The sequence below is a fragment of the Porites lutea genome, chromosome 14 (genome assembly GCF_958299795.1).
Source record: "Porites lutea chromosome 14, jaPorLute2.1, whole genome shotgun sequence".
Classification (NCBI taxonomy): domain Eukaryota; kingdom Metazoa; phylum Cnidaria; class Anthozoa; order Scleractinia; family Poritidae; genus Porites; species Porites lutea.
The window spans coordinates 1,657,659-1,801,837 of NC_133214.1; the positions used below are offsets into that span (position 1 = coordinate 1,657,659).

Here is a 144,179-nt window from a genome sequence, read left to right on the forward strand (position 1 = left end):
CTTTTCTAACTTAAACCGAAGTAGCATTTAACGCATATAATTTGGACCAATTTAAATCTATTTAATGTAGGTTCTAGTATTCTTCACAGGGGTGCCAAGACAATAACAAGTCGAAAAAGTACTATATGGTCCTATGTCGTCTAATCAAAAGTTCCACAACACATAAAATGTTTTTGAGCGCCCCAACAGAGGCTTCAAAAAGCATTCAAGAATAAATACCATAATCAGGCATATCGAAATGCTGCGGCAAAAAGTGGTCGTTTTTATTAAAGAGCAGTGTTGAAGTTTGTTATAGCAATATTTGAAGATAGAAGAAATAAGTAACCTGAAATATTTCACAAAACATCCATCTGGATTAGCTGATAGATGAAGCGGACAAGGGAGTATACATCAACAGTAACGTCCGTTAAACGCATCTGTCTCTACTTCTGAAAGAAATAGAGGAAGGATAAATTACGGTTTAGTTACAATTATCGTGTTAAGTTTCTGGGGAGTGGGACTACGTTTCATTTTTGATGCATTGAAACGTGTGTAGATACCATGTGCAAAAGTTAGAAACAAAGAGTGACTTAAGAGAATACGGCATCAAAGCTTCTGATACATAACGAAATGATATACGTAATAGCCACCATCAATGTCCGTTATAGAGTTCGTAGTCGTGTTATATATGTTTCTGAAATTTTGGGTCAGCAACGTTTTTAACCCACGCAATTACCTTCCAATTAATTGAAAACCCTTAAAAGGAATAAATCGAATAGCTACGATTTTAGGCCGAACAATCTGGATAGTTGGCATGGATATAAACAAGCCGAACTCGAATGCAAATTGAAAAAAAATTGTACAGGGACAAAAACCTAAACACACTTTGTAATCTTTGCTGAAACCGTGGGACCTCGAACTGATGGAAAAAAACGTCTCTTATGTACGTGAAATGTTTCAAAGTCACAATGCGGGGAGTCAACCGAAGGAGAAGCTTGTAGTCCCTCCTACAGAAACTATGACGTTGATCTTCAGTAAAAATCGAGACTGAATTATTTCGCAATACTGTTCTCCCTAGCAACTACCTTTTTGTGACTGAGACCTGAAACAGTTAATACGTATAAAACAAAATTTTCAGTGAATCTGAATGCAGTACTGGTAGAAAAATTGTGAAAAGATAGCAAAAATAGTTTTTGCAACAACGTGTGCCTGGAACAAATTTTCTACAGTCAACCGTCAATATATAGTGTATACGTGTTGCATATTGGTGAATATAACTGAAAATGACGTGATTCTTTATTTTTGAAAAAACAAAGAGCTCTGATATCCGGAAAACTAAATACATGTTCTTTTTCAGTCTTAGGCGAGTGCCGACGTCCACATGAATTTGCTGGATATTTTTGAAACTGCTTATAGTGCCTTTACACGAATCAACCTGGCTCACGTCCACACGAAACTGACTAGTGAATCTTCTCACCGTAACCAAACCGTTTTGAAACCGCGCCTCCAGAGTGGTTTTAAAGAAGGCCCCGTTCACACTAATCCGGGTAAAAAAAAAAATATGCGGTTTCAAAAGATTCGGAATCGTGTTAGTCTTTTTAGTGTCGTCACGCAACGCACCTACCACTGTTCCTCCCCATTGTGGAGAGGAGGTTGCGTGACGACATTAAAAACGGATGTGTAGCAGACTAGAATCGTTTGTAAGGCCCGGTGCCTTAAAAAAGTATCAGCTTCATTGATAATTACCGTGTAATGAATAATTTACTACATCCATACTGTGAAACAAAGGGACTGACAAAATGGGTGCTTTCCATTTACCAAGAAATTCCGGAAATTTAGCCTGTGTACAGACGCTCCCCTCCCCTCTGAGGAGTGCGTCTGTACACAGGCTACGGAAATTCCGATTAGGATGTTAATGGCACATACTTTTATTGAACATTACACTGGAAAATTCCCGGGAATAACCAAGAACCCATACACCGGAGCGAGCAACTTCCATGCGCCCGTGTGACGGGCGTTTTTACGGACCAGTTTATTTTTAGAATAGTTTTGGCGCGAATTTTAAATATCTTTTAAATTCCACAAACCAGTCAGCAAAACCAGCAGACCTAAAATTGATATTTTTTGCCTTTTAATGACGTTTAGTTTTCCTTTTTGATATCTTGTACTTCGAATGCGCTCATAGACATGGTGGAGATTCTATTTTCACGTGAAAAAGTGCCCTGAAATGTGTCTAAAAATAAACTGGTCCGTGAAAAAAGCCGTGTCAAAGGCCTAGTATGGGAGTTGCTCGCTACGGGTTTTGGGCCCCTGGAATAATTGGAAATATGAAAAGGTAGTCCTGTTTTCCCGTTAGAAACTTTCCCATGGAAATGCATTTTCCATTTACGAGTTTTCGCAAGGACTCACCAGTCCCGGGCTATTCACGGCGATATCTGTGTCAACATCCTGAATTCTATGGACGAGGCTCTCTCCTCCGTCCCCTCTTTGCTCTTCCCTTCCCATCATCCCCCGCACGCTTTCTTTTCCCCTCTTCTCAGCCCTCCCTACGATACAAAAGAAGCCTCTGCGGAGGGGAGAGGTGACGAGAGCGTAAACGAATGGAACTTGTGTCAAATGGAACACGTTCTCACTCGATGGACATTTCCATAAGAGTTTCTTTAAGTTTTTTGGTAAATGGAAAGCGCCCAATGTCACGAGCAGAAATAAACCGGTTCGATCTGGTCCCCAGGGCTTTTCCCATTTTTTTAGGGAATAGTCCTGGGGACGAGGTTGAATTGGAGGTTGAAGCAGCTTATAACCAATTTTCGTCAAATAAGCAGTGAAATAAAAGATATACATTATTTCTTAAACGATATGAAACTAAGCGGTCCGTCTGATGAACTATACACACAGAAAAGATCTTTCTCTAGAAGGGGCCGCCCATTCAACTTTTGAGGAATGAGGCGGGGATAGCCGGCGAATGCAGAAGTATTTCCGCTCGTCGCTTCTCTGATCTCCACCTGAAAAGATATCGGGTGGAGATCTAGAGAAGTGATGACCGGAAATACATCTGCATTCGCAGGCTAGCGTGGGGAGGGCCATTTCAGAAAAAAAGTGTCGGAACAAAAACATTCGTGCATCTATTTAGTGAAAAGAAAGAGAACGAAGCATAGTAGGCTTGGGAAAAAAAATTATTGCCCAACTATAAAATCACCCAAGCCACTCGCCCCCTTAAAAAGTTAAAAAAAATGGTCGGCCCCTATAGTATCAACATGAACATTCTCTCTCTCTTTAATAACTTATCGGGGTACAATCGGGGTACTACGAAGTGAGAAGAAAATGTCACGATAACACCCCGCTAAGGACATGCTGCTTTACATGAAACATAAAAAAATAGGTCCGCCCTGCATACATGAATCTAGAGCGAATTTATATCAATGAAAAATTTAATGTGGTCATAATAGAAAGAGTTAGTTTGGTCGGTGCTCTGCTGCTCTTGTTGGAATGCCTTTTTTCTCTGTTTTCAAAGCGTCTTACAAAGAGAGTTTGATTGGGCCTATCTGTTTCCTGTGAATAGCCTTTCCTTCGACGGTGTCTTTTCTCTGAGTAGCCGGAGCTTTGTCTTTGACATTGATGATGTTATTCTTTACCATTCTTTACCACTAACTGGCAAGATGAGAAATGTGTATTCTGATATAATCCAGCTGGCTTGAAATGTCTTCGTAGATCCGAGAATTGACATGTTTTAACCCTTTTCCCTTTAAACACAATTATATCTTTTTTGAAAGAAACATTAAAAAACATTAAAATTTTGTTAACAGAGATTTGCTCAGTAAATTAAACATTACTAGCGCGATGATTATTTGCTTGTTCAATGAACTGCGATATTTGTTCTCTTCCGGTATCATGAGAAAGTCGTTTGTATCAGGAGCCTAAACAGGCTCCTGTTTGTATACCTTGTTCAACAGACTGGCTTTATAGCTAAAAGAGCTCAAGTCTGAGTGCTTAGTGCTCTGAGTGCCCTATCAAGTGACTGTTTGCAGTAAGAATTCAGATATGTTTTGCATCTGTATAGTGTAGAATAACAACAACAAGAAGAATCAGAGAAAAAAAATGAAATAAGATAGCCATTGACTCCAACCTCTTCCCCACCCATTTTTTAAGGGAAAAGCCCTGGGGACGAGGTTGCATTGACTCAAAAAGGATTCCGCAAATATAATCATCTTACAACTCACAGAAATTGTGAAGGTTGCATGCTATAGTCTCCCTTCATCCTGATCTTCCATCTTCTAATTTAAATTGGTTCCGATTATTTCTTTCTTTGATCGAATATCCTATAGCCTGCGTGGCAGGCGTTTGCTAAAACTCCCTTTCCCTTCCCTATCAAACGCCTGCCACGCAGGCTAAATATCCTAAGACTGCTCAAGATTAGCCGAAAGTCTCTATGTCCCCATATAGTTACACATTCCAAACATGCCTAAATGGTTACACATTCCAAACATATTTGTGCTAACAATTTGGTCCCCCTTCATGTAAGTAGTAAAATAATGTATAGCTTATAGGATTGATATGGCTGTTACGTCATAAGTTGAGATTATATGAAGTACTTAACCAATTTTGTGCACTCTCAAATAGTGTCTCGGTGCTTCACACTAGACACAAAAATCTCATAAGCTACTTGAAATAACTCATGAAAACTAAAACTTGTATAGGTGTTTGCAAAATAACGATTCCGTTAATCACTAATCTTCTTGTTAAAGTTACTTCTCAACTGTACTTCTACGATTAGATTTCTCCAAGTGCCGGATTAGCTTACGCAGAAGTGTTAATTTCTTCTGTTCTGTGGTTGTTTTTCCTTGCCCTGAATATTTCTTTCACGTTTCTTTTTCGTTGTTCATGGTCTTAATGATCGTCAGCTTCAACAACTTCATCGGAGCGGTATTCTCGTTGACTATCGCTTTCCACCATTCTGTAAGCCTTGTTAAAGCTGCCCTCGATGAGACTTTGCACCAAACATTGAATTTCTTCTTCATTTGGGCATTCCAGCTCGTTCAGAATCCCCCTGATATCTTCCGCCATCAAAGAGACAGAACCACAATAATCCTTAAAAGAAGATAGCAGGAACAGAGCAATCTCGAGAGGAAAAAGATAGGATTTAATATCACTACTACAGCTGTCTGCAATGTATTTCGCAAGTGTCCCAGTGCGGACAGCCTCACATTTAGACTCAGAGCGAGCCATGGCGACTACCCTAGCAACTTCAGAAACAAAAACGGTAGCAGACTGTGCATCTGAGATTGAAGAGGACATCGTACCTGCAGAAGTGGCTGCTCGAAGAAACTTCGCACAGAATCCCACTTTCGTCACAGTGGATGTGTCAATGTCTTCACAGGCTATATACTTGTAAAGGAATTCAAAGCTACTCTCAACCATTTCCTTAAGAAGAAACACGTTATCATTCAGGGGTATAAGAAACTCTGCCAGAGTAGATATGAAGTTTTCCAAGGAATTAAATTGTTGTTGAAGCTCCAAGCAACATTTGCGATCCTCCTCAATTAACGCCTGCACTTCACTGAGCCCTAAACTACGCAGGATTTCCTCAAATTCGGTTTTGCCTATCATTGCAATTATACTGGCTACAGCAAATAATTGGCCCATGATAGGTATACAATATACTGAGACTGAGGCTAACCCAGTGAGCGTGGCTACTAATCTGTATTGTCTGGAATGGACTTCTGACTCAACGTCTTTCAAATGCACTACAAGTGACTTTAACTTTTGTATAGTGGCCTCTCTTATCACGATCCATCGGAGAACAGCGTTCTGCAGATCCTCGCATAGTCTTCGTAAGTGTGCAAACTTCTCTCTAAGCTCAGTAACCGAGTCTTGCTTTTTAGGTGGATCACTGATGTTGTTGATTTGCAAGCATACTGGACCAGTGGCTAAGAAAAAGAAACATTTAAATAGTTAAAATAAATTCTGCAATTTAATTTCTTAACTGTTAACAAATAGTAGCGTGATAATAAATGCGGTCATTGAGATGGACTAAGCTCAAGGCTAAGTTTGGAATGTACCACTTACGATAAAAAATCACCATCATGTAAAAACTTTATTTAATTTCAAATTTGCGGATTAGCAAAATTGTTAATATATTCGATTTTAGCTTCTATGTCACTTTTCTTTCAAGAAATATGGCTTTGGAATCAATATTGGAAGCGAAAATTATGTGAAAGGAGATTTCGGTATGTTGGCTTGTAGAACTGAATTTTACCCCAACTATCGATTTTTCGCAGCGATCGCAGCAATATCGTTGGACCTTTTAAGAGATCGTAGTGGACATAAGAAAAAATAGGCTTAAGAAGTAAGCGTCCCGATTACTGCACACACACGTGCGCGCGCTCTCGTAACCCCCTTACACCAACCTGCATGTTGATTGGTGCGAGGCCGTGAACACGCACTGTACTCCTCGATTTGTCCACATTCTCTCAGAATGTTTTCCGCTTCAATGAATACTCTTGCCATTTCTTCTGGCTCATCTGCGCGGTGGTGTTTCCAAAGTTTCTTCAGGATTTTCAATGCTTCCGGCGACTCTCCGTGAATAAACAGCGCTTGCCGCACCTTTTCCAGATTTTCTAAGTAAGTATTCAACTGCTCCGGCTTCGAAGGATCGACAAACTGAAAGTATCTGAGAGCAATTAAATTCAGGGAATCTTGCGCTGATGGAATGCCTCCATACATCGTAGGCTGAGGCGGAATAAATCCTGTCATTTTCACACTCTGGCCCACTGCTTGGGATGCCTGTGGTATTATAGGCATCCGTTGAACAAAATGTCCCGTGCTGTCCCCGTAAACATTTGTCAGATGAACTGCTGAATAAAAAAGATTAATAAAATGTGGTTGTGGAAATCACATTTTCGATAGAGCGCCAAAAATCTGTTTAATTCGAATGACACTTGTACAAAAGGTAGCCAGAAATTCTCCCAGAAAAGTGAGATCCCCTCAGTGTGATTTTACATCAAGCATAGGCATTAATTATTTAAGCACACGAGGAGGGAATAGCTATCAGGAAGTTTTGAAATTCTTTCGTTTTGGAACATTATCTGCTTTCTATAATGCGCTCGCATTGATGAGGTTTGACTAATACTGTGCGTATTGTTTCTGAGCACTTTAGCTTCATTATTTGTACACCATAAGCAGAACGAAGACTTCGCTCCGAGCCGTGCGGACTTTTTTTGGTGCCGGCCACAAATGACTCACCCAGGCTTCTTCATTATATCTGAGAATATCTGAATTGCGCGCTTATCTGAGAATACATGAGTTAATATTGCCTTCACAAAAAAGCCAGGACAGCAAAAATAACCTCTTTTTAACTTACCGCCAGCGGAATGAAATCCAGCATCTATTAAACGATACATCTCGCCTAGATGATCTTTGATATCTTGCGTTTCCTCTCGAAATATGGACTCTAAGCGCCGGACACCCCCATTAATAGTTTGCGTTGTTTCCGCAAATTCCTCCTGTAACGCCTGTAAGTTGCTGATTCCTGTTTCCAAATGATCGAATCCCTCGTGTGTTGTGGTTTTCAATGCCTCCATGGATTTCTTGAGATCCATATCATTCATATACCATCTCTCCAGTTCTTTTGCATTCCTATCATCGTCTGGCGTGAGGGGATCCCTCAGGAAGTTATCGACAGAAGTCTGCCATGCCGTTTTCGCCGAGTGACCAATCTGTCCAGCAATTCTCACAAGAGCATCGCCAATTTCTTGCCAAAGGATTAGAAACTTGCCATCTGGGATCTCCATACACTGGTTAACGTGACCGAAAATGGAGTTTCTGTAGTACTTTATTCTTGCCAAATCTGCGGTTAAACTGACGTCTGAGCTTGCTGGTAACACATCCCAACCCGTGGGTGGAGGACTGAGGTTGCATATTGTTCTCAGCAGGCGAAAGAGAAGAGTAACGTCAAAGTCTACTGACTTACCGTACCCCCCTGGGTATGGGTAGAGACAGTCCCACTGCGGCTTAGTTAATTTCGCTGCTTTGAGCTGTTTCTGTGTCACAGGATTGTTAAGAACTGCAGGGAAATTACTTGGAGGATGAATGAGGTCAAAAATCTGTCTTAACAGGGTAGTGCCTCCACTTATTAAAAGTCTTGCAAGGCGCTGAAAATTTGCCTTACCATCGGTTGAACGCAGTACATCGTCTGGGTCAAGAGCAGTTGCCATTCCAGAAAATGTCAGAACAGTGAGGCCTGCAAGAGTAGAAGTAAAGGCCGTAACAGTGAAGAGTGACAGTGAAGAGCGTTGCGCGGGAGCGTTGCGTGACATCCAAAAAACGGTTGCAAGGGTGACTAACAGCCTATATGCCGACGAAAAGAGAAATAATTGATAGAAAAAGAAAACATGCGCGCAGTGCACGACGGAAAGAGAGAAAAGGCGGGAGACCTCTCTTTCTCTGTAACTCTTCCCATCGTCCCCCGCGCTTTCATTTTCCCTCTCCCCAGCTTCACAAAGAGGGCCTCTGTAGAGGAGAGAAGTAAACTTTAAAGCTTTCAACGCGTATCTTGAAGCAAATGTCTGTTAATAAAATCACTCCGACATAGACTGACTGTCATGCAAAGGGTGGCTCAGTATTTATAAGTCACGGTTATAAAGCGGATACCTAGGTAAAAACATGACAATGAGCATGGTAGATGGTACACTAGCCTGTGTCATGCCAGGCATTCATATTGTGGGAACGGCACAAAGATATTAAGTACGAGGAAAAGAGATAATGCCGGTAGGGAGGGGGAGAGCGTTCCCTCCTCTCTCCCTGTCCCCTCCCTCATCCTCCTTATTCCCCCCCGACTTCAACAGACTTCCCTGTAGTACACTAAGTATGAATTTCTAGCGACCTTGCCGAATAAAGAATGGCAGAAGCAACAACTTGCTCGCTACCATGGTGCCTTTTCACTGGGTTTGTTAGTGTTTTTGGCACAGATAATTAGCAATTCAAAGAAAGTGTAAACAAGCACATGCATCACGCAGTATAAAATGTTTACCTGGCAAAAGATAGGCTACATCACATCTTAGCTGCTCTGTCGGCACTTAATTAATTTCGTTTAGTCTCCGGTAAATACATAAAACTTAACACAATTGAGGTATGATCAACTATTACAGCGAAACAGACATCATCAGTTCTATCTCTTTCGCTTTTGCTTCACGCAAGGCGGAAGTGAGTTTGCAAAGTTTAACGGGAAGCTATCCTAAGGGCAAGAAGAGAGGGGTGGGTGGAGACAACTACACTGAAATTCAGCTTTTTTAGTCTATAAATATGATAAATCAACATGGTACTGTGCTGTACTTTAAGGATCTTTAAAGTTCCGAAAGAAATTAACTAGCCTCGCTACTTTCCGTAAAAGCGACCTTTCAGAAGTCTTTTACGACCTATCGCTGCTTTTAAGCTCTAAAATGTATACTTTACATTCTAACAAACATTTTCTGTAGCTCTATCCATTTCTGGTTAAAAAGGGGAATTACATTCTTGATGTACTTTTTGATTTCGCGTCCTTCTGGGGGTTGGGGAGTCGTGGTAACGCGCGTGGCCCTGGGGAGACAAAAATTCTGTCGACTCATCCGCCATCTTGAATTGAAAGAAAAAATTGTTTGAACGATCACGTTAAATTCGCGAGTTACTAGCGTTAATTTATAATGCCTGGACCAGAGGAACCGATCACCAAAGTGGTCGTCCATCCGATTGTGTTGTTAAGTGTTGTAGATCACTTTTACAGAATGGGAAAAGTTGGAAACCAGAAAAGAGTTGTTGGAGTATTATTAGGTTCACGGCGAAAAGGTGTTCTTGATGTCGCAAATAGCTTTGCTGGTGAGAATCAAAGCTTGGCATAAGTTTTAGAATACGTAACCAGGGTTAACACTTATCGTTGGGCCGAGATATATCTTTATTTTGCTCTTCTAAACGTGTCAGAACATGATTGTCACTGAAAATAGTTTGATCTGTAGAGACTGATTTAAGAGGCACGTGTACGCTTTCATCTAAGCAAAAATCATCCCGGCTCTGTCGGTGATTGAACGTTTGGTAATTGATTTTCTTAAAAGTAATTGTTAGTGAGCGGGAATCTTCCTTTTTTTTTTACTTACTTTTCTTTTCTTTCTTATTCATGGCAGTTCCATTTGATGAAGATGAGAAAGATCCAAGTGTTTGGTTCCTAGACCATGATTATTTAGAGAATATGTATGGAATGTTTAAGAAAGTTAATGGTATGTGTCGTACAGGTTGTCTATCTACAAAGTTTGTATGGTCAAATCTTCTTAATATGCAGGGATCAAAATTGCATCTGATACGGTCGCCAATGCTACTAACATTTTCTCCTTGGCGACTAAAAATTCTGGTTTGGTCACCAAAGTGGCGACCAGATTTCTCTATGATTAAGATTTAAATTAAAAGAGTAAAGTTAAAACAAACAATTCATGTGCCAAATCACATAAACATAGCCAGATATAGGTAACCTCCAAATTTATACCAACTTATGTCCACGATATTTTCAAACAATCAAATCTGATGGATCACGCCAAACTATGAGCTGTGTCGTTTACATTTTATAAACTGGCGACTAAAAATTTGCATCTGGCGACTATATTTCTCCAGTTGGTCGCCAAAAGACGACCTGAGGATTTTTTTAATTTCAAGCTCTGATACGGACACCAAAGGGTCAGACCAAACTGTCTGCATTATGAGGGTGTCTGCATTACAGTAAAGGTTGGAACCCTCAGGAGGCACACAACTGTTGCAAGATTAGCTCAGTCGCTAGGGCGCTTGACTGCAAAGTGGGATGTCATGGGTTCAATCCCCGGGGCCACTGTGTTTGCCCTCAGGGTGCAAAGAAAATCATTTTTACAGCTTGCCATTCGGGCAAGCTGAAGCTAGCATTTACTAGCCCAGACGTCATTTCAACTAGCCCCAAAAGCTTTTCGTCGAGCAGAATTGATTTCACACCTCTTCTGTTATTCGAATTCCTCAAAGAACATCACTTGCCCGTCGGGCAAGTTAAAAACAGATTTCACTAGCCCGATAGCAAAATCCACTAGCCCCGGGCTATCGGACACTACTTTCTTTGCACGCTGACCCTGCAAATGGCTAGACCTTTGATAGCTTTTGTGGCAATGTAAAATGCCTGTCCCGTCTTAGGAGACGTAAAAATAGCATCCTCTGTTAGTATTTATGTGTAAAATACACTGACACTCAAGAAAGGGCATTTTCTATACTAGACCTAGTGAGGAACCCATATTTAGAGTTGTCCAATTGGATGCTTCATTCTTTTGAACATTGTTAAATGTTGAAAAAAATGCCCAGATTTTTTTTGTAATCTTTGTTATATTTTTTTTAGCTCGAGAAAGAATTGTTGGATGGTATCACACTGGTCCCAAACTACACCAAAATGATGTTAAAGTCAATGAGCTTATCCGAAGATACTGTTCAAACTCTGTAAGTTTGTAAAATTTTAATTTTTTGGACTGTCGAGTCCAAAAAAGTCGATTGTGACATATATCTTAATGAGACATTTTTTTTTCTAGGTGCTTGTTATTATTGATGCAAAGCCTAAGGATCTTGGTTTACCCACAGACGCTTATGTTGCTGTGGAAGAAGTACATGATGTAAGACACTAAATCTCGATGTGTAACATAGTGAAAAAGTTTTGTGAAGAAAAAAAATATGCAAGTATTTTTAGTCAAAATGGAAGAATGAGGCAAAACTAGGAATATCAACTTAAGAAGTACTGCTTCATTTTACTTCCCTGGAAATCTGAGGATCAAGCCCAAAACTTAGTTGTGACAACTTTATTCTTCAGGCTGCCATTAAATTTGCTGAGCTGTTAGGCCGTGAAAATACACCTTACTGGCCCTGGGCAATGGGACAACACTTTTGTTACACCTCAATACAGTAGTCCTAAAGGACATATTCTAAACACTTTCACTGGAGAAGAAGTTTTGACCTTCCAGGTGCTGGTCAGATAGTCTCACCACTGAACTATATCAGACTTGAAGGTGATGTTACACAAGACTATTGGGAATGACGATTTTTAGTGCAACACAGTAGCAATATTGTTTTGACATTGTTTTGAATAGTTACAACATTGTTCCAACATTGCAACGATGTGGTTCTCTAAAAATCATCCTTGCGAATAGTCCCGTGCATTATTACCTTACGGGATGGTCATATACAGGGCTGACACTAAGAGCCAGGGGCCGGAGATTTTCCTTAGCTACTATGAGCAAGAGCCTCGGCTACTCTTATAGGAAACAAAAAGAAAATAGAGTCAAAGGTACTTCCTTGCCTGTAGAATTCTCCTCCTACTAATCACATATACCTGGCAACTTGAAATTTTAGTGACAGCCCTGCATATTCCTCTTTTCTAGCCAAAGAGAATAGGCTCGACTATGTTTTTAATGTACACTATTGTGTTGAAGTTTTTGTGCATTTCCTTTTTTAGGACGGAACCCCTACAACAAAGACATTTGAACATATTGCAAGTGAGATTGGCGCTGAGGAGGCTGAGGAAGTTGGTGTTGAACATTTGCTTAGGTAGTTATCTGAGCCTCTATGAACACTGATGAGAGTAAATAATAATAATAGTAATCAACAACCATTGATTATAGACCTCTTTCAGATCTCCTATTATGTGCTTGATATTTAGCCATTCTGACCTCATTTGAAGTAAGTAAGAATTCTTTTGTACTTCGCACATGCTAACAAGGGCATATAAAATTACCATACATATAAAAGAATATATTAATAGGCCACCATTATGAAAGAGGTCTATTATTTACCCTCAGCATCATTTTTTTAAAATTTCTTTTTGCTTATTCAATTAATGTCTATCTCAAGGCAGAGTGCCTAAGATTTCCTTGTTGTTATAAACTAGCTGGCAATTTGAGTAAACTCTAGGGGAACTCTGCTAAAAAAATAATATTTCCTTGCCTTGAGTATGCAGTCTCTTTTCTCTGCCAGTACCCATAATTAAAAAGTAAGTGGGTTATTGTCTTAAATGCCTTTTATAAAGGTTACGTGGTTACATTTTATTTTCATTGATCTTAGGGATATCAAGAACCTTACTGCTGGAACACTTTCCCAGCGCATCACGAATCAACTCCTGTCACTCAAAGGCCTCAATTCACGTCTTCAAGACATCAGAGATTACCTGGATAAAGTTGCCACTGGCAAGCTACCTGTTAATCACACCATCATATATCAGCTACAAGATGTGTTTAATCTGTTACCTAACTTAAATCTGGAGGAGTTTGTGAAGTCCTTATCTGTGAAAACAAATGATCAGATGTTAGTAGTGTATGTGGCATCGTTAGTACGCGCTGTAATTGCGCTCCACAACTTGATTAACAATAAAGTGGCCAACAGGGATGCGGAGAGAGATGAGGCTGGAAAGAAAGAGGAGAAGAGTAAAGAAAAGGACAAAGAGAAAGACAAGGATACGAAAGATAAGAATGCTGAAGACAAAGAGAAATCAGAAAAGACAAAGACTGAGGACACTAAGAAATCTTGAGTGTAGAATTGATAGAACTATATGCCCTTCTTGCTTGTCATTTGTTATTTTGTAAAATAAAATGTTGCATCCTTTGAAAAACACTGCAGAATTGTTTTTTTTGTCAAAACTGTGTTGTTTATTCATAATATTTTGACGTGTCTTGTTCCTTTACCATGGTTTTGCAACACCTATTACTGACTGGTGGTATTAACCTGTAAAAAAGTCTACTAAATGAGCAGAACGGTTTTGTCAGGTTTGAGCGTGATGCTCATTAAACATTAATATTGCCTTTGTATTTTTTAATGAACTTTCTTGTCTGAATATTCCATTCTAGATAACTTTTTGTCGCAAAAACAATGCATGGCCGGGTAGCAGCATTAACATAAGGCCCAATTTTAAATGAAACTCAGATCTTTACAACATGTCCCAGAGTTTACTGCTAAAAACCAAATCCTTGGAGAAGGCCTGTCATATATGGGTGATATAGGTATACATGCTATTTGGTCAAGTCACCCGAAGTCATGTCGCCTGAAATTCATAGTCATGTCACCCAAAATTTTATCGAATGTATAAACGTGAAGAAAAGTAATATCTTGAGTATGTTGACTCAACTGTGTCCGGTAACCTATGCAAATTTGAAGTCAAACGAAAGCAAAATGAACAGTTTTGTATTTCACTCTGACTAGCATTTTTCACTGGATTTGCTTAAACAAATTTTGAATATATGTTTCAGTTTAGTTTTTTTTATGACCTTTGTTAACATTATGAAATTTCGGGTCACACGACTCAGGATATCGAGCAACATCACTTCCAGGCGACATGACTTTCAGGCGACTTGACTGTAAACTGTATGTGCTGCTGTGAAGGGTAGGGTATTCAAGCAGTTTAGGCTGGAATAGGGGATAGAAATCAAATAATATTTAGTCTAGAATAGTGTAGCATTTATGGGAAATTCCTTATTGATCAGTAGAAAAATGAAGAATTGGAGTTTCTGGTTCATAGTATACTGTTAGTCTAAGCCTGAATTTGTATAGGTAATAGCACGATTTGTAGTGATATTTGGCATAAATACCATGAGTGATATTTCAAAATTGTTATTCGTAATTTCACGAACCGTTAGGTGAGTGAAATTTGAGACAATTTTGAAATATACTACTACCCGCAAAAGTTTTGTAATTTTCACATGAAGGTATTTCAAATTAAGCTGAAATGCCACTACTCTAAGCCAATCAAGTTGCAGAAATTTCTCATTTAGTAGTACATCCGTAACTCCTAAGACAGACGACATAAAAATTCCAACTGAAAATAGTCTGGTAAATGAATTAGAGAGATTTCAGGGTCAAAGTGGTAGATCCCCACCCTAAAATTCCTAAAGGACACCCCCTGTCAGAACCATATATTATACCTGTTACAAATTTTAATGCAGGATGATGACAAGGATTATATAACTATGGAAGTATGGGTCTCAAGTTTTAAAAACACGGTGTCTGGAGCGATCTTGTCTATGATTGGCTGCGTTAATTACAGAACGACTAAAAATGTGTCCACGTCTCCAGAGGTCTCGTCATCACATTTATTTCACATTGTTTAGAAAGTGTGACGTGACAATACGCAAGAAGTTCTGCGCACGCTCAAAAGCGAGTCGCGAAGCGAAAGTAATATTCGAATATTTATTATAACGTCTTGTAACTTATTTGTGTCAACTAAATTCACTGAATTTTTAAGGGTTTAGAATTCGCCACCTATTCTTTCCTGAAAACATGAATATTCAGACACACTGAGAATATCAGGTTGCTATATAAGTGCAATCCTGCACGCGTTGACATAGTTCTTTCATCGCAGTCGAAGGAAAAAGTTAGGTACTACAGCTTACGACAATGGAAAAAGGTTTGTTACCATAACAGTTTCAGATAAAATTAAGTTTATGGGGTAGAATAATACACGATTTGTTCGTCCATTGAAGGGATATGTAAAATATATCGCCATGCTCTATTTGTGGTTCGTATTTTTAGCACCTGTGCTCGCATCGAGCATTTGTCGCATGTTTATAAAACCTCGCCAATTTCCTTTGCTGATGTGAAGAATCATTTCTCATTTATGTCATACAAAATTGTAACAATATTCTTGGGGTATTTCGGGTGCATAAATCTCATAAACGCGAAAGGAATCACAAATCGTATAAAGCCAAACTCCGAGAAACTTCGATTCGTTCATTGCAGTTTCATTTTCAAACGGAAATTAATTATCTTAAATGGAAAGTATTGCATGTACGGCCAATGACTTGGCCGATATTGGCTGCAATGAACACTAACAGAAGTGGTCTCGCGAACTCGAAAACTGATTTTCGCGATCCTTTCGCTTTCTAAATGTATGAACTAATTGAGCGATCAGATTAAATGTGTACAAAAGTAGGTCAATGTAATAGGGGTTGAAATAGACACTTCCGTGTTTGGACTATCCTCGGAAGCGCCTTTGAAGCGCCCTTAGCAAGAAGCATACGCTATTTCTGTAAAGGCTGTTTGGAAAACTAAGATCCCGTAAACTAAAGGAACAAAACGACTCAGAAGGAAAATTTCCACACAGCTTCTTACATTAAGTGCACGCAGTAATCTCATGATCGGACTGTTTCACATAAGTATAGTTAAGAAAAATATAAATCGAATAGACTCGAAACATGAATGCATATTAAATTAGTGTATGTTAGTACTAACAACCAGAAAAATAAGCCGTTAGATCCTGAAAACTAACCAAGCAACGTTTGATTGTCATTTCTGTATGCGAAGGAACGATTAGCCTGCGAAGCGCAGACGCATTTCCGGTCGTCGCTTTTCTCCCTCCGAAAAATAGCTATTTTTCGGACAAAGTACAAGGGTAGACTACGAGTAGTTCCCCATTCTTCCTCAGGGATAGTAGGGCGAGCGAAACGAGAGCGCGCGTGAAAAACACCCCACGCGAGAAAAGGCGACACGCGGCGGCGAGAGAGAAAAATTTTAAGCGATTTTCTTTTTGGCCGTGAATGTGACGGTTTCCTGCAATGTCTTGTCACGCTGGGCCCAGCTCGTTAGCGCTTTTAGCAGGACGGATAGTGATATCCAAATCTCGAAGAATGGATTGCAGCTTAAACTAAAACTACATCAACTATGGAGAATTGCGATGTGACGCAGTCATGACTGCTCAAGAATTTTAACTGCCACTTTTTTTTCTGGAGATAATGTGAGTCTTTGGACTGTAGCACGTAGTTCCTTCCTTGGTGATAACTTTTGAATTTAATAGCTTAACAGCCTTGCGACTGTTCTGTTATTCTCACTTTGTGATCAGGCAAGACCATGGTTTCGGTTTTCCACGCGAACCTCATCAGTTGCCGGGTTGGCTTTCTTCTTAGTTGCTTCTATAAGAGCAACTCTAGTTATTTGTTCTGTGCTGTTATTTGTTCTGCTCTAGTTATTTGTTCCGTAAATTGTGATTATGTCGAGTGTTGATAGCGGCTGGCACGTTTTTGACAGATGTTGACAGATTTCCATGGAAGAGCCAATCAGAGTTTTGCGTTGTGAAAGCAACGCATTAGTTCAAAAGCTTGGGCTTTGTCTGTAGTCCCTCATTTTTCTCTCTCCCCGCCGCGTGTCGCCTTTTCTCGCGTGGGGTGATTTTCACGCTCGCTCTCGTTTCGCTCGCCCTACTATTCCTGAGGAAAAATGGGCGACTACTCGTAGTCGCCTTTTCTCGCGTGGGGTGATTTTCACGCTCGTTCTCGTTTCGCTCGCCCTACTATTCCTGAGGAAAAATGGGCGACTACTCGTAGTCTAGTACAAGGGTAAATAAATTCACAAAGAGAGAAAAAGTTTATTTCAAGCAGATATGGAATTTAATGTGATTTTTCTGTTGTGAAAGCAATTTGGGTTTTAATAAATCTGTTGCGTTGGTATGTTAGCTTCCAGTTTGCCACAAGGGTAACCACAAAAACTAACAATCAAGGTTAAGGCAAACTGAACCTGGTTTCCCTGAGTAGTCCCGTGAGAGTTTTACGACTGCCAATATACCACAGGAACCGTAGTTGCCTACTAGCCTACTCCAGGTTTGCAGATATAAAGTGAGGGCAGCGTGAAGAGAAGTGAGCAGGACAGAAAAAAGGGAGGGGGATAGGGAGAGAGGAAGCGTTCTCCCCCTCCTGCTCTACCGTGTTTTATCCCTTCTCTTCGATCACCATTTCGCACCACTCTCCGCTATCTGCACGCCTGGAAAGGCTTAGAGCTGACCAGAGGCAAGTGCCATTTTTTGTTGTTCACAACATTCGAAACGCAAAATAAAACTGTCCAAAGAGGTTACTTTGGATTGTGGCTTCCTTTTTTCTATGTAAATGTTTGTGGCAAGGAATTTGACCCAAGAAATGTTGATCTTTGTTCTTTTACAGAGGTGGAAAGCAAGGACGATAGCGGTGACGTGCTCGAAAACCACGATTCATTCATCGTCAACCAAATCACTGCGCAATTTGAACAGTTGCGCAAACTTCGAGAGGAATTACACGACGCTTTTCTCAGCTGGATACCAATTAGAACGCGCACTAAAAAACAATTAGAAGAACTAGCCACAAAGCTACATGAACATCACAGAAACGTGAATATCTCAACCATAACAGGAGCATCCATGGGTACCATAGGAGGGATCCTGTCAGTTGCGGGCCTCATTGCTGCACCCTTTACATTTGGGGCAGGAATCGTAGTGTCCCTTGTTGGGGCAGGAATAGGTGGCGCGGGAGGACTGGTCATGTCTGGTTCTAAAGTCGTTGAGATAATCTTAGAAAAGTTAGGACTCAAAGAAGTGCAAGCGGCAATTGAGGACGATCGTGAAGCTTGCAGTGAGCTCCAAAAACAGTTAGATTCCTTAGAGAACTTCATCTCTAGCTTAGCAGAGTTCCTTAAACCGCTGCATGATGACGCGGTTTTGCTCAGAGAATTAGAAGGAAGTGGATTTGAATTTCTTAGTCAGCGGATATCCTATGAAGAGATCGGCGCGTCCACCGAAGAGAGAGTAGAATTCGGTGCCAGGTTCTTCAGAGCAGCCACTTCCGCAGCCACAATATCTGCATCAGCGGCCGCTACTGCAGGCGCTGTAGCCAGAAGTGCGGCTATTGCGGGGACGCGCGCGGCACACGTTGCTGGTTCTGTAATCAGCGCCGCTCTGTTGCCGCTGGATATCACGTTACTCGTCAAATCATCTTTGGAGCTGCACCGTGGATCCACATCTGCTGCTGTACAAGATATCCGGCGGATTCTTGACGAACTTGAATGCCCAGATAAAGGGGAGATCCAAGGTTTGGTGGAGAGCTTCATTGATGAGAAATTTACCGAGGCGTATAATAAGATGGACGATGATAAGGAACAGGAGCAGAATCGAGACAGTGATGATAGTAACGAGCAGGATAAACAAAATGATGACGTAGATAAACGACAAGGAACAGAAAAAGAAATATTTCTTCCAAATGATAGTTAACACAAAAACAAAAAGGTTTTGAAAATGATAGAGACATTGCTGCAGACGACGCTGTTACAAGAAATAATGAATGCATGTCAAATTTTCCCCTTCTAGGATGTAACGTTTTGACTCATGCAAAGGAAAAAGTCATACATGTTGTAGTAAATGTAGTAACTGTATCGTGTTAATGCAAACAGTCAAACAATATTAAAATGTGTATGTGGTTAGGTTTTGTGAACCTACGATCCCATGAGTCCATAAACACTTATACAAATATCCAGAGAGGGCGGAATAGCTTCCGCCTACACTCTCTTTCCTTGTTATCCCAGAGCGGATTAGGGAGACTACTCTTTAACCCTTTAAACCCTAACATTAAAATTCAAATTCTCATTTGTTATCCCTATACGTTTTCAATAGAAGTAGTGGGGAGAATTTGTTGAAGTATGCGTTGGATTCATCTTGTGTGATCATGTCCTTAATTCTCATGACCACTCTGTTTTGTAAAGTAGTAAAATTACAAGGAGAAATTTGACGCTGATCACACTTAGGGCTTGACGAGCTTCTATTCTGGTTATGTCTTCCCCCAAAACTGGAGGACCGTTGCGTGACGACAAAGAAAACTGATGAATACTGAGACTGGGTCACGAAACCGCGGAAAGAACGGATTATTTTGTCTTAAACATGTTCAGGGTTCGAAGGACTCAGCGGCACATCCGTACCCAAACTTCCCTCACGTTCCCCCCCCCCCCCCCCTCCCCAGGATAAAAACATGCGTTTTTTTTAACAGTCCCCTGGTGCTAGTTTCGCTTCACCGGGAATCTTGGATTTCCGCTTAATTGTTACTTCTTATGTTAGCAGGTGTGTTAGCTGGTCCCCATTAAATCAATAACAAAAGCGGTGGCTGCAGTTTACAGTTTCTGAAGGTGAGTTGGTGAAATCTTGCCTTCTGACTCCGGTAAGGGCGCTGATTTCAAACTATTCAGGGCAGGATATCTTGTTACTTCATCAGCAAAAAAGGTTTTTAAACTCAACTAATGGGGAGGCCCTTCCTTTATTCAGTTATTGGCCAAAATCGAAGCTCTGCACTTTATTTTGGGCATGAAACAACCGCACCACCTTGAAACTACCTCAAGTAGGTCTGGATCCGTTACTGTTTATATACAAAGCTTTACATCTGAGCCGTAGATAAAGTATCTGTGCGGTAAAAGGGGGTGCATACACCCCTCCCCCCTTCCCGTGCAATCCCCTTGCTAGACCCATCTCTGATTTTTCTGTCCCAAAAGCAGTTTGCCCCGCATTTTGCTGGATGCACAGATTGATTTAATAAGGAAGGAGGCCAGGCGGACATCTATAATATTGGTCTAACAGAACTTTAATCATATCAAAAACTAAACTTATATACAAGGATGAATACTTGCAGGAAAGCTAAACATGATGTATCAGTCACTTTTAGAAAAAGCCACAACTGCAAAATAGAATTGTAAGGTGACGGTTACTGTAAATCAGTGAAACCATGATTATCACATTATACTAATAACATTTCTAAAGGAAAATGTCTTCATATGTAGCTGTATGTTTAGTTATCTAAGTTGAATATATATAAATGTCCATCAATTTGTTTGCAGTCTTCATTATGGGTCATTAATACACATTGTTCTTTTTTTTTTTAATCAGACCCGGCCCTATTGCCATGTAAAGCTATAGTAGTGACCAAACAAATTTTCTCTTCTCACAAAAACCCACACTATTATTACGAAAAAAACAATATATAAACAGAAACCTAAGTGCTTCGAGATTGCTTAGAAGTTACCTGATTGACGAACTCAAAAAACTTAACTTCTTTTTAAAAAACCGAAAATATAATGTCAAAGAGTTATTGCTGTTCAGAAAAATATATTTACACATGCTTAGATAAATACTTTATAGTTTATTTTCCTTGCTTTTGAGATATTTTTTCCTTGCTGGGTTATTTTGTTAGCTCTAAGGTCTAAGCTTTGTTTCTTTTGCAGTTAGTATGTGTGAGTGCGGTGCCGGCAGTGAAGCGTTTTATACATCCATCAGTTATCTTATTGAGCTTTAAGTTTAGAAAAAGCAATATTGATTCAGCTTTAAGTTGTTTAGCTTGTAGTTAGTGTGGTGTTAATCAGTTATCTGATTAAAAGCGAGGTTTAATCTTTTTAGTTCGCAAAAACCCTGATTGTATGGGTTGCCAGGTAACAACTTCGCAATCTCAATACATCCTAGCGACTGAAGGTTGTTGAAGTCTAAATCAAAATCCAAAATTCCTTCAAAAGAGAAACATTTACATTGCATACAAGGATTAGAATTCTACTTTACAGTATGTGTTCAATGATTTTAGGAGATTTCTACCTTTATTAGTTGTGTTGTTACCCTCGAGGTTTAAGCTGTTTAGTGTGCAGTTAGTGTGTGTGAGTGCTGTAGCTAAATGTTTTACTCCTTCATCAGTTATGTTGTTATACCCGAGGTTTAAGCTGTTTAGTGTGCAGTTAGTGTGTGTGAGTGCTGTGGATAAATGTTTTACTCCTTCATCAGTTATGTTGTTACCCGCGAGGTTTAAGCTGTTTAGTGTGCAGTTAGTGTGTGTGAGTGCTGTGGATAAATGTTTTACTCCTTCATCAGTTATGTTGTTACCCCAGAGGTGTAAGCTGTTTAGTGTGCAGTTAGTGTGTGTGAGTGCTGTGGATAAATGTTTTACTCCTTCATCAGTTATGTTGTTACCCGCGAGGTCTAAGCTGTTTAGTGTGCAGTTAGTGTGTGTGAGTGCTGTGGATAAATGTTTTACTCCTTCATCAGTTATGTTGTTACCCTCGAGGTCTAAGCTGTTTAGTGTGCAGTTAGTGTGTGTGAGTGCTGTGGATAAATGTTTTACTCCTTCATCAGTTATGTTGTTACCCTCGAGGTCTAAGCTGTTTAGTGTGCAGTTAGTGTGTGTGAGTGCTGTGGATAAATGTTTTACTCCTTCATCAGTTATGTTGTTACCCTCGAGGTCTAAGCTGTTTAGTGTGCAGTTAGTGTGTGTGAGTGCTGTGGATAAATGTTTTACTCCTTCATCAGTTATGTTGTTAGCCACGAGGTTTAAGCTGTTTAGTGTGCAGTTAGTGTGTGTGAGTGCTGTGGATAAATGTTTTACTCCTTCATCAGTTATGTTGTTACACTCGAGGTCTAAGCTGTTTAGTGTGCAGTTGGTGTGTGTGAGTGCTGTGGATAAATGTTTTACTCCTTCATCAGTTATGTTGTTACGACGGAGGTTTAATATTTTTAGTTCGCAAAAACCCTGATTGTGTTGGTTGCCAGGTAACAACTTCGCAATCTCAATACATCCTAGCGACTGAAGGTTGTTGTCACTTAAATCAAAATGCAAAATTCCTTCAACAGATTTAAGTGCATGCACTAATGCTAAACAGTCGAGAGGTGACAGGTTACACCTATAAAAATCAAGCGCATTACAACCAATTTTCTCCAGTTTCTTTTGAACTTCTCGATCAGAGGCTTTGTTCTCATACATGCAATTGAATAGCGTCACCACTAAATGCCTGTCTTCACGAGCTGGCCAAATGGTCAGTGTTTCAGTTCGTTCCTCTGAATCTTCATTCATCTTGATTTCAACTTCTTTAGTAAAAGTTCTTGAGGGAAGAAGGTCGCTGAAAATATCCGTTGATTGTCCTTCTTTTTCAGCCAGCAGTCCAGCCACAAACTGCATCACAACCTTCCACGCGCCATCCTGGATGTGATCGGAAACAAACTCCTGCAGGTCTTCGGAACTCAACGTGTCCACCAAATACTTCGCCGCTAAGAACTCCTGTATCGTCAGGTGTAAAAAACAATATTGTGCTCGTCCTTCCTTTAAACCGCTAAAACTATCAGGTAAACGGTGGAACAAACCATTGTTTTCTTGCTCATCGACTTCGCCTGATTCGAAAATGAGTCTTCCTTCTTTGATTCCTTGAAAAGCAATTTCTCCCAGTCTCTTAAACAATTTTTGCACATGTTCTGGTAATGCATTAAATGGCTTTAAATAAAACTGTTGAGCTTCATGTGATGGGTAACGGCTTTGGATATCATCGTGACAAAAGTAAAAAATCTTGATGGCTATGGAGTATAGTTCGGTTAGTCTTGTAGGAAGGCAGCCGGAGACGGGTGAGTTCAGCAAGTGTAACAAGCACGAACAAATGATGAAGCAATTCACAGGAATGTAGCAGAAGGATTGGAGGTTAAGGCTACTTCTGATGTGTTGCTTTATGGTTTCTCCCTTGCCATCATCGCCTTTCTCTTTTGTGAATTTGTCCACATACTCTTCCACTTTATCAGAGTTGAATCCCAGAATTTCAACTATCCTTTCAAAGGCAATAGGTGCTTCAAAGAATGACACGGCGCTTGGTCTTGTGGTCGTTAAGACTGTAGCACCGGGAAGGATTTTTCCTGACAATATCTTCTTGTACAGGGAATGAAGAGGCATCGAGTCTTCTACATTGTTATTGATCGAAATGTCATCGTCATTGATTTTAGCCTTTCCAGAATATTCGTCAAATCCATCAAATATAACGAGTACTTTGTCTGGGTTGTCAATAATGTAGTGCCAAACTTCATCGGATAGAGGTAGTTTAGAATACTCCGATTCGTCCAGGAGATTGCGAAGACTGAGTTCTTCGTTTTTCTGGTTAAACTTCCTAAACTTAATGAGGAAAGCGAGTTTCAAATCCATTTCAGATTTCTGTGCATCACTGAACAAGTTATCGGATGCCCAATTGCGCAGAATCTTTTTGCAAAACATAGTTTTTCCAATTCCAGGACGACCGACAACAAGAATATTCCGTTTGTCAGCATCAAAAATATCTCCCGGCAGTGTTGATCGTGACTTTTCTCTGGGTCTGTGGTATTCTTTCAGTTGTTCCTCTCTATCTGCACTAAATTCATACAAAGCTCTGTTTTCATGAATAATCAGATCGGTGTAGATGTGGTCAAGCTTTAGATCTCTTTTTGAGCCTTCACCCGGATTGTAATGGAAAGGTGCAGCAGGATCTGCGTAGGCTTTTCCGGTGACACTCCGGACATATTCCTTCATACGTTCGATGAAAGTGGCTACTGATGGACTGTTAAACTCTTGTTGTGTCTGTTCTGACAGGTGTTCGTTGTCAGTTGGAGCGGTAGATGGTGGATTGGTGTGACTGTCATCATCGATGATAGCCGTTAAGCCTACGGATTCTGCCAGAGATGCATTTACCTGCCGATTCGAACTCAGATAATATTTATGAAAGTTCGGGTCTTCGATAAAGTCTTTTACATTTTTTGCACGTAATAACATAAAGAGAGACTCGATAAACACAAAAAACGCAAAAGTTCCAGTTACAACGATCACGGCATAAGCCCAGAAGGTCTTCTTAGCTGCTCGTTTGTTATGACATTCGTACGATGTTTGCGTTTGCGTTTGCGTTGCGTTGCGGGAAGCACTGACCGAAATGTTTGCAAACTTCCCGTGTCTCGTTAAGCTACAGTCAAAGTTCGAGGAAAAGCTCAGAGGATAAAATAATTTCATCTGCAGAAGGATAAAAAAAATTCCAAGAACAAATCTGGCCAGAAGTTGCAAAGAGTACGCTCTAAAAAGCCTTTTACCGGTTACGTTCCCGTTCCGCCCTTCAAGTTTATCAACTCTCTTCTTCACCGCTTGTGAGTAAATTACACAAACACTTGCAGTAACAAAGAAGTTGATAATCACGAACCCATACACAGGAATACCGAATTTGTTGTAGTGTTTTTCATACTGTTCATAACACTTTCCACGAATGAGTTCCTTGTCGCCATTTGAGCCACAGCGAAAGTCAAATCTCGGTTCGCTGTTTTCAATGTCTAGAAAGATTGCTGATAGGATAATTCCGAGCAAAATCCAACATACATTTGCCACATAACTGATCCAGTGGAGTGTTTTAGGAGCAAACAAATCTTTAAGACCTTCCATGTTGTATGCCTCTCGATTTCTCGCTCATGAGGTACAAACGCTTGTATTTAGCTTTTGTGTTCTATTTAATAGAACGAGGAAAATGAATTCGATTTAGTCAACCGTGGTATTTGCAACCACTAGACCACTAGAGGCGGAGCGCAAGTTAACGTATATCATCATATTCCATTCGGTAATTGATTGACCGCTGACGTCACGCAACAGTATCACTGGTAGTCTTTACACTGGAGCCTAAATAAGCTAAGAAATATTTCAAGACAAGTAAATTTTAAATTCTTCAAGTAAAAGGAAGCTTCACACACAACCTGTCTTTTTTACCTCAGGTTTACTTAAGCCTATTTTCCCACGAAACATAATTAACATTGATTGACATGCTTCGCCTTTCTCAAAGTTTAAGAAACCGCAAGTTCGATATTAAAAGTCGGTTTTAAGGATGGTTTTCAAGTCACTTGAAACTTTTTTGAATCGTTTCAACTTTCCGACTTTAATGAGATGCAAAGTAGATTTACGTTGAAATTTTACTGAGGCCTTCACACACACATTTTTGGTTAAGTAAACCCCTAACAGCTTCAACATATACCTGAGGAATAGCAAAGAGTAAATTGAATTATGGGGATATATAAAATCGAACCAAACGGCCGGAAGTACTCCCGCGTCGTGCATCTAACTCGCTTCCGATTGGTTTAAAAACAATCAGCTACTGTCAAAACTCACACATGCGCAGTATCGTGACAGTCCCTGTAAGTCTTACTTAACTTGGTTGAGACAGGACAACTCGGATTAATATTAATCCTAATGATTATTATAATCCAGTAACAGATTATTATAATCCAGTAATAGATTATTATAATCCAGTAATAGATTATTATAATACATTACTGAGGTTTGAGCCGTGCCTTGATCAATTAGGATTACTATTAATCTTATGTAGGATTAATATTAATCAGATTAATATTAATCCTAATATTAGATCCAGTAATAGATTATTATAATCTATAACTGAGCTTTGAGCCGTACCTTAAACGATTAGGATTAATATTAATCTGATAAATATAATCCTACATAGCTCAAATTTGTACAAGTCTCTCAATAAAGAAAATATTCTATTCTAACCACGCAGAATTTGCTACTTGTGCTAGTAGTTTGTGAACAAAACTCTTAATTACATTCAGTCAATAACCTCACTCCTTATTATACTTTATTATATTTTAGTAGCAGAAGTCGGCAGTTGTCTCAGCTCTGCTGGTAATACAGTTGCAACTGAATTTTTTGTAAAAACACATGTCCACCGCACGGATTCGCTGGCCCAGAGGCGCTTGTTCCTTTTCATTTACTTCTAGGCTCAACATCGCTACCAGTTCTTAACATATGCAAGTGATCGTGTGACTGATGTGATCAGTGTTATGTGCCGTCAGTCCCTTGTTCAGCGTGTAATGTCTGCAGTTTGTCTGTCATAGCTCTGATTTGGATTATAATAGAGATTAATATTAATCCGGATGATTATTATTAATAATAATCTAATCCTTCCAATTTTTGCCGTGCCTTAATCTATTACTGGATTATAATAATCTATTGCTGGATTATAATAATCTATTATTGGATTATAATAATCTATTACCGGATTATAATAACCATATTATAATCTATTATTATTATAATCCACGGATTAATATTAATCCGAGTTGTCCTGTTGAGACAACAACTGACAAAAATATTTGGCTGCCAAAATAACCACTTTACGATCACTAAAGGTTATTCAATCGTAGGTTAAAAGTTCAAACTACTTCCCGTCTTAGATGCCACTATCTCACAATACAGGATTTCACATCTTGTAAGCACGTTCGCATGTACTTTTCCGATGTACAAGTTAAAAACCGGCAGTTGCGTGCATAAATTGTTGCGGACGAGCAAAAACGAGCTGAGTTTTGCTCAGTTATTAGCGGCAATGGTCATGTTTGCAAAAAAAAGGTGAAAAGTTTCATTTCTAGCAAGTTTCAATATTAAGTTTGAAAGGAATGTGGTCAACAAGGACCTCAAGATGAGATTAAACTTTGTACTTGCCACGTACGCACGTGAGCGGACTCGAAGAAGGAGCACGTGTAAAGTTAATTTGGGAATCGGAAAAAAGAGATCAGTATTAATCCAAGTCCAGAAGTCGAAAGACGCCCAATTTTTTCTAAATCCCAAATCCACTAGTATTTTTTGTGAAAATCTGAATCACTAAGGCATTTTGATACTAATTTCTTTTCTTGCAATACTGTTTAACACACGGGCACTATATTAAACTGTCATAAATTGAGCAGGTATGCCAGGAATGCCTCGAGTAGCAAAAATAGTTTAGTTTCCCCAACAAGGTCACAAGTCACCGAGTTTAACGCAACAGGTTTACAGTAATTCACTCCCGCATGGTATCACACTCTGATGGTTCAAAGACCCAAGACATAGTCGATTGCGCTCACATGTACGAGAAACTTGTCAATCAAAATCTCAACTTCGTATACACTCGGGCCCAGTCTGCGACAGGTATGAGGTTCGCTTAATTATATAGGCTATATCTGTATGAGCTAATGTAGGCTATTTCAGGCATTCAGATAGTGGCATGGAACGCGAAAGAAAACAAGAGCGAGCGAAAGAAAGATATGAGGTTAGGTTATTAGGGATTCAGTTGCTCCTCTTTTTTTTTTCAAATAGGGTCAAAAAATTGCATTTCAATTTTGCGATCTTTTTTCCCCTAAATTCTTAACAAAATGTTAAATGACAACTGACTTGTACCATTTACATTTTTTTTTCTCATATTTGTCGACCTACACCTTTTGGAAACGTAATTTTCTGGACAAAATGTTACTATGGCAACCCCTTACTTCAAGGCTTTGTCTCTCTCTCCAAGAGGTTTACCAATCCCTCTCTACCCCACAGAGGATCAGCGGAATCTCACCCACACCTCCCTCTCCCTAGGGACAAAGTTGTCCTTACAGAGGCACCTTCCGTAAGGATGGTCTTTAGCCCCTGCCCAGGATGCCCCTAACGTGTTATATTGCCCCCTTTTGTAAAAAGAAAAAAAAGAGGCGCATGAGACTGCCCTTTCATGGCCAGCTGGTATAGATCATACCATTTCAAAAAACAAGGTGTGAGACATATATCTGTATTCTGTTCTATCGTTACTTTGAAAATCTTAAGACTAAATTATTTCTCCACGTGGGAGATTACTTGTGGCCAATATTGTCCTGTAATGGAATTACGTCTTACCGATATATTATTTCCATGTTTAAAGTTAGGAAATGTTGTAAAACACCTCTCTGTTAAAAAAAAAAAACAGTAAATCTCGCAGTTGAATTATCATTTACCATTAAACTGGGACAAAGAAGGTCAAGTGAGCTCCGAGGTTTCTCCACAACTCAACAAAGCCCTCGTGAGCTCGGAGTGTTCTCCGAAGTAAGGACGACAAAGTCGCGTACGCTCCGAGGTTTCTCTGGCGTGGGAGATGCACACATTCTACATAGGAAGTGAGAAGGGTAGTGATTCCCCGAACACCGCTCGATAAATCTTCGAATCCCCTAACAAATAACGAGGAAGTGTGAAGTGACGCTCAGCCGAAAAATCAGCACAGCCTGAATGTATCCGAAACACTCAGGCCACATTTCGAAAAGTAGCAAAGATTTCCGATTTTATTTAGACGCCCCCTGCACCACTCAATAACTCGAATGTTCAGTAAATCCTCGGTTAACCGAGTATATGCCGATGTGCCTGTTAACTGAATCCTTAAAAATGAAGGTCTAATCCACAATTGGTCATCATGAGTAATTTGCTTATTGCGGGTTTGCATACCGATTGATCGATTCGCGGAAAATTGAACGCATCTCAGATTAGTAGGAACCGAGAGTCACTGGAACTTTTATGAGGTTCACGTTGTTTCCAGGTAAATGTTTAAGAGTATATTTACCTTTTACTGATTGGCCCATCGCTACTGTGTTCACTTATGATTTAACACAGGCAAATTTAATAGCAAGAGACTACATGAAGGGGTAAGGAAATCTGTCATTGCGACCAGTGTGAAAGGACCTAAAAGAGCTAACATGCAGCCCAAAAGGATCACAAGCTCTTCCCTTGACTCTACCTCTGTATTTTTCTTTAAAATACTTTCCCATACTATTCCTTACGGGTAGGCAGGGTCAGGCCAAAATACTTCCTATCTTTTTTTTTTTTTTTTCTACTGTTCCCTGATGAAGACTGGGCAATGACAGACTGAGAGAAATGAAAAAGCAAGTTTAGTTTATAGGTTAAGACAATCGACGAAAGATGAAAAGATGAAAGCATGAAAAGATGCCTGCCTCTGAGATAATTTTTAGCTGTCAGTTATGAAACGAATGTGGCCGAGACGCCCCTTGAGGGGGGAAGCCAGTTGTGGCGTCGGGAAATGTCGGCTTTTTTTATTTCTCACGCTTCCAGTTTTGAGATTTGCTTCGATCAGAACCAAACCCTGTGTGACAAAGAAGATCAACGCCATCTTAGCTGTAAATCCTTCTCTCTAGGGAAGATATTGCTATCCCAGAGGTAAGTTCCTTAAGGACTCAAGGACGATCTTTAACTCCTAACGGCAGCGAGATATGATAATTTTGGTACGGTGAGACAGGCGATAGCGTGATTCATAGAGGTTTAACTCACGATTTTTAATCAATTCTCGTGCTTCTTGTGCCTTTGCAAAAAAATCTAGAAATGCTACACACTAAATCTACTTACTATTAAAAAAAATCTTCTTTACATAGGTTTAATGCAAGCCAATAATTAAACCAACTCGTGACGGGAATCCCTTTTATTTTCTCATATAAAATTATCATATCTCGGTGAGCATTCGGAAGTCAGCCAAGCGCGGCCATTGCACACGTGCTGAACAAGAATACTGTATAGACAGACTAGAAACAATAGAAAATTCCCAAAGCACAAACTCAGCCAAAACGCTAAAAATCGTCAATGTTTACTCAAGTTTGGTCTTATAGAAGATAATGTCACAGTTTTTCAATGATCATGAAATTCAGAATCCGGGTAGTTAGTTAATAAATTGTGGCCCTGAGAAAATTTGAACGAAAAAAATCTACGAATTTTTAAGAAAATGCTCTTTTCGTGAGAAGGACTCTTAAACGCTGACAAACGTCAACAAATAGCTAAAACTATAATTTGTATATGTTTGCATTGCTCGAAATCGCGCGCATTTACAAGGCCCTAAAGCTTTTTGCTGACTTGCAAGGACCCATCTGTTATAAAGATCTCCAAAATAAAGGGATAAATCTCATAGTTTATTAGATATAATCGTGTAAAGTTTGCTTATCATTTTCGTTAAATTATGACCTAAATTTGGAAACCGCTGAATTTCTCGCATTGGGTCTTTGCGATTTTGGTGAAACTCAGTTCAACGCAAGGCACTAATAAGCGATTTATGTAGCCGAGAGATTTTCACGAAAAAATGCCGGCAACAGCAGAATTTCGACTCCGACCTCAAAGAGGCGTGGCACTATAACCACGTGACATTTACTCCGATCGCCAAAAATTTTATGCTATATTGTAGATTGATCTATATGTTAGACTTACGATCAAAGTAAAGGTGGGGATACCAGAGAGCTTCAAAGTAGGATGGTACCCTCACAAAATAACTGGGTCGAGTCACCTTAAGGCGCTTCTACCGTCCTTACGATCCTTCTTGATAAGAGAGACCTGGTCATGAAAGCAACTCTTTTTTCCCAAGTACCGATCATGCAATTTCAAAAACAAGGCATAAAATATATATATCTGTATTCTGTTATAGTATTTCTACTTTGACAATCTTACGATTAAATTATTTCTCGCAATAAGAGATTACTTGCAGCAAATATTGCACCATATATGTTTACATATAAAATTGTATCAAATTCCTGTAATTTGAATTACAATATTAACTTAAGTTATACTTAATACATTTTACATCATTCCCAGTTTAAGGTCACGAAGTGTCATTAAACGACTCTCTCGTCTAAAATCAACGCCACTACCACCTTCCCCAACAGAACACAAGATATACTCCATGGTTGAATGCCATATAGTCATTTGCCTCACATGGCCGCATGGCTGTATGAAGAAGGGGTCAGTATCTCATGTAAGACTACGTATCATTTTGCGAGCTTTAGATAGCCGTAGTAGCTTGGAATATTAAGCGTAGTCTTACATGAGATAGTGATCCCTTGGAGTTTCTCCAAATAGATAACATTCATTGTGTACTCCTCCTGTTTTTCGTAAAACGAGGCCAAATGATCTGGCAATATGAAAATAAAACAGGACGATTACAATTTGAAGGAGCGTGATGGAGGATTGAATATTAAAATGCAAAACAGGCACGTGGGGACGTAAGATTATGTTAAGGTAGAGGTAAGGGATTGTGGATATGTTTGTTAATTCTAAAGGATAAAAAATCCTAGGAATTGTAATGTGAACACCGTGGAAATTTAAGTGCCACAGTAAAACCAACTTACTTTGATTTCCCGCAGTAGGTTGGTGTTTTCAAGTCCCATCTACAAGAAAAAACAAAAAAGTTAGATTTCAAGATAACCCTTAACGAAACTTTAATCTAACTTTCTCTAAACTATGTACTGATAATGTTAGAAGAAAGTTGACTTTACTCGGTCACTCTTGGGACTTAAAGGGTTAAACTACCGAGACAGGAGACGAACTATCAGGAATTAGGCACCCACGGTAAAATCCAACAAGTGGTCTATTATCAATGATGCGTTCTGATTGGTTGAGCTACTACTAGGCTATGTGTTATAGCCCACTAGTACCGAAAAGCGTCAGCTTTGAAAACCAAAACAATGGTGGCTGAATCACGTTTTGCTAGCTAAAGTTGTTTTGTCTCAATATTTTTGACCAACTAGTTGGATTTTACTAAAACAATTATTCCTTTCGCCCTCATGGCCTCTGAGTCTATAGCCCATTCGGCCTTCAGCCTCATGTGCTATTGATTCAGAGCCCATTCGGAATCGAGGAATAATTGTTCATTAGGCACCCATGGTACACGCTACAAATTATCAGGCAAAAACTATTAGATTGTTTTTTTGTATGTTCACAACGTTTTCTTTATAAATCGTTCCAAACTCAGCCGACGAATCGCAGTGAGCCAAATAGCCTACACATCCTCCTAGTTACTGTTAACTTACCAGATTGATTAAGGTTTCTGGGAATTAGCCTAAGTAGCAGGCGTCGAAAGGGGTAGGGGGTAGGGGATAGGGAGGAAGGGAAAAAGGGGATGGCCTGCCACGCAGGCTACTGGGAATCTGCCCACCTACCCCTCCCCTAAGCTAACATAAACACTTACAATTGACCACTACAGAAAATGCCATAACATACCATAACGCTCTTTGTTGGTTACTCCAAAATTTTGCATAAGCATTGTTTTCAGTTTCTCTGGGGAGTTAAAATGGCCCCAAGAGAAACTGAACTCAATGCTTATGCAAAATTTTGGAGTGACCAACAAAGAGTATTATGGTATGTTATGACATTTTCTGCAGTGGTCAATATTGGTCAATATTGACCACTATTGGGACATAAGGGTTTATGTTACATTTTGAAGGGTTCATGGCCCCATGGGTTCAACTCCTGGCTGGAACTCGCAACTTTTAGTCAGTTCTTCTCTCCACACATATCATTCTATTTCAGTATTAACACACTACTTGCATGGCCAACTCCAAAAACGGTTTTTAACTATTATCACAAATCATGATAACTTACGACTGCTGGACCCTACCCCACAAGACAAACTACAACTGCCTTACAAGAAATTACTACTCAAAGTACATAAATTTGACAAACCCACCTCACATAAATAACAACCTAACCAAACTAACTGGAAGACCGATTAACACCACCCACAGTTGGATCACATCAAACCCTTCCTGTCTACTGGGAATTGAACTGGACAGAATTATTTTGCAAGAATGAAACATACCATACCCTTTAATTTACAACTCATATGACCTGCTGCTTATGTTAGACAAACTACGTATTACCAACATGTACGACTTGTGTCTCACAACTTTTGACTTCACATTCCTTTACACCAACATATCATACCATGACACTACTCGAGCCATCATCATGAGCTGCAAACTGCTTAATTTGCCAAACTTTTATGGGGACTATTTACTTAAACTCAATAAAAACAAAACCCTTTTATTGCTGGTGGTAGCTCCTATCAGCTATCAGGGGGTCGCTATGGATAGTTACCATAGCCGACAAATTGTGGGACTTGTGCTCTCACTAAGCGAATTTTCTCTTTTTAACAATACTAACTACCCTACTAAATAGCATTTTTAACTTGGAAAAACAACGGTGAAGCCGGTTTTGCTGAGTTATGTTTATGTACAAGGGAAGAAACTTCTCCAGGGGGAAGATGGTAGGGGCTGAAACTCTTTGATTCTGACCCTGTTTAAGGCAAAATGCATTAAAATATTATTGTAACCCTGTTTAAGACACTAAATAGTGAAAATGAATACTTTTTATTAAGATTGAGGGTCCCATAAACCTATACCATGTAGAGCGGCACATACTGAGTGAACCAAACATGGAGGTTTCCCCTCTTTAGCACGTATGTCCATCTGTGAACTCTTAAGGGAACCATTTTCAATATGGAGGGGAAGAAACAATGCATTTGTTAACGACATATTGTCAAGACACCATGGCTAATATTAATTTCGGTTGCATATGTATTAGATCTACCATTACGTATTTACCCATTTTTCAGGGCAGTTTTCCAAAATATACTCAAGTGTAATATTTTTTCCCTCAATGCGAGGCCTGTAACTTTCCTACTGAAACTACAAATCATACGTTTTATGAGTGTCCTGCCATAAAAAGTTTTTGGAATGATGCCTTTAACTGGTGGAACCTCAAACATTCTGAAAATATAACACCCAGTGCTATGGAAATTCTTTACACAGTGTGCAGAGAAAGTAGTGTGCGATAGCCCGGGGCTAGTGGATTTTGCTATCGGGCTAGTGAATTCTGTTCTTAACTTGCCCAATGGGCAAAGTGAAGTATTTTGAGGAATTCAACTTACAGAAGAACTGTGAAATCAATTCTGCTCATCAAAAAATTTTGGGCGCCAGTTGAAACGACGTTTAGGCTAGTAAATGCTAGCTTCTGCTAGCCCAAATGGCAAGCTGTAAAAATGACTTTCTTTGCACCCTGTTACAGTTACAAACCCGAATCAACACATTTTCATCAGGGTTCTCAATAAGACCGGCGGCTGGTGAAATTTGCTGGCTATTTCACATGAACTTGCCTCCTTCTTTTCTTTGGAAATAACTCCCAAAAAAGCCAAAATTTTTCAAGGGGGCATGCCGCCCGGACTTCCCTAGTAAATTGTTCTTTCGGCACTTGCAAGTCGTGCCATGAGTTCTTTCCGGTACCGTTCTATCTTTCCTTTACCACCAACTCCAAAGCTTTTGCCACCTACTTAAAACCTTGTTGAAAACCATGTTTCATACCTTCAATCATTATCTTCTAATTGCATGATACTATATCCACCGTGCTAGAAACAAGTCTGAGATTCCGAGACTCAATGTTTTCATTACAGTCTTCTAGAAATTAAAATTCAGTGTGAAAGAGAAATTGCTATTAAAACCAGAAACCAAGTCAAATACAGAAATAAGTGGACCTCCTTGTGCATTTCTGATATGCATTGTGACTTCTCGGGTTAATGACTTCAAATATGTGCTTTTTTTTGTTTTGTTTTGTTTTTCTGCTTTGCTTGTATATATATTGTATGCGCCTTGTATTAATTGTACGGTTTCATTAGTGCTTTTTTTCCTTATTTGAGTTATATGGCTAACTTGTTCTACTACAGTATGTACATTGTCAACCAATATTTTCATGCTAAAGAGGGATTTTACTACAGTATTGTTCAAGTTATTAAAGTAAAACTAAATGTTCAGTGATTCTGATATAAATCACATGTATGTATTCAATTCATACATGTTGATTTTATGCAAATTGATAGTTTCACCATCCATTCATGAAGATTTACATGCTTCCTTTAAGCTGCTCGAATTTCAAATTCGGTCCATGGATCAGTTTAACAATAATATTGTTCAAAAGCAACACTAAATTCTCAGTAATTCTATAAATAATAGTGCGTAATTAAACATTCCTTTTGTATGTTACATACAACTATAAAATAATGTATTCTGAGTATTTTGTTTTGTCTTTTTATTCAACGGGGAGGGTGGGCATGATCTGTAACATGTAAAAGATGAAACGTGATCTATGATGTCACAAAATTATTTCATAGAAAACAACAGAACGACTAGAGTCATGACCTCAAAAATCCTGTGAATTATCAGGAATTACAGGAAAATAAGCAGACTTTTCAAAAATAAAATTACTTTGTCAAAGGGATAACACAGACATCAGCAGAAAAAAACTGGCAAAGAAAAAAATTGAATAGTATTTCTTTATGAGCTTTAAATTCTAAACATCTTAATATAGATTTTACTAACAACATAATTTTTTCTGAGTTTAATTTTGAGGCTTTGTACAGACACTTTGATTATTTTCTGCCATTACATAGATGATGGTTTTATGCTAACCAGCAAAGCTAATTTACCTAACACTATTTCTAACCTCTACACCTCATACCCACCACAATTACCTATCACTTTCACGTCAAATCACCATAACACTCATTACCTGGATCTCCTTGTCACTCAACCATTTCACCATCAGATACGATAGAGTCCACTACCAGATCTACCAGAAACCACGCCATAAGTATACGTACCCCCATTTTTCTTCAAACCACCCCATCACATTTTCTCTGGCATCATAAAAACTGAAACAATACGATACAGTAGACTGTCAGCTACAATAGACAACTTCAATTTCATTCACCACCATTTCGCACTCTGCAGCCTGGGGAGCTTTAGCATCGGTGATGGTGACGGCACCAAAAACCTCACTTTTAAAATGAATTCATGTTTCTTCAAACTTTGTCGTGTTTATTCTAATTCGCTGAAAATGTCAAATGTAGGTAAATTTCCATGGAGTTGAATTCCTGGAGACCTCACTCAAGTTTAGAAAGAGAAAGAAAGATTCGTCATCACTTGTTTACGTCCTCCATAAAACTTGCAATTAGGCATTTTCATGTCGTAGTCATTCAGTGACAGCAAAGAAAAAGCATGATGCATGTGCAAATTTGTTGTTTTGCTTAATAAGCCTATTGCTTTTTTGAAGTTCTCGTTGCTGTCGCCATTGTCGTTGCTAAAGCTCCCTGCTAACTGCTTTGGACCACCCTAGACAACTGATTACTGAACATTCATTTCCATGGATTACACATACTGCTCACCAACGACGCCTCAAAAACAACAAACTGATGACATCACTGGACCCACTGTTTACTACAAGACTTTATACAATAAAGACACAAGAACAGAGAAACTGCTCAACAACATTCTACACAAATACCACAACCCATACATCCCCAAACTTACAAAGGCATACTGTAACTCAACTAAACTCCAGACACTTCTATTCACATATACATATAAGGGACCTGTCATTTATTAGAGGGGGGGGGGGGAGGGCTGGTACAATGTTTTTTTCCCAGGTGAATTTTTTTCTGCCCTTCCGCAATTTCCTACAAAAAAACTGTAACCCTCCCCCTTGTATCACCCAAAAAAGTTATGTCCCTCCCCACACTAAAAGATATGACAGGGATTATTAATAAACAAGATCAACTTTAACCTTGTGCAGTTCGTAACAGAAAGTGTGTTGCTTTCCTCCCTGATCTTGTACAGGTAGCAATGTGAGAGGAATTGGATAGATGCATTTACGCTCACCTCAACACCCTCTTTCACTCAAAGACTGGTAATTTGATACGAGGAGGAGAGTATTCTAAATTGTTTGATGAAGATGTTATTACAAGGCTCAAGATGAAGCTAAAAAAAGAGTAAACAGTGAATTGAAATATCTTAATGAGAAACTTGATCATTAATGCAAAGACATGTTTGGTGGTGTGTTACTGTTGAAAAGCAAATCAAGGTAAAGATCACAGAAACAGAACAAAGGGAAGAGCAAAGAAGGAAACAACAGAGAGAAAGTAAAAACTTTAAGCTGCTTCATCAGCTTTTGTCAGCAGACTTAAATTCAGATGTTATTGACAATGGGTTATTCCAGAAAAAATCCACACCCCCCCCCCGACGGATGGGGTCCTTTTTTAACCCCCCCTCTCACCTGGATTTCCTGAAGCACAAGACCCCCCCTCCCAACTGGATTTCCAAGGTGGAAGACCCCCCCTCCCGCCTGGATTTCCGGGAAAAAAATAAAAGGCTTAAATTTAATTTATTTTTAATGGAAAATACACGCAAACACGTCTAAATGTTTTTGTTTTAATTTCTAAAGCTTCAGCTTATATTAAACTAAGAATTCTATCGCGTGGAACTAAAAACGAAAGGAGCAAAAACAAAAATGCGAACGACACCTGAACGAGTGACTTTACATAATTTCTTAGCTTATAAAAATCAGTGACCTTTTTCTTTCTTTGCGCTAAATATGAATATCCATTCCTTTACGAGACATAAGGCAGCCGGCAGCATGTGTGTCAGTCTCGTCCACTGAAGATCGAGATTTTGTAACTGTTGTAAATCAACGAAATCTTTCAAAGAACGAAAGTCTACATTTGTTAATCGTTACAATTATTTTCTAACTTAAAGAATGGATGACTTCATTTGCACATCCTACCTTCAAGATCTGTAGTTCTACTGTGCACTGGAAGGGAAGTTCAAATTCGCGTTATAAACAGCTTTCTTAGTCCGCCATAGTTACAAAGGTCGTTTCGCTTTCGTTTAAATCGGAGAGGCAACAGTCATGCTGAAGAGAATGCAGCCAAGACAAAAGCACTTGAAATAGCTCCCATTCACGAAATGAAATTTTAACATGTTCATCCAACGAATTATTTTAAAACCGGATTAAGATGGCTTTCAGATTCATCCAAATACAAACATACATGTTTGTTGCACCATATATTTGCAAATAAACTCGTTCTTGTCGTTAAATGTTCCACTTTTTTTCTGGTAAAGGTAAATACGAAATAAATTGTGGCTGTAAGTAATAAGCATCTGTTAAAGCAGAAGCTAGTACGGCAGCAGAGGTCTCGGAGGGGTCAAATACACAAACCTGAGGGAAATTATTTAGCCAGAAAAACAAACCTTGCAACAAAGACACTGGAATTTGACGTTTTTCTTTCAAGGACTTTTTAAATATTTGAAAAAGAGGCAAACTAGGCTGATAATTTAAAAAGTAAACCTTAAAAAATACAAAGTGCGAATGCGTGAACGTGAATCAGTTGTTTTTTTTATTTTTATTTACACCAAACAACCGAGATTTCAAAGTTATACACTGTGGCGCGCAGGCTCTGGGTACGAGTAGAAATGTGTCAGGCGTTTCACGCTCTTCGCGCGCGGGCTCTGGGTACGAGTAGAAATGTGTCAGGCGTTTGACGCTCTTCGTGGCAACAACGTTGCGACGAGTTCCTTCAGGCCCGTTCTTTAGTATCTTGTTCGCGTTTTCTGCTATAAAAGGACCTGTAAAGCAACTTAGATTATCATTTATGTCAGGTGAGAAATATATGAACAAAACATTTTGACTATTTTCAGGGTCTAAAAGCGCTTAAGTGTCATCGAACTAAACGTTTGATTTGTATCAACTATCGGTCGAAATGACCCCTGCAGAAGACTTTTTTAAGGTCAACCCCCCCTCCCGCCTGGATTTCCGGAGTCTTCAACCCCCCCTCCCGCGAGAATTTCCAGAATCCCATCCGTCGGGGGGGTGTGGATTTTTTCTGGAACAACCCAATGTGAATGTAGAATCTCTTACACGCCTTTCAGTTAGACAGGTCAGGTGGCTGACAAAAATGGCAAAGAATGGTCACTTGATAGTAAGAGCCATTACAACAGCACAAGACTATCTAGAAGGTTTTATGGAAGAAAGTGAGGAAGACCTGGATACAGATGAAAGTCTCTCTGGGGAAGATAGTGACAGCTTGACAGACAATGAGGAGCGTGGTGACTAAACCTTAAATATTGTGATGCTCCATTGAGGGGTATAATGTGAGCTGGATTAATTTATACTGTTCCAGAATTTAATATGTGTTGATTAGTTGGTTCTGACAGAAAATCATCAGGAACATTTAGATATAAAATGTTTTGTTTGATATGTAAAGACCACTTTCTATGCAACAGTTGACATATGTGTAGGGTTGTTGGGGTGTTCAGGTTGATCATTATTAAAGTTTAAAATGCTTACTGCACTGCAAGGGACTTATTTGTTTAATAATATAATTCATTTGTTTTTTTATTTTTATTTTAAGTGAACAGCAATGTTTGCCAAAAAAGATCTGGCCCTCCCCGCAGAGCCCAGCTTAAATTTTAAGTAACCCTCCCCTTCTTTGGCTGCATAAAATTTAATGACCCTCCCCTCCCCCCATTTGCACCAGCCCTCCAGCTACCTCTAATAAATGACAGGTCCCTAAAATGTTACACAAAAAACTAATCCTATTTAATAAGTCTACCACTTAAATGTAAATATTATGTCAATATACTTTGAATTCAAAATATACATTTCCCAGCTCCTTTTCTCTTTATGTCAGATCTTTTCTAGTAATTTATCTCAATTGAATGTTTACATCATCTACCACCACATAAATAGTAAGCTAGACCACAATTATTATTATTTCAATTCTTTCTCTATTGATGGTTTTCACAGTGACGTCATCATATTGCAAAGTCAAAAAAGTGAGGTTTTACGAATTTTTACTTACACTAGGTTGAAGATAAATAGAATATAAATCTTTGTACAAGTTTCCAGCCCCAAAGCATGTTTCATTTCGAAAATACAGCAATTTGAACTTCCAAGATTTCACAGTGCGTGACACAAAAATAGGAAATTGAGGTCTTGAAAAACGTCTCTCCTCTTGATTTTCAGCAGTTTAACCATTTCAAGTATCAAAAGATGTGTTTATGCGCACGTATGCTAGCTCTCGAGTGAAAAGGAAGAGCTTTTGTGGAAAAAGTGAACTCCAGATGTTTTTGTTGATTTCCGGTGGCCATATTGGTGGACAGTAACTGTCCACCAATATGGGGTCTCCATACAAAGCTCTACAAAGGTGCGTGAAATGTTTCGGCAAATAACTCAGAAACTGTGGGCCACAAAGACCTGAGATTTGGGCAAATTGTTTATATATTAGTCTTTTACAACATTTCGTTTTTTTGGCTTCTTCCACTAGACGGTTTCTGAAATTTATTTTTTTGTGCCGTGTTAATTGCATGACAGTGAAAACGAAGGATAGGGCGTATATATAAATGCAAAATTTGCAATAAATTCACTCTACAGTTATAAGAAAAATTTAGCCATAAAGTCACTTTGTATATTCTACAAACTCTATAATACTAAGCATCACAAATTTAACTTATTATACTCTTGATAGCATATAACATGAATGTTCATATGAACATTGCATACAGAATTTTTTAGACCGGTGTATGAAAAGAAAGTTTATCGTGTATGAAAAGAAAGTTTATGTCCAAGAATGTAAATATCAGGGACTTGCTAGAGAAGGCGGACAAGACACTCTACAAAAAAAGATCGAATGACCCCGAATGTCCGTTCTTCCAGTTTTTACCTAGGGAAAAGAACACGAGGTACAATCTTAGAAATACGTCAGTCTGTCCCTAGAATCTACACTGACAGGTTTAAGAACGTTTTTAGTAACAGAATAATTTTTAGATATGATATGTAAATAGCTTTTTGAGTTTATATTGTAACTTAGGATATGTAATTTTATCTTAAGAAATAAAGATTATTATTATTATTATTTTTTATTATTATTTAATACATAATTATAATGCAGAATTATGCAAATTTTTTTTTTAAACAAAATAAAGACACTTAATCCTTTTTAACTCGTGGGTATACGAGAGCGTACCACGAGTTATTGCAGGGACAGAGATATGCAAATGAGTCACTCGCTCACTCGTAGTAGACGCACTTCGTAATTAATCGGGTCCGAACTCGAGAACGCGAAGATCTATCATTTCCAAAGAAGCACACGCTCGCCGAAGTTCGGTAGCAACAAATTCCTTGCTGAGAGCAGGGCAGATATGGGCAGATAAAGGTTCTGCTGAGAGTGTGCATCGTGCGCTACAGCACGGTTAGGATAGAGGTCTTACCAAATTTAAGACACGCAGGAATCTTTCAAATTAGTACGATTCAAAAGCCTTTGACCCGTCCAGGCGTTAAACTTGACGAGAAGATGAGCATTTGCTCTTCGACTCCTTCAACTTCGATGCTGGCTTGATCTCCTACCTTGTAGTAGTGTAGTAGGTTATGTGTATGAATGAATTTATGGCGGTCAGTATAAAACACCGACTGCGCACTACGGACTGGGTATAAAATACGGACTATAAAATACGGACTGGTGAAATGTATGGTAAATAAAGGCACTTCTTCTTCTTAAGGACTCCCCAAGATCGCGGGGGGAAATGGATGTGAGTTTGAGCATTACCTTTAAAATAACAGCGGAAATCGAGATAAGAAAACATAAGCTAATGTTTTGCGTCCTACTTCGCGGAGGAGTTGTGTCAGCTTTGTATCGCATATGTTCTGCTTTCATTGCCATGAAATGCGTTTACATTGTTTTTTACTGTCAGTAGCCTGGTTTCAATCAGCCTTAATTTCATCCGATTGCTTTGAGTCATTTTTTCAATCGGTTAAGTATGGCTCGATCGTTTGCCCTAGTCGTTTGCCGGCGGAAGTTACATGGAAAAGGCATTAAACTTGAGACTGTTCGCCGTATCATGTGACCATCCTCAATGGTGTAATAGCTATGTGAGTTCGGGTCAAACTGAAGGTACCGGGTTCAAATTCTGCAGAGGACCTTCTTTTTCCCTTCTTCCTCTTTTTTTTTCTTTTTTGTTTTGTCTTGTTTGCTTATTTGGTTTGCTGTTTTTTTTTGGTTTTTTTGTTTTTAAATATATACTTAAATAACTGTTACTAAACTGCAATAAACAGCAAGAAAAGTATTGTGTTTCCAGAACAAGGATAGTATATTTATAATCTGAATTTCTATCATTTCCTAAAATTCACTGTGGGAAAACCAGAGGTGATAACTAATTGATTATTTTCTAAACAACGTACCCACGAGTTGACGATAGTCTTTCTTTGATTCAATTATACATGGTTTGATTTACCTAGTCCCAAAAGTTAAATTTCATCTGAAATTACTACCATTTTTAGATAAACATGTAAATATTTTTATCAATATTCCTAATCACCAATCGTAAACTTTATAATATAGTTTAAATTTCACTATTTCTATATGAATTTATCAATAAATTCATCCAGATGTTTTACATGCAGTCAGCTAGTGTCAATTTTACCACAGCAACGTATTTTCACCTTACGTTGTCATGTTTTTCAACACTCCTTTTCCTCACTAGCAGTCAAAGAAAAATTAAACCCCCATTTCTATTAGCTGTCCATATGGCATACGGCAAACCGCAACACATACAGGCATAAATCATTTCAGTTTAAACTAAATGCTTATATTATTATCGCAAATAGAACGATAAATCGTATGAACATGCTTCTGATTCCTTACCTCGAGCGAACCAGACTTACAATCAGCCTACACTCCCAAGTCCTCTACCCACTTCCATGAGAAGTCTTCTTTTAACAGCGCCCAAAATACTTTGCAGCAAATTTAAGTCATTTTCCATCCTTGATTAAAAAGAAGCCACAATTCTCCTCTCACGTTGTCGCCAGCCAAACGTTGAAACCCTTCCATTAGCTATACCATACGCCCTTGCAAACCTAAGTTTTACGTCATTGGCTCACGCGATCATGGCGTCAAATTCAAATTCAAAAAGAAAATTTTTTTTTTGAGACTTCACTGTGCTCACGTGCCGACTAAAAACCTTGTAAACAAGAACTAAACGGAAAAAACAGGTAAAGAAGCAACTCTTTATTCCACTTTTTTGAAAGTTTCAAATTTACATTTACTCTCTTTATATAAAACCGGTTTTTATTTTTATATTTTCCCGAATTAAAATGTTTTTTCACTATACACCACTAAGTTTTTGTAACTTTTTACAAAAGCAGAACCTTATATCTTTTGACCAGGGCGGATAAAGGTTGATGGTTGGCGATGAAACGACCGCGTCAGAGCAAAAAGGTGTGATGCAGTATATAGTCCCTATATGAGGAATTTAATTTCAGTAAGGAATCAATCTGCTTATCATCTGCGATCAAATGATGGATCACTATTAGAGTTCCCTCGTGGGAAGATGTTGATCTTTTTCTATTGCTGCTCCCACATGGTGGAATGCATTACCCATCTCGTTAAGGAAATCAAAAACAGTTCAAAAGTTTAAATCCTTACTCAAAACATATCTTTTTTTAACTAGCTCTTAATTCTTAATTCTTAATTCTTTTTAATTCTGCTCAGTTATGTGGCAAATGTATTTTGGATTTTGCTCGGACTTATCGTTATTTAGTTTTGTGGCAAAATAAAACGCGCGTTTTATTAATGAAACTTGGGTCATACACCTTGATGGCGTGCATCTTAAACGAGGTACTGAGGAAACTGAGCTCTCAGAGTCACCACCCCTAGGCTACACCACCCCTAGCTTCCTCTCCTGGGACACGCACTAGCCTGCGTAGCAGGCGCTTGGAACTAGTGGGGGCAAGAAAGAATGGGGCGCGCGTGTCTCCCTCTCGCGCGCCCAAAGAAGGATTTACAAAATTTCGAGCAATACTGACAAGAAAGCGAGATTGCGCGCAACTGCAAAAATTTGGGGAGCGCGAGCAAGCGAGCACTCGTTTAAATTTTGCGAGCAAATCGAGCAAAGGTAAAATTTTGCGATCAGCTAAAAATTTCAAAGGACCATTCATCACCCCTTTCACTAGCAGCACTGCACTCACACACAAACTGCACAAGAAACAAAGCTTAGACCTTAGAGCTAACAAAATAACCCAGGAAGGTAAAAATCTCTCAAAAGCAGGGAAAATAAACTATAAAGTATTTATCTAAGCATGTGTAAATATATTTTTCTGAACAGCAATAATTTGAGCTACATTCTTTGACAATATATTTTCGATTTTTTAGAAAGAAGTTAAATTTTTTTTTCAGCAATCAGGTAGCTTCACAGCAATCTCGAAGCTCTTAAGTTTCCATCTATATATTGTTTTTGTTTTTTTTCCATTATAATAACGTGGGTTTTTTGTGAGAAGAGAAAATTTTTTTGGTCTCTACTATAGTTTTACATACCAACATGGTGTGATTTTAAAGAAAAAAACAGTGCGTATTAATGACCCATAATGAAGACTGGAACAAATTGATGGACATTTAAATAAATAAATTCAACTGAGATAACTATACATACAGTTACATATGAAGACATTTTCCTGTTGGAATGCTACTACTGAACATGTAGGCGTCACCGTAGAATTCTATTTTGCGATAGTTATTGCTTTTTCTAAAAGTGACTGATTCATCATGTTTAGCTTTCCTGCAAGTATTTTTCCTCGTATATAACTTTAGTTTTTGATATGATTAAAGTTCTGTTAGACCAATATTATAGATGTCGGTCTGGCCTCCCTCCTTAGTAAATCAATCTGTGCATCCAGCAAAATGCGGGGCAAACTGCTTTTGGGACAGAAAAAGCAGAGATGGGTCTAGCAAGGGGATTGCACGGGGAGGGGGGGAGGGGTGTATGCACCCCCTTTTACCGCAGGGATACTTTATCTTCGGCTCAGATGTAAAACTTTGTATATAAACCGTAACGGATCCAGAACTGCTTGAGGTAGTTTCAAGGTGGAGCTGTTGTTTCATGCCCAAAATAAAGTGCAGAGCTTCGATTTTGGCCAATAACTGAAGAGAGAAAGGGCCTGCCATTAGTTGAGTTTAAAAACTAAGATCTGCTGCCCTGAATAGTTTGGAATCAGCGGCGTTACCAGAGTCAGAAGGCTGATTTCACTAACTCGCCTTTAGAAACTATTAACTACAGCCTCCGCTTTAATTTGTTATTGACTTAATGATCACTCAATGTGTGCTAGCTAACACACCTGCTAACATAGGAAGTAACAATTAAGCGGAAATCCAAGATCACCGGTGAAGCGAAACTGGTATCAGGGTGCTGTTCAACAAAAATGCGTGTTTTTATCCTGGGTTGGGGTGGGGGGTGGGGGAGGGAAATTTGGGTCCGGATGTGCCGCTGAGTCCTTCAAACCCTGAACATGTTTAAGAAAAAATGACCCGTCCTTTTCGCGTTTTCGTGACCCACTCTCCTACTCGTCAGTTCTCTTTCTCGTCACGCAACGGTCCTCCAGTTTTGGAGGAAGACGTAAACACCATAGAAGCTTTTTAAGGAGTAGTCTCCCTCATTCGCTCTGGGATGACAATGAACGGGTGTGTAGTCGGAAGCTATTTTGCCCTCTCTGGATATTTGTATAAGTGTTTATGGACCCATGGGATCGTGGGTTCATCAAACCTAACCAGTTATTTATAATACACATTTTAATGTTATTTGACTCTTCGCATTAACACGATACACTTACTACATTTACTACAACATGTATGACTTTTTCCTTCGCGTGAGTCAAAACGTTATATCCTAGAAGGGGAAAATTTGACGTGTATTTATCATTTATTGTAACAGCGTCGTCTGCAGCATTATCTCTATCATTTTCAAAACCTATTTGTCAACTCTTATTTGGACGTAATATTTCTTTTTCTGTTCCTTGTCCTTTATCCTTTATCCTTGTCCGGCTACTAATCAGACTGATGCGGTCGTTGCCATGGAACGCTGTATATCGGACATTCGTACGTGGATGCTTACGGATAAGCTCAAACTTAATGATGACAAAACTGAGTTCATGTTCATGATTGGTACAAAAATGCAACTTTCCAAGGTAAATATTGATACCCTTACTGTAGGAAGCTTTGACGTTGCTCCTGTCACTGTGGCAAGAAATTTAGGGACATGGTTCGATTCTAACTTGAATCTCCAGGAACAGATCCACAAAACTTGCAAATCTGGGTTTTTCCATTTATACAATGTTCGGCGTATACGAAAGTATCTGTCCCAGGAGTCTGAACGAACTTTGGTCCATGCTTTTATCATTGGTCGTATAGATTACTGCAACAGCCTTCTATTTGGTTTACCCTCTGTTCACTACTTAAACTGCAACGCTTGCAGAATGCAGCTGCTCGGCTTATATCTAATATCCCTCGCTACAGTCACATAACACCAGTACTATGTTCGTTACATTGACTTCCTGTCAAATATTTCGTATTGATTTTAAAATACTTCTTCTTACTTTTAAAGTTATCTACGGTCATGCACCTGGTTACTTGATCGATTTGATTGCTATTAAAGAACAGCCGCGCTATAATCTCCGTTCAGTTAGTGGTCTTATCTTAAAGTATCCTAGTTTAAAACTGAAAGACTTTAGGGGATACTGCTTTTTCATTCGCCTCCCCTAATTTATGGAACAATCTGCCCCTTCACATCCGTCTTGAGGACAACTTTGAACGTTTTAAATCTTTACTTAAAACGCATCTTTTTAGACTAGCTTTTGATATGTAATGTTTTTAACCTACTATGTAATATATTTAGTGTTTTTATCTTTATTTAATTTTTAGCGTTGTTTACTCTCAGCCTTAATTATTATGCTCATTTTAACTTTTATTTTCTTTTAATATTTACGTCTTGTCACGCGCTTTTGATCATATTTGCATTAAAAAGGCGCGTTATAATTTTTTTAATTATTATTATTAATTATTATTATTATCTATGTCATCATTTTGTTTATCCTGCTCGTTACTATCATCACTGCCTCTTTTCTGCTCCTGTTCCTTATCATCGTCCATCTTATTATACGCCTCGGTAAATTTCTCATCAATGAAGCTCTTCACCAAACCTTGGATCTCCCCTTTATCTGGGCATTCAAGTTTGTCAAGAATCCGCCGGATATCTTGTACAGCTGCAGATGTGGATCCACGATGCAGCTCCAAAGATGATTTGACGAGTAACGTGATATCCAGCGGCAACAGAGCGGCGCTGATTACAGAACCAGCAACGTGTGCCGCGCGCGTCCCCGCAAGAGCCGCGCTCCTGGCTACAGCGCCGGCAGTAGCTGCCGTTGATGCAGATATTGTGGCTGCGGAAGTGGCTGCTCTGAAGAACCTGGCACCGAATTCTACTCTCTCTTCGGTGGACGCGCCGATCTCTTCATAGGATATCCGCTGACTAAGAAATTCAAATCCACTTCCTTCTAATTCTCTGAGCAAAACCGCGTCATCACGCAGCGGTTTAAGGAACTCTGCTAAGCTAGAGATGAAGTTCTCCAAGGAGGCCAACTGTTTCTGGAGCTTACTACAAGCTTTACGATCGTCCTCAATTGCCGCTTGCACTTCTTTGAGTCCTAATTTTTCCAAGATTATCTCAGCGACTTTGGAGCCAGACATAACCAGTCCCCCCGCGCCGCCAATTCCTGCCCCTACAAGGGACACTACGATCCCGGACCCAAATGTGAATGGTGCAGTAATGAGGCCCGCAACTGAAAGGATCCCTCCTACGGTACCCATGGATGCCCCTGTTACGGTTGAGATATTCACGTTTCTGTGATGCTCGTGTAGCTTTGTTGCTAGTTCTTCTAATTGTTCTTTAGTGCGCGTTCTTATTGGTATCCAGCTTAGAAAAGCGTCGTGCAATTCCTCTCGAAGTTTGCATAACTGTTCAAATTGCTCAGTGATTTGCTTAACGATGAATGATTCGTGGTCTTCGAGCATATCACTGATATCGTCCTTGTTTTCCATCTCTGTGGGTACAGCTACTGCCAAAAAAAGACAAAAAGATCAATGTTTCTTGACTAAAGTTCTCTATCACAATAATTCACATAGAAAAGTGGAAGCCACATTCCAATTAAACCTTTTTGGGCAGTTGTGCTTCGCACTTGGAATGTTGTAATCAACAAAAAATGGCATTCACCTGCCTCCGGTCAGCTCTTAGCTTTTTCCAGGCGTTTAGATAGTGGAGAGTGCTATGAAATGGAGAGCGAAATGTTATTGAATGTTGATTAAAATGCAAAAATCGTTATTGAGTCTGATTTATGCGCAAATGTTCGTTTTTTCGCGCTAAAGAATGTGTCGTCGCACTATTAGTCGCCATTTCACGCAAATGAATGCGTATTTTCTCTTAATGAACAGCAAAAGGTGTAATTCCCCCCCCCCCCCCACCCCCTTGGTTCTCACCCAGGTACTAAAGCCTTGCAACAAGGTAACGCATTAAATGGCTTTAGATAAAACTGTTGAGCTTCATGTGGTGGCTAACGCCTTTGGATATCTTAGTGACAAAAGTAAACAATCTTGATGGCTATGGAGTATAGTTGGTTAAACTTGAGGGAAGGCAGCCGGAGACGGGTGAGTTCAGCAACTGTGACAAGCACGAACAAATGATGAGACAATTCACAGGAATGTAGCAGAAGGATTGGAGTTTAAGGTTACTGCTGATGTATTGCTTTATGGTTTCTGCTTTGTTACCATCACCTTTTGTGAAGTTATCCAAATCTTTCTCCACTTTTGCAGATGTAAAATCCAGAATTTCAACTATTCTTTCAAACGTAATGGGCGGTTCGAAGAACGATACGGCAGTTGGTCTTATAGTCGTTAAGACTGTAGCACCGGGAAGGATTTTTCCTGATAAGAGGGTTTCAATGGGGTGGTGGCATTTACGGTTATCGGCTAAAATTTTGGCTCTTTTACGGCTATCGGCTAATTTTTTTCAGTTACGGTTAACAAAAAAGTTAAAAATTAACTTCTTTTGTTTCAAAAAGTTAAATATTAATTAACCTGTATTTTTTTGTATCTTTAAAGCAGAATAAAGGTCTCAGGATCATCTCGGGATATGAAATAAGCTATTCTTTTGAACAATTTTAACATTTGATAGATCATACTTTTTATAAACTATTCCACTTCTAATATTTTTTTTCACATAAAAATGTCAATAGTCAATTTAAAAAAAGTCTTTGTGAAAAAGCAAAGCACGCACGCGAATGCCTAACTCAAGGCCGGGGCGCAACATTCATTACAACAGAAATGGCCGTTTTCACACTAAAGACGGATTATTTGTGTGAGACGGGTTATCTGTTTGATGATTAGCGTCAGATAGATAATACGTCTTAATTTGAAAATGGAATAGTTTTAATTTTGCATGAACAATCCTCCTGACTTTATCCTTCAACTTCGACGGACAGTTTGAAGACGGTATCCGTTCCAGATAGCCTGTGTACAACCGCCCCTTACCCTCAGGAAAAAAATCGGAGAGGGGGTGTCTGTCGGGAAGGGGGCGACTGTACACAGGCTAGTCTCAGACGGATAATCCGTTTCTAGCTCTAGTGTGAAAACGGCCAATAACAAAATTCCCGTGTCCAGTGTTTTTAATGGTAGCGAAGGACTGTACGGAACCACTGTCAGCCGTTTTGCCTTGTCCGTAGGCCTTATTATTTCGTGCGGCTGATGCGTTTCGGGTCACGTGGTTTGAGCGAGTTCGCCACCGAAATGCCTTGACCGAAATTGCGTGGGAAGACGCCGTACAGGGACTAGGCATGGCAATGTCTACCGTAGCGTCAGAGAAAAACAGGGAAATGTTGTTTATCGGCAACTTGTTTTACAAACAGTGTGATCTCTTCGTGTTGTTTCACTAGTGTTTGAGGGCACGACCTCCTGAAAATCGCAAATATTAATCCCCAGCAAGAAGCCACACTTTCGCTATAGAAAAAAAAATAAGTTCCCCGAGAGAGCGACCGAAATGGAAATGGGTCTTGGTCTTCACCTAAAAGGCGCTTTACCTAACGTGCGTGCGGAGCCAAACTAGCCGCGAAATAAAAAACGCAACCATAAGTGAGTTTAGTACCTTCCTTAAAAGTAGCAAATCTAGGGAACAATTTCTTTTACGGTTAACTTTTTTTTCCCCTTTTTACGGCTAACGGTTAAAATTTTTCAATTTTTACGGCTATCGACTAAATTTTTGGCCGTTTTACGCCTATCGGTTAACCCCATTATGACCCTCCTGTATGAGCTAACGTAGGCTATTTCAGGCATTCAGATAGTGGAACGCGAAAGAAAAAGAGAGCCAGAGAAAGAAAAATCAGAGGTTAGGTTATTAGGGTTTTTTTGCTCCTGCTTTTTTCAAACAGGGTCAAAAAATTGCATTTCAATATGGCGGTCTTTTTTTTTGTTTTGGTTTCAGGAGTCTTTACAAATGAATTTAATAACTATTTTGTACAGAATGTTTATTATATTACGTTGCGGCTCTAAAAGTCTTTACAAAATGTTAAATGACAACTGACTTGTATCATTTACATTTTTTTCTCGTATTTATCTACCTATACCTTTTAGAAACGTTAATTTTCTGGACAAAATGTTACCTGGCGACCCCTTACTTCAAGGCTTTTTCTCTCTCTCCAAGAGGTTTACCAATCCCTCTCTACCACACAGAGGATCAGCGGAATCGCGCCCACACCTCCCTCTCCCTAGGGACAAAGTTGTCCTTACAGAGGCACCTTCCGCAAGGATGGTCTTTAGCCTCCGCCCAGGACACCCCTAAAGTGTTATATTACCCCCTTTTGAAAAAGAAAAAAAGAGGCGCATGAGAGTGCCCTTTCATGGTCTTTCATGGCTAGCTGGTATCGATCATGTCATTTCAAAAGACAAGGTATAAGACATATATCTGTATTCTGTTCTATTGTTACTTTGAAAATCTTAAGACTAAGTTATTTCTGCCCATGGGAGATTACTTGTGGCAAATATTGTCCTGTAATGGAATTACGTTTTACCGATATAAAATTTTCATGTTTAAAATTACGAAATGTTGTAAAACACCTCTCTGTTAAAAAAAAAAGCAGTAAATCTCGCAGTTGAATCATCATTTACCATTAAACTAGGACAAAAAAGGTCAGGTGAGCTCCGAGGCTCCTCCACAACTCAACAAAGCCTTCGTGAGCTCGGAGTTTTCTCCGATGTAAGGACGACAAAGTCTCGTAAGCTCCGAGGTTTCTCTGGCGTGTGAGATGCAGACATTGAGAAGGCTAGTGATTCGCCGAATACCACTCGATAAATCTTCGAATCCCCTAACTAATAACGAGGAAGTGAAGTGACGCTCAGAAAAATCAGTACAGCCTGAATGTATTGAATGTATCCGAAACACTCAGGCCACATTTCGAAAAGAAGCGAAGATTTCCGATTTATTTAGACGCCCCCTCAGTGCACCGCTCAATAACTCAAGAGTTCAGTAAATCCTCGGTTAACCGAGGATATGCCGATGTGCCTGTAAACTGAATCCTTAAAAATGAAGGTCTAATCCACAATTGGTCATCATGAGTAATTTGCTTATTGCGGGTTTGCATACCGATTGATCGATTCGCGGAAAATTGAACGCATCTCAGATTAGTAGTAACCGCTAGAGTCACTGGAACTTTTATGAGATTCACGTTGTTTCCAGTTAAATGTTTAAGGGTATATTTACCTTTTACTGATTGGCCCATTGCTACTCTGTTCACCCATAATTGAACACAGGCAAATTTAATAGCAAGAGACTATATGAAGGGGTAAGGAAATCTACCATTGCGATCAGTCCAGTGAGAAGACATAAAAGAATCATAAAAGAGTTAACAGGCCAACAGGCTATCAAGCTCTTCCCTAGACTCTACCTCTGTATTTTTCTTTAAAATGCTTTCCCGTACTATTTCCTTACGGGTAGGCAGTCGGTAAGGTGCCGATGGTGATGCTTTTTTTGACACAAAGCTTTTCTAAGCTGGATTCCAACAAGATCGCGCACTAAAAACAAATATAAGAACTAGCAACAAAGCTACATGAGCATCATAGGAAAGTTAATAATAGGAATCCTGAGAGTTGCGGGCCTCATTGTTGCACCATTCACATTTGGGGCCGGAATCGTAGTGTCCATTGTAGGGGCAGGAATTGGTGGCGCGGGGGGAATGGTCATGTCTGGTTCCAAAGTCGTTGAGATAATCTTGGAAAGTTTAGGACTCAAAGACGTGCAAGCGGCAATTGAGGACGATCGTGAAGCTTGTAGTGAGCTCCAGAAACAGTTAGATTCCTTAGAGAGCTTTATCTCTAGCTTAGCAGAGTTCCTTAAACCGCTGCATGATGACGCGGTTTTGCTCAGAGAATTAGAAGGAAGTGGATTTGAATTTCTTAATAGCCAGAGGATATCTTATGAAGGGATTGGCACGTCCACCGAAGAGAGAGTAAAATTCGGTGCCAGGTTCTTCAGGGCAGCCACTTTACGTTATCACGTTACTCGTCAAATCATCTTAGGAGCTGCATCGTGGATCCACATCTGTAGCTGTACAAGATATCCGGCGGATTCTTGACGAACTTGAATGCCCAGATAAAGGGGAGATCCAAGGTTTGGTGGAGAGCTTCATTGAGGAGAAATTTACCGAGGCGTACAATAAGATGGACGATGATAAGGAACAGGAGCAGAATCGAGACAGTGATAATAGTAACGAGCGGGATAAACAAAATGATGACATAGATAAACGACAAGGAACAGAAAAAGAAATATTACTTCCCAATGATAGTTAACACAAAAACAAAAAGGTTTTGAAAATGATAGAGACATTGCTGCAGACGACGCTGTTGCAAGAAATAATGAATGTACGTTAAATTTTCCCCTTCTAGGATGTAACGTTTTGACTCACGCAAAGGAAAAAGTCATACATGTTGTAGTAAATGTAGTAACTGTATCGTGTTAATGCAAAGAGTCAAATAATATTAAAATGTGTATCATAAACGACTGGTTAGGTTTGGTGAACCTGCGATCCCATGAGTCCATAAACACTTATACAAATATCCAGAGAGGGCGGAATAGCTTCCACCTACACTCTCTTTCCTTGTTATCCCAGAGCGGATTAGGGAGACTACTCTTTAACCCCTTAAACTCTAACATCACAATTCAAATTCTCATTTGTTATCCCTATACGTTTTCAATAGAAGTAGTGGGGAGAATTTGTTGAAGTATCAATTGGATTCATCTTGTGTGATCATGTCCTTAATTCTCATGACCACTCTGTTCTATAAAGCAGTGATATTACAAGGAGAAATTTGACGCTGATCACTCTTAGGGCTTAAAGGGTTAAAGAGCTTCTATTGTGTTTATGTCTTACCCCAAAAACCTGGAGGACCGTTGCGTGACGACAAAGAGAACTGACGAATACTGAGACTGGGTCACGAAACCGCGGAAACAACGGATCATTTTGTCTTCAACATGTTCAGGGTTTGAAGGACTCAGCGGCTTATCCGTACCCAAACTTTCCTCAAGTGCGTCCCCCCCCTCCCGCCCCAGGATAAAAACATGCATTTTTTTAACAGTGCCCTGGTGCTAGTTTCGCTTCACCGGGAATCTTTGATTTCCGCTTAGTTGTTACTTCTTATGTTAGCAGGTGTGTTAGCTGGCACCCATTAAGTCAATAACATAAGCGGTGGCTGCCGTTTACAGTTTCTGAAGGTGAGTTGGTGAAATCAGCCTTCTGACTGCCAGTAAGGCCGCTGATTTCAAACTATTAAGGGCAGGATTACTTGGTCAGAAAAAAGATTTTTAACTTCAACAAATAGGGAGGCCCTTCCCGTGACCAAAACCAAAGCGCAGAGACGCTTCATTTTGGGCATGAAACAACCGCTCCAGCTCGAAACCAACTCAAGCGGGTCTGAATCCGTTATGGTTTACATAAAAAGTTTTACATCTGAGCCGAGGATAAAATATCCGTGCGGTAAAGGGGACGCATACCCTTCGCCCCCCTCCCCGCGCAATCCCCTTGTTAGACATTTCTATACGTTTTTGTCCCAAAAGCAGTTTGCCCTGCATTTTGCTGGATGTACAGATTGATTTACTAAGGAGGGAGGCCAGGCAGACAACTATAATATTGGTCTAACAGAACTTTAATCATATCAAAAACTAAACTTATATACAAGGATGAATTATTGCAAGAAAGCTAAGCATGATGCATCAGTCACTTTTAGATAGCAGTAACTGCAAAATATAATTCTAAGGTGACGCTTACTGTCAATCAGTGGAGCATTATCACATTGTACTAAATACATTCCTATAGGAAAATTTCTTCAAATGTAGCTGTATGTTTAGTTATCTAAGTTAAATGTAAATGTCCATCAATTTGTTCCAGTTTTCATTATGGGTCATTAACACACATTGTTTTTAATGCTAGGCTTCACGATAAGTGGAGATTTTTTAGGAGTTAGTAAACTGTAATCTATTCTAAACCTTTTTAGCTTTTAGTTCTTTTGGTTTGTTCAAATCACACCCTGTTGCTATGTAAAGCTATAGTAATGTCCAAACAAATGTTCTCTTCTCACAAAAACCCACACTATTATGATGAAACAACAAAAAAACAAAACAAAACAATATATAAATGAAAACCTAAGAACTTCGAGATTGCTTAGAAGTTACCTGATTGACGAACTCAGAAAACTTAACTTCTTTTTAAAAAATCGAAAATATAATGTCAAGGAATGTATCTCAAATTATTGCTATTCATAAAAATATATTTACACATGCTTAGATAAATACTTTATAGTTCATTTTCCCTGCTTTTGAGAGATTTTTCCCTTGCTGGGTTATTTTGTTAGCTCTAAGGTCTAAGCTTTGTTTCTTTTGCAGTTAGTATGTGTAAGTCCAGTGCTGGCAGTGAAGCGTTTTATACATCCATCAGTTATCTTATTGAGCTTTAAGTTTAGAAAAAGCAATAATGATTCAGCTTTAAGTTGTTTAGTTTGCAGTTAGTGTGGTGTTAATCAGTTATCTGATTAAAAGCGAGGTTTAATGTTTTTAGTTCGCAAAAACCCTGATTGTGTTGGCTGCCAGGTAACAACTTCGCAAACTCAATACATCCTAGCTACTGAAGGTTGTTGAAGCTTAAATTAAAATTCAAAGTTCCTTCAACAGAGAAACATTTACATTGCATACAAGGATTTAATAGAAAACTACTTTACAGTTTATGTTCATTGAGTTTAGGAGATTTTTACCTTTATCAGTTATGTTGTTACTCCTGAGGTTTAATATTTTTAGTTTGCAGTTAGTGTGTGTGAGTGCTGTAGATAAATGTTTAACTGCTTCATCAGTTATGTTGTTATTCCCGAGGTATAATCTTTTTAGTTCGCAAAAACCCTGATTGTGTTGGTTGCCAGGTAACAACTTCGCAATCTCAATACATCCTAGCGACTGAAGGTTGTTGTGGTATAAATCAAAATCCAAAATCCTTCAACAGATTTAAGTGCATGCACTAATACTAAACAGTCGAGAGGTGACAGGTTACATCCACGAAAATTAAGCGCATTACAACCAATTTTCGCCAGTTTCTTTTGAACTTCTCGATCAGAGGCATTGTTCTCATACAGGCAATTGAATAGCGTCACCACTAAAGCCTTGTCTTCACGAGCTGGCCACCACGTCAGTGTTTTAGTTGGTTCCTCTGAATCTTCATTCATCTCGGTTTCAACTAATATAGTATCCGTCTTTGAGGGAAGAAGGTCGCTGAAAATATCTGTTGACTGTCCTTCTTTTTCAGGCAGCAGTCCAGCCACAAACTGCATCACAACCTTCCACGCGCCATCCTGGATGTGAGCGGAAACAAACTTTCTCAGTTCTTCGGAACTCAACGTGTCCACCAAATACTTCGCCGCGAAGAACTCCTGTATCGTCAGGTGCATAAAACAATATTGCGGTCTTGGCTCAGCTAAAGGACGGTCTTTAGTATCGGGTAAACGGTGGAACAGGCCATTACTCTCTAGGTCGTTAACTTCGTGCGATTCAAAAATTAGTTTTCCCTTTCTAATTCCGTCAAAAGCAATTTTTCCTAGACGTTTGAACACCTTTTGCATAGAGGAAGACAGTTCCTTAAATGGCTTAAGAAATATTTTTTCTACGTTATTTACTTTAGTGTGGTGACGAAAGCAAAAAAACTTGACGGCGATGGAGTATACTTCGGTCAGTGTTGTAGGTAGGAGGCAAGGGCTAGCGGAGTTTGAGTTGCTCAGCAGTTGAAACAAGCAGGAGCAAATGATGAAACAATTCACAGGAATGTAGCAGAAGGCGAGAAGGTTTAAGTTACCGTTGATGTGTTGCTTTATGGTGTTTGCTTTTTGGTCATCGCCTTCTGCGAACTTCTCCACATAATCTTCCACTTGCTCAGTTGTAAATCCCAGAATTTCAACAGTTTTGTCGAACTCGCGAATTCTGATACATGACACTGCGTTTGGTCTTGTAGTCACTAAGACTGTCGAACGGGTAAGAAGTTTTCCGGATACTATTTTCTGTAGCAGGAAATGGACAGGCATCCTGTCTTCTTCATTGTTTCTGTGCTGGACGTCATCTTTATTGATTTCAGTCTTGCCAGAATATTCATCAAATCCATCAAAAATAATCAGTACTCGCTCTGGGTTGTTACAGATGTAGTTCCAGGTATCCTTAGATAGAGCTGTTGAATACTCTGAGTGATCCAGTAGTTCGCGAAGATTGAGTTCTTTGTCGGTAGAGTTAAACATCCTCAGCTTAATGAGAAAAGCGAAATCTATTTGTGATTTTTGTGTTTCGTTCAACAAATTATCGGACGCCCAGTCACGGAGAATTTTTGTGCTAAACATGGTTTTTCCAATTCCAGGACGACCGACAACAAGAATCTTTTGCTTTTCAGCATCGAAAATATCTCCTGGCCGTGTTGGTCGCAAATTTTCATTGGCTTTGTGGTACTCTTTAAGTTGTTGCCCTCTGTCTCCAGAAAAGTCATACTTAGCTCTCCCCTTATAAACAATCAAGTTGGTGAAGATTTCGTCAAGCTTTAGATCTCTTCCTTCGCCTGGATCATCAAAAGGTGATTTAAGATCTTTGTTAGGTCGTTCGGTAACTTCTCGGACATGTTTCTTCATTCGCTTTATGGAAGGAGCTACTAATGTTTCTTCATTTGTTTGAGTACGGTTGAATGACGAATCAAGTGAAGCGTTGCTGGATGAAGCGGTTGATGGTTGCTTTATGGTTGGATTGTCATCATTTTCTTGTTGCTGCGGTTCTGACGGGTGTTGGAGGCTCAATGGAGCGGTAGATGGTGGTTTAGTGCGATTTTCATCATAGTGGGCGATTAACTCTTGTGGTTGTGGTCCTGCCAAAGAAACACTCATTAGTTAGATAACAAAATTGATATTTTATTGATACATTGATGACAAATAGAATGATAATATCTGTTTCGCTAGCTGCAATCCACTATGTTCATTACCGTTCTCAAAGATGCATTACAACGCCTTCGAAACCTAAAGTAGAATTAAAGTACAAATATCACTACGAGAACGCATAAATAAAATAATATAACGAATGTCAGATCCATGTTCCTCGATAGGTACCCGGTAGCATTTGTGTCCTGCAGCCGCGAATGTTCGATCCATTGAGCCCTCTCAAATCCACTCTTGTAATCCACTCTCCACTCTTTTCCACGACGAATCTACTCTTGCAAGTTACAACTCATGTCTTTGAGTTAATTACAATTTCGCTTTACTGAAAGGTACGATTTATGAATACTAAATATTAAGGGCTTCAACGAGCACGTGCATATGGAATGTCACGAACTTTCGCACGTATCAGCGAAACACTCCCCCCACAAAACCGCTTGGGGAAGTTTATGTCGTCACCGTTATACTTGCTCTCTCGTCTGCGCTCGGACGTCTGCTCAGCGGAGATTCCCTCGGTATCGTCCACTGGAACTAACACGATTAATCTGTGCACAGCTCTCTGCACGGTGACGTAGCCCCTGCCTTCGTACTTGTCGACGGGTTCACCTGGTCTGGGGTTTTTGTATTCCACGTCCACTTTCCTTACTCGGGCATCATCTCCAGGGTAAACCTTGGACACTTTACCGAGCTTCCAGTTACCTCGCACCTGATTTGAATCTTGGATCAGCACTACATCACCTACCCTCACGTTGCGCTTCTTTGTATGCCACTTCTGCTGCACAATCAGACTTGGGAAGAAATCTCTAATCCACTTTCTCCAGAAAGCGTCTACAATCTGCTGAACGAACTCAAAGCGGTGATTTGGGTTTCTCGTCTCTCTAAAGGGACCACTAGGAACCCTAGAGGTGGATCGGCCTAAAAGGAGATCGTTACGGCACAGGTAAGTCCCATCTTCGGTTGACGTCGGATGCCTACCAATTGGCCTTTCGTTAACTAGGTTTGCTGCCTCATAGCAGACTGTTTGCAACTCAGAGAAGGTCATCACACTCTCACCGACCGCTACCGTAATTGCCTTCTTCACAGACTTCACAAGAGCCTCTGAGGCCCCGTTCTGCCAAGGCGCGTCGGCCGGAACAAATTTCCATTCCATTCCCTTTGTGGCTCCGAACGCGGCCAGCTCATCCCAATCCCAAGATGCCACAACGTTCTTGAGCTCCTCGTTTGCCGCTGTTAACTGAGTACCATTATCTGAAATCATTTTCGCTGGGTAACCTCTCAGTGACACAAATCGCCTTAAGACCATCAAGAATTTCTCAGTGCTGTAATTAGGCGCCAAATCTACATGGACTGCTCGCGTGCTAAGGCAGTTGAAGATGACGCCATATGCTTTGCCTGTGGTTCGCTTCTGGACTTCACCTCTAATCCTGAAGGGGCCAAATAAATCAACTGCCGTACAATTCCACGCAGGTGCTGGCTTAAGCCTTTCTTGGGGGAGCCGTCCCATCAGTTGCGTCGTAGTCTTCTTGTCCAGCTTCTTGCAAGTTACACAGTTGTATCTTATCGACTTTACTATCCTAGGCAGCCCGATGACCCAGAACCTTGATCTCACTTTGCTTGTCGTAGCAGATACTCCCTGATGGCCTTCTTCGTGTATATGTTTCGCGTACAAGCGGGATAACTCATGCCTAAACGGTAGAAGTGGAACTTCGCGCTGATTGTAGCTCATCTCCAGCCATTTCTCTGCACGTCCTCCTACGACAATTATCCCATCCTCTCGAACTCTTGGACACAGGCGTCTGAATCGCCCACGTTTCATGTCACGTAACATAGTTTCTTGGGCTTGGAGAATCCAGAATCGCTCCGCTTTAGTAACATCCGCCGGCTCAAGGACTCTGGCAGCATTTCTGAAGCTCGGCTTATAATCGGTTCGGAACATGGCAAGCACTCTAGCCGTCACTCTAACCAGCCTCGTATAATCCGAATATCTACTTATGTCAATCCTGACCGCTAGGGAGTCTTTGGACTTGGTGTTAGCTATCATAACGACCCTAGGTTTCTGTGGAAGCTCTTGTATGGCACAGATCCTACTAATAGGCCACTCAGACTCTGGCAACTTCAAGAAATCTGGACCCTTCTGCCACGCGCTGTTTAAGTCGATTTCGTTTGGCTCCTTGCCTCGAGTGAGCCAGTCGGCTATGTTCTGCTCGCTAACTACCCAGCACCAGTCTTCGGGATTAGTACCGCTTTGAATCTCTCCAATGCGTGTTGCAGCAAACGTGTTGTACCCGTATGATTCCTTTTGGACCATGGCGTGTACTATCTGTGAGTCAACAATGTGCAAGCACGTAGTAAATCGATATCTCGTCTCTCTCTCCAGGAGCTCTTTAAGACGCTTGCTCAGCACGGCTCCGCACAGCTCAATCCGGTCAATGGACATTGCCTTAACTGGCGCGAGTCGGTTCTTAGAGATTGCTAATCTGCTTTCAAACCCTCCACCGTTCAGTGCCCAACGGACGTACGCACACGCACCATAAGCACTATTTGATCCGTCACTGAAGATCACCAGCATTGGGTCACCAACCGCATTTGTGGGCTTAAGGCATCTACCGAACTTGATGTTGTTCATGATAAATAAATCTGAAAAAAATGTATTCCACTCTGCTCTGCATTCGTCTGACACTGGATCGTCCCAGTCAAGCCGCTCCGCTTCACTCATCCACAGTTTTCTCATCATGATTTTCGCTCTAACGGTAAATGGACCGGCTAATCCAAGTGGATCATAGATGCTGTTGATCTGGGAGAGAATCATTCGCTTTGTCAACTTCTCAGGAAACCTCTCTTCTAGTTGATGGGATTCTATATCCGGCTCGGTATGCAGCTTTCTCTTTCGTCGGGAGAAATTCAACGTCACCTTGAAGCAAAACAGGTCCTCGACGGGTCTCCAACAAACTCCCAAGACTTTCTCTGCGGGTGCATACGTCTCACTGGGTATCTCCTTCTCATTTAGGCTGTCAGAGCTGCCCGAGATGGTCCAGCCTTTAATCTTGAATCCCCCTATGTCGACCAGCTTCTCTATGTTCCGTGTTACGCTTTCGGCTCTCTCCCTATCACCAACACTCTCAATGATGTTGTCCATGTAGGTGTTGTCTCTAATGATTTTGGCCTCTTGAGGGTACTTCTCTTGCGCCATTTCGGCCGTTTTTCTCAATGCTACCGTTGCGAGGGTCCCCGACGGTCTATCGCCAAATGAGACTCTCTGTATGACGTACGTGTCTGGCTCTTTCCTGGCGTCCATGTCTCTCCATAGAAACCGATGCGTGTGCTGTTCGAGCTGGGTGGTTCCCACGGAATGGTACATTTTCTTTATATCGCCAATTAACGCCACCTCGTTCTCTCTAAACCTTATCAGCACACCCAGGAGGCTGTTCAGAAGGTCCGGTCCCTTGGCCCAATATTCATTCAACGCGTGACCCATGTATTTGGCACTGGTGTTAAAGACTATTCGTACTGGCGTGGACTTTGAATCCGGACGTACAACTTCATGATGCGAAACATAATGAATGGGTCCATCGTAGGCTTCTAATTCGCTCTTCGTTAGCTTTCGGGCAACGCCCCTGTCTATCATATCTTGTATCTGCTCCTGATATACTCTTGCGTGGTCAGTATTCTTGGCGAGTCTCTTTTCCGTAGACAATAGCATTCCGTATGCGGCCTTTCTATTATCTGGAAGATCAGCCGGGTCTCTTATCCATGGATATTGAGTCATCCATCTATGCTCAAGATTATTGAAGTGCATATTTCTCTCAATCAATTGCAGCTCTTTCTCTTCCTTTAGACTGTAATTCTTCGCGCCGAGCGCACATTTTCCACATTTGCAACCCCCACAGCGAGGCGTACACTCCACCCCCAGGTTCTCGATATTGTAGAAGTCTTCGATCTTTACTTCGGCTACGTGGTGCACGAGGGCATTCTGAATTGCGTGATTTGCATCCTTTAACTCCGCGTGAGTGCCGCCGAGGCATCTTCCGAATCGATTTCTTAGCAACAGCAAATGACCCGATTTTTGTTCTGGTACAGGGTGGTATCCGGCGTATCCATATCCTATTAGCACGTCCACACTACCGGTTGGTCTTCTAATCTCTTCCAGTGTAACATCCTTAAAAAGATGTACTACGTTATTGACGCTCACACTTTGAATGTCCGCCGTTATTACATCAATACCATAAACTTCGAACGGTACGACTTGCCCCTGAGAGTCGATCAGCGGGAGAAGGTACCTGTTAGACATGATTGTTTCACTCGTGCCTCCAACTTTGACGATAGATATTTCTACTCTCGTGCCGTGTAACATTTCCGCTTTGGCCTTGCTGTTGGTGATGAAACTTAATGATGCTGCATTGTCCCACATAACGTTGGCCCAGCCTTTTCCTGTTCTAACTCTTTGAAGTAGAAGAAGACATGTGTCGCTCAAAGGATCACCGCAAGAACTTGCTGTTACAGAAACGCTGGCTTCCCGATTTTCCTCGTGTAATGTTCTGTGATGCGTCCTTGTGCAACCATTTTCACCACAAGCTTTCCTGCTTCTGCAATCACGTAGACGATGTCCAATCTTCAAACAGGACCAGCATGCACCCCTTTCTCTAAGCATGTCCATTCGCTCACCACGAGTCTTGGATAGGTATAACTGGCATTCATCGGTTCCGTGGCTGGCACTATTGTGAAACAGGCAAGCACTGCTACTCTTGCTTTCAAAAGGCTGCTGCTTGTTTTCTTTAAGATCTTCAGCCACTGCATCAGCACAATGAACAGACTGTTGGCCCGCTTGACTTCCGGGACTTCCGGACGCTCGCAGATCTGATAAATCATACTCGATTGCCCTTTTCTGGTTGAGCAGAAACTTGAGGAGGCCTGGAAATTTGTTTTTCTTATCGACGCTACTCGAGTCTGAGCTGACGAGCCTCGCCCACTCTCTTCTAATATCAGCTGGTAGCCTTTTTTCAATTATGCTTACGGAGCTTGTGGTTGTTATCTCTTTCTCTAGTCCGAGCCTCAACAAGTCTCGATAACCACTTTCAATAACTTCGACAAACTCGACGAATCTCTTATCTTCTCCCTCTTTTATGGCTTTAACTCGCTGTATGCTATTGATAATCACATCTGTTATCTTGGCTGGATCACCATACTTCTCGTCCAAGCGTCGCCACATTTCATCAATGTCATCGTCGACCCCCCTCACGACCGCCAGTGGCCACTCGCAGAGGCAGGAACGTAAAGTGTAAGGCGCAGTGCTGCTGTTTAAACTTGGCATAACTTGAATTTCAAAGTCTTTTCTAAACCTTGGGTACTCTCTCAGCTCTCCGCTAAACCGGGGCATCTTTATTTTTTCAAGGCGAAGGTTAGTAGCTTTCGCTTCAAGATTTTTCAGCGCCCACTTCCACCTTTGTTTGATTGGCAATGACTGATTCAATCCTGTCCACAACTTGATTGTATCGTTTCTGCACGACCAAAATCCATCCCACCTCAGTCGAGGCCTCTTCTCTGCTCAAAAATTCCAAATATTTGTCATTCGCCACTTTGCAACCAGCTAACGAAGCTTCTAACGCCTGCTGAACTTTCCTGAGAGCAGGAACTACATCCTTGTCGGCTTCGCACGCTTCCAGCAATTTAAAGGCGTCCTCTAACAGCGCTCTGAAAACTACTTCCTCCGTGTCTCGCTTTATGAAGTCTTTTTTTCGCTTTATGTAGTCTTTTTTAGCCGCCTCTTGCTGACTGAGTACCTGTTTCTCTACCATCGCCTTAGCCGCCTTTGAGCCGATGTATTCAACCTGTTTCTCCATAGCTTCGCTAAATGAACTCTGTAACTCTGCTATCCACGTTTCGCTTTCTTCTACTTCGCTATCCTTTAAAAATGTTGTGTACATATCATGCTTGGCTTCCACATTTCTCCATGCCTCGTTCAGCTGCTCGAAGTTCACTCCCACTATTTCTGATCCTTTGTCCTCCTCGATTGACTTTGTTAACTCAGCTAGTTTTCTTGTAAATCGTCCTTTCGCAGCGCGTCTCTGGTTTTTGGCGTCTTGATCAGCCATCATTGATGTCACGCTTCGGGTTTCGAATGTTTCGCTAGCTGCAATCCACTATGTTCATTACCGTTCTCAAAGATGCATTACAACGCCTTCGAAACCTAAAGTAGAATTAAAGTACAAATATCACTACGAGAACGCATAAATAAAATAATATAACGAATGTCAGATCAATGTTCCTCGATAGGTACCCGGTAGCATTTGTGTCCTGCAGCCGCGAATGTTCGATCCATTGAGTCCTCTCAAATCCACTCTTGTAATCCACTCTCCACTCTTTTCCACGACGAATCTACTCTTGCAAGTTACAACTCATGTCTTTGAGTTAATTACAATTTCGCTTTACTGAAAGGTACGATTTATGAATACTAAATATTAAGGGCTTCAACGAGCACGTGCATATGGAATGTCACGAACTTTCGCACGTATCAGCGAAACAATATCATTTTCACCACTGTCCAGGATATGTATGTCAAATGTCAAAATACCATACCGTAAATCCCCTATTAAGCCCCCCCCGGGGGGACTTATTTATAACAAGCTCATTTAATGGGGGGCTTATTTGAGAGGGGCGGGGAGCTTAATTAATTTAGAATCACGATGGTATCAGCTCTCCTTAAAGAACTAGAATACAAAGTGGAAAAGCTCAAGTACAAGAAGGTTGGAGGTCATGCAGCCGAGGATCAGAATCAAATCCGAACTTCCAGCTGGTATGAAACCATCCCAGATCAGTCAACACGAAGTTTTACAGTCATGATTGATTAATACAGTCTATCATTTATTAGCGAAGAATAATATATCAGGGGAGGGGAGGGGAGCTTAATAACTCTCTTCTCCTGAAAAGGGGGAGGGGGGCTTAATAAAGGATTTAGGGTATAATGCGAGACTATCATGATAGCTTCTAAATATTGCAAATTCTCTCAAAATGTACCGGTCCCTAATAAGATGCACACTTCTAATGCTTCTTGTTATATATTACAGAAACATATCACATTCACTAAGCTACTTGAATGAATCACACAAGTGGTAGAAATTTTGTAACAACTCCTACAACTCATACGAGTTGCATCGCATTTAATCTCAACTTACACAACTTGAAGAAGTGGTGAGTATTGGACAGCTGAATTTGGGATGGTATGCACCCCAGAGCATGTACCATGTAGCTTATCTGTGACCGTAATATGAAAGGAACCCAACAATGGATTCAATAAATCAAATGCCAAGATGTGGCAGCACTTTGAGAGCATGATTACCTTGATAATGAGGCCATGAATGGAAAACACAAGGATCACTCAAAATGTATGAAACAAGAGATGCTGCCATCAAACTGGCACAGGAAGACCAACTCTCTGAAGCTAACTGAAAACCATCTGCAAAGTCAGCTATTCCTTTCACAATTAACCACTCAATTTGACAATCAAATGCTGCTGTAAATACTCCTGTTAAACAACAAAACAAACCTTGCATGAGTTTAGGGAAACGTCCTGTTTCACTAAAGTGCCTTCATCAGCAAAATAAGAAACTTGACCAGACAGTGGGAGATGTTGGTTGGAAGCCATTTTTGCATATTAAGGTCAATTATAGTGTAATTTAAATTCATCATTAAAGACGAGTGTGGGGTGAGATGCCTGCGATGCTTGTGGAGCCAGGAAACTGTAGGCCAAGTGAAGCTCATGACCATCACAACCCTGAGTACTTTCGATTGAACAAAAATTCCGGTTTTAAATTTCGGAAATTATTTCACTTGCCCAATAAAACAGTACATTCTGGTTGTACAGACCCGACCCAAGCCACCACACGTTTGGTTATTATTCTTGTGAGCAGGATACAAAAGAGCGGTACTGGGGATAACAATTTTGTCAAATGGAAAGGGATAGTTCGGTCTGACTGATTGAAATGACCAGACTGGTCAAAGTGGACCACCCTCAAAGCTGGTCCCAAATATTCCGGTTGGACCAAACCAAAATGGTCTGTTCCATTAATTTTGATGTACCAACCAAAATTTCTGGATTTTGGGTTGAATGTAAAGCGCCCCCTGTGAGTGGCATCCACCCAGGCACCATCTCATAGCAAACCAGTGGAGCCTACTTACTGGATACAGTGGAACTCTGCCTTACAGTCACCTTGGTAATACAGTCACCTTGTTATTATGGACAGTTTTTTCTGGCCTGGCAAAAAAGCCATACATTTTCTAATGAAAAACGCTTGTTAATACAGTCACCCATAAATGTGGCCAATGGCCACATTTTAAAATCCCAAGCAGTAGCATCTTTTACAATTTCACCCCATTAATAGGGCCACGCATCAAAAATCTCGAAAACTGGAATGCCTGTGACATTGTCAATTTCATTGACTTAGTAAACTGAGCTTGTTTTTCTACGACCATAGTCACTCAAAATGCATTTGTGGCACTATAGTAGCCGATTTTTAACAGTGTTTTATGTACTGATGGAGTTTCAAGTAGTTTTAACAATAATATTATTATGGTATGTGATATCTACATTCCTTTTATTTATTAAAGAGAACACAGCAGTACAAGAAGTGTGAAAGCAATGTATGATGTTTGTCATTACAGTCCTTAAGTCATGAAGTTTGACCCTGCCCTCGTAATACAGTCACCCTGTTGATACGGCCAGATTGTTTTGACCCATTGGTGACAGCATTAAGAGGATTCCACTGTACTTACCAAAGGGAAGGCAGGGTAAGGAGCAGAACATTTGACGAGTACAAGCAACGTTAATAAGCTACATGAATGTAATGGTATGACCTCAACAGGAAAGCTTTCCCTGCACTGCCATTCGAGCACCCCTCCTTTATCTTATTTGAAAGACCGACTTAACTGGTCAGCAATGTCCAGAGTTTAACTTAGCCTAAATTTCATTTAGCCACATAATGTTTTAGGCATTATGACAATTATTGCTCTGGTAAAAACAAGAGGATTTCCCAATGAAACTGACAGACATGATTTTAAGTGCCAAACTCATGACCTTTTGATGCTTTAAAGGAGACAAATTTTTTCTTTCCAGTACAAGTATAATGCATGCTATTATGTCTCTTTCCACCTCAAGCAAAGCTTAACCTGGTTGTGTGCACCTGCTTGTAAAGACTGGCTGCAAAAAATCAGTCATCCTACCTTCTCCTTCATTTTCAATTGCAATTGCCTGAGGATTGGTTTCAGCAAGTTGATCACACCGCTGCCCAGAAATGACTTGTTCTGGTCCAGTCAGAACCTCAGCAGAAGTATAAACTTTAACTTGTTCAGCATCAGCCAGGTTCTTCAATGGTGCTTGCCAGCCATCAGCACAATTCTTAATGACATTCAAGAAGCGTTTGCTCACATAACTCCTCACGCCAGTCGACTGTTCTTGATTATTGGTCACCACTTTATATGCATATGTTGTTAATTTGGCAGAAACAACAACATCTCCCAACTTGCATTTCTCAGGATGAAGACCACTACATGCACCAACAGATATAACTACTTTAGGTCTTAGCACAGTGGCAGCATTCTTTACAGAGACGAGAGAACCGCCAGGACCAGTTTTATCACATCTTAACAATGCAACTTTAACTTCCTCTTGACTTTCACTCACATCAGAAAAGTACACGTACCCAAGATCGTCAAAATAACATCGATAGGGGTTTTTCAGCTCACTGTAACAAGCTAAAAACTCACAATTCTTCACTGTCAGTAACAAAACATCAACAGGAAGATCAGCATGTTTTCTATTTTTTACCTTAATGTCAGGCAAGGATGGGAGAATTTTATTAAGCTCTGGAGGGTCCCTAATGCACTCTTTTGGAATCCTTTCCTTTCTTTCTCTCTTTCTTTTCTTTTTTCTCTGTTTTTCCGAAGCAGTTCTTTGGTTCTTTGTGTTACTTGCAGTATTCTTTGAACTAGACGGGAGAGCAGTGGTAAGCCGGGTAGTGTTACCATCACTGCCCTCTGATCTGCTAGTTGTATCCTCTGAAGATTTTAATATCTTGGATTCTGATCAGTGGAGGAAAAAACAATTAAAAATGAGTTAATAATAATATTATGATAAGAATGTGTCATGCTAGTGGTTCAGCTAAAAAGACCCCATGTTGAAAGGCAGTTACAAGTAAACCACCCCCCAGCCTTGCATGTATTAACCAAACAAAGATTTTTCCCCCTCCCAGGGTCTTCGAAGTTCTAACACAAGCTCCCCCCACCACAACCCCAAAAAAGAAGGTATCCTTAAAGTTAGTCTTCTTTTTCAGCCTTATTACTCACTGTACAGAGATCACATTTCAACTCTCAACTATAAGTGAACCTATTTTCTCACAACAAAAATTACCTTCTTCATCTGAGTCTTCAGGCACATCTCTCTTCCTCTTTGTTGCTTGCATGACAGTAAGTTGAAATGGCTTCACACAAACTGGAAGCAAAGCAACTATGATTAGTAGCACATTTGTCACAACCACAAGAAAAATAGTTAGCCAATGGCTATGAGTGTACTCAATGGGTAATTTGAAGTTGTATATGGTACAGGTCAAAATTCAATTCAGCTTAAAATTTTTAAACCTAGTGTTGAGTTTTAATTTCCTATGTCTCCTAACCCTAATTCATGAATTATTAGGGCTAGGAGACAAAGGGAATATAGAGAATTAACCTAGGTTAAAAAATTTTAACCTGAATTTAATTTTGACCTGTAACATACACCTATTTCAATTAAGGTTGCTTCTGAGAAGAATGATGCATGATCCATGTTTTATAGCCCACGGTGCATTATTGTAGTAAGTCTAGTAATATATGTGCCCGCAACGAGCCTAGAAACCTAGAAAGCAAAGGCTGCTGACTCCTCTATGCTATGTCAGCAGAACGTTAAAACAATGTATTTCAAAACACTGAATCCTAGGCTTATTAATTTAAGGCAGTGATTGTAGGTTAGGTTTTCTCTGTGGTAATATGCAAATACTGCAAATTTTCAAGGAGTTTGCCTCGCTCGTGCACGTGGTAATTTTGGATGGAGTTAAATTCAAGGCGTTTGTGGAACAATAATAAATAACTTAACATTACGTTTTTATCTATTTTTGAGGTAATTTTTTAAAACTGAATAAAAAAAAGAATAGCGTTGATTTGCTTTATTGAAATAACCAACATTCTGGCCAATGCAAAAACGCAGCTTAATCAGGCGGTAAAACACTATTCATTTAATGTTGTTAAAAGAAGACGCTTCTAATTTTTTACAATGAGATTTTAAAATGAAATTTTTCAGCTCGTTCATGCTTAAGAATTTTAGCAGCCATTTGACTTGAAAACTCTCTTGAACGCTTTTTCACATTTCAATGAACGTGAACAAGACTAGACTTCCCGCTACAAAAGGGTTTACCATAGTGCACTGCAGGCTATGAAACATGGTTCACGGGAGCAACCTTAATTGAAATAGGTGTATACACTGTCCTATGGTTTGAATAACAAGTTTTTGGGATGGTACCAAAATGACAATACATATAACAATAATGTCATACATAAATTTATCCTAAACTGAACCTAGTAAAAACTTGCGTATAAGAACCTAAAATTTAAGAACCTGTTAGGCTAAAATTTTTATTTTAAACCCCTTTTCATAAGTACCTCTTTAGCCTAAAATTTTCTATAGGTTCTTATTTTACAAAAATGAGGGTGCAGATGAAAATACAGAAAAATAAATTTTAGTCTTGGTTTCCATCGGTAAGATTCAAAGAATGAACTTAAACGAAAACCATATCATGACTGTCTTTTCATCTAAACTGTATTCTGGATAATTATTTAATACAGCAATATATTCCATATCACAAATCTAGGTTCTTATATGCGGGTTTTTACTGTATGGTCTGTTCTCAAATAGCACCCTGACACAGTCCTATTAAACCCCAAGCAGATAAAAATGTGAACAGTTTGACCTTTATCTCATTTTGCTAGACAAGCTTTTCTTGGGGGATAATGAAGTATTGGTCAAACTTGGAGAGGATTTACACAAAAAAAATTCATTCTTCTGCATTTCTGAGGGATTACTGGCAACATTGAAGATTCTCATTTGAGTCAAGAGGGACATGAAATATCATACAATAACATGGGATCATGTGTGTGATTTTCCTATGAGGGAACTGAATGTTTTGATCAGAAATTACGTGACAGATAGATGTTTCACAGATAGCTCAGATTTGCAGATTTAATGAGTGGTGGAATGGCGAGCACAATAGCGACCTTGTAGGCTTTCCCTTTCTTCCCCCCTCAAACATCCCCACGCACTCGTGCTTCTTAGTTCAATAGACCCTTCCACGTTTTTTTCAAAACTGACAACACTGGAAAGAGCATCTTAAATTAGAAAAAAATCCATGTTTTTGAAAGTGATTTGTAGAATACTAACAAAGACATAGCCTCTCGAAGTTGTGAAATTTTACAGATGTTTATATGGCGGGCGGCACAAACTTGCCCCCAACATACAGTGAAACCTGGTTAATACAGACACCCGAGGGGACATGCCATAGTGTTCGTATTATCTGGGTGTCTTTAGACAGGAGGTTTGAAAGGTTTTTAGCTGTTTCTGCTAGGTTTTCACTGGTAAGATATTGAGTAATAGATACAGTGCAGTGCACATAGTGCACAGATAACCAGTGTCCATAAAGCAAGGTTGATGATATATGAGAATATGTGACTTGGAACATACAACAGTGTCCGTTGTCTGTATTAACTGGTGTCTGTATTAAGTGGGTTTCTTTTACAGAAAATATATGACCATTCCATCGGGACAAACGTAACTGTCCATTTTATATGGGTGTCCATATTAAGCTGGTGTCCATAGAGTGGGATTCCACTGTACAAACGTCTGTAAATTGTCGCACCTTTGCGGAGCTACGGTGGAACACTGCTATAGCAAAGACTACTGGTACCTTATAACGAAAAACATCTGAAAGCCTAGCAGAATTACACTTGAATATGTGGAAACCAACCCTGCTATAACAAAATCCCCGCTATAACAAATAGAATTTGATGGCCCGAATGCACAATTTACCCTACCGTAACGAATATTTTGTCTGGTCACTCGCAGTAGTCAGTAAAAACGACAGATTTGTATGGGTAATAGCATGATTTGTAGTGATATTTGGCATAAACACCACGAGTGATATTTTGAAATACGTAATTTCAGGAGCCTTCACATGAGTGAAATTTGAGACAATTTTGAAATATCACGAGTGGTATTATGCCATATATCACAAGTTAAGTTAAGAAGTTAAGTAGATCTCTTTGCTTGCACTCTTACTTCATCTCGAATTCAAATATTATTTTACAAAAGTGACATAACGAGCTCGTGCTGACATCCATGATGATAACTTGATGTGTTGACATTTCAATGACAAGTCAATGACTGGAGGACAAATAGGCAGCATCAAAGGCATGTCTCCAGGCTCCAACACCCTTTCCCCTCCTAGGAATACCTCTCGGCTCACTTCGCTTACCAATTTTTTTTTTTTTTTGCCAACGCTAACTTTTTTCTCCTTTTTCCCACGATGTGGAGCCTGGTCCCAGGCTATAAGTGGCCAGTTCCTCAAGTCCCCGAGGGTTGCCGTTGTATACAAGTTCGACTGTAGTATAAACCAGATAATTCGTTATTATGGGGTCTTCACTATAACGAAGTCCCTGCTATAACGAAAAATTTTTTTGGTACTGTGGCACTTTGTTATAGCGGGGTTCCACTGTATATCTTTGCTCACTTAAGACGTATTACTTTTACATTTGGCAAATTTTACTAATTCAAGTCGTTCTTTTCAGCGGTGTGGACGGATTTTCCCTAACTGATCCATGTTAAAAACCGTTGAAGGGTCGCTCTATTCTGATCTGCCTCTCCCTTATAAGCTTATAGCAATGTTTGTCAACTCTTGCACGGCTAACCAATACCAAAGTGCAACAAAGGTGTAACTGATTATCAAAATCAAGGAGTCACATGATTTCCCTCTTTTGACCATTAAAAAATCGTTGTTTTATAAACCACCACTTGTTGGAACGCTTTATGAACGAGGCATAACACAAAAGGCACTTTTGTTATTCAAAGAAGTGATGCAAATAAGTGCGAAAGTATTCTAAAGTTTAGCCTTAGCACTTAAAGAGGACCTGATACAACACTTCAACTTGCATAAATGACACAGTATACTAAGATTTAACTTAAAACAAAAAAGAATTAACTTCGGTTCTTACCTTGACAAGCATTGCAATGCAATGCAGAAAATCCATACTTTACAGAGAAAGAACAACAGCAAGAAGCCACGAGATGGAGCTTGATAAAGTTATATGATGGGACGCTTGCAGAGAAAATCAACTCAGCCGATATTTTCAGGTTTGTCCCAAACTACAACAAGTCGAATATTCACCGCTGAAAGGGACCAAGACAGCGAAGACGCCGTAAATTCAACACCAACAGCCATTAACGTTCGTGTCTGGGAGTGCTTCGTCTGTCGATGCGTCTTTTCTCAACCTTCGCATTCATTGGTTCAAAAGTGTCCCATGACTTACGTCAAGTAAGCCGAAAAATTTGGAATTGGATCTGGAATTCTAGGTTAGATGAATAGACGTTCGTTTTCGTTTCATGTAAACTCAATGAACGTCATAAGTAAAAGAAATAATTAACTTTAGTATAGGAAATGAATCTGTTTGTGTATCTGTTTGTGTATTGCGCCCATAATTAAGTATGAACTGCGCAATCATGACTTCACTATACCCAGATTCAACACAGTCTCCTTTGGAAAGCACTCGCTCAGGTATATGGGCCCAAGGATTTGGAGATCTGTTCCTAGTAATGTGAAAAAAGCTTCCACGTTGTCCTCCTTCAAATATAACATCAGAAAAGTGGATCTTAGCATGCTATTAGATGACAATAACTGCTCTAACTGCTCTCTTTGCACTTCTTAATCTTTTATTTCTTTTTTTATTTCTTTTTTTTTTTTTTATAAGTAATGGATACATTTGTACATATTGTATATAGTTCTCTCGAATTTCTCACTTGCTTATACTGTACATAGTTTTTCTTAATTTTTAATTAATTTATTAATTGATCTATTTTTTAAAATTTATTTTAGTGTCCCCACTTAGTGGTTATATACCGCTATTACAGTTTGACACTTTAATAAAGGTATCATCATCATCATCATAAATTTATAGTGGTCTGTGATGTCACTTTTGAGTCTGACAGATTCTAACACCACCAACAACAAGATACTTTTGTTAACAATTAAACATTACATTGAAGAGATAAAACAGTGAATTGATGATAATTAACGACAAAAGCACTTGCCTGCACTTGGCTTTTGTTTTTGCTTCCCGCCTGTTCTTGCAAGGCTTTGGATACCAGGGTGAGGGGCGCATCTTTTGATGTTCATTAGGAGAAAATGCGCATTCATTTGCGTGAAACGGCGACTAATAGTGCGACGATATATTCATTAGCGCGAAGAAACGAACATTTGCGCATAAATCAGATTCAATAACGATTTTTGCATTGGAAAAAGCTAAGAGCTGATCGCAGGTAGGTGAATGCCATTTTTTGTTGATCGCAACATTCGAAACGCAAAATAAAACTGCGCAAATGCTTAACTGGAAAGTGGCTTCCACTTTTCTATGTGAATTATTGTGGCAGAGAACTTTAGCCAAGAAACATTGATCTTTTTTTCTTTTTGGGGGCAGTAGCTGTACCCACAGAGGTAAAAAACAAGGACGATAGCAGTGACATGCTCGAAAACCACGAATCATTCATCGTTAACCATATCACTGCGCAATTTGATCAACTGCGCAAACTTCGAGAGGAATTACACGACGCTTTTCTAAGCTGGATACCAATAAGAACGCGCACTAAAAAACAATTAGAAGAACTGGCAACAAAGTTACATGAGCATCACAGAAACGTGAATATCTCAACCATAACAAGAGCATCCATGGGTACCATAGGAGGGATCCTTTCAGTTGCGGGCCTCATTGCTGCACCCTTACATTTGGGGCAGGAATCGTAGTGTCCCTTGTTGGGGCAGGAATAGGTGGCGCGGGAGGACTGGTCATGTCTGGTTCTAAAGTCGTTGAGATAATCTTAGAAAAGTTAGGACTCAAAGAAGTGCAAGCGGCAATTGAGGACGATCGTGAAGCTTGTAGTGAGCTCCAGAAACAGTTGGACGCCTTGGAGAACTTCATCTCTAGCTTAGCAGAGTTCCTTAAACCGCTGCATGATGACGCGGTTTTGCTTAGAGAATTAGAAGGAAGTGGATTTGAATTTCTTAGTCAGCGGATATCCTAAAGAAATGTTTCTTGGCTGCGTCGATAAACACGCACCACTTAAATCCAAAAGAATTCGGAAAAAACGATCTCCATGGATTACTAGAGAGTTACTGAGCAAAATCCGAAAACGAGATTTCCTTAAAAAGAAGGCAATCTCCTCCAATAACCCGGCTATATGGGATCAATTTAGGTGTGCAAGAAATCAGGCAAATAACGCAATTAAACTTGCAAAAAAACTCTATGTTTCTGACAACCTGGAAGCCAACAAAGGTAATTTGCGCAAAACATGGAATGTTATCAACGAGCTAACTTCACGTAACAGTGGTAAGTCAACGAATATTTTGGAGATCAAGGTAGATGATAAAATAGCAAGTAACCCTTTGGACATTGCGGAAACTATTAACGATCACTTTACAAACGTTGCGCAAGTATTAGCACAAGATATTCCTGTTGTCGATGTTAATCCTGAGTCTTTTTTAAAGCCCACTGATCATTCGTTTTCTCTGCAAATTCCGAGTGTTGATATTGTTTCTAACGTTTTGTCGAAAATTGATGAAAAGAAAGCCACCGGTCTTGATATGATTCCGAGTAAATTGTTGAAAATGGCTGCTAATATCGTCGCACCCTCTCTTACCTCAATATTCTCAAAGTCTATTCTCACTGGGATATATCCAAACGATTGGAAAACAGCCAAAGTGACTCCACTTTTTAAAAAGGGCATTAAATCGGACCCTAACAACTACAGACCAATATCTGTAATCCCAATAATTTCGAAAGTTTTTGAAAGAATTGTTTATAATCAACTTTTCCATTATCTAGATGATAATAAATTGCTACTAGGTTGCCAATCAGGGTTCCGTTCTCTACATAGTACGCTCACGACTTTGCTTGAGGCAACAAATGCTTGGTCAGTAAACATCGACAATGGCCTTCTAAATGGCGTTGTCTTTATTGACCTTACTAAAGCATTCGACACCATTGATCATGAGATCATCTTGCGTAAGATGTCATACTTGGGTGTCGATCAGGCAGCTATAAAATGGTTCTCGTCGTACTTAAGTGGCCGAACCCAAAGATGTAATGTCAGTGGCAAACTATCATCTGCTCGTACCCTCAGTTGCGGCGTGCCGCAGGGTAGCATATTGGGTCCTTTGCTATTTTTAATTTACATTAATGATCTTCCCAACTCCCTGCGGGGCGCCGTACCAAGAATGTTTGCCGATGACACCAACCTTACGTTATCTGCTAAGACGTTAACAGAGCTTAAGCTAGCTCTAACCCCTGAATTAAATAACCTTAGCCGTTGGCTGAAAGCTAACAAGCTCAGTCTAAATGTTGCTAAAACAGAGCTAATGATTATTGGATCAAGACAAAGACTATCTGCCCAATGTGACGATGTAGAAATCAGAATTGATGACCAAATTATCAAGAGAGTCGATCATACCAAATCCTTGGGTCTTACCATAGATGCTCAACTCTCTTGGGGTAAACACGTTGAAGAGATTTGCAAGAAAGTCTCTTCAGCTATAGGCGCCCTAAAACGTGTGCGGCCCTTTATATCCAAAGAAACTGCAATTCAAATTTATAACGCTTTAATTATGCCTCATTTTGATTACTGCAGCCCCGTCTGGGACTGTTTGAGTGGTTACTTGAGTGATAAGCTCCAAAAATTACAGAATCGTGCAGCCAGAGTTATTACTAAATCACCCTTTGATGCGAGCTCAAACCACCTTCTCTCCACCCTCAGCTGGGAGAGGCTATCTCTTCGACGAAAGAAACAAAAAGCCTTAATGATGTATAAAACCATGAATGACCTTGCTCCAGAATATCTACAAAGTCTTTTCTCTCAGCGTCACTCTGCTTACAACTTAAGAAACTCTGAGGGAAGGCTGACCCTGTCCAAACCAAGCACCAATTATTTGAAACGAAGCTTCTCTTACAGCGGGGCCATGTTATGGAATAACTTGCCCAAAAACTTAAAAAACGCTGCATCCGTTGAGCATTTTAAGCGAAATATCAAGAAGGTAGCTGATATATCGGATTCCCACACGGCAATCATGTAAAGCAGTTGTAATTAGTTTTAGTTTTTAACTTAAGCTTAACTGATGATTTTCCGTGTTTAAATAAAGATTTACATACATACATACATACATACATACATACATACATACATACATACATACATACATACATACATACATACATACATACAATCCTATGAAGAGATCGGCGCGTCCACCGAAGAGAGAGTAGAATTCGGTGCCAGGTTCTTCAGAGCAGCCACTTCCGCAGCCACAATATCTGCATCAGCGGCAGCGACTGCAGGCGCTGTAGCCAGAGGTGCGGCTATTGCAGGGACGCGCGCGGCACACGTTGCTGGTTCTGTAATCAGCGCCGCTCTGTTGCCGCTGGATATCACTTTACTCGTCAAATCATCCTTGGAGCTGCATCGTGGATCCACATCTGCCGCTGTACAAGATATCCGGCGGATTCTTGACGAACTTGAATGCCCAGATAAAGGGGAGATCCAAGGTTTGGTGGAGAGCTTCATTGATGAGAAATTTACCGAGGCGTACAATAAGATGGACGGTGATAAAGAACAGGGGCAGAATCGAGACAGTGATGATAGTAACGAGCAGGACGAACAAAATGATGACATAGATAAACGACAAGAAACAGAAAAAGAAATATTACTTCCAAATGATAGTTAACACAAAAACAAAAAGGTTTTGAAAATGATAGAGATATTGCTGCAGACGACGCTGTTACAATAAAAAATAAATGCACGTCAAATTTTCCACTTCTAGGATATAACGTTTTGACTCACGCAAAGGAAAAAGTCACACATGTTGTAGTAAATGTAGTTAAGTGTATCGTGTTAATGCAAGGAGTTAAATAATATTAAAATGTGTACAATAAATGACTGGTTAGGTTTGGTGAACCTACGATCCCATGGGTCCATAAACACTTATACAAATATCCAGAGAGAGCGGAATAGCATCAACCTACACTCTCTTTCCTTGTTATCCCAGAGCGGATGGGGGAGACTACTCTTTAACCAAAAAATTCAAATTCTCATTTGTTATCCCTATACGTTTTCAATAGAAGTAGTGGGGAGAATTTGTTGAAGTATCAATTGGAATCATCTTGTGTGATCATGTTCTTAATTCTCATGACCACTTTGTTTTATAATGCATTGATATTACAAGGAGAAATTTGACGCTAATCACTCTTAGGGCTTGAAGAGCTTCTATCGTGTTTATGTCTTCCCCCAAAACTGGAGGACCGTTGCGTGACGACAAAGAGAACTGACGAGTAGGAGACTGGGTCACGAAAACGCGAAAAGAACGGATCAAACTTCCCTCAAGACTGATTTACTAAGGAGGGAGGCCAGGCCGACATCTATAATATTGGTCTAACAGAACTTTAATCATATCAAAAACTAAACTTATATACAAGGATGAATACTTACAGGAAAGCTAAACATAATGTATCAGTCACTTTTAGAAAAAGCCACAACTGCAAAATAGAATTCTAAGGTGACGGTTACTGTAAATCAGTGAAACCATGATTATCACATTATACTAATAACATTCCTAAAGGAAAATGTCTTCATATGTAGCTGTATGTTTAGTTATCTAAGTTGAATATATATAAACGTCCATCAATTTGTTCCAGTCTTCATTATGGGTCATTAATACACTTTTGTTTTTTTACATCACACCCTGTTTCTTTGTAAAGCTATAGTAATGACCAAATAAATTTTCTCTTCTCACAAAAACCCACACTATTATTAAGAAAAAAAACCAAAACAATATGTAAACGGAAACCTAAGAGCTTCGAGATTGCTTACAAGTTACCTGATTGACGAACTCAAAAAACTTAACTTCTTTTTAAAAAATCGAAAATATAATATCAAAGAATGCAGCTCAAATTATTGCTGTTCAGAAAAATATATTTACACATGCTTAGATAAATACTTTATAGTTTATTTTCCTTGCTTTTGAGAGATTTTTCCCTTGCTGGGTTATTTTGTTAGCTCTAAGGTCTAAGCTTAGTTTCTTGTGCAGTTAGTATGTGTGAGTGCAGTGCTGGCAGTGAAGCGTTTTATACATCCATCAGTTATCTTATTGAGCTTTAAGTTTAGAAAAAGCAATATTGATTAAGCTTCAAGTTGTTTAGTTTGTAGTTAGTATGGTGTTAATCAGTTATCTGATTAAAAGCGAGGTTTAATCTTTTTAGTTCGCAAAAACCCTGATTGTGTTGGTTGCCAGGTAACAACTTTGCAATCTCAATACATCCTAGCGACTGAAGGTTGTTGAAGCTTAAATCAAAATCCAAAATTCCTTCAATAGGGAAAAATTTACATTGCAGAAATGGCTTAGAAAAATACTTCACAGTTTATGTTCATTGACTTTAGGAGATTTTTACCTTTATCCGTTATGTTGGTACCCCTGAGGACTAAGCTGTTTAGTTTGCAGTTAGTGTGTGCGAGTGCTGTAGCTAAATGTTTAACTGCTTCATCAGTTATCTTGTTATGCATGAGGTTTAAGCTGTTTAGTTTGCAATTAGTGTGTGTGAGTGGTGTAGATAAATGTTTAACTGCTTCATCAGTTATCTTGTTATGCATGAGGTTTAAGCTGTTTAGTTTGCAATTAGTGTGTGTGAGTGGTGTAGATAAATGTTTAACTGCTTCATCAGTTATGTTGATATGCCCGAGGTATAAGCTGTTTAGTTTGCAGTTAGTGTGTGTGAGTGCTGTAGCTAAATGTTGAACTCCTTCATCAGTTATGTTGTTAGCCCCGAGGTTTAAGATGTTTAGTTTGCAGTTAGTGAGTGTGAGTGCTGTAGCTAAATGTTCAACTGCTTCATCAGTTATGTTGTTATACTCGAGGTTTAATCTTTTTAGTTCGCAAAAACCCTGATTGTGTTGGTTGCCAGGTAACAACTTCGCAATCTCAATACATCCTAGCGACTGAAGGTTGTTGCCGTATAAATAAAAATACAAAATTCCTTCAACAGATTTAAGTGCATGCACTAATGCTAAACAGTCAAGAGGTGACAGGTTACACCTATTAAAATCAAGCGCATTACAACCAATTTTCGCCAGTTTCTTTTGAACTTCTCGATCAGAGGCATTGTTCTCATACATCCAATTGAATAGCGTCACCACTAAAGCCCTGTCTTTACGAGCTGGCCAACAGGTCAGTGTTTTAGTTCGTTCCTCTGAATCTTCATTCATCTTGATTTTAACTACTCTAAGAAAAGTATTTGAGGGAAGAAGGTCGCTGAAAATATCTGTTGATTGTCCTTCTTTTTCAGCCAGTAGTCCAGCCACAAACTGCATCACAACCTTCCACGCGCCATCCTGGATGTGATCGGAAACAAACTTCTGCAGGTCTTCGGAACTGTACGTGTCCACCAAAAACTTCGCCGCCAAGAACTCCTGTATAGTCAGGTGCATAAAACAGTATTGTTCTCTTCTCTCTGCTAAAGGATCGTCTTTAGTGTCTGGTAAACGGTGAAACAGGCCATTACTCGCCAGGTTGTTGACTTCATCTGATTCAAAAATCAATTTTCCCTCGTTAATTCCATCAAAAGCAATTTCTCCAAGGCGAGTGAACTCGAGTTGCACAGAGGAAGACAGTTTCTTAAATGGGTCAAGAAAATTGTTTTCAGCGTTGTTCACTTCTTTAGAGTGGCCGTGACGAAAGTAAAAGTACTTGACAGCAATGGAGTATATTTTAGTTAGTGTTCTGGGAAGTAGCTGGCCAGGGCTAGCGCGTTTGCAAAGAACTTGAAACAAGCAGGAACAAATGATGAAACAATTCACGGGAACGTAGCAAAAGGATAAGAGATTAAGGTTACTGCTGATGTGCTGCTTTATGGTGTTTGCTTTCTGGTCATCGCCTTTGGTGAACTTCTGCACATACTCATCCACTTGCTCAGTTGTAAATCCCAGAATTTCAACTGTTTTGTCAAAGTCAAGATTCCTCATAAATGACACAGCATTGGTTCTTGTGGTAGTTAAGATTGTGGCACCGGGAAGAATGTCTCCGGATGCTATTTTCTTGAAGAGGAAATGAATAGGCATGCTTTCCTGTTCATTGTCTTTGTACAAATTGCCTTCGTTATCGACTTTAGGCTTACCAGAATATTCGTCAAATCCATCAAAAATCACAAGTACTTTGTTTGGGTTTTGACGAATGTAGTTCCAGACCTCTTCGGTTAGATCTTCTTTGGAATACTCTGAGTTACTCAGAAGCTCGCGAAGACTGAGTTTTTTGTCTTGCTTGGAGTTAAATCTCCTTAGCTTGATGAGGAAAGCGACTTTGAAATCCACTGGTGATTTCTGTGCATCACTGAACAAGTTATCGGAAGCCCAGTTGCGGAGAATCTTCGTGCTAAACATAGTTTTTCCAATTCCAGGACGACCAACAACAAGTATCTTCTGTTTTTCAGCACCAAAAATATCTGCTGGTAGTATTGGTTGCGAGTTTTCTCTGGGCTTGGGGTACTCTTGTTGTCGTTCCTCTCTATCTCCAGCTATCAAGTCATGCATATTAACTCTTCCCTCGTGAATAACCAAATTGGTGTACATTTGGTCAAGTGTTTGATCTCTTTGAGAGCCTTCACCTGGATTAGGATCAAAAGGATCTTTATCATCAGATCGTTCGGTTTTCCTTTTGACATATTCCTTCATATTTGCGATGAAAGTTGAGACGGATGTTTGTTCGTCATTGTTCAATAACAAAGGCAGTTCGAGTGCTGCTGAACTCAGATAATATTTATGAAATTTCTGGTCCTCCGTAAAGGCTTTGAAGCTGCTTACTTTTCTTGTACACCATAACAACATAAACAGAGACTCGATAAACACAAGAAATGCAAATGTTCCAGTTACAACGATCACGGCATCAGCCCAGAAGGTCTTCTTAGCTGCTCGTTGATTATGACATTCGTATGACGTTTGCTTTTGTGTTCCGTTGCGAAACCCACTGGCCGTGATGTCTGAAAAATTCCCGTCTCTCGTTAAGTTACAATTGAAGTTCGAGGGAAAGCTGGGAGGATAAAGTAATTTAGTCTGCAGAAGGACAAAAGAAATCCCGAGAGCAAATCTGACAAGAAGTTGCAAACAGTACGCTTTGAATAGCTTTTTCCGGGGAGTCGGTTGCCCTTCTACATCATCATCGGCGTTTCTAGCATTGTTTTCAAGTTCCTCAACTTTCGACTTCACCGCTTGTGAGTATATTCCACAAACACTTGCAGTAACAAGAAAGTTAATAATCACGAATCCATAAACAGGGAATTTGTTGTATTGTTTATCATACTGTTCGTAACACTTTCCACGAATGAGTTCCTTGTCACCATTTGAGCCACAACGAAAGTCAAATCTCGGTTCGCTGTTTTCAATGTCTAGAAAGATTGCTGATAGGATAATTCCGAGCAAAATCCAAAATACATTTGCCACATAACTGAACCAGTGGAGTGTTTTAGGAGCAAGCAAATCTTTAAGACCTTCCATGTTGTATGCCTCTCGATTCCTCGCTCATGAGCTACAGAAGCTTGCATTTAGCGGAATTCTATTAGAAATAATGGAACAAGGAAAATGACTGCGATTTAGTCAACCGTGGTATTTGGAACCGCTAGGGGCGGAGCGCGAGTTAACGTACGTCATCATATTCCATTCGGTAGTTGATTGGCCGTGGACGACACGCAACCCAGTATTGCCTGCGAGCAGACGTCTCCTATTTCCTTTGTTGCATGCGCAACAGTCCCTTTTCCACGTGCAACAAAGGAAATAGGCGACGTATGCACGCAGGCAAGCCTAAATAAGCTAAGAAATATTTCAAGACAAGTAAATTTTAAATTCTTCAAGTAAAAGGAAGCTTCACACACAACCTGTCTTTTTTACTACAGGTTTACTTAAGCCTATTTTCCCACGAAACATAATTAGCATTGACTGACATGCTTCGCCTTTCTTAAAGCTCTAGAAACCGCAAGTTCGCTAAAGTCGGTTTCAAGGGTGGTTTTCAAGTCACTTGAAACTTTCTTGAATCGTTTCAACTCTCCGACTTTAATGAGATGGGCGAGATGCAAAGTAGAGTTACTTGAGATTTTACTGAGGCCTTCACACACGCATTTTTGGTTAAGTAAAACTTAGCAGCTTCAACATATACCAGAGAAATAGCAAAGAATAGATATGAATTATGGGGATATACTAAAATCGAACCAAACGTCCGGAAGTACTCCTGAATTTGAATTATGTAAAATACCTTGCGTGCATCTAACTTGCTTCAGATTGGTTTAAAAACAATCAGCTACTGTCAAAACTCACACACGCCCAGTATCGTGACAGTCCATTTAAGTCTAGTGTAAAGACAACCACTGGCAAAAACATTTGGCTGCCAAAATAAGCACATTACTATCACTAAAGATTGTCAATAGTAGGTTAAAAGTTCAAACTACTTCCCGTCTTAGATGCCACTATTTCACAATACAGGATTTCACATCTTGTAAAGGCACGTTCGCATGTACTTTTCCGATGTACAAGTTAAAAACCGGCAGTTGCGTGCATAAATTGTTGCGGGCGAGCAAAAACGAGCTCCGTTTCGCACAGTTATTAGCGGCACACGCCTGTTTGTAAAAAAAGGTGAAAAGTTTCCTTTCTAGTAAGTTTCAATATTAGGGCCATTTATACGAGGAAAAAAGACGCGAACTTTCCGTATAAACGGCACATTTCGTCTAAAATAAGACGCGGCTTAGCTAAGACGCGTCTTATTAGAAAAGACATGCTCGTATAAATGGTACAGTTCGCGTCTTATTTAAGAAGACGCGTCTTATGTAAGACGCGTCTTATTTCTCCTCGTATAAATGGCCCTATTAAGTTTGAAAGGAATGTGGTCAACAAGGACCTCAAGATGAGATTAAACTTTGTACTTGCCAGCTATGCATGTGAGCGGACTCGAAGGAGGAGCACGTGTAAAGTTAATTTGGGAATCGGAAATTGAAGTTGAGATCAGTATTGACCCAAGTCCAGAAGTCGAAAGACGCGCAATTTTTTCTAAATCCCAAATCCACTAGTATTTTTTGTGAAAATCTGAATCACTAAGGCATTTTGATACTAATTTCTTTTCTTGCAATACTGTTTACTACACGGGCACTACATTAAACTTTCATAAATTGAGGAGGTATGCCAGGAATGCCTCCGGTAGTTGTAATAGTTTAGTTTCCCCAACAAGGTCACAAGTCACCGAGTTTAACGCAACAGGTTTACAGTAATTCATTCCCGCATAGCATCACACTCTGATGGTTTAAAGACCCAAGTCATATTCGATTGTGCTCACATGTACGAGAAACTTGTCAATCAAAATCTCAACTACGTATACACTCGGGCCCAGTCTCCGACAGGTATGAGGTTCATTCGGGAAGCCTTTTCGAGCCTATACGCGATTATATTGGCTATGTCTGTATGAGCTAATGCAGGCTATTTCAGGCATTTAGATAGTGGAACGCGAAAGAAAAATCAGAGGTTAGGTTATTAGGGATTTTTTGCTCCTGTTTTTTTCAAACAGTTTCCAAAAATTGCATTTCAATATGGTGGTCTTTTTTTTCTTTTGGTTTAGAGTCTTTGTAAACGGAATTTAATAACTATTTTGTATAGAATGTTTATTATATTACGTTGCAGCTCTAAATTTCTTTACAAAATATTAAATGACAACTGACTTGTATCATTTACCTTTTTTCTCATATTTATCTACCTACACCTTTTAGAAACGTTTTATTTTCTGGACAAAATGTTACCATTGCAACCCCTTACTTCAAGGCTTTTTCTCTCTCTCCAAGGGGTTTACCAATCCCTCTCTACCCCACAGAGGATCAGCAGAACCTCACCCACACCTCCCCCCCCCCCCGCTAGGGACAAAGTTGTCCTTGCCGAAGCATCCTCCGCGAGAATCTTCTTTAACCACTGCCCAGGACACCCCTACCGTGTTATAAGCCCTCTTTTGTAAAAAAATAAAAAGAGGCGCATGAAAGTGCCCTTTTATGGCTAGCTGGTATCGATCATGCCATTTCAAAAACAAGGTAAAAGCCATATATCTGTATTCTATTCTGCTGTTACTTTGAAAATCTTAAGACTAAATTTTTTTTCCCAATGGGAGATTACTTGTGGCAAATATTGTCCTGTAATTGAATTACGTTTTACTGATATATTATTCCCATGTTTAAAGTTAGGAAATGTTGTAAAGCACCTCTCTGTTCTTAAAAAAAAAAAAAAACAGTAAATCTCACAGATGAATTATCATTTACCATTCAGTAAACTAGGACAAAAAAGGTCAGGTGAGCTCCGAGGTTTCTCCAAAACTCGACAACCCTCTTGAGCTTAGAGTTTTCTCCGATGAAAGGACGACAAAGTCTCGTAAGCTCCGAGGTTTCTCTGGCGTGGGAGATGGAGACATACTACATAGAAAGTGAGAAGGCTAGTGATTCGCCGAATACCGCTAGATAAATCTCCGAATCCCCTAACTAATAACGTGGAAGTGTGAAGTGACGCTCAGAAAAATCAGTACAGCCTGAATGTATCCGAAACACTCAGCCTACTTTTCGAAAAGGTAGCGAAGATTTCCGATTTTATTTAGACCCCCCCTGAACCACTCAATAACTCGAAAGTTCAGTAAATCCTCGGGTAACCGAGGATATGCCGATGTGCCTGTAAACTGAATCATTAAAAATGAAGGTCTAATCCACAATTGCTCATCATGAAGTAATTTGCTTATTGCGGATTTGCATACCGATTGATTCGCGGAAAATTGAACGCATCTTAAATTAGTAGGAACTGAGAGTCACTGCAACTTTTTATGAGATTCTTGTTGTTTCCAGGTACGTAAATGTTTAAGGGAATATTTGCCCCCGCAGGGTTCCGGCCCAGAGGCCGGAACCCGAGGAGGCACCCTAATGTCCCCCGCGTAAAGAAGAAGTATCGTATTACTGTTAGTATATGCGAAGCTTTCCCGATTTGATGAAACAAGGCGCGCACGGTGGTCCCGGTTAATTTTCAGCGCGTGCGCCTGGCTCAGCAACTGCGCAAACTGGGTTTGTCAACGAGTCGGGTAGTACTTGTTGTAAGACTGCCCAAAATGTCCCGGGCCACCGCCCATACTGTTAATGCTGTAGTAGTACCTGTGGTACCTGCAGTAGCTGTGTAGTACCTGTAGTACCTGTAGTAGCCCTGTAGTAGCTGTAGTAGCTGTAATAGCTGTAGTAGCCCTGTAGTACCTGTAGTAGCTTTAGTAGCTGTAGTACCTGTAGTAGCTGTAGTACCTGTAGTAGCTGTAGTACATGTAGTACCTGTAGTAGCTGTAGTACCTGTAGTAGCCGTAGTACCTGTAGTACCTGTAGTACCTGTAGTAGCTGTAGTAGCTGTAGTAGCTGTAGTAGCTGTAGTAGCTGTAGTACGTGTAGTAGCTGTAGTAGCTGTAGTAGCTGTAGTACCTGTAGTAGCTGTAGTACCTGTAGTACCTGTAGTAGCTGTAGTACCTGTAGTAGCTGTAGTAGCTGTAGTACATGTAGTACGTGTAGTAGCCGTAGTAGCTGTAGTACCTGTAGTACCTGTAGTAGCTGTAGTAGTAGTTGTAGTACCTGTAGTACCTGTAGTAGCTGTAGTACCTGTAGTACCTGTAGTAGCTGTAGTAGCTGTAGTAGCTGTAGTAGCTGTAGTAGCTGTAGTACGTGTAGTAGCTGTAGTAGCTGTAGTAGCTGTAGTAGCTGTAGTAGCTGTAGTAGCTGTAGTAGTTGTAGTAGCTGTAGTAGCTGTAGTAGCTGTAGTAGCTGTAGTAGCTGTAGTACCTGTAGTACCTGTAGTACCTGTAGTAGCTGTAGTACGTGTAGTAGCTGTAGTAGGTGTAATACCTGTAGTAGGTGTAGTAGCTGTAGTACCTGTAGTACGTGTAGTAGCTGTAGTACGTGTAGTAGCTGTAGTAGCTGTAGTTCGTGTAGTAGCTGTAGTAGCTGTAGTAGCTGTAGTACGTGTAGTAGCCGTAGTACCTGTAGTAGCTGTAGTACCTATAGTACCTATAGTACCTGTAGTACCTGTAGTAGCTGTAGTAGCTGTAGTAGCTGTAGTAGCTGTAGTAGCTGTAGTACCTGTAGTAGCTGTAGTAGCTGTAGTAGTTGTAGTAGCTGTAGTACGTGTAGTAGCCGTAGTACCTGTAGTAGCTGTAGTAGCTGTAGTAGCTGTAGTACCTGTAGTACCTGTAGTACCTGTAGTACCTGTAGTACCTGTAGTAGCTGTAGTACGTGTAGTAGCCGTGGTAGCTGTAGTAGCTGTAGTAGCTGTAGTAGCTGTAGTAGCTGTAGTAGCTGTAGTAGCTGTAGTAGCTGTAGTAGCTGTAGTAGCTGTAGTAGCTGTAGTAGCTGTAGTACGTGTAGTAGCCTTAGTGCCTGTAGTAGCAGTAGTACCTGTAGTACCTGTAGTACCTGTAGTACCTATAGTACCTGTAGTAGCTGTAGTAGGTGTAGTAGATGTAGTACCTGTAAAAGCTGTAGTTGCTGTAGTAGGTGTAGTATCAGTAGTATCTGTAGTAGGTGTAGTACCTGTAGCATGTGTAGTACCTGTAGTATCTGTAGTATTTGTAGTACGTGTGGTAGGTGTAGTATAGTAATAGTTTTGCATGACTGCATCATTGTACAGTATTGCAAAAGCATACCTATTACAATCGAAATATAAAACAAACAACACCAATAATGAACCAAAAAAAAATAAGTGCATTACTAATATTGAATCATGTATTTTCATACAGGAGGAAATAAACTCCATAACTAACTCGTTTACATCATGGTTCTTCGAATCCTTTATCAGTTTCATGCTTTCTGGAGATGATTTCTTGTCAAAGTCCGGTGTTATTCGATTGATTTGATTAATGAATGCCTGTCTCTGTACTGTGTTGTTGTTGTTTTTTTTTTTTGTGGTAGAAGAAATGAATCTTATCGTCTATCTGATCTATGTTCTCTTGACAAATGATCTATTTGGTATCGACCTTGTACAATCAGAAGTTTGTGATTACTTATTTTAAACTTAACCAAAATGTTGTCATTCATCATAATGTCTTACCTGGTAGAGATAATCAGTTGTAGAATATTCATCTTTAAAAGTTTTATAAAATTCAAATTTTTTTTAATTTTCAAGACTGTGTCGCAAAAAAGATACCGGATATTTATCGTTGGTGGTTCGATAAACAAAATAGTTCATAATGTTTTGATTTCTCGGGATAAGCAGCGGCAATCTACCAAGTTCAGCTCGGCAAGCTATGTCAGAGGCCTTATTGTTTACTTGTAAATAACGTTTAAAGAATTTGAGGTGAATTTTTTTTCTATTGGGGAACTATCCCACTTTTAAAATCTTGCTCGGTGCACATACCCCTTACCTTACCTTACCTTACCCTTACCTTACCCCTTAACATGGGGGATATCCAGTGAATATATGATTGTGTCAAGAATTTGGGATGCGGTATGAAGATTAAGTTTATTAAGAACTGTCGTGTCTGCTTCCGAATACTAGAAAACGCCTGAAGGGCCTTCTCTTTTATATTAGTTATCATTGTCGATTTAAGGTGGCTTATAACAGTTTTCCGATGACACCATTGTCTTTGCAAACTTGGACATTTTTTACAACTAAAGGCATTCACTGGACGGAATTGATGTAATTAAGCTTGTAAAAACATTTGTAATGCGTAGTATAACGCGAAATATAGTGGCCAAGCACCCAAAAACAGGACTGGAAACTAGATCTGGGCTGGATCGGAAGGCAATGTAGTAAGATCACAAGATACCCAAGACACAAGCAATGCCAAAAATTCAGAGGGCAGTCGCAGCGCAGCGCTGGACTTTCTCTACTTCATCAATCGCTAACAGAGGTGTAGCGCTCTATTAAACTTGCTGAATGGAGAGCTCGCCTTCAGTTTGAATACGTAATAGTCTCTACATGAGTCAATCAGGTGGGTATAGAGCCAATATTCCTATTGTATAAGAAAGACGCCCACTAGATATGGAGGAACTCACTTATTTTCTTTGCAGGAACTTAGTTTTTTAACTGGTTATAATAATGGGTGATGTCATGAACGAGTATTGTAGGAGCTGCTCGGAAGGTCTTTCATAATTGGTTGCGGGGAACAAAGACATGTCATTCTTTTAGGTCAGGGTTAGGCACCACTGGACCCTCTTGAACTACATCCTTGCGCATGTTAATACTAGGGAACCCACCAACAGGGCTTGTCTTTCAACATAGTACACCACTCTAGCCGAACAATACTACCAAGTGTGGAATAGCTGAACTTTATAGCCCGAAAGTGCCTCAAATCTCAACCAATAGATACAGTTGTACCATAATATACCTAAGGATCAAAGGCTTTGATATAGACAGGGAATAGTGATTTAAATAGAGCAGCGGTTAACTCGAGAAACTTATGAGTTTCCCATTACTTAGGTAGAGACTTCAATAAGAATAATTTCAATTTTTAAGAAAAGTATCTGATCATTAGTTATCATTAGCTCTTGTTATCGATGAATGTGGCAATAAAAGTTTTTTACATTTGAATACAAGTCTCTCTGTTGGCTTTTTCCAGTCAGTCACACTCGGTCGTCTTAAAGTCGCGAGAAGGGGGTGGGGAAGGTGAATATATCGTTTTCCAACTACGTTTCCGGACTCGCTTTCCAGTGCCGTGATGTCACATAGTAAAGGGTTAAAGCCTCAGGGGCACCCAACGACTGTCTCCTTTAAAGTACGTTGGAAACACTTTTTACGCTGTCCAGAGTTTTCTTTCCTGCACCCTAGAAATGCATTCTAAGCGGCACTACAAAATTGTTATCGTTTAGGTCATTAGAGATTTCCACAAGCAGGCAACTTTTTGGCAACTTCTCGTATTTGGAACAACTTCATTCCTTTATTGCAACTATTGGCTTTTTGATTAAGATTTCTCTAGAACTTTATCATCTAATTCTGTGATATCGGAGCAGCTCTTAGTGTTTAAATTAGCCTTTGTTCCATATTTCAAAATGTTTTGTAGACAATTTGCGAATTACCAGTAAAAAGAGGAGACAAATACTCCTCCCCTGAGGCACATTAAGGGCGCAAGATAAGTCAGCCGTTTTTACAGAAAATTTTAAATGATTGACGCAGATTCTCACTCGTCTGACTCGAGTGTCTCGGGTGAAGAAAGTCATTAAGGAATTTTTTTGGCTCATTACATTTCTTTCGTGATTTTAACTCCGGACAAAGTTATTAAGCAACGCTGGTTGCGCTGAAAAAATTGCACGAAAATGCTAAGAAATCTTACTTTTGTTTGTACAATTTGCATATTTTCATAACTTCAGACCAAACAAAGATTTTGTTTTTCGAGCAACCTTTTGAGTAAGTTTTGTTGCAATAAACAACTTTTGATTGGTTTTGGCAACTTTTGAGCATTTGTTTGAGAAATAATGTGAAACTTTTTGGAAAATCTCGAGCAACTTATTGAAAGCCCTCCCGGTCTGACCGGTCATCCTAGAGGAACTTAAGTCAGTTTTCACAATTACAAAGGCTTCACTGTTACTTTTGCGAAAATTTTAGTTGCAATTTAACTATTTACGCAAGTGAGGATTTTTCTGGTTACCTCTCCCCATCACATTTTAGAATCCAAAAAAAACTTTAGGTGACCATTTTTTAAGAAAAATATTGTAACCTGGGAACTGATTTTGAAACATTAAAAATCAGAATTCGTAGGGAATTTATTAGGTATAAAGCATCGAAAATTGTAAATGAATGGAAGGTCCATCTAGGAATCTTTAGTCTTCCCCAAGCAAAAGAAAATTCTTGGCAATATTTGCTTCTCCGAAGAGATATTTAGCAGAAAACTGTCTTTGAGTGCCCCTGGTAGCCTCGCCGGGTCAATTTTGTGCAATTGAGCATGGGACACCACAGTCGTAAGAACAAGATAGGCCGCGTAAAAATATAAAAGCTAGAAAATATTCCTATATATCACTAACTTCATCAAATGTGTGTGAACCTTGATGTTCCTTTCATAAGCTTGTGCAAATCGTCTTTTGTACTTTGTAGAAGGTTCCATTCAGGACTCACATACCTACGTTTATATTCTATATATTCTCTCGCCCATTAAATCGACCGTAGTTTATATCAATCCCTTTGAGTATGGACTCGGTTTCACTGCCTTACGCCTAATAATTATCCAAGTTTGGTCGATTGACTAAAGTGAGACTAGTCAATATAAATGCTTGGAAAATTTGCTGGAAGGTAGAAAGGAATCTTTACAATTCCTTACACCACTGGACGCCCCTACTAAGGCTGCTACAGCTACTACAACTGCTACAGATACTACAGGTACTACGGGTACTACACCTATTAAACCTACTACAGCTACTACACCTACTACACGTACTACAGATACTACAGGTACTACAGGTACTACACCTACTACAGCTACTACAGCTACTACAGCTACTGCACCTACTACAAATACTACAGATACTACAGGTACTACAGCTACTACAGGTACTACAGGTACTACAACTACTACACCTACTACAGGTACTACACCTACTAAAGGTACTACACCTACTACAGCTACTACACGTACTACAGCTACTACACGTACTACAGCTACTACAGGTACTACAGCTACTACACCTACTACAGCTACTACAACTACTACAGGTACTACAGCTACTACAGCTACTACAGGTACTACAGGTACTACAGCTACTACAGCTACTACAGGTACTACAGGTACTATAGGTACTACAGGTACTACAGGTACTACAGGTACTACAGGTACTACAGCTACTACAGCTACTACAGGTACTACAGCTACTACGGCTACTACACGTACTACAGGTACTACAGTTACTACAGCTACTACGGCTACTACACGTACTACAGGTACTACAGCTACTACAGGTACTACAGGTACTACAGGTACTACAGCTACAACACGTACTACAAGTATTACAGGTACTACAACTACTACAGGTACTACAACTACTACAGGTACTACAACTACTACAGGTACTACAACTACTACAGCTACTACAGCTACTACAGCTACTACAGGTACTACAGCTACTACAGCTACTACGACTACTACACGTACTACATGTACTACAGCTACTACCGCTACTACACGTACTACAGCTACTACAGGTACTACAGTCACTACAGGTACTACAGGTACTACAGGTACTACAGCTACTACAGCTACTACATCTACTACAGGTACTACAGCTACTACAGGTACTACCGCTACTACAGCTACTACAGCTACTACAGCAACTACAGGTACTACAGGTACTACAGGTACTACGGCTACTACACGTACCACAGGTCCTACAGCTACTACAGGTACTACGGCTACTACACGTACTACAGCTACTACAGCTACTACACGTACTACAGGTACTGCAGCTACTACAGCTACTACAGGTACTACAACTACTACTACAGCTACTACAGGTACTACAGCTACTACGGCTACTACACGTACTACATGTACTACAGGTACTACAGCTACTACAGGTACTACAGCTACTACAGGTACTACAGGTACTACAGGTACTACAGGTACTACAGGGCTACTACAGCTACTACAGCTACTACAGGTACTACACGTACTACAGCTACTACAGCTACTACAGGTACTACAACTACTACTACAGCTACTACAGCTACTACAGCTACTACGGCTACTACAGGTACTACAGGGCTACTACAGGTACTACAGGGCTACTACAGGTACTACAGGTACTACACAGCTACTGCAGGTACCACAGGTACTACTACAGCACTAACAGTATGGGTGGTGGCCCGGGACATTTTGGGCAGTCTTACACCAAGTACTACCCAACGAGTCGCATTCACCGAATTGTGTCGCACACAGGCACAACAAGTGGCTCCAAATCCTCGTCCGGGAAGATTTCCACCGAAACTCCTCTAGAGCGAGAACGCCGACTTCAAATTCAGCGTGAACAACCAAGGAGAAGACGTTAACAAGAAACCGCGGAGTAGAAGGAACATCGATGAGCACAGCGAAGGCAACGCCGACAATAACAGACAGAGGAACAGGAGACTGGAATCAAAGGAATTATGATCGTTTTACACTGTCGAAAACCCAGATTTCTTAGTTTGCCGGTTTCCCCGCAGATATATAGATCAAAGTCTGCAAAGTTTCAGCTCCGTATTACGGCCCGAATAATAATAATTTTCAGGCGAACTGCACCGGGCCATATTTGTTCTTTGTTTTTGTCTTTTTCTAAATGCGGGCGGCCAAAATAATGCTAATTGTGCTTTTCAATACACTGTTAACAATAACACTACATAATACGCAAAAAAGAAGAAGAAGAAAAGAAAGAAGAACGTATGGACCTTTAACACGATATTCGCGGTTGGTCACCCGTCCAGTTCGTAACCCCGACCGACAGGGCTTAACTTGAGTGCCGTTACCAAACCGAGTTTCGCGAAGGTTATTGCGAGATACATATTTCTATAGAGTTAAAAAGTTATTCAGCAGTACTGCAATTGTTTGGTATTAAAGAACTTGATTTGTCAGACACAAATCAGCAACGTGGATCGACAGAATCTGAACTGGTTTTGTCAACGTGGATCGACAAACTCGATTCAAACCACATCAGGAATAGCTCAAATTTCTCAAAACCCAGTCAAAGACAAGAAAGGTGCTATCGTGAAATAACCGGGTTTTGTTCTATATTAAGGTATTCAGGGTTTAATAAACAGTGGTCCATGTGTTTTAAGGGTTAGTTTATTGCGAAATCCCGATTATTTTATTTGATACAAGGACATGCCAGAAAAAATGAACTGGGAAATATCTCAAAGGTGAGAAACTTGAAACAGTGGTCCATGTTTTTGTAAGGTTAGTTTATTGCGAAATCATTTATATCAGTTGCGTTCGACGTTGCGTTCAAGAATGTCATACTCGAAGCCAAAGCATCCGTTCGACACATTAGTTATAGGAAATTTAGTTACAAATAGATAATTAAAGATGGTTTTGCTGTTTAACACGCGTTCTATTACATTTGCAGTGTTGGTTGAACTCATTATGAGATGTATAAAAAACAATTGTCTATCCTAGGAATTTCATGTATGAGGATTTTCATTAACCCAGGAAACAAAGTGTAATAATTGAGAAAACACAAAAGAGAACAAAAGAATTACACTCAGAAACTCTAATACGAAAACTGCATTTCAAAGGTTCATGGCAAATACATGGACAACCACAAGGAGTCTTCATTCGGGTTTTAAAAGGTCGGGGCAGATTTAGTGACAACTATAACTAGTTATTTTTTACTGATTGGCCCATCGCCACTATGTTCACTCATAATGAACACAGACAAATTTTAAAGCAAGAGACTATATGAAGGGGTAAGGAAATCTGTCATTGCGATCAGTGTGAAAGGACCTAAAAGAGCTAACATGCAGCCCAAAAGCCTCACAAGTTCTTCCCTAAACTCTACCTCTGTATTTTTCTTTAAAATACTTTCCCGTACTATTTCCTTACGGGTAGGCAGGGTCAGGCCAAAATACCTCCTATCTTTTTTATTTTTTTTCTACTATTCTCCGATGAAGACTGGGCCATAACAGGCTGAGAGAAATGAAAAAGCGAGTTTAATTTATAGGTTAAGACAATCGACAAAAGATGAAAAGATGAAAGCATGAAAAGATGCATGTCTGCCTCTGAGCCATTTTTAGCTGTTATGAAAGGAATGTGGCCGAGACTCCCCTTGGGTTGAGGTGAACCGCTTTATCCTTGATGCAGTTCCGGTTCAAAAACTACCTGAGTTGGTGGCTCCAACGTGTTGGGGCTGATGGGGCAGCCTAGCAATGGGCCCCTGTTACCGTCTGGCGTTTCGCAAGGAAGTTTCCTTGGTCCACTACTGTTTAGAAGAATCATTAATGATCCCCCGAATGCCTCCGAAGGCAAGGTTATGACTAAACTGTAACGAGAAGTCTAAAGACAACTGAAATTTTAAGCCGACTAGACCTCTTTTCTTGAGCCAACGTTGACAACCAGCAGGATCTTCGTCCACGGTATTTGCATTGTATTTCTTTATCACTCTCTCGAACTGGGGCGAATGGAGTAAACACAAGATTAGCTTTAATAGAAAAAAACTGAATGCAAGGCTGACAATGCACGGCAAAGGACTGATATATTTGGGCACAATATTTCGGGTAACCAAACTAGCCTTTCTCGAAAGAAAATACTATAATTAACGCCTCCTAAAATTAAGGAACAGTTCGTTGAGTGGACCTCTACATTCAAAAGTCTTTATTCAGCGTTAATACTTTGAAATGAAAAGCACTAAGTGTTACGCGGAAGACGAACCACGTGATATACAGTTATAACCTTGTGGACGCGCACCTCCCACCTACCCCTCCCCTGAGCCAACATTTTGCCCTAGGTGAGTAATAAGTGTGAATATTGGCTTAGGGGAGGGGTAGGTGGGCAGTTTCCCAAAAACGTATAATAATCAAAGATCTCAGAGACACCATCTCTATCTCTCTCTCTTGGGACAAGCACATCATGGATACTATCGTCGCCAAGGCCAACAAGCTCCTTGAACCTCTGAAGTGGGCCTGCCCTCTCATAACGGACATCAATGTGAGGCAGACTCACTACCTGTTTCTGGTGAAGTCCCAGGTGAGGCACCCGACTCAAAATTAGTTCCCAAACCAGTACTCGATCGAGCGTGTACAAAGGCGAGCCACACGAAATGTCAAAATGTGGTAAAAAGATAAACTTGGATGTAGCAAATTTTGAACCAAACAAAAGCACTACTCAGATCTGGGTGACACATCATCAGTATGGAATTTCTGGGCTCGTTCTTTGGACGTGTCATGTCGGGGGGGGAGGGGGGGAAACAGTTGTGGCGTCGGGAAATGTCGGCTTTTTTATTTCTCAGGCTACCAGTTTTGAGATTTGCTTCGATCAGAGCCAAACCCTCTCTGTGTGTCAAAGAAGATAGACCCCATCTTAACTGTAAATCCTTCTCTCTAGGGAAGATATTGTTATCCCAGATGTAAGTTCCTCAAGGATTCAAGGACGATCTTTAGCTCCTAACGGTAGCGGCCACCCACGCCGACTTGAGGAAATCCTAAGAACGCCTGCCAGTGAGGCTACTCCTTAAGAAGCTTCTATCGTGTTTACGTCCTCCCCCAAAACTGGACGAGCGTTGCGTGACGACAAATAGAACTGACGAGAAGGAGACTGGGTCACGAAAACAGGGAAGCGAAAAGAAAGGATCATTTTGTCTTCAAAGTGTTCAGGGTTTGAAGGACTCAGCGGCACATCCGCACCAAAACGTCCCTCAAGTGCGTCCCCCCCCCCCCCCCCGCGCCAGGACAAATCACGCGTTTTTTGAACAGTACCCTGGTGCTAGTTTCGCTTCACTGGGAATCTTGGATTTCCGCTTAATTGTTACTTCTTATGTTAGCAGGTGTGTAAGCTGGCACCCATTAAGTCAAAAAAAGCGGTGGCTGCAGTTTACAGTTTCTGAAGGTGAGTTGGTGAAATCAGCCTTCTGACTGCCGGTAAGGCAACTGCTTTCAATCTATTGAGGGCAGGATATCTTGTTACTTGATCAGCAAAAAAGGTTTTTAAACTCAACTAATGGGGAGGCCCTTCCTTTATTCACTTATTGGCCGAAATCGAAGCTCTGCACTTTATTTTGGGCATGAAACAACCGCGCGCTCCACCTTGAAACTACCTCAAGCAGGTCTGGATCCGTTACGGTTTATATACAAAGCTTTACATCTGAGCCGAAGATAAAGTATTTGTGCGGTAAAAGGGGGTGCATACACCCCTCCCCCCTTCCCGTGCAATCCCCTTGCGAGACCCAGCTCTGCTTTTTCTGTCCCAAAAGCAGTTTGCCCTACATTTTGCTGGATGCACAGATTGATTTACTAAGGATGGAGGCCAGGCGGACATTTATAATATTGGTCTAACAGAACTTTAATCATATCAAAAACTAAACTTATATACAAGGATGAATACTTGCAGGAAAGCTAAACATGATGTATCAGTCACTTTTAGAAAAAGCCACAACTGCAAAATAGAATTCTAAGGTGACGGTTACTGTAAATCAGTGAAACCATGATTATCACATTATACTAATAACATTCCTAAAGGAAAATGTCTTCATATGTAGCTGTATGTTTAGTTATCTAAGTTGAATATATATATAAATGTCCATCAATTTGTTCCAGTCTCCATTATGGGTCATTAATACAAGTTGTTCTTTTTTTTTTAAATCACACCCTGTTGCTATGTAAAGCTATAGTAATGACCAAACAAATTTTCTCTTCTCACAAAAACCCACACTATTATTACGAAAAAAACAATATATAAACAGAAACCTAAGTGCTTCGAGATTGCTTAGAAGTTACCTGATTGACGAACTCAAAAAACTTAACTTCTTTTTAAAAAATCGAAAATATAATGTCAAAGAATTATTGCTGTTCGGAAAAATATATTTACACATGCTTAGATAAATACTTTATAGTTTATTTTCCTTGCTTTTGAGAGATTTTTTCCTTGCTGGGTTATTTTGTTAGCTCTAAGGTCTAAGCTTTGTTTCTTTTGCAGTTAGTATGTGTGAGTGCGGTGCCGGCAGTGAAGCGTTTTATACATCCATCAGTTATCTTATTGAGCTTTAAGTTTAGAAAAAGCAATATTGATTCAGCTTTAAGTTGTTTAGTTTGTAGTTAGTGTGGTGTTAATCAGTTATCTGATTAAAAGCGAGGTTTAATCTTTTTAGTTCGCAAAAACCCTGATTGTGTTGGTTGCCAGTTAACAACTTCGCAATCTCAATACATCCTAGCGACTGAAGGTTGCTGAAGCTTAAATCAAAATCCAAAATTCCTTCAAAAGAGAAACATTTACATTGCATACAAGGATTAGATATCTACTTTACAGTATGTGTTCAATGATTTTAGGAGATTTTTACCTTTATCAGTTATTTTGTTATTCAAGAGGTATAAGCTGTTTAGTGTGCGGTTAGTGTGTGTGAGTGCTGTAGATAAATGTTTTACTCCTTCATCAGTTATGTTGTTATAATCGAGGTTTAAGCTGTTTAGTGTGCAGTTTGTGTGTGTGAGTGCTGTAGATAAATGTTTTACTTCTTCATCAGTTATGTTGTTATACCCGAGGTCTAAGCTGTTTAGTGTGCAGTTAGTGTGTGTGAGCGCTGTGGATAAATGTTTTACTCCTTCATCAGTTATGTTGTTACTCCCGAGTTTTAAGCTGTTTAGTGTGCAGTTAGTGTGTGTGAGTGCTGTGGATAAATGTTTTACTCCTTCAGCAGTTATGTTGTTACCCACGAGATTTAATATTTTTAGTTCGCAAAAACCCTGATTGTGTTGGTTGCCAGGTAACAACTTCGCAATCTCAATACATCCTAGCGACTGAAGGTTGTTGAAGCTTAATTCAAAATACAAAATTCCTTCAACAGATTTAAGCGCATGCACTAATGCTAAACAGTCGAGAGGTGACAGGTTACAGTTAATAAAATAAAGCGCATTACAACCAATTTTCTCCAGTTTCTTTTGAACTTCTCGATCAGAGGCTTTGTTCTCATACATGCAATTGAATAGCGTCACCACTAATAACCCGTGTTCAGGAGCTGGCCAAAAGGTCGGTGTTTCAGTTCGTTCCTCTGAATCTTCATTCATCTTGATTTCAACTTCATAAGTAAACGTTTCTGAGGGAAGAAGGTCGCTGAAAATATCTGTTGATTGTCCTTCTTTTTCAGCCAGCAGTCCAGCCACAAACTGCATCACAACCTTCCACGCGCCATCCCGGATGTGATCGGAAACAAACTTCTGCAGGTCTTCGGAACTGTACGTGACCACCAAATACTTCGCCGCTAAGAACTCCTGTATCGTCAGGTGTAAAAAGCAATATTGTTCTCTTCTCTCTGCTAAAGGACTGCCTTTAGTATCGGGTAAACGGTGGAACAACCCATTACTCTCTAGGTCTTTAACTTCGTGTGATTCAAAAATTAGTCTTCCATCTTTAATTCCATCAAAGGCAATTTTTCCCAGACGTGCAAACACATTTTGTACAGGGGAAGAAAGTTCCTTAAACGGCTTTAGGAAAAACGGTTGACCTTGGACTTTATCGTGGCGATATTGATCATCATCGTAACTAAAGTAAAACATCTTTATTGCAATCGAGTATATTTCTGTCAGTCTTGTCGGGAGGCTAGTAAATCCAGTAGTGTTATCAAGCAACTCTAACAAGCACGAACAAATGATGAAACAATTCACAGGAATGTAGCAGAAGGCCAGAACGTTTAAGTTACTGGTGATGTGTTGCTTTATGGTTTCCGCTTTGTCCCCGTTTCTTGTAAACTTCTGTACATAATCTTCCACTTGCTCGGTTGTAAATCCCAGAATTTCAACTGCTTTGTCAAAGTGAAGACTTCCGATAAATGAAACGGCATTAGTTCTTGTAGTCATTAAGACTGTCGCACCGGTAAGAATTTTTCCCGATACTATTTTCTTCAACAGCAAATGGACAGGCATCCTCTCTTCTCCACTGTTTCTGTGCGGAATGTCATCTTCATTGATCTTAGTCCTACCAGAATATTCGTCAAATCCATCAAAAATCACCAGTACTTGTTCTGGGTTGTGAAGGATGTAGTTCCAGATATCTTCGGAGAGAGCTGTTGAATACTCTGAGTGATCTAGAAGGTCGCGAAGATTTAGGGCTTTGTTTATAGAGTTAAACATCCTCAACTTAATGAGGAAAGCGACATTAATATCTATTTGTGATTTTTGTGTTTCGCTGATTAAATTATCGGACGCCCAGTCGCGAAGAATCTTTGTGCTAAACATGGTTTTTCCAATTCCAGGACGACCGACAACAAGAATGTTCCGTCTTACAGCATCAAAAATATCTCCTGGCAGTGTTGGTCGCAAATTTTCATTGGCTTTGAGGTACTCTTTTAGTTGTTTCAATCTGTCTCCAGAAAAGTCATACTTAGCTCTCCCCACATAAACAATTAAATTGGTGAAGATTTCGTCAAGCTTCAGATCTCTTTTAGGTCCTTCGCCTGGATTATGAAAAGGTGATTTAAGATCTCTGTAAGGTCGTTCGGTGACTTTTCGGACATGTTTCTTCATAGATTCGATGAAAGTGGCAACTGATGAGGTTCTCAACTCTTGATGTTGCACTTCTGCTGGAGAAGCAATTGAATTTGATTTGAGATAATAATTATGGAATTGCAAGCCCTCGTTAAGCCCAGAAGGTTTTCTTAACTGTTTGTTGATTACGGTCAGCTCCCGAATGTTTCAAGCCAACAAATCACGCGAGATATGCAGCCAGGGGGGGGGGGGGGGGGGGGGAAGGGGGGGTCGAGCCAAGCTTTACAAGCTATGCTATAAATGTCACTCATATAAACTGCTTGGCAATTTAAAGGCCCATGTTCACCCAAACGGCTTTGCGCGCTTGTTTTTGCTTTGAAACGATTCTTTTGTCAAATGCAGTGTTTTGATTGGCTTCCACTTTGAGGAGCGTTGCGTGACGATACTAAAAACGACTGCGAGGGAGACTACAATTGTAGCTTTTTTCACGCTTGACCGAAGCTCAGAGAGACAGTATCAAAGAGGCCAGTAAGACTTTTAATTCTTTTCCAAATGGAGAAAGATATATCGCCGACTTCGTTAAATGTCACCGTAGAAAGCACCTCAAAATTTAAACTGGTAGTGAATGCATATGGATGCCTTGTTCAGTCCGATGAACACAATGAAGGTCATAAATTACGAAACGTCTAAGCACCAGGTGAGGTTTTCCTGAAGCCCGATTCGACTGTGAAATGTTTTGATTCCTCAATCTATTATTTGTGTTAATTCTTAGGAAGCTTTTAGGTATGTGTTCTCGAAAGAATAAGCGAGAAGTTGTGTTTGCAAAGCGCCGAATCAGCACTGCATACAGTCTGTAATCGCTGTATTACACTTTCTTTAGGTTTTGCTAAGGATTGGTTTGCTAATAAGAGTTCTCGCCACTTTAGAGCCCGCTTTAATCGTGATACGCCAGACGATAAGTTTACGTTAAGGATATCACTCGCTTCATAGGTTAAATTAAATAAAGCATTGTTCATGTTAGATTGACTCGCTTGTTTTGCTTTCAACTGATTTCAACGGGACCTTTGTTTACAATTGAACATTCGATGTAGAAGGAACTCGGCAAACACGCTGTCTGTAGAATTTACAGCCAAGAGTTTCTTTCCCATCTCTCCAAGGGATTAAAAAAGCGGATTCACGGAGACGAATGTACTTCGGCGACCCCCGTCGACGCGGTCTTCCAACCATGCTTCCAACCGTTCGTTTCGATGGAGCCGCCATCGAAAGTGCTGCAGTGAAACAAACACTCACAGAAACATAAAGGCTCGATACCATTCCAAAATATCCAAAAAGATGTAAAGAAAAATACCAAAAGAACTTGTTGAGACTTTCTTTTAAACCAGATTTAGCGAACTGTAGAAGATTAACAAAGATTGACTTTACACACTAAAGGCAGCGATTTTCAACTACGCGAAATGTTTTTTCTGGAGTACAGGGCGCGCAATGCATCTAGGGTGAACATGGGCCTTTAAAAGAATGAGAAATTAACCCAAGGCCGACCCGAAAGCCCTTAAGGGCCCATTGTTGTATTTCGTGAATTGGGTCACACGACATTGTCACGCGATATTTGTTATAATTATAATCATTAAATTATTACGCAATATTATCAGTTGTGTTCATTTTTAAGATGTTGCAAAAGGCTAAATGCTTAGAAAAACGTGCATTTTTGATAACTTTCCCCTATTTTGCTGAAAAAAACTATGTAAGAGGTTGGGAAGTAAATTTTCCTGTAGATTCGAAATAGGAGATCAGAATTTGCAAATTGCTACCGCAAGTGTGTAATTTGATACTCTTTAGGGTAGCTCCAAAACAGTTTTTTCAATTTTTTTTCATCAAATTTTAGCGTTCAGTTATATCATTTCTGTCATATGTTGGCGCTCACATATAGGCAAATCCTTGCTGACGTCACTGTTTTCCTTTTTTCTCATTAGCATACGAGGTAACCTATAGAAGACGTGGCCGTATACACAAATTTGGTTCAAAAATTGAAAGAGTTGGTTAATTTGAGCAGTTTGTCCAAGTTTCAGCTCTTTGCAATCAATAACAAAGGAAATAGTAGCAATCAAATACTACGAAATTACTGGGTGGCAACAACGTTAATGAGTTCACACATTCTTTGTAAAGTTCGTAATTTTTTCAAAAGAATTTCTCTGAAACTGTTCGGTACATCGGGCTCAAATTTTCAGAGATAACTGAAATTATTATGCCCTTTCAATATTCGCGGATTTTATTTTATTAGCTTTATCAGATAATAATAAGCATATGTTAATGAGGCCAAAATTGTAAACAAGGATTCGCCTATTGACTATAGGGTGGAATGAGAAGTGTCAAGAAATGCAAAGAATTTTTTTGAAAGTTTGTAAATTTCATTAGTTGTTCCAAAATTGATTATGGTTGTTCGACGTGATAAGAACTTTGCAACTGGATCAATGGAGGGCCTGCAATAACCTTTGTCAAAACTGGGAGTACCCAGGCAAGATCACCGGACTTGGCAGGTCTGATAGAGTAATTTATTGCTCCATTACTAACTTCCCAAGTGACTTATGGTCACTCTGATCGATTGCATATATACATTTAACTATAAGTAGGTAAAGCATGATCATCTGGGCGAGTGTACTCCTGAATGTTGACAGTCAATGACGTTTTGACAACCTGCGCGGTAGTCATCTTTTCTTTGGAGTCAAAGTGAGTTGTATCAAATCAGTTGAAACTCTGGTTATTGGCCAGATTGGTCAATTAAGTGTCAATGTTATTGGTCATTTGACACTTAAGCTGTGATGTTATTGGCTATGAAGGCTCTAAATGTGATTGGTGCTTTTTGATCCATCTTTTGTCACAACTGAACGGTCATTGATTGTTAGTCAAATTGTCTGTTGCCAGTTATCAACAACAGTCCTATTCAGGACAAAACTCACCCAAACGATCATATTCCACCTAATCATGAAATGACTCCTGGGTTCAAACCTTTCACAGTTATACATCTTACTTCTATGTAGCCAGAGTAAACCACGTTCAAAGCCACGGTTTGAACCAGTTCAGGGCAATTATTTCGACAAGTTTTCTTCAAGTTAATATAAATGATAGTTAATGGAGTGTTTTTTGATCACTTACTTTTTGTTAGACAAATTATTTCATTTTATTCTTTAACTGAAAATTTTGTTTCCCTTAAAGATGTATTAAAGTAAAAAAGTAAATAATAGAAAAAGTAATGAGTCTGAGAGTCTATAAAAACAATCAACAGACTCTGGCCTAATCTATTTTTGACCTTATTTTTACCTGGTGTTTGTGAGGGATCTGTATCAGAAGATTCTTGTTTGGAACTGCCACCTGATGTTTGTGACGGATCTGTATCAGAAGATTCTTGTTTGGAACTGCCACCTGATGTTTGTGACGGATTTGTATGAGAAGATTCTTCTTTGGAAATGCCACCTGATGTTTTTGAGGGATCTGTCTCAGGAGATTCTTGTTTGGAACCACCACCTGAACAACAAGAAATTATGTGAATGAACAAGACTGTCCAGGCTAAAAATTCACCACCACATTTACATCAGTGCAAATTTTCAGAGATAACAGAAATTGTTATGCTCTTTCAGTATTTGGAGATTTTATGTTATTTGCTTCATCAGATAATAATAAGCATATGTTAATGAGGCCAAAAATGTAAACAAGGATTCGCCTATTGGCTATAGTCAGTTCAGGACGCCTGTGGTAATATGAAAGGAGAATCTAGCAGCTGATCAAATGTTACTGGTGGCTTTTTTCCAGCCATCTGTTTCATTACAGTCTGAGGATGGCAAGATATGAAAATTATTAACTGCCTATGATTTGTCACATCCATAGGCAGATTTGCTGCAACTTGAATAAGCATAAGGTGGGGAATGCAATCAGAAGTGTCAAGAAATGCAAAGAATTTTTCTGGAAGTTTGTAAATTCCATTCGTTTTTCCAAAGTTGATTATGGTTGTTCAACGTGATAAGAACTTTGCAACTGGATCAATGGAGGGCCTGCAATAACCTTTTTCTTATGGTCACACAGATTGAATGCATATATACATCTAACTATATTAAAGTAGATGCAGCATGATCATCTGGGTGAGTGAAGTCCTGAATAGGACTCTTGTTGACAGTGAGTGATGTTTTGACAACCTGTGCAGTAGTCATCTTTTCTTTGGAGTCAAAGTGAGTTGTATCACATCAGTTGAAACTCTTGTTATTGGCCAGATTGGTCAATTAAGTCTCAATGTTATTGGTCATTTGTCACTTAAGCTGTGATGTTATTGGCTATGAAGGCTCTAAAGGTGACTGGTGCTTTTTGATCCATCTTTTGTCACAGCTGGACGGTCATTGATTGTTAGTCAAATTGTCCTTTGTCCAGTGATTCTATTGTTGTCAGTTATCAACAAGAGTCCTGTTCAGGACCAAACTCACCCAAACGATCATTTTCCACCTACTTATGAAATGACCCCTATACATCTTGCTTGTATTTATCCAGTGGAAACCACCTTCTGAGAGAGAGTTTGAACCAGTTCAGGGCAATTATTATTTCGACATGTTTTTTTCAAGTTGGTATGGGGTGCTTTTGATCACTTACTTTTTCGGCAAATTATTTCATTTTATTCTTGAACGGAAAATTTTGTTTCCCTTAAAGATGTATTAAAGTAAAAAAGTAAATAATAGAAAAAGTAATGAGTGAGAGTCTATAAAAACAATCAACAGAATAATTTTATGGCCTAATCCATTTTTGACCTGATTTTTACCTGGTGTTTGTGATGGATCTGTAACAGGAGATTCTTGTATGGAACCACCACCTGAACAACAAGAAATAATGTGAATGAACAAGACTGTCCAGGCTAAAAATTCACCACCACATTTCCATCAGTGCACATTTTCAGAGATAACAGAAATTCTTATGCTCTTTTAATATTTGGAGATTTTATTTTATTAGCTGTATCAGATAATAATAAGCACATGTTAATGAGGCCAAAAGTGTAAAAAAGGATTCGCCTATTGGCTATAGTCAGTTCAGGATGCCTGTCGTAACATAAAAGGAGAATCTAACAGTTGATCAAATGTCACTTGTGGCTCTCAACGGGGGAACCGGGGTAATAACCCTTGTCAAAACTGGGAGTCCCCAGGCAGGAACAGGGGACTTGGCAGGTCTGATACAGTAATAATTACTGTATCAGGCCTGGCAAAACCCCCTTGTAAACTTTACTCATTTCCAAAGTGGCTTATGGCCACCTTGATTGAATGCATATACACATCTAACTGTTAATAGGGGGCTTAAGCAAAGATGTTTTTGAATGACGCACATCAACTGGAAGTGAAGCATTTTCCCTTTTAATATGCCTTGACGCTACCAAATTTGTATTCTTAAGTGTCTGTTCTGATGATTTGCCCAAAAATTGGGTCAACATCACGAACCAAGATTGCAAAAAGTCCACTTCTGGTTGACGTCCGTCGTTCAATCTGCAAATTATAAATAACTTTTAAGAAATTGTTTTGTTGACCTTCTATTCAAAGTAATGATGAGTTTAATTTATTAGAGGCCTGGTCTGAAAACAGGTGTGGATTTTGGAGGCCAGAGGCCTGTTTCTCAATAGCCCCAGTAACATTTTGGGCCTGGAACGCTGTTTTGTGGTTGCCCTGTTTACATTCAAGATCAAAGTTTCAATAGTTTTTGAAAATGATACAGTGAAACTCTCAGTTAACGAAGCAAAATTGACTGGTTTGTGAGCTAGGAACTGTGCTACTATTTAACTAGATTTGGATTTTAAAATTTGCTTTAGTTATCTTCTAAACTTGTTTCCTCGCCCTTACTGCCATGGTCTTCATCAACATTTTTTGACCTGCCCTGCCCTGTTTAGGTTCAAGATCAAAGTTTCAATAATTTTTGAAAATGATACAATGAAACTCTTAGTTAACGAAGCAAAATTAAGTGGTTTGTGAGCTAGGAACGGTGCTACTATTTAACTAGATTTGGATTTTAAAATTTGCTTTCTAAAGTTACAGTTTGAGGATGGCAAGATACACGCCCCTAGATTGCAAAAAGACCACTTCCGGTTGACGTCAGTCACTCAAAAATATTGTTGCTTAAGCTCCCTAATAAGCCAAAGGAAATGTACGTAGCTTGTTCCAGGCATTCATCTCCCTCTCCCTCCCCTTATTTTCTCCTGCTCTCTGACTTTGTACCACATTCCACTATCTGATTGCCTGGAACAGGCTAGAGGAACCACCATCTCAGCCAGAGTTTGCACCAGTTTAGGGTAATTTAATGAGAAACAATGAGAAATGGTGGTATGGGGTGTTCATTTACTTTTTGCTAGGAACTGCTATAGAACTGCTTTATCTTTTAAAGATGTAAGTAAAAAAGTAAAGCAATAACAGAAAAAGTAATAAGTCATAACTTTCTACAACAACATGCAACAGAGTCTGGCCAGATTAAGTTATCTATATTAATTGACCTGATTTTTACCTGTTGTGTGTGATTGATCTGCAGTATCAGGAGATTTGTGTTCGGAACCACCACCTGTAATTACAACAAGAATATGAGTGAACAAGACTGTCCACACTAAAACTTCAACAGGACTTATATAATTATTGACCAACATGTTTACATCATATTTGCAAATAAGCTACCCATTCAACCTCTAACCCAAGCAGTGAGCAGGATATGTTTGCCACATGAACCTAGCTTCATGGCCTTAAGAATCAGTTATCCTGTAGCTTATTTGTAGAGCATATGGATTTCAGAAGGTCATAGGATCTACTTCTGTTCCCCACTGGGGTGGCTGTACTCCCTCATATAGGCCATATTGGTATGTGCTGCCCCGTTTCGGTCTGAAAAAGGGTATAGACTTTGCCCATCTTGGTCTGGAATCGGGTCTGGTTTTTGAGGGAACTACAGGAGTGTATGAATATATTTGTTGTTTCAATTCCAAATGAATAAGAAAGAAAGAGTAATCCGCAAATTATAAATAATTTTTAAGAAATTTTTTTTGTTGACCTTCTAATCAAAGTAATGACGAGTTTAATTTATTAGAGGCCTGGTCTGAAAACAGGTATGGATTTTGGAGGCCAGGGGGCTGTTTCTCATAGTCCCAGTAACGTTTTGGCCCCAGAACACTGTTTTGTGGCTGCCCTGTTTACATTCAAGATCAAAGTTTCAATAATTTTTGAAAATGATACAATGAAACTCTCAGTTAACGAAGCAAAACTGACTGGTTTGTGAGCTAAGAACTGTGCTACTAGTTAAGCAGTTTAATTTGGATTTTAAAATTTGCTTTAGTTACCTTCTAAACTTGTTTCCTTGCCCTTACTGCCATGGTCTTCATCAACATTTTTTGACCTGCCCTGCCCTGTTTAGGTTCAAGATCAAAGTTTCAATAATTTTTGAAAATGATACAATGAAACTCTCAGTTAATGAAGCAAAATTGACTGGTTTGTGAGCTAGGAACGGTGCTACTATTTAACTAGATTTGGATTTTAAAATTTGCTTTAGTTACAGTTAGAGGATGGCAAGATACACGCCCCAAGATTGCAAAAAGACCACTTCCGGTTGACGTCAGTCGCTCAAAAATATTGTTGCTTAAGCTCCCTAATAAGCCAAAGGAAATGTACGTAGCTTGTTCCAGGCATTCATCTCCCTCTCCCTCCCCTTATTTTCTCCTGCTCTCTGACTTTGTACCACATTCCACTATCTGATTGCCTGGAACAGGCTAGAGGAACCACCATCTCAGCCAGAGTTTGCACCAGTTTAGGGTAATTTAATGAGAAACAATGAGAAATGGTGGTATGGGGTGTTCATTTACTTTTTGCTAGGAACTGCTATAGAACTGCTTTATCTTTTAAAGATGTAAGTAAAAAAGTAAAGCAATAACAGAAAAAGTAATAAGTCATAACTTTCTATAACAACATGCAACAGACTCTGGCCAGATTAAGTGATCTGTATTAATAATTAATACAGATCACTTATTGACCTACAGATCAATTATTGACCTGATTTTTACCTGTTGTTTGTGATTGATCTGCAGTATCAGGAGATTTGTGTTCGGAACCACCACCTGTAATTTACAACAAGAATATGAGTGAACAAGACTGTCCACACTAAAAATTCAACAGGACTTATATAATTATTGACCAACATGTTTACATCATATTTGCAAATAAGCTACCCATTCAACTTCTAACCCAAGCAGTGAGCAAGATATGTTTGCCACATGAACCTAGCTTCATGGCCTTAAGAATCAGTTATCCTGTGGCTTATTTGTAGAGCATATGGATTTCAGAAGGTCATAGGATCTACTTCTGTTCCCCCCTGGGGTGGCTGTACTCTCTCACATAGGCCATATTAGTATGTGCCGCCCCGTTTCGGTCTGAAAAAGGGTATAGACTTTGCCCATCTTGGTCTGGAATCGGGTCTGGTTTTTGAGGGAACTACAGGAGTGCATGAATATATTTGTTGTTTCAATGCCATTATAAGAAAGAAAGAGTAATCTGCAAATTATAAATTACTTTTAAGAAATTTTTTTGTAGACCTTCTAATCAAAGTAATGATGAGTTTAATTTATTAAAGGCCTGGTCTGAAAACAGGTATGGATTTTGGAGGCCAGAGGCCTGTTTCTCAATAGCCCCAGTAACGTTTCGGGCCCAGAACGCTGTTTTTTGGTTGCTCTGTTTACGTTCAAGATCAAAGTTTCAATAATTTTTGAAAATGATACAATGAAACTCTCAGTTAACGAAGCAAAATTGACTGGTTTGTGAGCTAGGAACTGTGCTACTATTTAACTAGTTTTGGATTTTAAAATTTGCTTTAGTTACCTTCTAAACTTGTTTCCTCAACATTTCTGCCATGGTCTTCATCAACATTTCCTAGCAGCAGTTGGAAGAGATTTTCTTTGGTTTTTGCTACATGAATAATGGTCAACAGACAGAGTAGAAGGGAAACTGCCATGACCACAATGATAGCAATGTTCACTTTTGATTTCTCTTTGTATCGCAGGTCATTGCATGTAATGTTAACGGCCACTTGGGTGAATGAAGAGAGTGTTGTGTTTGTCACAGAGCACGTATACTCGGCAGGAAAAGTGAGTGTCTGGTAATGACAGAACAGACCCATCATGACAGCAAGAATGGCGCATTGAATGCAAATGTGACAAATGAACACACAATAAAACTGTTTCTCCACTATTTTCTTTCTGTTTTCCTCCTGATGGAACCTTCGCAGTATTGCAGCCCCCATAAGGGTAAAAAACAACCAAACAGATGCTGACACACCATAAGTAATACCAGCAAAGTCCAATGGTGTTAGCAGTGGGCTTGTGGCAGAAGTGTAGTTGTCATAACAGCGCTGTCTTGTGAAGTCATTAGGCTTAGGAACACAGTTGAAATTGAACCTGTCTTTGCCATGATAGTCCCTCAGTAGATCTATTACAAAAGGCCAGGATATCACAGAAACCACAAAAAGAAAGCCACTGAATATGGTCTGAGACCTGAGTGCAACTTTGAACAGATTATCCATTACAAACAGGGATCAAGATCTGGAAGAAACAAAATAAATAATGGAAGGGTAAGAATAAACAAATTTCATTCATAAACAAATTAAAACTCAAAGACAAGTTAAAGTTTCAAATCAGAGTTGACAATGCATTATAAATGAATGGTAGATGCATGATTAGGGAAGAAAAAAAAAGTGAAAGGGGATGCAGGCAGTGCTGTCAACTCTCCTGGATAATCCGGGAGACTCCAGTTTTTGGACCGTATCTCCCGGTCTCCAGATTTGAGGATGAAATCTCCTGGATAATCACCAATGTTTGCCATTTCAGTAGACTCCAAGTAAACAAGAAAATTTCAACTATTTTGCTTTGTTTGAGCTATTTTACTGTTAACATTGAACATTTCCTCATAAACTCCGGTATGCCATTTGTAATTTTAGCATACAATGTGAATGGTAGCAAAAGCACAAAAAGCAAGTCAAATTTGTACACTAAACTTACATCAAGTAAAAGTACACTCCCTACACAGACTCAGTAGAAATGGATAAAGGAATGCAATATCAAAGGCGACAAGTGCATCAAATAGTATGAGGCCTATCAATTAGTTCTAAAATGTACTAAAAGCACAAGACTGGTAGAATTTCAATTCACACTTCTGCACAGACAAATATTGACCAAAAATTGGAATAAAAGACGGTCCAAACTGCTCCTTTTGTAACGAAGAACTAGAAAAACTGATGCATCTATTTTGGTCTTGTTCCAAAGTAACCAGTGCCCTTTTGGAATTCCTTAATCCGATGACTTTAAATTACTTTATCACAAATTATCCCACAAAATTACAAAATAAATTTTTCTACAGGCTTTGCTTTGACACCAGACGCCTCTAAAAACCATAATCAAATAAATTTCTGTCTATCATTAGCCAGACATTATATTTGGATATGTAAAAATAAGAAAGCCCCTCCCTTCATACAAGACTTTCTACATTATCTTAAATCAACCTATTTACTTAAGCTAAAACCTGGTGATGGCCCCAGTAATTACTGGGAGTTATTTCAGACTTTATCTTGAAAAATCTTAGTTTGTTGATGTTGTTCGATTCGCTCTCTAAGTCGGTCCCCCGCATAAAATTGTTCAAATTATAACCTTCCTTCACTGCCTACTTAAACAAGCTTAACTGTCTTGATAATTTATCTGTATTGCATAGTATCATAGTAATGCTAGTGTTAAATTGTAAGCTAGTTAGCCAGTTATTGTTAGTGTAATCTTGTAAGTTTAGTTATTGCTAGTGTCAACTTGTGAGTTAGTAATTGTTAGTGTTAACTTGTAAACTGGTAGTTACTGTTAGCCAAGTTGTAACCGTTTAGGGTATTAGGGTATTGCATGTAATCTGCTGTTTGCTGGTAAAAATAAAAAATAAAAATAAATGAAATTAAAAGTTTTCTTAAAAAAATAAAATAGAAATAAAATAATGTAATTACTGAGAAGTAAACCAGTCAAGTCAAATGTTACAATATGCCATGAATTTGTGATGATCGGGTATTTTTACCACAAATGATGTCATTAATAGAGCACCATGACATTATCTTTCATCCCCTTCCTTATCAATTTTCAATATTTGAGGACGTGGGGGGTTGACAGCCCTGCGCAGGGTTCGAAAAAAGTCCCGTCTGCCTGTCCGGGACAAGCAGATTTTCTTCCGGGGCAAGTAACTTTTAAATTCACTTGCCCAATGGGCAAGGGTCTAAGAAAGTCATCTTCTAACTAAATCATTAACTAAGATGAGCCAGAAGAGGCCCCAGGCAAGCCAAAGGACAAACTGCAATTCAAGTTTTTTTCGAGCCCTGGGACGTATTTGACGATTTAGCTGGACAATAAAAAACTGCTGATCAAATAGCCGTAACGTTCTATGCACAAGTTAGAGTTGTAAACACATTTGCTTCAACAATAAACACTGCCCTTTTTTCCTTTGTTTTTTTTAATACCTTGCCAATTTTCACATCCTGTAGAGTTTCGCTTAAATCCCTGGTTAACTTTAAAAAAATTCTCTGTGTGAATCATAATTCTCTAAAAGAGTTTTAAGTCACTGGGAATCTATCAAATCGATACATGGCTCCTGTAGTCTCCTGCTAAAATCAAGTGACATGTCTACAACTTTATACACACTCTGAATTCTTCACTTGAATTCACATTCAATTTGTGTTTCAATGTGCGTTCCATACTTTCTGCATGATTTTAATGCAATGCTTTATATACAATAAGGGCTTAAACTTGTTTTGGTTGATAAACATCATGCAAGGGAAAGGGGGGTCTTTTATAGAGATCTGTTACAGATATTTGTCTGCCCAAAAACGAGTTGCATCTGAGCAAAAATAAGTTTGAATGAACAACTTGACCAGCCAGCTGGGAAATTATTTCAAGCCCTGGAGGAGCTAGTCTCCTTTGCACCTAACTACTTGGGCCAATCACTTTGCTCCTTTTATTTGACCAGATGATGGCCAGGTGTCTTTGGCAGATCTCAATTTTGGAGCCTGGATCGCATTAGAAATTGGCAATTGCAGAGTTAATCGAAAGGAAAAAATGACATTTTCGTTAATTTTGCCGACTGGCTTCAGAAAATCTATAATTTTTCAAGCATTGCTGCAACTCATTGACCACACATCATATCTAAGTTCCGAATCTAAGTTTTCTCTCTTTTGTTTGAACTTCACTACTGCAGGAAACTACAGTGAAGTGCTGTTCTTTGTAAAATAATGCATAGTTAAGTACTGTTTTCATGGTGTGCAGTGGACAGCTTCTTGAAAAAAAGGGGGAGTTTGTCTTTGATTTTTAAACTTTGTTTTATCTTCATATCAACAAGCACATGACAACCTGAATTTTTCAGTGCATTCAGCACTCACAGTGACATTAGCATTTTTAAAAATTGCTGCCTTTTTGCTCAGAAATGTGGATACCTTTTCAGTTTATTTTCTCTCATATAAGGATTTGCCACTGCAAAACAAGCCTGTGTAAGAAAATTTGGCAATTTTTAAGCAATGAGTCATTTCCAGCAACATTGCGACATGGGCCATTATGCAACACGAGCACCTTTCAAAATTGCTAAGAATAATTATTGGTGAATGATAGAATAAAGTCAAACTTGTGTTAAGTGGTTAACGGGCTATGTAGGTTTGTGTTGCTGTGAAGGGTATGGTTTTCAAACAGTTAAGTCTGAGATAGGGTATAGAATGAAATCGGAGAGTTTGGCTCACATTCCAGAAAACTGATCAATTGGTTGAAGATTTTAGTCTACACTAAGAAAACGGGGATTCCATTTCAAAAAAATGAAATTGGCCATTAAGGTATATTGCAATTCAGTTTAATAGCAAAGAAAGCATTGATAGATGTGTATCATCAAAAATAGCAACTCTAAGGTCAGAAGGGTTTTGGGAGTTTTGCAAGTGTGGCTGAGGATTCTATGGTCTTAACAGAGTTTTAACCTACCGGTAGTTAACAATGTTCAAATCACTTGAGAACAATAGATTTAATAACTAGGATAGGTTTTTTAAAACCACCTCACAGAGGAGTTAAACAAAGGTTAACACCATCAATAATTGATTATTGATTATTAATCATCTCCACCTGTGCCTGAGAATTTTCAGAATTTAGGTCTTACGATGCACACACTCACTAAGTTTTGAAAATTACTTTTTTTGACTTGCATCCAGGTTTGGCTTTTCTTTTTCAACAAACTTGAGTCTGGCAACCAGGTAACGTTTAGAAGAGTTTTTGTCCAGCTTATTCAAAAAGTAACCTGGTTAACTTGCTAAGTGTGGCCTCAGCTATTGTGCAACATTATTTTGTATTTTGAGTTCACATTATCTTCATTCTATTATTTTTCATATTGCGGAAATCCCATTATGCCGCACTCTAGGAAAACCAAGGGTAATAATTTCAGTGCGAAAATCTTGTTTAGCTCAGTACAGCTAAATGGGGACACTTAAAATTAAGATATATAGAAAAGACAAATAAATATTACTATATCAAAACAAACAGCAACATTGCTGTCCAAAATGCATGTACATAGCTACAAGACTTTGCTTTAATTAATACTGGGGATATACCAAATAACAAATGGCCGAAGTACATTCTGATCTAAATTCTCTTTCAAAATTGTACTTACTATTTTTGTGCGGAGCATCTTTTCTCCCTTTTCGCTCATTAAAATTGCAGGTAGTAAAATGAGCAACATAGGGTGTCATTATGTTCTTTTTTGAAGCAGGAAAAAGTAAAACGGAGTGCTGCCGATTAGAACGTACGCATGATTCTTTCACCAATGAAGTGAAAAATTCCGGTACACTTTGAAGGTGTTTCGATATCACAATGGACACCAATACCATCAGAAACATCATGCAAAGGCGTTACACTGTTTTCTGGATGATACTACACGGGAATTTTTGGTTCTCATTGCAGTGCAAGCGATAGAGAACGATAACATGCAGGCTCCTGCAGGCAGGCGTTGCGTGAGACAAGGGGAAACGGGGGAGACTGGATTATGGACAGGGGAGGGGCGGGGATTCAGGGCGGAAAAACGTTCTGCGCAAGCTTCTGCGCATCCCTTATCGCAGGCTCAAGGCGGGCTTTTCTGTGTGTTGACTGTGCTGACTGTGTTTGTTTGTTGCTGGAGTTCTGAGTGAAATGCACGAGGTGCGAACGTTCGCTCCTTGTAAAGCATTTTTAATTGACATGTTTGCTTTTTTTCCGTCGCTTGAAAATTACTTTGGATTCAGAACAACCAATGTTAAAGGAAAAACGGATCACTCCGTCAGTTTCCAGTGGAATAAAAGGTTTTGAACATTTTTAAAGAGGCGAGTATTTTTTTGTATTGTGCATCCCGGATTAATTTGTGAGTTGATTTCGCCGGGTTAAATTAAGACCCGTTCGTATTCTGTTATTAGTAGTTACGGTTACTTTTTTTACACGCCCAGATTTATTACCTTGCAGAACCAGCTTTATCTTTGTCTTCAGTCAAAGAACCATATTGCTTTTATAACGCATCAGAATGAACAAACTTGTGCGCTTATTTTAACTTTCTCGGAAATAGAAGGCCAGCAAGCTTACTCAGGATCATTTTTCTGTTGCTCATGTAATAGTAGCCAGAGTTTTTTTCATTTTTCATTACACAGTTTTGTTTCCCAGTGCACTGTGAAAGTTTTTGTTCTTTATAAAAATAACTTTCTGTACGCAAATTGTCCTTTTCACTCAGATAGAGAACGACAACTGCCGGCAGTGACTTCAAAACAATTGACTCTTTGCCCGTAAGCAATTGCTGCAGCTTGATTTGACTGAAGCGAGCAAAGCAAACCCTTATGTGCAATCTTCTGTATTTTCTAATGATCGGCTGAGTTTAATTTGCTTAAACGAAGACCCTCGCATGGACCAGTTAAGCTTAAAATAGCTAAATGGTTAATCATGACTTGGCTGCCAAGTTGCCACTGATCTTTTGCTTTTAAGATGTTTAGGTAGATTGTTTTCGTACAGAAAATTCACTTCTTCATTATCAGCAAGAAGTTTTTGAAATAATGTAACTTTGACTTTGTTTGAAGGAAATCCTATTTACGCGTAGGTTTTTGACAGATGTTATGCGTGTTCAACTTAACAACACAAAGTAAAATTTATATATCTGCGAGAAACGAGCAAGATTAAAAAAAAAACAGTTGCTTTGAAACCGATTTTTGGGAAGATTTTACTAGATAAAGATTAACCTTTTACCTGCCCACATATCAACGCAATAACTTCTATATTGAGGATTTTGTTTATATTTTAGTGATCTGCGAAACTACGAGTGTCCGATCGAGCGTGGGTTTTAAAATATCAGCTCGAGTGCGACAAAGTTCAGTGACTTCAAACACATTGTGGGCAAGCGTTATTTTCTTTGGGCAAATCACTGTCCAAAGATATGTTGTTTTTGTGTCCACAGTGGAGCTCCGGACCTTATATATCCAGGAACTTCCTTATATGAACACATTTTGTGAAATCATCTTGAAAAAAATCGGACCTACGCATGCACATTTCCGGTACAACGCAAGGAAATTAATGTCGTTAAAGTCCGTTTTATTATGAGGTATTCTTCGAGAAAATTAAGTAACGACAAGGTTATAACCACAGCTTGCAACTTTTGAAGACAAATTGCCTGTTCTTTCCAGGTTATGAGTGGAAACATTTTATTTTTAGGCAATAAAATGTTTGAAATCCCGCCATTTTTTCAAACCCGACCAGGGGATCTGGGCAAAAAAGTTCACGCATGCTCATTACGTTTTTCCGCCCTGAAGGGCGGGGATGGGATGGTCAGGGGTGGGCAAATTAACAGAAATCTAAATTAACAACTTTTTCTCCCTTACCTCGGCAATGAATGTCATTTGTTGACAAAGGCACGATTCCAAAGCTTCAAGTATCTTGAAGATCTAGTTAATAAAGCAATTGTTTCAGTCTAAAGAAATACTCACATTAAGAACAGCGAGGTCTAATCCACAAAAAAATGAGTCGGTGGCAGTTAATATGAAATTCCATAATTAAATTAAAGAAAGGGTCCAAACAGGCGAATTACACCAAACTGTCAATAAGCAGAAACAAAAGCGACTAACAAAAAGTCATTAGTCCATCACATTAGTTTTCATTACTTTTAGAGGACTCCAGCGCTATAAAAAATACGTGCCAGAAATGATGCATGCACAAATTGGCGAATTTTTTAGAAGGAAAATGTGATAATTCATGTACGCAAAGGGAAGAAAATGATGAATTTTTTCGAGTTAATTGATCTTTTAGTCTCTCTCGAATCCAAAGTAAATTAGCCTGTGTACAGCCACTCCCATCCCGGGATTTAGTTTGATTTTTCTCCATTAAACACCCTGAAACACGCTCTACCAATACATCGAACAAACATACTTTGATTCTATCAGTGGAAGAGAGAAGAAAGAAAACTACTCTGGAACATCAAAAAATTGAACCTTGTAGAAATAGTTGCTTAGTAAAATTCAAAAGAAATTCGGCATCTTACCTGAACAATTTGAAATCTGTGAGGAAATGCTCAAATGAGTTTACTTGTCTCCAGAGACTGCACTGACTATATCAGTTTTAATGCAGACCACGGTCAAATATATACGGTGGCTTATAGAAACCAGAAAACCACAAAACTGAAAAACGAAAACAACAAACCCAAAACAGAAACACGCAATTAGAAAACAGAAACACGTGGAATCCCAAAACAGAAACACATAAACAAGTAGTATAGTAAATGTTGCCATCTCCCTCACTCACTTTTATTTCTAACTCATCTCACAAAATCGCTCCTCTTGTTAAATAACTTTTTACTAACTCAACTCACAAAGTCGCTCCTCTTGTTCTCTCATTTCATTCGTTCGCTTCGCTCACTCATTTCATTCGTTCTCAAGTAGTCGCTCTTTGTTCGAAGAGTTAGTAAAAAGTTATTTAACAAGTAGTCGCTCTTTTGCTCGAAGAGTTAGAAATAAAAGTGAGTGATGGAGATGTCAACATTTACTATACTACACTGTAATCATTTACTTACTACTAATTATTTTTAAGTTTTCCATGGAATCCATTCTTTGTTACCATATGCATTTTTAAACATTGCACCTTTTTCATTTTGTGGATAACAATCTTTATAGTTTAAACAGTTTTTCCAGATTTTCCAGTTTTCAGTTTTTTGACATTTTTTACATCTTTGATCGTATTTTTTTATGTATTCTTTATCAGAAACATAAGGAGGAAATATTTTATCAAAATAACCTTTTTTTGTAAGACTTTTATTAAACTCTTCGTAGTATATTATTTTATCTAGTGGAGTGTCGTCTAAAAATTTTTGTTTTTCAGTATCAATGTTGTATTTTTTGTAGACTTGTTTTCTTGTTAGTTTGGTATCCATTTTTTATTTTTTTACTTAGTATTATAGTTAAACTAATATTTGAATCAGAAAAAAATAAATTTGATTTAAGAAAATAAATATAAAAAAATATAATGGGTTTTAAATCAAAAAACAATCAAACAAGTCAATCAAATATTTGTAAACGATTCAGAGTTCGTGGATTAATATTTGATAGTGAAGAAGATTACCAAATATTAAAAAATATTGATAGTAATATTAATCAAACAGTTAAATCAGTGAACGATGGTAGCATTGATTTAAAAGATGTTTTTAATAATGTTAAAACATTTAATGTAGAAGAAAGTTATTTTGATACAAGAGAAGAATTGGATAATTTGTTTAAAAATGCAACAGAATTATTATGTTACGAAGACACAAGATTTGTTAATGAGTACAAAGTTGGTTGTTGTTTTTTTGATAAGATTAATGTAATAAATTATTTTGATACTGAGAATAATAGTGATGATGATTTCTAAACTTATAACAATATTATGTTATAAGTTTTATTTTATATATTTAATTGTTGTTTAATGATTAAATATAATATAATAAAAAAATGGATTTTATATTTAATGATAATATTAAGGAAAATTGTAGAAATCAACTTTACCTTGAAGAAGGAAATGTAAGAAAAATAAATAGAAAAAAAATTTGTGGTTATCTTAAAAAATTAGAAAAAAATGGGGATGATTATAAAATTAAACATATAAAAAAGTTGTATAGAATTTATAACATTTTTTATCAAATAAAAAGTTTAATATTTAGTAAAGATACTTTTGAATATACTGATAAAGATTTATCTATAGATGATTTTTATAATTTTTTGAAATATGTTATTGATTGTACAAAAGCTGATATTATTAAATTTATTGATATATTACAAGATAATAATTTTAATAATGATGAACCATTACTAAAAAATTTAAATGAAAATCAGAAAAAATTTAATATTTATCTAAATTTCAAACACTTTGGTACTAATTAATATAACCAACTAATAAAAATGGAACCAATATCAAGAGAAACTACTCCTACAAAAGAGGATTTGGATATTATAGATGATAAGGAACCTTTATACATTCTTGAAGGAGAAGAGTTTAAAAAATTAAGCAAAAATGCTAAAAAACTCGGTGCTGAATCACTTGATTATTCATCTCGTAAAAATAACAAATACATGGCTACACTTCCAGGTGGAAAGAAAGTACATTTTGGGTCGCCTAAATATCCAGACTTTACTATTCACAAGGATAAAGAGAGAAGAGATAAATATCTATCTCGTGCTATGAAGATTAAAAATAAAAAGGGTGAATTAACTTATACTAATCCAGAATCGAGTAACTTCTGGTCAATTAATTTACTTTGGCCTAAAAAATAAATTTGAATTAATATGAATTAAAGAAATAAAATTTAATATAAAATGGTTCTCATAATTCAAAACGATAAAAAGTTTTATACTCATCCTATTTATGAAAAATATGCAGCAAATAAATATGGTGAAATTATGAATGTTAGAATAAGAAAACCTATGTTAGGAAATCTTAATAATAATGGTTATTTGAGATTTTGTATATCTGTGGCAAAAAATAAAGTAAAAAATTATCTTATACATCGATTTGTTTATGAGTGTTTTTATGGGTTAATAGAAATTGATAAATGTATTAATCATATCAATTTTATTAGAACAGATAATAGGTTGAAAAATTTGGAAGTAGTAACAACAAGTGAAAATAATAAAAAATCATCAATTAATAGAGATTATAGTTTTCTTAAGAATAATCATAAAAATAGAAAAAGAGTTAAGGTAATTAATATGTTAACTAATGAAGAAGTTATTTACAATAGTTTATATTTAGTTAACAAATTATTAGGAATTAATGCAGGTCAAGTTAAAATGATTTGTGAAGGATTGAACTATTGTAAATCAGCCACTTCTAAAAAAGACGGTCAAAAATACACGTTTGAATATTTAAAAGTGGTTTAAGGATTATCTAATTATTAATAAAATGCAGTTGTCAAGTTACGAAAATATTACCCAAGACAATATTGTGTTTAATAATAGCAAAGAGTACAAAGTAAAAGATAGCAAAATCAAATATAAACGTATTCCAATTGAAATTAAGTATCCAAATAAGAAAAAAGGTCCACTTGTAATAGAAACTCCAGTTCTTTTCTCTTTTGGAGTAAATGAAAAGAAAAACCAAGATACCAAAAAGTTAGTAGGTTACTCAATACCAGTATGTCTTTGGTCTCGCGATAGTGAACCGAGTACTAAAGAAAAAGAATTTTTTGATGTTATTAATAATATAACAACTGCATCACAACAATATTTAGAAAATGAATATGGTCCTGATATGGCAACAACTTTATCTTCACCACTTTACCATAAACAAATAGAATACACAGACAATAAAGGAAAAAAGAAAACAAAAGTTGATGAATCATCAGCACCAGTTCTTTATGCAAAACTTATTTACCCAGAAAAATCAAAGAAAATTTTATCTTTGTTTAAGGGAAAGGGAGGTCGTGATCTAAATCCTTTTAAATATCTTAATCAATACTGTAATGTTAAATTGGCTCTTATAATTGAAGGAATTTTCATAAGTAAAACTGTAACATCTTTACAAATAAAAGTACATGAGTGCTATGTTAAACCACTCAAACCTAGAGAGTCTTTATTGGCGTTTGAAGAGGAAGAGGAAGAAGAAGAGAGTGAGGGTGATTATACAAAAGATGGTCTTGAAGCATTACTTGAAAAAGTTAGTGATGAAGAGTAATAATAGTATTTTTATTTTTAATACATTATTTTTGTATTAAAAATCAACCAAATCTTTTAAACTAACCCATGAGTTAAATTTATCAGGATAACCACTCCATTTTACTAATGCCATTTTTTTCTTATTATCTCTTTTGATAATCTTTTCTATTCTATACGTCTGTTGTTTTGCTTTTTGTAATTCTTGCTCGTAGAAAGAACCCTTAATATCTTCTCCCATTAAATCAACAATACTATATGTAATAGGTTTTGTTGGAAGAATTTTATCAATTACAAATATTTCCTCTGTCCAGTTTGGTGTATAACCTTTGTCAAATACTCGCCTTTTATACTTAGAAATTCTAACATGATCACCAATTGCAAACTTTGGTTTACCAGGTTTTGTATAAATCAAATTACCGTACAAATTAGTCCAAACTTTACTCTGATTCTTCTTTTTACTTGCTTCAACAGGAGTCATTTTTATACTAGAATGTCTAGTATTATTATAATCATCAACTAGTTTATCTATCTTATCCCAGTAAACATTATTGTTATTCACAGTAAACATTTTCCACATTCTGTTTTTCATTGTTTTATTCCATCTCTCAACAATACTTGATTTTTCTTCATTTTCAGTGTGATATAATTTAATTTTCTCTCTTTTTAAAAAATCTTTAAAAGTTTTACTTATAAACTCAGAACCTTTATCAGTCCATAACATTTGAGGTTTACGTTTACTTTTGAATATATTTTCAAATGCTTTACTAACAGATTCAGTTTTTTTATCTTTCAAAGCTCTAATCCAGCCATACTTACTAAAAACATCAATAACCATAAGCAGATATTTAATTCCTTTATTCCACTTACTAAACTTTTGCATTTCAACTAAATCAGCAGCCCAGATTTCATCAATTCCGTTTGAGACTACTGATCTCTTTTGAAAGTTTCGTGTGATTGGTTTGTGAAGTTCGTCGGCTAATTGTTGAGACCAATCATTACTCAACGCCGACTGGCGTTTAAACCCATTCCAAGTTTTTGTTTTGTATTTATCATAGTTCTAGCCATAGCATGCCCCCATTGTCTTTTTTTCCAAGGAATTGCATCTAGTGATTTTATCATTTTTTTATCAGCCTCATTTTTACATTTTACTTGTTCACTTTTTGGTTTATTTCCACAAACTGTGTAATCCACATCATGTTGCATACTAACCGCATCAGTTGGTCCTGTTGGTTGTTGGTAGATTTCTAATATATTACCCTTATCATCATAACGAAGTTGATCGTCAAGAGGATTACCAGGACCGGTATAATTATGACCTGGTAAAACAAAACCTTTTTTGGGTGCCACTTTTAGAATAGCGTTATGAATATCTAATCCTCTTCCATCCAACTCTGGTCTATCAGTTTTATACTTTTTATTTGGTCTAACTTTTTTTGACAGTTGATCCATTGCTGTTCCAACAGAATCTTGAATAAATGGAGTAAGTTTATTTATTCCGTAGTTTACAGCTTTTTTTTGAACGTTTTTATTTCTCATTAACTCACTTGCTCCATATTTACCCATTTCAACTGCTTTTTTACCCATCCAAGGTAGACCGTAATGTACAAATCCATCAACTGCTGTACCAACAACAGTATCAAAGACGCCCGCCCCTTCAGACGGGCTGATTAGTTTTTTGACTTTCTTTTAGTTTTTCTTTTACCACTTCCAGTTTGAGTAGCTGTTCCAGTTTTTACGTATCTAACTTTTTTAATTCCACAAACTGCACAATGACAGAAGAATTGAGTTCTTCCTCTTTTATCTTGTTGGTAACCACTTGGTTCTTTGCAAGGAGTTACTCTTTTATCTTTAATACAATATGATTCTTTCATTTAATATAATGTTTAGATAAAATATGTCTACTAGATCTAATTTTCTTAAAAGTGAGCTTACAAAGATATATAATAACCTTAATATGAGTTATGAATATGCTGATCATTCTAGATTGGAATATGACACTAGATTTATAAAAGTTTTTGAGTTGCTTATGGAAATAAGTGAAAAAGCAAGTACTCTTAACAAAGTTGTAAAAGGTAATTATCTATTTGTATAAACTATTAATAAATGGAACATATTAGAAAAAAGATATTGAAAATTGAAGATTCGTTAGATGAAGCTTATGAGTTAGTGGGTTTTCAATATTTGAACATAGAAAAAAAATATGAAATAATTGAGGTAGGATTAAATGAAATTGAAATTGAATTAAATAAGATAAAAAAGTTGTTAAGGAAAATATAATATAGACTAATAATAAATGGAGGCTAAATTCTTTTCTGAGATTGAGAAAAATATTGATGTTAAAACAATCAAGGATTTTGAAAAAGAAGTGCGATCAAAAATATATAATGAGATGGAGTCACTTAGAAAGAAAAATGATGATCTTTCCAGAGTGTTAATGGTTAGTGAATGTGAGATGTGGAAAAAAATTAGAAATGAGGAATATTCATGGTTGAGTATAAATAGTGATAAAAAGAAGAAACTTTATCGTCTTATTGACATTTACTCAAATTTTGTTGACATAGTTGATAGTGTTAGAGATTTAAACACAAAAGTTGAGAAGGTTAAACTATTAAAGAATAAACCAGTTGATAGTGATTAAAATGTGTATAAATATAATATTTATTACAAATATTATATTATTTTATATTATTTTATATTTATCCTCCAAAGTATGCTTTTATAAAATCACTATTGTCATCATCAAAATGAGGGTTATGTATTACATCTAGAATATTATTACCTCTCTGTCTCTCAAATAAGTAGTATAAACACCAGTAACCGCAAAGTACAGTATTACGATTTTGTATTTCATCCATTGAGTAAACTATACGTTTTCCAGAAGTATTAAAATATCTTAATGCTTCATTTGGCATTATTAGTCCAAAAGGATCGAAATACTCGACTACATTTTCTATATTTCTATAACAAACCCAATGTGTTCCAGGACCTTCAATATCATCTAGATTAATTATTCCACATTCTTTTCTAATATTTTTTGGTAGTCTATCACGAGTATATATTCCTCTAAAATATTTAATACCAAGTCTTTTTATCCAATCAATAAGGTCAAAATTAGATAGAGGTTTAATTACAAAATGGAACCGAGAATGGGTATTGAGTTGAATGGGCTGTTTTTTCCTAGTAGCAGTCCTTTTCCCCTGGATTTGGGCTTTTTTTTTTTAACTCCCATTCCTATTGGGTTTGACCAATTACCAATAAAAGGTGGTGAGTGATAAGGATAACCTTCACCATAAGTAGATGGAGGAGGTGGAACATAAACATTTGCTGTATTAGATGATCCACTTCTATCTACTTGTAGTCCAGAACCAAACATCTTAGATACTAAACTTATTGCCATTGGGATTCCAATAGATGCAAGAGTTCCAAGAAATCCTCCTTCTATTTGTTTACGAGTTGGTTTAATAATTAATCGTCCACCTGTTTGATGTGCTTTGTTAATTTGGTTTATTTGTGATTGTGTAAATTCTCTTACAATAGGTGGTAGCATTGGGAAAAATTTATGGGGGATTGTTATTCCTTTTCCAAAAATTTTATTTAATCCAATTTCTCCAAGTGCAGTGGCAGCACCAGTAGCCAATGCAGGAACAACTTTTGATACTCCTTTTATTGCGTAAGGTAATACTTTTGCTCCAAGAGAAGCGAGTGATGAAAATAAGTTTCCACCATGTTTTACAGAACGTCTAATCTGTGTTTTACTTATCTTTATATCCGATCCGGTACCATTTGCAATAGATTTTTTTATTTTAGAAATTTGTCTTTTTGTTAGCATTAACTCATCAGAACCTCGAAGATGTCCATGTTTTAACCGAAGAGTTAGTGGTGATTTATTTAATATTGCAGAAGCCAATTTTGACTTTTGTCCATCTGTAAGTTTTACTCCGTATTCAATATAAGTTGTCATTTTTATTATAATATTTATATTATTTTGTTTTGGTGGTTTTATGTACCTGCTGTAATATAAATATCGTATGATTTTTTTATCCAATCAAATGATTACACATCATTTGATAACGCTTGTATAATTTTCTGTGTAATCATAACAGACGCTATAAAATTTTGTGTAATCATAACAGACGCTATAAAATTTTGAGAAAGAAATAATGCCTTATACTTTGAAAAAGTTACAAGAGAGAAGGGATTTTTATTTAATTTGCTTATGTATTTGAACTTTTTTAATGTTACTTGGTGGATATATAATTTAGTTTAAGCTCTAAGCAATAGTTTTCCTCCTTGTTGTTCTATTTCTGCATCTCTTTCATGTAGGACTAAAGCGTATAAATTATAATCAGCATTTGGATTAGCAGATAGTTCGTAGTGAAATGCTAATTTTGTAACTCCATCTTTTATATCCAATTTTTGTTTTGTAAGATCAAAATAAACAAATGGAAACAAAGAACTAAAATTTGTTCTATTAAGTAGTGTTCCACCTTGAAAGTCGTTATTTGCATATATGTATGACATTACTTCTCTAAAAACTCTTGATGGATCTGTAGACGGTTTAAAGTGAATATCAGGGTACTCATTTCCATTACCAACCTCGAGATAACAGCGAGAAATATTAGCAGTATTTGGTAGATTAAAAGTGTTGTATAAAAATGGATTTGCTGTTTGAGAACTAATATTAGCTGTGTTAATTCCAAAAACAAATACATGTCGTGGTTTTGAGATAGCATTTGTAATTCTAAATTGACCTGTTTGCTGTTGAGAGTTATTTGATCGCTCTACTACTTCATTAAGATACACCCATTTGTAGGGCTTAAGATAATTTTCCATGTATAGTTTTTGTCCTTCTGAGTTAAATGTTAATCTTGGAACAAATAACTGAAATCTTGTTAGTACAACTCTACAATCATTACCTCCAGTTCTCCAGATAAGATTGTTATCCGATTCTAGTTCTATATTCAACTCAATTTTTGTATTTGGAAGAAGTTTGTCCTCTAGAGATTCAAAGAAAGAATATCTGTTGAGGGGAATTTCACAACTAATTGTTACTGAGTTTCCTATTAGTGTTCTTCTTATTGCAAAACCTTTGTTATAATTAGCTTCTCTACCTTTTACAACATTAGCTCCTCCAGTAACATTTGTGTTATTAATCGTAAATTCAGTAGCATGAGCATTTCTTGTTGTATCAAGATAGTAAAATTCATTTGTGGCAACACTCTCAACATAAGATGGATTATACTCAAGTAAATTCTTAATATTTACTACATGATTAGCATAGTTGCAACTGTAAACATCTCGCCCATTTGCTAGGATAGATAACTTTTCTATGAGAGAACTACTTCCATTTACTATTCCAGATTGTGCGTTATTATTATTAAAATCAGTTCCGTCTAAAAGTTGAACTTTGAAATCTACTGAAAATCGCGCGTTATACCAGTCAAAAGGAGTAGCTTCTCCTGTGTTATCAGCAACAAATCTATGACCTGTTTTAGTTTGGTGTGCATTATTTGCAGGTGTTGCTAAAGCCTGTTCAAGGTCAAAAACAACATCTTCATATCTTTCTAAATATTTTGGATTTCTAAAAGACTTCATTTTATTTTAATAATTATATAATTTTTCTCTTACGTGTTGAACCTCCACTAAGAATGGAAAGAACTCTGTCATGTGCCTGTTTTTGAGTGTTTGCATCTTGGCTCCACCTATTTGGTATTTTCTTAACTTTTTTTGTAGGTGTTTTTTTGGTGGATTTTACATTTTCTTTGGATAACATTTGCACTATCTTATCACCAGCCTTTTTACCAGAATATTCACCAGTTTTTGTTGCAGTCATTTTTAGTAATTTATCACCACTTTTTTGTGCACTCTTTTTAGCAGTTTTTTTTATTGACTTTGCAAATGTTTTTTTTCCAAAGGATTTAAACCTATCCATCATTCCTTCTCCATAAATATGTTTTCTTGTATATTTACCCAATTCAGGGTCAAGTTTCATTTTAAACTCTGATTGACGCATCATTTTTATTTTAATAGTTATATAAAATATGAAGTATTACATCGAGTGAAGTATCAAAGTCATATACCAATCTATACCATTAAAATTTACTGGTCTTCCAAGTGAGTCTGTCACATAGATTCTCATTTCATCAATGTTAAATGAAGATATATCACAATACAATGGTCTTTTAGGCTCGAAAGTAAATGGAAAAGATCTTGTGAGATTGTCTGTTGGTACCACAGCAATAGTATTTGTATTTATTCCATTTACAATACTATTAGTTATTGCGGTTGTGTTTATATTTAGTACATCAATAGAATTTGTTATATTGGGTAATTTTGTTCCATACTCAGTTTTTGTAATAAGTTTTTTTTCAAATCCAATCAATTCTCCAAATTCTGTTCCTCTCAGATCTAATTGATAATCCCCCTCAATTGATACTAACACTCGATAGGTGGATAGTATAAATGTTATATTAATTGAATAAGTTTTATTTCCACTTGAACCTGATGAGTGAGATTTTTGATCCATATACTGATGAATATAATCATTAATATCTGAGTAGGAATACATTCCATCTGTAAAAGTAATTGTTTGCCAAGTGGATCCATCGTGAGTATATTTAATCTTATTATTTTTATAATCACTTCTAATGTTGTACCAAGAGTAAGTCATGGACAACCTATCAAGAGCAAGTTGATGTTTCTTTTCAGGGTCAAGTTTCAAAGATGGATTAAACTTAATAGTAAAATCACCGGGTCTGCTTGTTCCTCTTTTTTCCCTATTTATTGAAGAAATATGAATAGCTCGTTCTTCCATTTATCTAATTGTTATATAAGTTTTTAGTAAATCATTCAGTTGTTTTTTTGTAATTACTTTCATTTGGTTTAGAAGATGTGCTATTTGAGAAAACTCATTTATTACACCATTATTACCAGCTAGAATTGATCCACCAAGTAATTCAAGTCTTTTTAAGAGTTGATGAGGATTGTTAAAGTAAATCATTCCTTGTCCCATTTTATACTCAAGCGAACCTAAATAAAGTTCAAGAATGTTTTTGTATTTATGTAGTAAATCTTTTTGCATTTGAATAAATTCTATTTCCATTTTATCATCTTCTGTTTTTTGTTTTTTTCTCTTCAAACCAGCTATTTGTCCTGTAGTAACTTTTACATCATTTTTTACTTCATCACGTATTTCTCTAAGTCTTTCAGGGTTAGTATCAAAAAAATCATTTGGCCTTGGGTAGCCCATATCCTTCAGTACTCCTAAATCCACATTGTCAAGATTTTTTTCAATGTTATAACGTGTGGGTGATTTTGCTTTAGATGTTGATGGTTCTTCATAATCACCTTCCAAAGCTGGTAATTCTCTCATATCAGCTAATTTGTTTAATTGATCAAAACCTTGAGTAAGAGCAAGTTGATTAGCTTGAAGTTGTGCTATAGTTGCGTTTTGCTGCTCATCAATACTTTTTTTAATACTATCTTGAGATTTAATAAGTGGTTTAAATGTTTCTTTAAAACCTTCTCTCATATCTTGTTTTTGCCATTTTGTTATTTTTATTACATCTCTTACCTGTTTAGTTAAAGCATCAGCCTCAATTTTATTTCTTGCAAGTTTTTTGTATTCTTCAATATCCATTTTATATAATAAATATATAACTATTATATAAAATGGAAATACCAAACTATGATAGTTTAGATAACCCAGAAAAAAAATATAAACAGTTATTTCCTTATATGCCATCAGATACTTTTAGAATGTTAATCTGTGGAAACAGTGGAAGTGGTAAAACTAATTTGCTTTATCATATGTTAATTAAACCACTTTTGTATTATGATGAAATTTATCTTTACGCACGTAATCTAGAACAGGATAAGTATCAAAAGTTAATTCAAAAAATGAGAGATTTAAGTCATAAAATGGGATATGAAATACTAAATGTAAGTAATGATGAAATAATTCCAGTGACAGAAATGGAATATGAGGATAATCAAAAACTTGTAATATTTGATGATTACGTATGTGATAAAAATCAAAGAGAACTTATTGATTATTTTATCCAAGGAAGGCATAAGAATTGTTCTGTAATCTACCTCAGTCAATCATTTTACAAAACTCCAAAGGATATTAGATTAAATTGTTCTCACTACTGTCTTTACGAATTTCCATCATCGAGGGAAGCAAATCGTATATCCTCAGAATTAGGAGTTGATAAAGAAACATATAGAACAGCAACAAAAAAACCATTTACATTTTTGTACATTGATAAGCCTAAAAAACGTATTGCTAAAAACTTTACTAGTAGTCTAACACCTCTACCTTAAGAGAAAAATATAATCATTAGATAAAAATGGGAATATTTAATGAACAAAAAGATAACTCATTTGCTAAAGGAATTCAAGGAGCACCAGGAGTTGGATTTAATCTTACTTCTGATGGTGATTATGATATGGTAAATAAAAAAATAAGAAATGTTGGTACACCAACTGCTAATACTGATGCTGCTACAAAGAAGTATGTTGATGATAATTCTAGCGGGGCACCCAAAACATCAAGATTAACAGTTGATGCAAATATAGATATGAAAGACCGCTTTCGTATTTTAAACCTTAAACATCCAAATGATGCAGATGAGCCAGCAACAAAACAATATGCAGACAGTAATTTTCTTAACAGAGATGGATCAAGAACAATGATTGGCAATTTAAGCATGAATAATAATAAAATAACTAATGTTGGTAAACCAACAGCTAATAATGACACAGCAAACAAAAAGTATGTGGATGATAAACCTTCCTCATCAACAAATCTAGCAATTGATTCAAACATTGATATGAAAAATACATACCGAATTAAAAATCTAAGCACACCACTGGATGCAAAAGAACCTCCTACAAAAGAATATGTAGACAATACATTTCTTGATAGAGATGGATCTTACCCAATGAAAGGTAATCTTAACATGGATAATCATAGAATTTTAAACCTACCAATTCCAATGGGTCCTAAACAACCAACACCATTAGCCTTTACAGATATAAAGTATCTACATGTTGGTGGAACAAATAAAATGTTAAACTCACTTAACATGAATAATAAACCTATAATTGGTCTAAGACCACCTTTTAATGATACAGATGCTGCAACCAAAAAGTATGTTGATGATAAAGGATTTACAACAGGTTATTTTAAAAAAGATGGAACGGATTATATGAGAGGAAACTTAAATATGAACAATAAAAAAATTATTAGATTAAGTAATCCAACCCAAGACAATGATGGTGTAAATAAAAGTTATGTTGATAGTCTAATTCATCACACTGCAGTTCAACCAAGTCATTACAACGATCAATTTACTTTTCTTATGTCTAATGCAGCACAATGGACTGATGAAATAGATACTGGAACTAGTTTTGTTATATCAAAAATAGCAGACTTACCTCCTTCAAAAGGTAATTTTCATAACTATAACCACAAAGTAATTTATGTAAAAATAAACAAAAATTCTCAAGGTGGATATAAGTACAAAATGTCAGTTAACTTTTACAGATTAACCGCTAATGTTGATTACACACTATGTTTGGAAATACTAAACACTGACTATCAACTTTGGCATAAATCTCAAATAAGTGTAGACAAAGGAACTTCAACAGGATTATCAATTGAAAATGTAAGTGTAAAAAAACTTAGTCATAGATATACAGATGCAGCAAATCAAACACAATATATGTATTACCATAGAATAATAGTTAATTTTAAAAAGTTGTCAACTGGTAATAGGTTCTTTCTTCATTTTCTTGTTAATATACCACAAGAAGGAAGTGACTTGTCTGTGTATCCAAGACAGTTTTCAGGAGTTTATTTTGTTACTTATGGTATTGTGGGTAAAGTAAGCAATATTGATCCAGATAAAGTTTATGACTATCACACAGCATATGATATAAAACCAACAGAAGTTACATTCAATGTTGACATAAATGTAAATAATAAAAAAATATTAAACATTGATCTTGATAAAAACAATAATAATAGTGCAGCAACAGTTGGAATGGTAAATGAGTTTAATACAGCAACAGTTGGAATTGTAAATAAAAATTTACCTTTTATAAAAAATTATGTTTATAGAAAATATTTTGAACATTTTTTTGACTTTAGCGATTCAAACTATTATGTTCTAAATAAAAGTTCAATTGGTGTTGTGTTTAATGCTTTGTCCTCTATTACAGGAAATTCTGCACAAAATATTACATTTCCAAGTAAAACAATGGATAACATAAAAGAAACTGGATTAAGAATAAATAATTATAAGATATCTTTTAAACCACCAATTAAAAATACAAGTTACACTTTATGTATTGTTTTTTCTCATTTTAAAAGAAATAATTTTAGTATAAAGAAATATGATGTGTCTAATGCAAATTCAAGACAACAACTTTTATTTTTATACTATTTATCTATAACTAATTATCTAAACTTAAGTATTGGAAATGTAAATAAAAATTTAGCAATACCAGGTAGTTTTAGTGGAAAAAAAATAGTTTTATGGTTAACAGAAAGTATTAATGATAATATTACAAAAGTTAATATAAGTAACTATTCCGCAGACTTAGACGCTAATATTGTAAGAACTTCAGCTAACCTTGAATTTGAATTTTTATGTAAAGATTCAGTGATAGAAAAATTTATGTACTCTCCAAACTTTTACGACATTGACTCTTCAGTACATCATCATATATTACTACAAGAAAAGATAAACGGAAATTATGTATTATAGTTTAACCTAAGATTATATATATAAATAATAATAAATGAAAGATATTTTTGATTTTAATCACATAGACCCATCTCTATCAAAATCTGATATTAAAACAATAAAAGATTTTTACAGTTACTACCATAAAAAATATTGGTGTTTTAAAAAGTCTTATAAAAGTTATAAATTTCTTGATAATTTTTTTACAATATCTAGTATATGTTTGGTAGCAATAGGAACTATTACTGGGGGAATAACACTTAATCCTGTTATTCTCGGAGTTGTAAATGGAGCTGGTGTTATTATGACTGGAGTTGGAAAAAAACAAAATTATAAAAGGAAAATTGAGATGACAAAAATTGCATACACCACTTATGAAAAAGTTCTTGTTGAACTTCGAGCTGTACTTAGGGGAGATGAATGGGATAAACAAAAATTTGTAGATAGAATGAAACTAATAGATGATATGATAATTGATCAATCTCCTGAACCGGATAAATTTGAGATTAAATATAATAATAAGTTTAAATAAAAGTTTCAATATATAAAATGATAAAAACTATTGTTAATTATGTTAACTTTTACTATCCTACAATTAAAAATATAAAACACACAGAAGATATTATAAAAACAGCATTGGTATATCGATTTTTATACGAACATTATGTAAAAGATTATATTTCACTTGAAACAATAATATATCATTTAGATATTTTACCTATTAACTCTAATAGTTCGATAATCAAAAATCATTTAATATTTCATAAAGCATTTAAATCTTTTTATAAACGTTACAAAGCTGGAAGAGAATGTGTATACTTATTTGATTCTCCAATAAAAAGTGAAGTACTTGGTTATCTAACTGGAATATTATACTGGATTTTTCATAAAGGAATAATATAAATATTAATATAAAATGAGTTCTTGCATTATTTTAAAAAAAGATCTTGAAAAACTTGGTAAAAAATTAATGAAAGAATTTTATGAACATGTACATAGCAAATACATGTTAAAAGAGTTTGATGAAGTAAAATTAAAAAGAAAATACTATGATGAAAATCTTACTAAAGAATTTTTATCGTTTTATGAAAAAAAAGAAGAAAACTTTAGTAACTTATATTTTGGTGATAAAAGATATGAAGATTTAGTTAAAATGGAGACAAAAGATTTGTTATCAAAAATAGAAAAGAAAATTAAAGATGAAACTCTTCATTATAAAATAATATATAATTTTTTAGATCAAATGGATATTAAATTAAAAATAGATAAAGATGATGATTTTGAAATAGACGAAGATCTTTTTTGTATGAAAGAAGCATTTAAGAATATTTTTAATGTTTATAAAAGTAATTATACATATTTAGAAAATTAATATAATCATTAATAAAAATGGCTGCTGTTATTATTTTAAAAACAGATCTTGAAGAACTTGGTAAAAAATTAATGTTAGAAATTTACAAACATGTACATGATGAATATATGTTAAATTTTGAAAAAGTAAAAAAAGAAAAAGATTATTATGAAAAAAATCTTGTTGATAAATTTTTAAACTTCCACGAGGATAAAGAAAAAGATTATAAAGATTTATATTTTGGTGATAAAAGATATGAAGAAATAGTTAAAATGCAGCATAAAGATTTACTAGAAAAAATAGAAGATGAGATTAAAAATAAAACTCTTGATGTTGAAATAATATATAGAGTTTTAGACGGTTTAGAATTAGACTATGAGTTAAATGAAGATCTTTTTTATATGAAAAAAGCATTTATTAATTTGTATAATTCATATCATTACAATTATCATTATTTAAAACAAAAAAATAAAACAATTAAAATTAAAAATGAAGATATAGATTCGTTTAATATTATAAAAAATACGTTTAGTAATCTTTTTGAAATATTTGATTAAAATTTTATATTAGCCTAATAATATAAAATTATTTTATCAGTTCTTTATAAGTTTCCCACCATCTATCATAAGTTTCTAACGTTACAGGACTTATTTTAAGCTCTAAAATCTTATACTTTTCACACCCCATTTCATCCAAAATTTTTTTTATTACATAAGTAATATTTATCATTCTCTTTCTAAAATATTGTTTGTTAATATTTTCCATAATGTAATTATCTATTTTTAATAACCTGTTGTAAAGTTCACATTTTTGTTCATCAGGAAGATCTATTAGTTTAGAAATCTGATTAACCTTTTTATCGTAGTAATACTTTCTGTGATAAATACTCTTTTTTCTATAATGTACCCTATCATAATCTTTCTCATCATAAAATCCTAATACATGTCCGTTTACTGTTCCACAATTGTAACATATTTTTTGACCAAAATTAATAAAAAAAGATTCTGTATTTTTACAGCCTAAACATGAAGCTACTGTTGACTTATCACCCTGACTTTCTTCTTTATAATTATGTAAAATATTGAGATATTTTTTTATTTCTTCTTCTGTATATGGCATTTATTATATTTAATCGTTGTATCTTAAAATATATTATCTGATAGCTAGAGTATGTATTTGATCGTTTAATACTTGTCTTTTATCATCTCTATTGCTTAGAGCTACTTTGTTAACCTCTTTAGAATATATATCATGATTTTCACTTCTTATTATTTTCATCTTTCTCATTTCTTTTTCACCAGAAAATAAACATCTAACATAGTCATCAAAGCTTAATGACTTTTTTACAACATTTTTTTTTATTCCTTTACACTTCTTTAATTCTTTTTCATCCTCAACTTTATAGCTGTATAGTTTAGGTCGTAATCCAACAAAATGAGTTATCTGTTTTCCTGATGCTTCATCTTTAAACTTGCCAATCACTTTTTTGTTAACTCCTGTTAGTATACCAGAAGGATGATCTGTTGGATAATCACTAGTATCAAATTTATTTTTTATATCATAAAATATATCTTTGTAAAAATCTTTTGTTTTAATCTGATACATTAAACTGTCAGTATCTGTAAACAATAACTGAGCTTTTTTTCCATATTTATCTTTGATATAATTATAATGAAAATCAAACATTAGAGTTTTTGATAAGTCTAAAATTGCTTGACCAACATATACTGGTTTATTAAAATACACTTCTGTCTTTTTCATATGAATAGCAATAAGATTTCGATCAAATATTGTACATCTATCAAAGTTTGGACGACTTGATAGTTTTAATGCTTTTTTACGATCATCAACAAGTTCTATATTTTGTCGCTTTCTAATATTTTCTATTGTTTTACCAAAAACTGAATTGTTCATTAGTTTAAAAAAGTCTTTCTCAAAATTGTTTGCAGCACATTTTCGAAGTTCTGTATTTTTTCTTATATATGGTTCCATCCAAGGAGACTGATAAAATGATATTCCTCTGTGAACAGCAGTAATCTTCATACCCAACTCAAGACATTGTCTAAGAGCTCTGTAATGAATAACATAATTTTTTCTTGGTTTAAAATGACATATTAGTTTTTCAACTCCATCAACCTTCATTGTCTCAGGTGCAAGAGGATAGTCATTATGAAGATCCCATAATTTTGGTGGATACTCCAAATCAACTTCAAAAATATACCCCTTCTTACCAGTATTTGCCATACTATCATTTGTTTTTTCTAAAATTTTAATTACCTTTTCTTTTGTAACATTTGTCATCCAATTAAAACCATGTGTTGGTAAATTTTGAGACATAGCCCAACCATAAAGATTGTTTGCGTCCAAATATTGTATAAATGTTGACTTCTTTTCAGGATTATAATTTTTCATATATTTATTATTTGCTTCTGCATATCTTTTTGATATATGTGTTATTCCACCACGAATACCTCTCTCAAACATCATTAACATATCATAGTCATGTAATAACTCTAAACTTTGACCTGTTGTTTTTAGACATGCATCCCAAGCTAGTCCTGGAGATGTGAAGTAATGAGCTGGATCTAACTTGTAATGTTTAAGACAAGTTTTCCTAAAGTTTTCAAACACATCTGCCAAAAGCATTACATCAGATTTTAGGTAAAGATCGTGATAGTCTCTTATTGTTTTACACCCAAATGTATTCCATACTTTAATCGCATGTTGGTAATCTTCATCACTTATATCTTCATCATATAGTTTTGAATAGAACCCCTGTTTTGGTGGTAATTGTTTTTCAGATAATTTATCAATTGATGATACATAGTCATAAGGATAAACTCCTTTACGAGTTAGTAATGAAGTATTATTCTTAAAAGCATGTTTTGTAATATGAAAATCATCTTGGTTTAAATTTGAAACAAGATTGGCTAGTGATGTTTGAAGAAACTTAAATGAGTCAACAAATCTGATTTCAAAATTTATTGGAATAATATCACCATTAATATGTTTGTACTCTCCAACTTTAATAGATTTAGAAAATGAAAGATATTTTTCTTCAGTAGATGGAATACAACTAAGATTACCATCTATTTTAGCAAGTTGTTTGATAAATAGATGAGCATCATAACCCTGAAGATTATGAAATATAACTGGTAGTATTCTTGGTTTTTTACACATAAGATTACATTTGTTATGTGCTGCACCACGGTACTTACCTGTAAAATGACAATGATCTCTAACTTTATCTTTACCTAATTCACCACTACAAATATGACAATTAACCGCATTATTAAAATCTTTATTTGATTTTTCACTCATTACTAAAGGTTTTGGGTTACGATAAAAATCTTCATATATCCCTTTAGTCATTTCTGTAAGTTTTTCTACAAATATTTTAGCAATATCTTCATCATCTGATTTTTTTGTATAAATGATTGGTTTAATTCTTTTATTAACAATACCCTTTACATAAAAACAAAATCCTGATGGTTCATGTTTTTGATAGTTATAGTTATAAGAATCTTTAGGATCAGGAGAACAACTATTCATTGGTTTAGTAAAACATTCAAAATCTGCATATACAACAAAAGGAATAGGAAGTTGTTTATCATAATTAGTAAAATGTAAAGTTTTGTTTTTTTCTGGCATTTTTACAAATGCTGATTTATTACTAGAACAATATTTGATGTGTTTATCTAATAATTCTGGTTTTGTAAAATAACAAAGACATCTCTTACAAATTTGTAAAGGCTCATATGTTCTTGAAGTAATTTGACTACGTACAAGGCGGGAAAAGTTTTTAATTAGTGAATAATGAAATTTACCATCTTCTTCATACAAAAATAAATCAATAGTATTTTTACAATCTTTCTCAGCCATTTTCAAAGGATAAATAGTCTCTCCTTCATTTGAAAAAACATTTATTCCTGGAAGATTTGGATTAAGTTTTTCAAATTTGTTAATGTCTTTTACTTTAATCGGAAATGTAATTCCTTTAGTGATAAGATCATTTTCATACTTTTTCAAATCTGCAAATCGACTATCATTCTTTTCTCTTGGATGAAGATAACGAAGTACTGACCAAATAAAACATTTATTATCTTTATTTCGAATACTAACAATTGCTTTTTTTCTCATAATCCAATCTGGAAGAGGAATATAAGAAGAACCTTTCATTGGTTTTAATTCAGTTGTATGAATATCTAATTGTACAATTTCTTTAAAATACCACCCACTACCATTTTGTTGATAAATAGATATTTTTTCACTAATCTCTTTATAACTATTACTTAATATATCTTCTTCATCAGTTGATTTAAAATTATTAAAAGTACTAGAATTAAAATATGATTTATCTTGAATTGTAAAAGTTTTATTACTATCTTTCGATATTTTTTCTTTTTTTTCCATCATACAAACTAAAACAAACCTTAATTTAGTATTACGATGATTTTTAATAAATTTTTTAATAGTATGATAATAATAGTCAAAAAACTGATAAGGTAAATAACCTGGTTTCCCTTTTATAATATATTTTTTAGCAAATTCGTTTAAAGCTGATTTCTCAACTTCAATTCCTTCTTCATACTCTTTTATAGCTCTCTCAAGAGCTTTTCGTAAATAGTCTGGAGTATCTTTAGGAATTTTTCTATTTTTTATACATTCCTCAAAATAATCCTCAAATGATTTTATCTTTTTGGTAACCACTTTAGACTTAATCTTTTTTGGTTTAACTTTGGTTTTAATCTTTTTTGAAATAACTTTTGGTTTAACTTTACCCTGTTTAATTTTATTTCCAATTTCTCTCACTTTTTTTATTTTTTCAATCACTTTCATCTTTTCTTCCAATTCCTTATAATTTTTCTTAACCTCTTGTTTGTCTTGTGATAAAATTTTTTTTAATTCGTCCAAAGACAAACTCATAAGTTGATTATTTGTAGATGATTGATGAGACATAACTTATATAATTATTATTTTATTTTTAAGTATTAAATCAAATTTATTTTTTCTGATTCACTTATTTATTTCTATCTCACCTATCAATATTAACAAATACTTTATTACAGTGTAGTATAGTAAATGTTGACATCTCCATCACTCACTTTTATTTCTAACTCTTCGAGCAAAAGAGCGACTACTTGTTAAATAACTTTTTACTAACTCTTCGAACAAAGAGCGACTACTTGAGAACGAATGAAATGAGTGAGCGAAGCGAACGAATGAAATGAGAGAACAAGAGGAGCGACTTTGTGAGTTGAGTTAGTAAAAAGTTATTTAACAAGAGGAGCGATTTTGTGAGATGAGTTAGAAATAAAAGTGAGTGAGGGAGATGGCAACATTTACTATACTACTTAAACACAAAAAAAACCCAAACCAGAAACACAAAACTTTAGCAGGAAAAAACAAAACTGAATAACTGAAAACCCGAAAACAGAACTAACACACAGACTATTAATTTCCAAACGAGGAATAATATAAGACCATATAAGTCAATTTAAAGTCAATGAAATAAAAAGAAGAAAGCGAGAGGAAGCTATATGAAGGTAACAGGAAAAAGGTTAAGAGATATATACAACTTATCAAGAAAAAGGTAAAAGGAAAAAAATGTAAAAACACTAGTTTCTGATGATGCATCTTAATTATCTGCAGTAGTCACATCAAGCTCGTTTCCAGGCTATCTCTTCTCTCTCGCTTCAGGGGACTGGCTTAACAAATGAGAGTGTTAAAATAAATCAGTGACAATAATGGGAATCAAACACTTCTATGATGTCAGGTGTTAAAAAGACTACTCAATTCTATATAAGAAAGGGAAAAAAACAAGGTCACGAATATTCTCATACATTGTGTCGTCACACACCCAAAACCCAAAACAGAAACACGTGGAATCCCAACACAGAAAAACACAAACACAAAAGAAAACCAAACCAGAAACACAAACCTTTAGCAGGAAAAAACAAAACTGAATAACTGAAAACCCGAAAACAGAACTAACACACAGACTACTAATTTCCAAACGAGGAATAATATATAGAGGATATTACACGGTGGCGCGAAGATATGAATTTTATTTTCTCGTGGCAAAACAATATTTTTACGAACGAGCGCAGCGAGTGAGTAAAATATTGTTTTTGCCACGAGAAAATAAAATTCATATCTTCAAGCCCCCGTGTAATGTTCTTTTCTATATATAGACAAAAAGACATTGATAAAATAATAGAGGGAAATTACCGAAATTACGTCATCGATAAACTCACGTGTGAGATTATGGAAAATAAACCAGTCGGGTCCCGGATGTAGTTTTTATGAATTTTACGAGTGGTATATTTTCCAGTAAAACACTCGTGTCTATATAATAAAAGACCATATAAGTCAATTTAAATTCAATGAAATAAAAAGAAGAAAGCAAGAGGAAACTATATGAAGGTAACAGAAAAAGGGTTAAGAGATATTACTAATCAAACAAAAGCTAATGATGCATCTTAATTATCTGCCGTAGGCACTCCCATCAAGCTCGTTTCCAGGCGATCTCTTTTCTCTCGCTTCAGGGTACTGGCTTAACAAATGACTGTGTTAAAATAAATCAGTGACAATGAAGAAGAATTCCATTTTCTCTTGAACTGTCCAAAGTATTCAATCCCAAGGAAAAAAATCTGCAATCAAATCCAAGATAATTTTGTCAATTTTAATCAGCTATCTTGCACAGAATTAATAATTAAACTGATGAATTTACAGAATTTTTCTCTAAATTCACATTTGTTAAAATTTATCTCATTATGTAATTATTTACACAATAATTTGTTATCAAATCATACTGATGACACTTGATTGACCATTGTAATCATTGCATTGTAATCATTGTTTATTTTTAATTGGCTCATTCTCCCTATTAATTATTAGTATTAATTGTAACTTTGTCTTAAAAATTTTGCAATACTGTAACTTCATATAGTCATGCAATAAACCTTATGTTGTTGTTGTTGTTGTTAGTATTGAGAATAATGGAAATCAAACACTTCTATGATTTCAGTTTTAAAAAAGATTACTCGATAATATATGAGAAAGGGAAAGAAACAAGGTCACGAATATTCTCTTACACAGAAGTTCTTTGCGTCGTCACAAACCCCACATCCAAATTTCCCTCAAGTTCCCCCCTCCCCGCCCGCTCCAGGACAAAAACATGCTTTTTCGTTGAACAGTACCCTGGTGCCGGGGGGGGATCTTGAATTTCCGCTACGTAAATTTAGTGTTACTTCCCATGTTAGCACGCCCCCATTAAGTCAATAACAAAAGCAGTGTCCGTCAGTTACAGTCTCTGATGGTGAGCTGCATCGTCAAATCATCCTCACTGACTCTAGGCACGACAGCTGCTTTCAACTATTTAAGGCAGGAGATTTTGTTACTTGGTCAGAGAAAAGGTTTTTAACCTCAGCATTTGCCATAAAATGGGGGATCCCGGGGAGGTGACGGGGAGGTTTAGGGTATTTATGGGGTAAAGGTAGGGGGAGATGGGGTGGGGTGACCGTTCCTTACTATTGACCAAACCCTAGGCTCTAAGACACTTCATTTCCAGCAGAAAACAACCACCCCTCCCACCCCTCCCTAAACCCCCTCAAGGTCTGGATCCATTACGATTTACGTACAAAGTTTTACATCTGAGCCGAAGATAAAGTATCCGTGCGGTAAAAGGGAATGCATACCCCCCCCCCCCCCTTCCCCCGCAATCCCTTTGCTAGACCCATCTCTGCTTTTTCTGTCCCAAAAGCAGTTTGCCCTGCGATTTGCTGAAGAATAGACGGATTGATTTACTTAAAGGAAGTAGGCGAAGCCGACCTCTACATTAATAATATTGGTCTAACAGAACTTTAATAACACATAATTATGAATACGAAAACTAAAACTCTTTCTCCCATTTATAGACAGCAATAACTGCATGATGAAATTCAACGATGAGCTTACTTACGTGTAAATCATTGAAAGTAAGATCACATTATACTAGTAATACTCCTTATGAGAAAATTTCTTAATGTATATTTCATATGTAGCAGTATGTAGAGATATCCAAGTTGAATATTTCACAATTATTCCTCGGGCCCGAACGGACTCTGAGTCAAAAGCCCATTAGGCCTATTGACTCAGAGGCCATCAGGGCGAGAGGAATAATTCATAATTATTTAACTCACAGCTTGTTCACCCACTTTCAACACTCGGTTTCCCAACACAATTGGTTCAAGCTGTTAATTCAAGCATCTTTAAATTTATCTGGAAAAATCGAAGAGACAAAATCCAACGCAAAATTATGGTCCAAGACTAGAACAAAGGTGGTCTACGTGCTCCAAGCATAGAGACCATGGCCAAATCACTGAAACTGGCATGGAAATCCAGGTTCTTACAAGGTATACCCGCGCATGACGACGAACCATGGAAGGTCATTCTCATTCCCAACCACTTTCTCGATAAATACGGTGGCTTGAACTTCCTGCTACGTTGTAATTATAACAAGAATTTTCTTGATAAGATGTGTCTCCCTTACTTCTATAAGTTGATATTACTACATTTCTTAGAACTTAAAACTTCTTATAATACGCAGTTTTGCCGGTTTGTATTATTCAACAATAAAGATATTTTAATTGGCGGCCTTTCAATCTTTTATTGAAGTTGGTTGAATAAAAATGTCTTTCTTGTTCAAGATCTCTTAGGAGATGATGGTAAGGTACTTTCTTACACGGAATTTTTTAGGAAATTTTGTCTGAACGGTAATTTCTTACAATACATGCAAGTTGTTTCTGCGATTCCTATATAAGGATCTGATCGATGAAGCACGGAGATACCACATTGATAAAACTAGTATTTTGTTACGAAAGCTCCTTCCAGCTCTCAGCGGACCATTCATTAGATTTACTTAAAATGAAAAATAGAAACTACTACTGGCTCTTGATTAGTAAAGATCAACATGAAATAAACGCTAACATGAAATGGGAAAGAGACCTCCTACCTGAAATAATACTTGTAAGGCACCATTTCTCCCGTGTGAAAAATATTTGCAGAGATAACAAACTAAGAGAATTCTACTTTTAACTCTTACAAAGAATTGTCGTCACAAAAAGAGAACTGTTCACGTATGGTATTGCAGAAAATGCGCTTTGTCCTTACTGCAGACAAAATGATTCAATAATCCATACTTTTTGTAACTGCCACTGGACCAAGTGGTTTTTTTCGGAAGTAATCAAATGGTTCAACGTCGAAAATGCCACCTCCTTTGCGCTATCCTCAACTGAATTAATTTTTGGTCTTAATAATGATAGCAACAATCAAAGCTCATCGGCAATTGTCAAAAAGCTCGATTTTACTCTCCTGTTTGCAAAATATTACTTGTACATAAATACGTTAGCTCCTAAAGATTTATCTTTGGATGAATTTAAGGCTAAAATCAGTTGGAGATACGATTTCGAAAACCCCTACCCTGCGAGCAGTGTCTCCTTCGATCTTCCTTGATAAGTCGGGAAGAGATCGAAGGAGACTCTGCCCGCAGGGTACAAAAACCCCCTCCTTCAATTAGTTAGTAAGAATCCATCTTACCGGTATAATCTGTTAATTAGTAGGTCCAACGTTATTGTACGAATTATTACAACTGCTGTATTATTCTTTCTCGTCTTTATATACTTTTTTTTTAGTTTTAAATTTTGCAACTGTAATATGCGCTTTGTCAATAAACGTCTATCAATTTCAAAAATAATAATAATAATAATAATAATTGTTTTAGTAAAATCCAACTAGTTGTTCAAAAATATCGAGATAAACGCGATTCAGCCGCCATTGTTTTGGTTTTCAAATCCGGCGCTTTCCGCTAATGGTGGGCTATAACATATAGCCTAGTAGTAACTCAGCCAATCAGAACGCAGCATTGATAACGGATTTTACTAAAAATTTCTAGCTATCCATTTGTGTCAAACTCCATCATGGGTTTTGTTCTGATGAACCTTTTTAGCTTGTAGGTTGCTTAAATCACACCCTTATTTTTTCCATTGTAAAGCCATGGCAGTGGCCAAAAACAATTTTCTCTTCAAACAAAAAGCCAAACTAAAAAGAAAACTAGGTGAGTGATTGCTTAGAAGTTTCCTGATCGCCGTGAAACTTTGCCGAAAAAGAAGCAAAAACCTTTAACCTTTTGTAAGGAACCGAAAAGGTCATAGCGAAAATGCAGTTCAAATCAGCGCTGTTCAGGGAAAAATTTATTCGTGCTTAGACAGATACTTTATAGTTTATTTTCCTTGCTTTTAAAAGATTTTTACCTTCCTGAGTAATTTTATGAGCTCTGAGGACTAAGCTGCCTTTTGTTTTGCTGTTACTATACGCATGTGAGATGGGTGCTTTTGTGAAAGCTAATGAATCTTCAAGTTCCTCAACTCTCGACTTCACAAATTCTGAGTAAATTCCACAGACACTTGCAGTAACAAAAGAGTTAATAATCACGAATCCATACATAGGGATACCGAATTTCGGTTGTATTGTTTTTAATATTGTTTGTAACAGTTTCTACCGATGAGTTTATCGTTGTCGACCCACCAATGAGTTTATATCATTGTCGCTATCTGAGTTACAGCGAAAATCAGAACTACTCTGTTTGCTGTTTTCAATGTCTAGAAGACTGCTGATAAGATAATTCCGAGCAAAATCCAACATACATTTGCCACATAACTGAACCAGAGGAGTGTTTTAAGAGCAAGCAAATCTTTAAGACCTTCCATGTCGTAAGTCTAGTCTCTTTTGCGATACTGTCACAAACGGGAGAAAGCGAGTAAAGAAATTTGGTCAGCCTATGTTGTCTATGATTGATTGTGAAAGTGAAATATTTTATCTATAAGTTGTTGTGAACATTAACTGTTGCTATTTTTGCGTACGTGTCATAGGACAAAGTTAACTTCCTACAATTGTTTTGTTTACTGTTCCGTGATGGAGACAGGACCACGACAGGCTGAGAGAAACGGAAAAAAGCGAGCTAAGTTCAGTTTCTGTTGCACAATCGACAAAAGCTTTTAGATCTTGCTGAAGAACTAATGCTTGTATATTTAGCCTTTCCATCCTACTGGAAATGATGAAACGAGGAAAATGATTCCGATTTTGTCAACCATGGCTGCTTGGTATATTTGAATCACAAAAACAATGTTTGTAGAATATTCGTGTCAGGGCAAAGTTTTCGTATCTCGAATGTTCGGCAATATCAGAAATGCGCATAAACCGGTCGTAGCCTTTCTGCTTTACGCAGGTAAATTTTACGCCCGTAAGCACGTAAAAATTACGCGATCATTATGAGTGGAAATCCACCCTTACAGCCACGCACGTTACGACCTCATCCAAAACATGATATTAACGAAACCAACGTCTTATTTTAAGTTTGTGGCAAATTTGAAAATCGCCGTTGGGGTGAATCCTTTCGTCAAGTTTCCAAGGGAAAGAGATTAATCGAGATTAAGCATTCCATCCTAGCTCGAACGAGCTTTAATCATACTTTGACTACCAGTAATTTCTATTTCCTTCCCGGAAAACAAGCAAATTCTGCTACCATGTGATATTTGCGATATCAACTAAAACGGGGGAATCTGAAAGTTGTAAATATTAATTGACTATTGTTATTTTTGCGCGGGTACGTGTCAGGCCAAAGAACTTTCTGTCTCTTTCATTTTTTTTTACTGTTCCCCGATGAAGCCAGGACAGGCTGACAGAAATGAAAAAGCGAGTTCGGTTTATAGGTTAAGACAATAGACAAAAGATGAAAGCATGAAAAGAGGCCTGTCTGCCTCTGAGCCATTTTTAGCTCTTATGAAAGGAATGTGGCCGAGACACCCCTTGGGTTGTGGTGAACCGCTTTATCCTTGATCCAGCTCTGGTTCAAAAACTACCTGAGTTGGTGGGTCCAACGTGTTGGGGCTGATTGGGCAGCCTCGCAATGGGCCCCTGTTACCTGTGGCGTTTCGCAGGGAAGTCTCCTTGGTCCACTACTGTTTAGAAGAATCATTAATGATCCCCCGAATGCCTCCGAAGGCAAGGTTATGACTAAAAACAACGAGAAGTCTAAAGACAACTGAAATTTTAAGCCGACTAGACCTCTTTTCTTGTGCCAACGTTGACAACCAGCAAGATCTTCGTCCACGGTATTTGCATTTTATTTCTTTATCACTCTCTCGAACTGGGGCGAATGGAGTAAAGACAAGATTAGCTTTAATAGAAAAAAGCTGAATGCAAGGCTGACAATGCACGGCAAAGGGCTGATATATTTGGGCACAATACTTCGGGTAACCAAACTCGCCTTTCTCGAAAGAAAATACTATAATTAACGGCTCCTAAAATTAAGGAACAGTTCGTTAAGTCGACCTCTACATCCAAAAGTCTTTATTCAGCTTTAATGCTTTGAAATGAAAAGCACCAAGTGTTACGCCGAAGACGAACCACGTGATATACAGTTATACCCTTGTGGACCCGCACCTCCCACCTACCCCTCCCCTAAGCCAACATTTTGCCTTAAGTGAGTAGTAAGTGTGAATATTGGCTGAAGGGAGGGGTAGGTGGGCAGTTTCCCAGAAACGTCTAATGATCAAAGATCTCAGAGCCACCATCTCTATCTCCCTCTCTTGGGACCGTGACGCACATGATACTATCGTCGCCAAGGCCAACAAGCTCCTTGAACCTCTGAAGTGGGCCTGCCCTCTCATAACGGACATCAATGTGAGGCAGACGCACTACCTGTTTCTGGTGAAGTCCCAGGTGAGGCACGCGACTCAAGCGTGGTTCTCAAACCAATACTCGATCGAGCGTGTACAAAGGCGAGCCACACGAAATGTCAAAATGTCGTAAAAAGATAAACTTGGATGTAGCAAATTTTCAACCAAACAAAAGCACTACTCAGCTCTGGGTGACACATCATCAGTATGGAATTTCTGGGCTTCTTTTTTGGACGGGTCATGTCGGGGGGGGAGGAGGGGGGGAGGGGAAACAGTTGTGGCGTCGGGAAATGTCGGCTTCTTTATTTCTCAGGCTACTAGTTTTGAGATTTGCTTCGATCACAGCCAAACCCTCTCTGTGTGTCAAAGAAGATCAACGCCATCTTCACTGT

General features: G+C 37.7%; 9 protein-coding genes and 1 pseudogene across 11 annotated transcripts; 4 read left to right on the forward strand and 6 right to left on the reverse strand.

Moving 5' to 3' along the window:
- Positions 1-4,418: 4,418 nt before the first annotated feature.
- On the reverse strand, positions 4,419-9,155 carry LOC140924526 (uncharacterized). Of its 3 annotated transcripts, none has more exons than XM_073374545.1 (4): positions 9,005-9,155; positions 7,337-7,899; positions 6,384-6,830; positions 4,419-5,903 (listed from the first exon to the last, which is right to left on the reverse strand). In XM_073374545.1, exons 2-4 carry the CDS (start codon positions 7,764-7,766, stop codon positions 4,864-4,866), a joined length of 1,917 nt encoding a protein of 638 aa, XP_073230646.1. In that variant the 5' UTR covers positions 7,767-7,899; positions 9,005-9,155; the 3' UTR covers positions 4,419-4,863. The 3 variants fall into 3 exon arrangements, with proteins under 3 accessions (XP_073230646.1, XP_073230645.1, XP_073230644.1); XM_073374544.1 differs by having other exon boundaries at positions 6,384-6,827; positions 7,337-8,215; XM_073374543.1 differs by having other exon boundaries at positions 7,337-8,215.
- A 410-nt stretch (positions 9,156-9,565) lies between these two features.
- Positions 9,566-13,600, forward strand: LOC140924719 (26S proteasome non-ATPase regulatory subunit 7-like). Its single transcript, XM_073374731.1, has 6 exons — positions 9,566-9,825; positions 10,128-10,220; positions 11,348-11,445; positions 11,535-11,615; positions 12,452-12,543; positions 13,057-13,600. Exons 1-6 carry the CDS (start codon positions 9,654-9,656, stop codon positions 13,517-13,519), a joined length of 999 nt encoding a protein of 332 aa, XP_073230832.1. The 5' UTR covers positions 9,566-9,653; the 3' UTR covers positions 13,520-13,600.
- A 1,542-nt stretch (positions 13,601-15,142) lies between these two features.
- Positions 15,143-19,197, forward strand: LOC140924881 (apolipoprotein L3-like). Its single transcript, XM_073374873.1, has 2 exons — positions 15,143-15,388; positions 17,910-19,197. Exons 1-2 carry the CDS (start codon positions 15,379-15,381, stop codon positions 18,986-18,988), a joined length of 1,089 nt encoding a protein of 362 aa, XP_073230974.1. The 5' UTR covers positions 15,143-15,378; the 3' UTR covers positions 18,989-19,197.
- Positions 19,198-20,326: 1,129 nt separating this feature from the next.
- LOC140924620 (uncharacterized) lies at positions 20,327-25,094 on the reverse strand. The gene has a single exon (XM_073374639.1). It carries the CDS (start codon positions 24,942-24,944, stop codon positions 21,291-21,293), a length of 3,654 nt encoding a protein of 1,217 aa, XP_073230740.1. The 5' UTR covers positions 24,945-25,094; the 3' UTR covers positions 20,327-21,290.
- Positions 25,095-46,791: 21,697 nt separating this feature from the next.
- Positions 46,792-48,179, reverse strand: LOC140924889 (apolipoprotein L3-like). The gene has a single exon (XM_073374880.1). It carries the CDS (start codon positions 47,833-47,835, stop codon positions 46,792-46,794), a length of 1,044 nt encoding a protein of 347 aa, XP_073230981.1. The 5' UTR covers positions 47,836-48,179.
- Positions 48,180-51,800: 3,621 nt separating this feature from the next.
- On the forward strand, positions 51,801-53,176 carry LOC140925182 (uncharacterized). The gene is given in 2 exon segments (XM_073375146.1): positions 51,801-52,327; positions 52,329-53,176. Coding segments are annotated over 2 exon segments (738 nt in total). The 5' UTR covers positions 51,801-51,887; the 3' UTR covers positions 52,627-53,176.
- Positions 53,177-53,963: 787 nt separating this feature from the next.
- LOC140923859 (uncharacterized) lies at positions 53,964-71,778 on the reverse strand. Its single transcript, XM_073373870.1, has 5 exons — positions 71,554-71,778; positions 67,673-67,753; positions 66,487-67,344; positions 64,607-64,792; positions 53,964-57,209 (listed from the first exon to the last, which is right to left on the reverse strand). Exons 2-5 carry the CDS (start codon positions 67,722-67,724, stop codon positions 55,270-55,272), a joined length of 3,036 nt encoding a protein of 1,011 aa, XP_073229971.1. The 5' UTR covers positions 67,725-67,753; positions 71,554-71,778; the 3' UTR covers positions 53,964-55,269.
- Positions 71,779-72,058: 280 nt separating this feature from the next.
- LOC140924890 (uncharacterized) lies at positions 72,059-76,495 on the forward strand (annotated as a pseudogene).
- A 529-nt stretch (positions 76,496-77,024) lies between these two features.
- Positions 77,025-81,242, reverse strand: LOC140923858 (uncharacterized). The gene has a single exon (XM_073373869.1). The coding sequence runs from the start codon at positions 81,134-81,136 to the stop codon at positions 77,996-77,998; it is 3,141 nt and encodes a 1,046-aa protein (XP_073229970.1). The 5' UTR covers positions 81,137-81,242; the 3' UTR covers positions 77,025-77,995.
- Positions 81,243-96,384: 15,142 nt separating this feature from the next.
- LOC140924891 (uncharacterized) lies at positions 96,385-112,700 on the reverse strand. The gene is made up of 9 exons (XM_073374881.1): positions 112,450-112,700; positions 107,614-108,332; positions 106,803-106,856; positions 106,086-106,151; positions 105,269-105,322; positions 103,551-103,601; positions 102,071-102,274; positions 96,616-98,850; positions 96,385-96,530 (listed from the first exon to the last, which is right to left on the reverse strand). The coding sequence occupies exons 2-9, from the start codon at positions 108,311-108,313 to the stop codon at positions 96,385-96,387; spliced, it is 3,510 nt and encodes a 1,169-aa protein (XP_073230982.1). The 5' UTR covers positions 108,314-108,332; positions 112,450-112,700.
- Between the last annotated feature and the right edge of the window lie 31,479 nt (positions 112,701-144,179).

What these genes read in the sequence shown, in the direction of transcription:
- LOC140924719 (XM_073374731.1), top strand. Translation starts at nt 9,654, where the DNA reads ATGCCTGGACCAGAGGAACCGATCACCAAAGTGGTCGTCCATCCGATT. An exon ending in TGTCGCAAATAGCTTTGCTG is followed by an intron (nt 9,826 to 10,127) that starts GTGAGAATCAAA and finishes TATTCATGGCAG; the next exon opens with TTCCATTTGATGAAGATGAG. An exon ending in AATGTTTAAGAAAGTTAATG is followed by an intron (nt 10,221 to 11,347) that starts GTATGTGTCGTA and finishes TATTTTTTTTAG; the next exon opens with CTCGAGAAAGAATTGTTGGA.
- LOC140923859 (XM_073373870.1), bottom strand. Translation starts at nt 67,724, where the DNA reads ATGCAAGCAACAAAGAGGAAGAGAGATGTGCCTGAAGACTCAGATGAA. An exon ending in AATTGAAAATGAAGGAGAAG is followed by an intron (nt 64,793 to 66,486) that starts GTAGGATGACTG and finishes GTTGTTTAACAG; the next exon opens with GAGTATTTACAGCAGCATTT. An exon ending in TTCATGGCCTCATTATCAAG is followed by an intron (nt 57,210 to 64,606) that starts GTAATCATGCTC and finishes TTTCTTTGGCAG; the next exon opens with GACCACAACCACAAGAGTTA.
- LOC140923858 (XM_073373869.1), bottom strand. Translation starts at nt 81,136, where the DNA reads ATGGAAGGTCTTAAAGATTTGCTTGCTCCTAAAACACTCCACTGGTTC.
- LOC140924526 (XM_073374543.1), bottom strand. Translation starts at nt 8,189, where the DNA reads ATGGCAACTGCTCTTGACCCAGACGATGTACTGCGTTCAACCGATGGT. An exon ending in TGGATTTCATTCCGCTGGCG is followed by an intron (nt 6,831 to 7,336) that starts GTAAGTTAAAAA and finishes TTTTTTATTCAG; the next exon opens with CAGTTCATCTGACAAATGTT. An exon ending in TCGCACCAATCAACATGCAG is followed by an intron (nt 5,904 to 6,383) that starts GTTGGTGTAAGG and finishes TCTTTTTCTTAG; the next exon opens with CCACTGGTCCAGTATGCTTG.
- LOC140924889 (XM_073374880.1), bottom strand. Translation starts at nt 47,835, where the DNA reads ATGGAAAACAAGGACGATATCAGTGATATGCTCGAAGACCACGAATCA.
- LOC140924891 (XM_073374881.1), bottom strand. Translation starts at nt 108,313, where the DNA reads ATGGATAATCTGTTCAAAGTTGCACTCAGGTCTCAGACCATATTCAGT. An exon ending in CAAGGAAACAAGTTTAGAAG is followed by an intron (nt 105,323 to 106,085) that starts GTAACTAAAGCA and finishes TTGTAATTACAG; the next exon opens with GTGGTGGTTCCGAACACAAA. An exon ending in AGATCCATCACAAACACCAG is followed by an intron (nt 102,275 to 103,550) that starts GTAAAAATCAGG and finishes CTTGTTGTTCAG; the next exon opens with GTGGTGGTTCCAAACAAGAA.
- LOC140924620 (XM_073374639.1), bottom strand. Translation starts at nt 24,944, where the DNA reads ATGGAAGGTCTTAAAGATTTGTTTGCTCCTAAAACACTCCACTGGATC.